This window comes from Eumetopias jubatus, unplaced genomic scaffold (assembly GCF_037043125.1).
Source record: "Eumetopias jubatus isolate StellerSeaLion01/CBP00866 unplaced genomic scaffold, mEumJub1_p1.0 scaffold_2, whole genome shotgun sequence".
NCBI classification, from domain to species: Eukaryota; Metazoa; Chordata; class Mammalia; order Carnivora; family Otariidae; genus Eumetopias; species Eumetopias jubatus.
The window spans coordinates 146,334,593-146,469,150 of NW_028274808.1; the positions used below are offsets into that span (position 1 = coordinate 146,334,593).

General features: G+C 38.8%; 3 protein-coding genes across 8 annotated transcripts; 1 reads left to right on the forward strand and 2 right to left on the reverse strand.

Moving 5' to 3' along the window:
• The first annotated feature begins 10,558 nt into the window (after window positions 1–10,558).
• GRSF1 (G-rich RNA sequence binding factor 1) lies at window positions 10,559–29,204 on the forward strand. Its single transcript, XM_028100700.2, has 10 exons — window positions 10,559–11,003; window positions 13,458–13,614; window positions 15,136–15,291; window positions 15,688–15,831; window positions 16,488–16,623; window positions 18,894–19,078; window positions 20,952–21,073; window positions 22,167–22,302; window positions 22,861–22,936; window positions 24,294–29,204. Exons 1-9 carry the CDS (start codon window positions 10,650–10,652, stop codon window positions 22,908–22,910), a joined length of 1,440 nt encoding a protein of 479 aa, XP_027956501.1. The 5' UTR covers window positions 10,559–10,649; the 3' UTR covers window positions 22,911–22,936; window positions 24,294–29,204.
• Window positions 29,205–33,981: 4,777 nt separating this feature from the next.
• RUFY3 (RUN and FYVE domain containing 3) lies at window positions 33,982–111,882 on the reverse strand. Of its 6 annotated transcripts, XM_088021145.1 has the most exons (19): window positions 111,317–111,379; window positions 97,581–97,707; window positions 63,389–63,562; window positions 62,519–62,636; window positions 61,563–61,664; window positions 59,975–60,098; window positions 58,284–58,345; window positions 57,002–57,067; window positions 55,482–55,551; window positions 52,743–52,835; window positions 51,352–51,435; window positions 49,165–49,332; window positions 48,175–48,272; window positions 43,733–43,852; window positions 42,358–42,457; window positions 40,587–40,651; window positions 38,022–38,049; window positions 37,205–37,282; window positions 33,982–35,415 (listed from the first exon to the last, which is right to left on the reverse strand). In XM_088021145.1, exons 2-19 carry the CDS (start codon window positions 97,690–97,692, stop codon window positions 35,272–35,274), a joined length of 1,806 nt encoding a protein of 601 aa, XP_087877271.1. In that variant the 5' UTR covers window positions 97,693–97,707; window positions 111,317–111,379; the 3' UTR covers window positions 33,982–35,271. The 6 variants fall into 6 exon arrangements, with proteins under 6 accessions (XP_087877271.1, XP_027956349.1, XP_027956351.1 ...); XM_028100548.2 differs by lacking the exon at window positions 97,581–97,707 and having other exon boundaries at window positions 111,317–111,881; XM_028100550.2 differs by lacking the exon at window positions 111,317–111,379 and having other exon boundaries at window positions 97,581–97,773.
• Window positions 111,883–122,603: 10,721 nt separating this feature from the next.
• On the reverse strand, window positions 122,604–124,571 carry UTP3 (UTP3 small subunit processome component). Its single transcript, XM_028100746.2, has one exon. The coding sequence runs from the start codon at window positions 124,066–124,068 to the stop codon at window positions 122,668–122,670; it is 1,401 nt and encodes a 466-aa protein (XP_027956547.1). The 5' UTR covers window positions 124,069–124,571; the 3' UTR covers window positions 122,604–122,667.
• Window positions 124,572–134,558: the final 9,987 nt, after the last annotated feature.

Sequence of the window (134,558 nt, forward strand, 5' to 3'; positions counted from 1 at the left end):
GGCCCTAGAAATAATCTGTCTGGGAGAAAAATGTTTTCAGTATGTGTGGTCAAATAAATGAACTGATATTATATGTATATAAATGAATAAGTCTAAAGTGACTCATAATTGATGACTGAAGGTAAATATCCTTGTAATCATTGAAAAGGGGTAATGAAAATAATTTTGGAATCAGAAAGATGGGAGTTTGAATGCTGTCTTTGCAATTTGTTAATTATTATTAATTATTGGGCACCTCACTTAGTCTCTCTGTCTCAATTTCCTCTTTCGCAAAATAAGTACAGCATTGTTATGAGGATTGGAGATAATTTATGCACCTGACACAGTGCTTAGCTCAGACTAGGTGCTCAATAAAAGATAGTTCTATTTATTTATTTAAAATGTATCTATCTATTTAATTTCAGAGAGAGAGAGAGTGCATGCATGCAAGTGTGAGCAGGGGGAGGGGTAGAGGCAGAAGGAGAATCCCTGCTTGATCCCAGGACCCTGGGATCATGACCTGAGCCTAAGGCAGATGCCTAATCGACGGAGCCATCCAGGTGCCCCAAAGATAATTCTATAATTATTTACTACATGTGTCCAGGAGTAATAAAACAGCTCTTTGTATACATTATTAACATTCTGAATTCGTATTTTGAATTTACTAGAATTATTTAGAAAACAAAAAACAGTTTATGACATTCTGCCTCATAGCTGGAATTGTTTTAAAAACTTAGAATATTCTTATAAACCTTGGGAAATTCCCTCACACTTGGGGTTTTGAGAAATTTTCATCCATCTCAACACCTACCAATACTACAGAATTATTAGAAGAATCAAATATGCAAATGAGCTTTATAAACTATAAAGTGTTAAACAAATGCTAATTATTGTTTTTATATCTTTGACCTGAGTCCTTCAACCATAATTGTGAGAACACTTTTCTGTCATTGCACTACTATAACAATGCATTTTTATCTCCTTGTCCATTTCCTAAAGAAAAATCAGAGCTGAAACTTGCCACTGGATTCACAAAGATATCATGAGGCCCAATGACCTAGTGTTTGTTACAAATTCATAAAACTCTCATCCTTAGAGACATATGCTGCAACTGCCAAAAGAAGTTTTAAAGGCAAGGTGCTGTGTATCATTTTGTACTCATCAACATATTCTGCTTGTTGAAAACCTACTGTTGTTTGAGTAAACTTAGAAACTTTAAAAAAGTCATTTTGTACTCATCAACATGATCTCAGGGTCCTGGGATCGAACCCCACATCGGGCTCCCTGCTCCTTGGGAAGCCTGCTTCTCCCACTCCCCCTGCTTGTGTTCCCTCTCTTGCTGTTTCTCTCTGTCAAATAAATAAATAAAATCTTTAAAAAAAAGTCAATAGCACATTTCATGAGGTACCTAATGTGCCATTGACTCTCCCCATAACCTTTACCTTAGAGACTTTAGAACAAGAGCTTTGTATAAACAAACCAAGATGGCCCTAGGCAGAATAGGGACATTGCTTTCAGGTGTTTACGCGAGGCGGGGGGGGGGGGGGGGGGGTCGTCGGTGTGTGTGTCATGTTGTTTTGTGTGTTTTTGTTTTTTTTTATGTGGTTTCGCAGCTAGCAGTTCCTAAATTTAGCTGCATATCAGAATTGCTCAAGAATTCATCCCAGTTTTGTTGAGACAAAATAGTACAAGGAGGAGCCCTAGAAACAATATTTTGAACAAATTCCCGGTCCTTCGTATGCAATCAACTAAACATCTCTGTATGTGGACCACTGGCAAACTGGCTTATCTTGCCTTGGTGTTGCTTTTTTCTTCACTTTTAGTGCTCTTTCCCTTGCCAGTGGTTCTTTACTTTCAGGGTCCCCAATGTCAGGATAAAATCCATCTGATATGTTATTAACACCCCAGTGCGACTTAGTTTAATGTGCCATTTCTTTAGAAATGCTAATGGTGTGATTTGAAACTCTATGATAGTTCGGGGTGGGGGTGGTTAAGGGTGGAGAAGTTTTGCTTCCTGGCCCCCCAAAATAACATTACTTAGGGAATAGCTTCCTTTAAAGTTAACCTTCCCATAAATAAAATCTTAAAAAAAAAAAAAGCAGCCTTCCCATAAAGTCAGTCCTACATATAAATCACTATACAGGGATGAATTTTAGGAAGAGAGTGAAAATGAAGTCAATAGAAAATCTGAATAACATCTAGAATTTTGACCTGCAAGTCCCCACAAAGCTTGCTGTTTTCTGTTTTCCTTTTCTTTTCTTCTCTTTTCCTTTTTAAAAATTAGAGCAAATGTTTGTGACCTTTCTTAGGAAATGGTGGATTGTTCTCACTGGAATTATTTAACATGGAATGGATCTCCACTTGACAGAGATGCTGTAAAGGGTATTCAAACATTGGATGAGAATCTCTCAATAACCTTAACATTTTTTCCTCTCCTAAAGACTTTATGTTCTCTGATATAGCAAAAATTATTTTATTGGTTTGATATTTCCCCAGTTTGTAACATTTTGATACATGTCTGTTAGCTCCTTTAGTTTGACCTTTACCTGGCAGCCCGTGTCCAGGGGTCCCATAAGGCTGATAGAAGACACTTTCAGGAAAGTAGGATTTCTGTCATTAGTCCAAATAGCTCTTGAAATTGTTCTTATGGTCTAGACACTCCTTTTTAATCCTGTGAATTATTGCATTAGCTCCATAACTACCTCTTGTTCTCCAAACTATGGTCCGAGTCCAATTTCTAAATGTAAATGTGCTTATATCACTTTCCTACTTCAATGGGCACCCCATTATCTTCCATATAAAGTTCAAGTTCCTTACAATATATGTATAAAGCTTTTCAATGACCTGATTTCTATTAGTCTTTCCAAAATTCCCATTATGTTAGTATTGCTACCACAAACCATTTGGAATTCCTTGAATTCTCTAAGTCCTCTTATGCCTCTGGGGTTGTGTAAACTGTTCCCTCTGCCTAGGACAGCATTCCCTTCTCCATTTTGCTAATCTTTATTATTCCCTCAAGATTCAACTCTGGTGTCAACTCTCTTGAAGTAGTCTTTGATTCAAAAAGAGTGAGAGAGGTCCCTCTTCTGAAGACCAATGGTATCCAGATATACCTCATTATAGTAGTAATTGCAATGTGTTGCTATTAATTTTCTTATCCATTTTCCTTACTAAAATGTAAGAGCCTTAAAAGTAGGGATTATTTTCATTATATATTTCTCAGTGTCTAGTACAAAGAATGCATTAGTAAATATTTCCAAAAATAATGACTCTCAGAATAGAGGACTCCAAATTCCATGATCTTATCAAAGCATAAGGTCAGATTCATGGTCAACATTCAAGATAACTGTTACCAACATAAATTGTTATGAGTGGGGAAAAAAAATCCCCCAAAACTGTAGGGGAATATCTCAAAGGGTCAGACCACATTGGGGAGGGGACACTATTGAAACACAGTCAGTCCATCATACAAATTCTGAATGGAGAAGAAACCTAAGAGCTCACAGAGATGTCCATGAAGTTGCAAGGAGCACAGAATGGGAGTGGGGTTGGGGGGGGGATGTGGAAATGCAACTTTGTGTTTTTCTAGGGATAATTCTTGTGATAGCTTAAACTCCCTACTATGCCATGTTCTTATCTGAAGGAAAAAACCTAGAAACTAGGCCTCATAGATTACAGTTAACCTTTTTTCTCTTGAAATCTTGAGGGATAATTTGTGATTACGGTAGTAGGTGGAATAATTACTTTTGTATAAATGAAGTATAACAAGTAATCATAATGGAATTATATACTATATATATTTCCCATGCCACCCTACAAATGATAATGGTATTATATTTACTTAAGTGACTTTAACATGGCACCATATGTATACTTCTGGTAGCCTCTGGTAAATGTTTGTAGTAAATGGAGTCTACAGACAGTCAAATTAAAAAATACATATGAAGACCATTAGAAGATATAGGCTCGGGGTGCCTGGGTGGCTCAGTCGTTAAGCATCTGCCTTCGGCTCAGGTCATGATCCCAGGGTCCTGGGATCGAGCCCCGCGTCAGGCTCCCTGCTCAGTGGGAAGCCTGCTTCTCCCTCTCCCACTCTCCCTGCTTGTGTTCCCTCTCTCGCTGTCTCTCTCTCTCTGTCAAATAAATAAATAAAATCTTTAAAAAGAAAAAAAAATAGGCTCCTTTATTTACTGGAAAAATGTCCTATCTGACATCCAATTTACCATTGGCTTTTCTTTAATTTTTGTTACTTTTTGGCCAAACAGAAGTCTTATTTATAAAACCAGCACTATATCCCTTAATCCATACACATATGTGTATACATATGTATGTGGATATAAATAAAAATAGTCTACCGATTTTAATCTGATAAACATTTACTGAATACTGATTATGAGCAAAAAACTGTGTAGGTAAGTTATTCACCTATATGTATTTTATACACACACAGATATATATCATATAGATAGATAGGTAGATACAGATTTTATTATGATACAAAGCCTTGTTGTAAATGTAGTGGGGAAAAGAGACTAAATATGGTATATACTTCCAAGATCTTTTTACAATGATGATTCTCATTCCCATGATGTCCTTCAGACCAGTAGGGTATATACATTTTCCCTAGACCCTAAGATGTACTTGAACAGCCCACTTAGAGTTTAATCTTTGGCTTTGTGTTTTCTAATTCCATACAGTTTGTTCCAAGGGAAATTTATTTTCCTAGGGAGGAAGGTGACTTAAACCCTTAGATACAAGTGGTGCAGCCACTGTGCAAAACAGTATGGAGGTTCCTCAAAAAATTAAAAATAGAATACCATATGATCCAGTAATTCCACTACTAGGTATTTACCCAAAGAAAATGAATACACTAATTTGAAAAGATATATGCACCAAGAGCCCTATGTTTATTGCAGCATTATATACAATAGCTGAGATATGGAAATAGCCCAAGTAACTATCAATAGATGAATAGATAGATGTGGTGAATACATACAATGGAATATTACTCAGCCATAAAAAGAATGAAATCTTGCCATCTGTAACAACGTGGCTGGATCTAGAGGGTATAATGTTAAGTGAAATAAGTCAGTCAGAGAAAAACAAATACCATATGCTTTCACTCATATGTGGAATTTAAGAAACAAAACAAATGAACAAACTAACACTGTATGTTAATTATATTGGAATTAAAAAATAAATAAATTTTAAATCCTTAGATACATTTTTAACAAATAAAATTAAAGTGGTTTATGTCAATTACATTTCAATTAAAAACAAATAAATACTGGGGTAGAATCAGAGGGAAGAAACAATTAAAATACAATAATCATTTCCTTTAAACAGTACCTAAGGGGCGCCTGGGTGGCTCAGTCTGTTAAGCATCTGCCTTAGGTTCAGGTAACGATCCAGGGGTCCTGGGATGGAGCCCAGCATGGGGTTCTCTACTCAGTGGGGAGCCTGCTTCTCTCTCCCTCTGCTGTTCCCCCTGCTTGTGCTCTCTCTGTCAAATAAATAAAGTCTCTAAAAAGCAACAACAAAAAACAGTACCTAAGAAAATGAAAACACACCACTTATCAGGTCCTTCCTAAGTGCTGCATACCTCACAACTCTCTGTGGTGGTGAATATTATCTTTATAATTTAGGAGAGCAAAGCTCGAAGATTGAATAATGACCAGTTACACAGCTTGACAATGACCTAGCCTGAATATTTTTAAGAATGTGATTCTAAAGTTTTGTTTTTCCTAATTAAGCTGTGTTGTTAAAGAGGGAAACATTATCCTTCCAAATATTGTAGCTGATTTATCTTTTCCTTTCATGCCTTTTCCCCCAGTGTCCTTTGTTTCTTGTGACAAGGATCTCATTTGTCTCTTGCATTTCCTTTTCCTTTAGCTCTCAATTTAGGAATACACTGGCTTCAGAACACCCCTTCTTAGCAGGTCAAAAACTTGTCAAAATCCCAAGTACAGCGGAACTAGCAAATTTAGAAGTGAGGAAACTGCACCGACCATCTCTGAAAGGATACACAAGAACAGTACCTTTGAGGGCGCCTGGGTGGCTCAGTTGGTTAAGCGACTGCCTTCGGCTCAGGTCATGATCCCGGAGTCTTGGGATCGAGTCCCGCATCGGGCTCCCTGCTTAGCAGGGAGTCTGCTTCTCCCTCTGACCCAACCCCCTCTCATGCTCGCGCTCTCTCTCTCTCTTTCATTCTCTCAAATAAAAAAAAAAAAAAAAGAACAGTAGCTTTGAGGAGAACTGGACGACTAGGAGACTAGTGGATAGAGGCAAACCTTACTCTGTGTGTGCGTGTGTGCATGTGTGTATGTATAATCTTGCATGGCTTGACTTTTTTTTTTAACACTATGTTCATGTATTACCTATTTTATTTTGTTTTTAAAGATTTTATTTATTTATTTATTTGAGAAAGAGAGAGCGCCAGTGGGGAGGAGTAGAGGGGCAGGGAGAGGGAGAAAGCATCTGAAGCGGACTCCACACTGACTGGGGAGCCTGAGTGGGGCTCAGTCTCACGACCACAGGATCATGACCTGGGCCGAAATCAAGAGGGGGACACTTAACTGACTGAGCCACTCAGGCACCCTCATGTATTAGCTATTTTAAGGAGATGATTATTTAGAATGATGCCTATTAAAAAAGGCTTCTTGGTTATTTTGCATCTTGCGTGTCAGTTGATGTCCAGAGACTTGGGCTCTGGTTGCACCCTAGCTTCTGCCCTCCTACGAAAAGGGAGTTGATGTGATTACTTTTCATTAGCTGACTAGTAAAAACCACCTGATTTTTGTAAATATGGCCCGAGGATGCTCTAGCCCATCATTACATTTTCTAAATATCTTCAGTGTGAGCTTTACACGGTAGTACCATCTCAGCATTCAGAGAATTCAGTCTTGTGCCCACCTCCTCTACCTGGATAAATTCCTTGTAATAACTGTGTTTGATAATGTGTTCTGAGAATTCCCTTGGGAACAGAGTTCCTATTTCCAGTCTTGTTCATATTTGCCATGGGAAAAATGGGCCATTATTAATATTTTTATTTATATTACTTTTTCTTGACAGTACATTTCATTTAAATAACTAATCAGCTAATCTCTTTCCTAGAGACCTATCTTAACTTCAAAAAGCTAATTTTAACAAGTGAAGAACCTGCAGTATCTAGAAGTTTATTGGCCTGTCATGTGTCGATCATAAATAGGTACATTTTATTCCTTCACAGAATGATTTTCCAAATACAATCTATGGGAGAGACATAAAAATTGGTTAGCATGGACTTGTTAGTAGTGAATATAGGTCAGTTGACAAAGCTAACCTAAGAAACACATCACTGCAGCAAAAAACAAATCTTTGAGTTTGTGGCTTCCGTGGATTAATTTTCCTTGTCAGATAAAAGAATAAAGCAGTCGTAGTGGTGATAAAATGCACCTCTTTGTCTTTCCTTGGAGGTAACTTTCTTGAAGTTCTCTTGCATCTACTCAATGTAATAAATTTCTTCCTTTAATCTTGGATGATGAATAGCACCTTAAACACAGGTTACACAAATGGGCACCATTTCTTTATGGTACTTCACTTCCATTCCTTTTCCTTTTGCCACCCTAGGTTTATTGACATCCATGGTTCATGATTTTTTTGTTCCTTTCAAATGCAAAGAAGGCTGTGGGGTGGGACCTTTAAGATTAACTCAACTTCATTGCATATCAGAAGAAAAGTATGTTCACCTCCAAGAATTGAGGGGCACTGACAATAAAATGTGTTCCTTCATTTATTTCTTAGTAAGAACAATCATCCCCTTCCAGGTCTTCTCCCCGCTAACAATAATGTGCTCTTTAGAGCGAAGAGGACTTCTTTTGAAAATTCTTTCCTAGCAATGGGAGGTGATTGTTTTTCTCAGTCTTTCTCCTTACTCTCCCAAATCTGGAGTGTTTCCATCCACCAATTCAGACTAGCTTTACTTCATAAAATTGTCATCAGGGAAGTAGGTTAACACTTTTGTTAGTGCTACTCTGTATATTGTACTGGAGTAAGTGCTAAATGACCGTACCAGAAGGACAATTGCTTTATGATTAATTAGAGAAACTGCAGCGCTCTCTCCCATATAAAGGTAATCTCTGCACCTGAGCTTTGATGCCTAACCTCTTTCACCCTTCTAGGAACCCACATATCAACCATGCCTATTTTCTCCTGATTACTCAATTAAATCCTCAGCAATTGAATCCTTTCCCAACATCATTTCAACATGCTCTAATCTAACCCAATTTAATTCAAACAAGAAAAACAAAACCCACTTTTGACCTATACTTCGTTTACTGCCTTATCCCTTTCTCACCTACAAAATCAAACTTATTTTGCACTTCAATCTCCATTTCCTCACCCCTGCTTTATTCTGGCCTCACTGCCCCCAAACAACTGTAGACAAGATGACTGAAGGCTTCCCATATCACTAAATCCAAGGCACTTTTTCTTGTTCTCATCCCAGTTGACAAGTAAGTAATGATCTTAGTAAGGACTTGACACTATTAGATGCTCCCTGCTTACTTCCAGAGAAACACTCTGCTGGCTTTTCTTAATTTGCTCTTAATTCTCTTACTGCTCCTTCTCTCTCTTGCAAGTTCATTTTCCTCTACAGGGCAGTCACTGTGGTAGTACCTCACTTGTTTCTAGGCCTTCTCACTCTAACTTGGTCCTAGCAATCTCATCCAAACCAGAAGCTTCATTTATACTGACAACTCTCAAACGAGTATTTCTAGGACAGTGTTCTCTGGCTTAACAGAAATGGGGTCGATTTGCTTCCAATATCTCTACATTGATTTCTAAACCTGCCCAGGGATGAAAAGCTGTCCCCACCCACCTCTTCCAACTCCAAATAATAACACAATTACAGAAAACACTATCCTCCTCTCTAATCTAGCATCAAATCCTGTTGATTTTACTTCGTAAAAACTCAATCTTCCCTCTTCACCTCCACTGTCCCCACCCTCGTCAAGTCTCTTCATGTAAATTTTTTGTCCAAGAGCATTTTAATTCCATAATAAAAGTTTAATTAGCACTAAAGAGGGCTATATTTATTTGGGTTAAAATAATAATTAATACAACGTTTAAAACTGGTGTTCTGTAAGTCATTAGTTTCAATTTAAAAACCTTGTTATTCTCTTTCTGTAATCTAGACATATATAAATCTAAACATCACTTTGATTTTTGGTCTGTAAGCCTATTATTATACCCCTGACTGCACAGGGCATAGCATCATGCCTGGAACACAAAAAACACTTAATAAATGTTTGTTAGATAACTGAGTAATTGTTCAAACTTAGTTTCTTTTTCCCTTATATTCTCCCAACTTCCTCTAAGTAAAAATTGAGACTTTCTATTTTAATACTGTTTTAATACTATTTAATATTATTTAATACTTTGGTGTTACTCCTTTTCCTAAAAGTAGGCCAGAGTAAACAACTCAAATTCTAAACACAATTTTCTTGAATACTTCAAAAGAGCTAATCCAAGAGTCATCGTGTTTCTTCTTTTTTTAAGACCTGATCACTTTAAGATGATACTGAAAGGGTGTCTGACATGATCTTTGGGGACCGCTTTAAAATATTCCAGCAAAGGGAGCGCCTGGGTGGCTCAGTTGGTTAAGTGACTGCCTCCGGCTCTGGTCATGATCCTGGAGTCCCCGGATCGAATCCCACATCGGGCTCCCTGCTCAGCAGGGAGTCTGCTTCTCCCTCTGGCCCTCTTCCCCCTCGTGCTCTCTCTCATTCTCTCTCTCTCAAATAAATAAATAAAATCCTTAAAAAAAAATAAATAAATGAAAAAAAATAAAATAAAATATTCCAGCAAAGGAAAAAATGTTTACGGCGTGGTGGTGGTGACAGATACAAGAAGAGTGAAAAAAGAAAAAATAATTTCTGAAATTCTGGAAGTTCATTATACTTTGAGATTCTCCTGAATAAAAAGTTTTAAATTTTTCAGATTTTTCTATTTTTTAACTCTCAGTACTCCCTTTTGCCTATTAATCTGAGACGGGTCCTGGTCTCAGTAGGAGGAAAACCGTACAACCAACCAGTCCTTTTGCAAACCTCTGCCTGTCCACTTGTGAACACACTAACTTATTAGAGATTTTATTTTTGCTGTATACATTATTAGCATGTAAGTATCTCTATATTTCATTTTAAAACAAAGGAAGTTGGCCTTCCACACAGATCGCGAGTTTCGGGGGTACTAAACCTCCTCCGATAGTATCCCACTCTCTTTATAACCAGAGTACCACAGTTCCTTCCAGAAACGGCCCTTTTGCCCCTCACGTCACGCGTTTCGCGGGGACAGTGCGGGGCGTCGCTAAACCGGCATTCCATGTCTCTGCCCTCCCCAGAGCAACTGGCTTCACTTCGCCCTCCTCGGGCCTCGGTTTCCAACCCGGGAAAGAACGGCGGGTTGGTAGTACCCGGGCCCCCGCGGCCCCTCCCGGCCTGCCGGCAGCCCCGCCCCGAGGGCGGAGACCGGGCGGAGCAGCACGCTCTCCTCCGCCTCCTCCCGACTCGCTGCTGCCCCGGGTGCTGGCGGCGCATGTGCCTGGCGCCCCCTCCCCGGCCCTGGATTCCACTCCCCCTCCGCTCGCGCTGCAGCCGCAGCCGCCTCCAGGCCCCGCGCCGCCTCCGGAGTCCATGGCCGGGACGCGCTGGGTGCTCGGGGCGCTGCTCCGGGGCTGCGGCTGCAACTGCAGCAGCTGCCGGCGCACCGGCGCCGCCTGCCTGCCTTTCTACTCGGCCGCCGGCTCCTTCCCCTCGGGCGTCTCGGGCCGTCGCCGCCTGCTGCTGCTGCTCGGGGCCGCCGCGGCCGCCGCCTCTAACACGCGGGGCCTTCAGTCCGGGCCTGCGTCCGCCGGGAGGCTGGCGGGGCCTCCCCCCGCGGCCGCCTCCGCCGCCGCCGCGGCCGCGGCTTCTTACCCGGCCCTGCGTGCCCCTCTGCTACCGCAGTCGCTGGCGGCGGCCGCGGGCCCGGCGCGGAGCTACAGCCAGGTATGTGGGCGCCGCGAGGGGCCGCGCGCAGGACCCTTCCCCGGTCGCGCGCCCGCGCGCCCGCGCCCCTCCGCGTGCGCCTCGCGTGCACGCCCGGGGATCCGCGGCACTCGCCGCACCACCCCCCCCCCGCCCTCCCAGTCCTCCTATTGGGCCCCAGAACAAGGGACGCTCTCCCAGGCCTCGGGTTTTCTCCTTGTTTTGTTCTCTCGAGTCTCTGGTCGGTTGGGCAGTGTAAGTGTGGCTAGGGGTGAATGTTGAGGCCTTGTTCCCCGCCGGCCCATGGTAGGTTTTGTGAGGCTGTTGACGCCCCAACCCCGCATCCCTGTCGCTCTCCGCCCGCTGGTTGTGAAGTTGGGAGGCCAGACCCGCGGAGGGTTGGGAGTTTCCGTGCAGCCAGAGCTCTAGGCCTAGGCGGCCCTGGCGCGCCTCGCAGCCTGCTGATGGGAAGGTTCACGCACAGAAGAGTTACGTGGGCTGGGTCGGTGGGGAAGGAAGCTCGTCGCCAGCGCACCCCTCTCTCCCGTGCCCCTGGGGGAAGGCCGGCTGCCCCATTTACTGAAGGTCACCTCTGCACTGCCACCTCCTTTAGCAGAAGGACCTTTAGGACCATGGGTCGCCGCCGACGGGGAGGACAGCGTGGAGACTGTGATATCGGGGTGGGGGGTGGCTAGAAGAGGGGACGCCTAGAGGTAAGGCCACGACTTGGGGACCCAGGAGTGAATCTTCTTTTTTAATGTCATTGTGTCCTTTAAGAACTCAGATTGCAAATATTTTGTGCCTTGTAGGAAGCTTTCTTTTCTGCTTGTTCCGTGGTATCTGGGAAATATCAGCTCACGTTTTGACTACCCAGCTCCTGATATCTTGGATCGTATTTACCTTAATTCAATCTGTGCTTCTCCTTGAACTTAGGGAAACTGGGAGGCTAATCAGCATGGCTTCTGTCTGCCAGTGGCTGAGCTAATTGATTTGAATCCTGGCCCAATACTTTGTGCTGCCCTTTTCGGTAAAAGCTTGTGGTGCGTGTGGAATTCTGGGAAAATGGGGAATGTTACCTTTATTTAAGAAACACAAACCATCTCTAATAAGCCTTTGCGAGCTAGCTACTCTCTTGATTTTTTTTCCTGTGAAATTGACTGTAATGATATCTGTTGAGCCTCTACTAGTGTTACACACTGCTTACATTTATCATTGACTTCTTAAAATTTTATGTACGTCTTCGTGAAAATGATGGGAACGTACAAAGGAGTGAAGTATCTCCTTAGCACGATAGATTGCAAGTCACTTGACTTAAAGCCTGAGTTGTCTTTCCACATTGGTAATTGTAGTGCTTGTTGCATTTTTATGAAGTATGTAAAAGACATCTGCTAGAGGTTTACATTTATCATTGACTCCTTTTAGGTAGACTTAAGTCTTAACGTAAGCGGTGGGATGGTTCAAAAGAATCTCTTTCTTTAGCCCAGTAGAGTGCAAGTCTTAAAACTTCAGTTGTCATTCCTGGTTATGGTTGTAGTGCTTATTGGAATCTTGTTAAATTCCAGTTTTTGCTTAGTCTTGTAAAATAGAGTTCTTTAGGTATGTTTCAGGCTCTGTCACCTTTTACAATCTTTACCTTACTCAGTTGGTCTGACTTACAGTTGACAGGTTACTCTTTCCAAGCACCCTGCTCTCTTGTTATTTTACCCACTCCGAAGTGTCTCTTATTAACTCTCTTTTGCCTGCTGGGTGAAGGGAACACTTTGAGCTTGACATTCAAGTCCCTCTGTTGTACGGTACCAAGTTCGTTTTGCCAGCTCATCTTCTTTGGCTCCTAATTGTACCCTGCAGTTTAGCCAAATGGGATTATTGCTGTTTTGCAAATGGGCTTTTGTTCATACTGCTGCTTCCCCTCACCTCTCAAACTGGAATGCCCAATCCTTTATGTATTGCTGTCAAAATTCTATGCTTCCTTTGAGGCTCCTCTTATATTATGTCTTGATTCTTCTGTTAGTGTTCTGTTTTGAATTCCTGTAATAACCTTGTATCTTAATTGTAGCACATAAAGCTTCCTGTTTTGTAGTGCTTGTCTTAGTCTAAGATGGTAAGCTCTGTGAGATGAGAACCTAATAAGGCACACGATGAGTAGGAGGCATTCATATTTGTCCAATTGAAGGGACCCTCTTGTCCTGCCTTAACTAAAACACTATTTTTAGGTGTAATTTGGGACTGATGAATTTAAAAACAAGCCCTGAATAAAATTTATGTCCTGCCTAATCATTGGGATATGCCTGTTTGTTGCTTTCGAATGTACAATTTAAGCCAAAAAAGGATGAGTTAGATTTGTGAAGTTTATTTCTTGCCTCTGAAATAGTAACTGTCTCCTAAGAATAACATCCAGAGCATTGGTTTGCAGAACTAAATATTTTCTAAGTAAGGTTGTCAAGTATTTTTACATTTCTTCATTTCTCTTGGAAGGAGTCCAAAACTACCTACCTGGAAGACCTTCCACCTCTCCCTGAGTATGAATTGGCTTCATCCAAGCTAGGAGAAGAAGTGGATGATGTTTATCTCATTCGAGCTCAAGGACTGCCATGGTCATGCACTATAGAAGATGTGGTTAACTTTTTCTCAGGTATATTTTATGTATGTTTGGAAATATGTAATTTTGTTTGAGTACAAGGTAGTCTCTCACAACATGGTAGAAACCAGTTTTCTCTGAAATTTTAGTATGTACTTACCAAAAAACAAAACCAGTTAAGCATAGCTCTTTATGTAATATATACATTTAGAATACAAGATTGCTAAGTGTCAAGTGATACAATTTCCTTAATAACATTTTTGGAATGTTTACATATCTGTGAATAGTTTTTAAGTTCTGTATCTGACTGTGATTTTTAATTTTCCTTTTAAAAAGCTTTTAGAAAGGGGACGCTTGCGTGACTCAGTCGGTTAAGCGTTCAACTTGATTTCAGCTCAGGTCATGATTTCAGCTCATGATCTCAATCCTGGGATTGAGCCCCGAGTCTGACTCCATGCTCAGTGGGGAGTCTGCCTGATGATCTCTCCCTCTGCTTTCCCCAGCTTGCGCTTTCTCTCTCTCAAATAAATAAATAAAATCTTAAAAAAAAAAAAGGCTTTATTTATTTATTTATTAAATTTTTTTTTAAAAAGATTTTTATTTATTTATTTGACAAAGACACAGCGAGAGCAGGAACACAAGCAGGGGGAGTGGGAGAGGGAGAAGCAGGCTTCCTGCCAAGCAGAGAGCCTGATGTGGGGCTCAATTCTAGGACCCTGGGATCATGACCTGAGCTGAAGGGCAGCTGAGCCACCCAGGCGCCCTATTTATTTTTTTAAAAAAGATTTTATTCATTTATTTGAGAGAGAGCAGAGCGAGCCAGCAGTAGCCAGGGGAGGGGCAGAGGGACAAGCAGACTCCCTGCTGAGCACAGAGCTCTGCCCCTGGGCTCAATCCCAGGACCCTGAGATCAAGACCTGAGCCAAAGTCAGATGCTTAACCGACTTAGCCACCTAGGTGCCCCTCCAAAAAAGGCTTTTGAGAGGATGCCATCTTAAATGTTATAAAATGATGTAATAATATATTGAGTACCTTGATGTGCATAGCATTATGTGGGTCAGGTATTTTATGAAGCCATTTACCTCTTCAACTCTGCTGCCATTGTACGTATGCAGTTTGGGGATCTTGGTAATGAAGAGGGGGCAAAGTTCAATTATGGTAACAATTATTCTTACAGGGTTTATTTTAAAGTTCCTATAGTTATGATTATGATAAAATAAGACACATATGTATAAACTTAAGCATATTTTAAACTTTGGATTTAAAACTGATTGTAGAAGCATTGGGAAGGACAATATATTTTATGTTGAGCTTGTTTGCTCTTTTAATGATCAGGAGATCATAAGCTTATGTACTAAGGTTTGCTCTCTTTTTCAAGAAAGTGGGAAATTTTATAGACTACCATCTCATTAGCATTTGGATGTCTTCAGTGATGGGGGTTTCTATAAAGAATATGATAGGCATTTTAGTCCATGCTTTCTTTTGTTGTTGGAATTGGAAGATTGCGTTCTAGCAACTTTTATAATTGAGCTAAAAGTTTGATTTCTGGTTTTGATTTTACTCCCATACTTTCAGACTGCAGAATCCGAAATGGTGAGAATGGAATACACTTCCTCTTAAACAGAGATGGGAAACGAAGGGGTGATGCCTTAATTGAAATGGAATCAGAGCAGGATGTGCAAAAAGCCTTAGAAAAGCATCGCATGTACATGGGACAACGATATGTGGAAGGTACGTGAAGTCATGTCCTGGTTTTTGTGATCAGTACCTTAGCCTGTGCTTCCCAGGGCGATTTCATTTGGTCCTTAGCGGTAATGAAGGGGATAGGTATCATGAATACACCCTTTTATAGGGTGTGAAGATGAAACAGAGATAATCTCAGTCTCTTATCTATAAAATGAAGATGTTGACCAGGTTTACCTCACAGATTGTTTAAATAAGTCACAGGTGGCACACAGTAAATATTCAGTAAATGTCATTTGTTATTTTCTCCAGAGAAGTACGTAAAGATTAAAAATACTGATTTTTACCTTCTTGGATAACCCACTAAGTTTTTTTTTTTTTTTTTTTAATGTCTTCTTCCTTTGCTGTGTGAATTCTCATGCTTTCCGTGCTCTTTCTTTGCAGTGTATGAGATAAACAACGAAGATGTGGATGCCTTAATGAAGAGCCTGCAGGTCAAGTCTTCACCCGTGGTAAACGATGGAGTGGTTCGCTTGAGAGGACTTCCGTATAGTTGCAATGAGAAAGACATCGTAGACTTCTTTGCAGGTGCTTTTCAGTTATATCATGTTTGGGGCCTCATTTTTTTCCCGTATTGTTTCCTTTTGTATCTTAAATGAACCTCTTCCTAGGTAACTGCTTTCAGTTGTATTAGGTTCTTTAGGGGAGAACTCTTCACTTGTGTTAGGAATGTTTATAGATTATGTAAGTGTTTTGACCTATTATGCTAACCTTTGGAGGGTGTCACATTTCAGAATTATTTCATGCAGGTTTATTTTACTGTTGAGGAAGATAACCTTTTGCAAGAGTGGCCATATTTGTTTAAGACAGTAACAATTTATATCATTTAAAAGCATTATTGTCTAATTATTAGCTGTAAAAAATTTAATATTAGTAGTGATGTTAGTCTAAATTCCTGTTTCCCTTACTACATAATTAATGCCAAAAAAAAAAGATTGTGTGTTTTAGATGGACTGCATGAATCCTAAATATTCTGGAAATACAGATGTGTAGGTGTTACTAGCTTTGCCGCATAATGATTTCCCTCCCCTTTAGGCATGTATCCAGCTTAGAGACTAGCAAAACAGGCCTAACGTTTTACTAGTAAAATAAAAAAAATTACTAGTATGTGAATGAATATTAATCCTAATACATAAAAAAGGCTCCTGTTAGCAGCACTAATTTGTAATAATTTTGTGTCCTAGGACTGAATATAGTAGACATTACTTTTGTCATGGACTACAGAGGGAGAAGAAAAACAGGAGAAGCCTATGTGCAGTTTGAAGAACCAGAAATGGCCAACCAAGCTCTGTTGAAACATAGGGAAGAAATTGGTAACCGGTGAGTGAAGCAGATTCTAATAATGCTCAAGTATCATACGTTGGGTCATTTTGAGGAATGCACTGTAGTAGAACTGTAAAAATTATCTACAGAAAAGTAGAATAGTATGATGACCTGTCCAATGCCCATCACTTAGAATTAACAAATTATTAACATTTGTTATATTTGCTTTCTCTGTTTTTTCAGTATGCATCTTTAAAAAACATTTTTTTATTAAAAAAATGTTTTTTTAAGGTTTTTATTTATTTGACAGACAGAGCACAAGTAGGCAGAGCAGCAGGCAGAGGGAGAGGGAGAAGAAGGCTCTCTGCTGAGCAGGGAGCCCTACTCGGAGCTCGATCCCAGGACCCTAGGATCATGATCTGAGCTGAAGGCAGCCGCTCAACGACTGAGCCACCCAGGTGCCCCTAAAAAACATTTTCTCATGTGATCCTAATATCATCACGTCTAACAAAATTAGCAGTAATTTATTGTCTAATGCCAGTCCATAGTCACACTTTCCCAATTATACCAAAATTGTCTTTTCAGAGTTTTTTTGTTTTGTTTTGTTTTTTGAGAGATAGCGAGAGAGAGAGAGAGAACTGAGCTGGGAGGAGAGGGAGAAGTAGGCTCCCTGCGAGCAAGGAGCCCAATGAGGAGCTCAATCCCAGGATCCTGGGATCATGACGTGGGCCGAAGGCAAGGGCTCAACTCACTGAGCCACCCAGGCACCACTCAGAGTTGTTATTTTTTTTTTTTTCTTCTTCTGGTACCAGAATCTAGATATGGTCCACACATGGCATTTGATAGTTATATCTACAATTCTCTTAAACTAGAGCAAGTCTCCTTCTTTATGTTTTTATTCCCTTCCCCTTTTCAAATGCAATTAACTTTTGAGGAAGTTGAGTCAATCACCCTGTACAATGTCTCATGTTTTATGTTGATCTTATTGCTTCTTCATGGTGTCACTTTGTTCCTTTGTATCTATTATTTCCTGAAAACTGGAAGTTAAAGCCAAAGTCTTGAATTGAATCAGGTTAACATTTTGATACAGATACACTATAGGTATTGTTTTATACTGCATATCACATCACATTGGATGCATGTAGTGTTGGATGGGTTCATTTGTGTCAAATTTGGAGGCGTACTCAAAAGTGTCAGACTTTAGATTGCTGTTTTGCTACTTTCTGGCTGTATTACTTGGCTCCTTTGAAGTTTAAAAAAAATGAAAAGCTATTTTAAAGCTATGTATTTCAGGATCTATGTATAGAATTGATTTAGAGGTCTTTATTAAATTTTTTAAAAATAAAAATGGTTTTGCAAAGCACCCTCTTCTCCCTTTTTTTTAGTACTCTTCACAGTTTCTTATAATATGTCTTAGAACAAACAAATCAGTGCTATGTTTTTATGCGGGAACATTATGGCAGTGTATAAATCTCTTCAATAAATTAAGTGGTGCCTATCTTTATAGATCTGTAAATACAAATGATTTTTGCAGTTCAAGCTTAATAACCTAATTGGAAAAGCAGTATTGAGAAAAAAAAACTGGTTTCAGAAGCTTGGATTTAATAAATAATTCCACTGCCAAGCACGTAGCAAATTAGAATTGACATTTAGTTCATGAATTCTCATTGGCATCTTGTTGAAGTTCTGGAGGTTTTTAGCTCCTCATATACTCTGACTTAATATCTTACACAGATATCATTAATTTTCACAGAATTGACTTGTAAGGCTTTAAGAGATTGTTAACCAACTGTAAAAAACAAAAACCCTTCTTACCAGATATTTTCATACACACAATTAATCTTGGCATAGTTGTTCTCACGAAGTAAGTAAATACTGTTCAAATGTATATGAAGAAAGCTGTTATCTTGGGCAGGGGTGTGGGGGAGATTAAATCAGTGACATGTACTGTTGAGAATACTTTTCATGGACTAATATCTGTATCTAGTCTTACCTTGTCCCTCATCTGTTATCTTTGGACACTTGTGTTTCATAAGCTGTTGGACATATATATGCATGTTTTATTTTATTTTATTTTTTTAAAGATTTTATTTATTTATTTGACAGAGAGAGAGATAGTGAGAGCAGGAACACAAGCAGTGGGAGTGGGAGAGGGAGAAGCAGACTTCCCGCCGAGGAGGGAGCCCGATGTGGGGCTCGATCCCAGGCCCCTGGGATCATGACCCAAGCCGAAGGCAGACGCTTAATGACTGAGCCACCCAGGCGCCCCTGCATGTTTTATTTTAAATGACTTCAGTGTAAAGTGACTTTGCATTGTTTTACAATAGGTATATAGAGATATTTCCAAGCAGAAGGAATGAAGTCCGAACACATGTTGGTTCTCATAAGGGAAAGAAAATGGCATCTTCTCCTACTGCTAAGTATATAACTGAGCCAGAAATGGTCTTTGAAGAACATGAAGTAAATGAGGATATTCGACCCATGACAGCTTTTGAAAGTGAGAAGGAAATAGGTAAGAACCTGCATCTTATTGAGACTTACTGGATCTATTTTGTATGTTTTGATATTTAAAATATTTTTTATGACCATGTTGTATGGGATTATTAGATTATAGGACCAGGGAATTCAGTTGGAAGATTTATCTGTCTTTGAGTGTAGTATGTACTTTGAATATGTGCAGAAGGGCTTAATTATTTCGTAAAGTTTTTTTATATAATCATTCTTGTGGTTTCTATATAAAAAGCTGGGTGGCACAGATATAATAAAAGAACATAAAATGTCATCATTTAAACTAAAGTGAGAAAAGAATGTAGAGGGCTGGAATGTTGACTAAAGTTTTGTTTGCCTCTGTATTTAATTATTCCTCTGATTCCTAACCCAAAGTGACATGTGGAATCTTTGAAGTGTGATAAATCCTTTTTAAACTCATGCCATGGTGGGGTGCCTGGGTGGCTCAGTGGGTTGAGCGGCAGACTCTTGATTTCTGCTCAGGTTGTGACCTGGGGTCCTGGGATTGAGCCCTGGGTTGGGCTCTGAGCTCAGCAGGGAGTCTCCTTCAGGATTCTCTCCCTCTGCCCCTCCCCACCGCTCTCTCACTCTCTCTCTCAAATAAATAAATCTTTAAACTCATGCCATGGGATTATCCCATTACCATATTTCTTTTTTTTTTTGAGTGCCTGTAACCCAGAGAGTTGCTATTGCCTTTTATTTCCACTCATAATCATGTTTCCTTCTCACTATTCTTTTTTATTTTTTTTAAGATTTTATTTATTTGACAGAGACAGCAAGAGAGGGAACACAAGCAGGGGGAGTGGGAGAGGGAGAAGCAGGCTTCCCACCAAGCATGGAGCCCGATGCAGGGCCTGATCCTAGGACCCCAGGATCATGACCTGAGCCGAAGGAAGACTCTCAACTGCCTGAGCCACCCAGGCGCCCCATCCTTCTCTCTATTCTTATATAAATATTTTTTTTGTAATCTGGTAACGGTTTGAGGCACAAAATCTTTATGCTAAATCCTCATGGATGTTCAGGTGATACTTGTTAGGTGGCAGAAATGTCAGAACATTTTTGCTTCTTGGGTACGTGCACCCCGATGTTTATAGCAGCAATGTCTACAATAGCCAAACTGTGGAAAGAGCCAAGATGTCCACTGACAGATGAATGGATAAAGAAGATGTGTATATATACAGTGGAATATTATGCAGTCATCAAAAGGAGTGAGATCTTGCCATTTGCAGCGACGTGGATGGAACTGGAGAGTGTTAATGCTGAGCGAAATATGTCAATGAGAGAAAGACATGTATCATATGACCTCACTGATAAGAGGAATTCTTAATCTCAGGAAACAAACTGAGGGTTGCTGGAGTGGTGGGGGGTGGGAGGGATGGGGTGGCTGGGTGATAGACACTGGGGAGGGTATGTGCTATGGTGAGCACTGTGAATTGTGTAAGACTGTTGAATCGCAGATCTGTACCCCTAATACATTATATGTTAAAAAAAAAAAAAAGGAAGGGAAGAATGAAGGGGGGTGGGAAATCGGAGGGGGAGATGAACCATGAGAGACGATGGACTCTGAAAAACAAACAGGGTTCTAGAGGGGAGGGGGGTGGGAGGATGGGTTAGCCTGGTGATGGGTATTAAAGAGGGCACGTTCTGCATGGAGCACTGGGTGTTATACGCAAATAATGAATCATGGAACACTACATCAAAGACTAATGATGTAATGTATGGTGATTAATATAACATAATAAAAAAAAATTAAAGCCCTTCCTTACTGGTTCAGGAAGAATTGAAGGTTTTGACAGAAAGGTCATACCTAATTATAATCTGTTAATAACTCTTGAAGCTCTTATGTTACTGACAGTGCTTTCTGTCCCACTTCTCAGAACTGCCTAAGGAGATGTCAGAAAAGCTTCCAGAGGCTGTTGATTTTGGAACTACATCTTCACTACATTTTGTCCACATGAGAGGATTGCCTTTCCAAGCTAATGCCCAAGACATTATAAACGTGTGTGGCAGTAAGATATCCAATCTCAATAGGTTTGAACAAAAATTCTAAAACTGAACTGAACTTGGGAAAGATAGAGAAGAAAATATCCCATTTCTGTACTGTTTTTGACAGTAAGGTGGCATCTCCTTGGTTGTGGAAGCTTGTTTTCTTCAGCTGAGAAGTGTGCGCTTTGTTACATTTTAAGGTCAAATGTATTATGATAAGAGGATTTTGTAGATAAAAAATAATAATGATGTAGCTTTAGTATTCAAAATAAGAAAGTTTGGTTTTTCTGTAAATTGGTTCAACCTACTCATTTTTGAGTTTAGGAAGCTGAGACTCGGGAGTTTGTCACAGGGTGGTTATATACTAAACAAGAATCCCAGCGCTCCTTAATGCGTAGACGCTTGTAGCCTTCATTGGGATTCCCTAATTTTTGAGAAAGGAATTTTAAAAATATTTTTATTTTATAACATAATGTATGAAAAGAAAGGGAAACAATAGCCATATTGACTTCATGAATTTGAGGACATATATTTAAGGTAGGTCCAAACCTAGAATCTTCAGTTAGTAGTGGGTCCTCACAGTTGTCTTCATTACTTCAGAAAGCCTGATAAGGATCCTGTCTTTAACCAGACAAAGGTCACACATTACATTCTGTTGCTTTGGTTTGAAATGATAACCACTCAGTGTGGTAGCTCTGTTCATGTAGTGCTGGTAAAAACTGATGAGCAGGCACATACCTGATGTAAAAGTGACTAAGAAATGAAGGATGGACACTCTTTAGAAACAGGAAGGGATGTGTGTGGGAGGAGTAATAGAAGTGGTCCTTGTCGGCATAAGAAAGTTTGAGCACTCTTGCTGTATTGTGTGTTGTACAGTTTTTTTCTGTGAATAGATAGTTGAAATGTAACCTTGAGTTCTAACAGGATCAGAAAAGCCAGATGACATGGTAGATGTGTAACTACTTTGTTGCTTAAAGAGACTTTCTAAAAACAAATTTCTTGGGTGTATGAATCAGAGTCTGAAAGAAAAATGCAGAGCCTTAGACTTCTAGAAATTGCGCCTACTACCATTATATTCCTTTTAGCTTCTTTTGTTTGTTGTTTAGTTCTTTGCTCCGCTGAAGCCTGTTAGAATCACCATGGAATACAGTTCTAATGGGAAGGCCACTGGAGAAGCTGACGTGCACTTCGATACCCATGAGGATGCTGTTGCAGCTATGCTCAAGGATCGGTCCCATGTTCGTAAGTGCTGCCCATGGTTTTCATTGTCAATTTTGACGTCTGCCTTTGCCTTTCCCTGTTTTGGAGTTTGCCTAGAGCTTTTCCTTGGGAAAACTGCTGTGTTAATACTACTAAATCAAATGTAAAAAGGACAAAACGCTGTATTGTAATGAAAAACATTTGTTTGCTAATTGTCTTGCATATTTCTATGTAGAGGTAGGATTTTTTTTGCTTGTTTTTAATTTTGTTTTCGTTTTTAATTAGGAAATGTAATGGACAAAGGGTTTGAGTTGCTGTCTGAACTATGAGAAAATGACTATTATTTCTCCCTTTTCAGCTTTTTTTTCTTCTAAAGATTTTATTTATTTATTTGAGAGAGAGAAAGAGAGAGAGCACATGAGAGGAGGGAGGGTCAGAGGGAGAAGCAGACTCCCTGCTGAGCAGGGAGCCTGATGCGGGGCTCCATCCTGGAACTGCAGGATCATGACCCGAGCTGGAGGCAGTCGCTTAACCAACGGAGCCACCCAGGCGCCCTCCCTTTTCAGCTTCTTAAAATGAATCTTTTTTTGTCATTCTCAGACCATAGATATATTGAATTGTTCCTGAATTCATGTCCAAAGGGAAAATAAGACTTCCAGGGACTCCAGATAATAAGGTAAATTTAAGAGGTACAATTGTGAGAATTATTTTCAATTGATAAATTAAGCAATAACTCACTAATTTGTAATATGGTGGAGACGATTCTTTTTTTTTAAGATTTAATTATTTATTAGAGAGAGGAGGTGTGTGTGTGTGTGTGTGTGTGTGTGTGTGTGTGTGTGTGTGCAGGGCAAGGAGCAGGAGAGGGAGAAGCAGACTCAGTGCTGAGCACAGGGCCCGATGCAGAGCTCGATCCCAGGACCCTGAGATCATGACTTGAGCCCACATCAAGAGTCGGACGCTCAGCCAACTGAGCCACCCAGGCGCCCCTTAATAATGATCAGACTAATCATGATAACTGAAACATCAAAATAAGGAATGAAAATCTCCTGGGAAATAGGATTCATTATGATTGTATAGTGGTTTTGGGTATTTTTCCCATATAGAATCTATTAGCATCATGCCCAATATTCATCCTGCTAGTGTGCCTAAAAATAATTTTTTACCTTTAATAGCTATAAATTATACTGAAAATGTGTTTATAGTGTTTTTCTTCCTATAAAATTTAAACACATTTCCTCAGTTCTAAGATATTAAAATGTTTAAAATGATATATTTGAAATTAGGGTGTATCATTATTATCAACACTTAATGTACCACTGTTTCTTTCTTAAAAACGTGTTATGAAAATAGTTTTCTGTCCTAGGAAGTACATGATTTCATAGAGTTAACTTAATGTGTGACGAATCTACTAAATGTGTTGGGGCCCCTCCTTTGACTAAGTGTTATGTGGTATCTTTTATTTCCCCATAAAATCTTTTAATGTATTATAATCATTTTTCTGTTTGTAGTGGTGCATTTGAGATAGTTAACTGTAATTTCTTGGAAATACAGGAGGCATTTCTTTACTGTAGTTGTCATAGGCTGTTTTTGGATATAAAGTCCCACAATCTTATGATGTTAAATATTAGCTAAAATCTGTGTGAAATATATTCTGTGCTTAACTCTGAAAATCTGTCTTTGTAGCAGGCTGTAAACACTAATGCCTAACTAATTTTCTTTACTGTAACTTAATGGATTTGTCACTAAATGGATTTACACTAAATCAGAAAAAAAAGTATTGGGGCACTTGGGTGGCTCATTCAGGTAAGTGTCTGACTCTTGATCTCAGCTCTGGTCTCGATCTCACAGTTGTGAGTTCAAGCCCCTCGTTGGGCTCCACGCTGGGCGTGAAGCCTACTTAAAAAAAAAAAAATTAAATTTGTAATTTTAAATGGTCTGGGAAAGGGTATGGTAACACTTTCTCTTTATTTATTTTGTGTAAATGTGCAACATTTTGAGTAAATGTGCAACATTTTTCGTTTTATTTTCAGGATGAAGCAAGAAGCATTTCATTTGCACATCTTTCTTGGACATGGAATATAAAGTTCCAGTTTTGTAGCAGCAACTGCTAGAGGAAGGATTTGGGGGTTTTGGGTTAATTGCTTATAAGACAAATTACGTAGTGGACTGTTTAGAAAGGAAAAGGAAAGATTCAGTTTGAAATTCTGAAATAAACCACAAATTTAAATTTTCGTTTAATCTGTTCAAGATCTGATTTAAAAATCTGGTTTTTATTACATATGATTAAACAGTTTGTTTTCATAGGAGATGTGTTACCCAATGAAAAGACTACATCTTTTTATTCAGCACTGTCCTTGAAAATCTTTCTCCCGTTTTACAAATGGTCTGTTGGAGGTTTTGTCCTTTTGCTTATAAATTAAGGCTTTGATGTAAAACTTCTCTGGAATGAGATACTGATTTATTTTAACCAAATACTCACCAAAGCAAGGAAAGGCTTCAGACCTTTGAATTACTAAGGTTTGGCAGAGTAGTTTTAATTTTAGGTGTATTAGATTACTTAGGTAGGAGTAGAAATTAAAAAAAAAAATACCACAGGTTAGTGAGTGTAAGTGACAACAATTTGGCAGTTTTACGTCTTTAGAAATGTTTTGCCTTTCTAAGCCTTGTGCTAAAGGCATTTGACTTTGGTGCCTGTATCCTTAAGGAGGGAAGTCTTGTCTCAACTTGGAAGTTCTCTGAACACTCACCCCTCCAACTTTTTTTGACTGTGGGTAGACCTTAAGGGTGTTTGTAAAACAGTCTCAAAACTGTGAAGTGACATGTCAGAACAGTCCTGAGTGGTAAAGACATTAATGGCTTCACTTGAATTTAAAACCAGCTCCTGAGAGGGAAAAAAACCTGTCTCCTCATTTGCTTTTTTCAGTGGGATAGCACATCCCATATTTTAGGACAAGTAGGGGTGCCTTGCTTAAATAAAAATAGCATTTAATGTATAACTGTGTGAAGGTTTATGGATAAAGCTGTACTTCTGTCACATTGTGACAGTACCTTCTGCTTTAATATTAAACAGCTTGTTATTTAAATATTGGATCAAAATGGCTGGCTTCAAAATGTAGTCCTTAATAAACTAACTTTATGTGCACCTGTGTAGGAGAATCAAAGTCCTGTATACTTTCTTTGCCTTGTTCCTGTTCTCAGGGTGACGACTGCCGTATAGTTACCAGGAGATAAAAATCTAGTTCTTAAAATTGAATTAGCCCCAATTTCTGAGAGGTGATAATCTGGAAGAGAGATGACGTCTTCTCTCACTGAATACGTAACCATCTTTGATAGCCAGCTAAGATACGAGGTCACTGTACTGTAAGTAGCCAATAAATGAAGGCTTGTTTCAGGCTGCAGATTACCTAAGAGTATTTATTTTGGAGTGTGTGTATCAACCAAATATATTTTTGTTACGTCAAATCCTGGTATAGTATAAGAAGAAACTGTAATTTTCGTTTGTATTTTCATCATCCCATACGGACATGAGTTCATTAACCATCTTAACATCGTCAGTATTACTACTTACGTAGAAATGTGCTTTCATGTCTGGCTGAGTGTACCAAGCTATCAGAAGTGGTGTCTGTGGCTGTGTGATCTGTTAGAATATGATCTTTTCTCTGTTGAGCAGTAAGGTATTTAATTTGCTGTGGAAAAAATCTATAGGGACTGTTGGGATTGGGGTTGGTGAGAAATTAATTCATTTGCAATTACTTTATTTTAAAGCTAATGAATTTCATTTGTACGTCTCTAGGAAAAGAATGAGAGCAAAAGCATTAAGATGTTATGTGGTGGGAAAGCATGAAGGTGGCGAGGGGTGTCTTGCTATGCTGGTGGCTGAGTGCTCAGTACAAGGGCTGGCCGTTCTTGGGAAGTCATCTTAGGACTTCAAGTATTTTACTCCTTTAGTAGGTGATAGCTCATAATTCAGGCTAGTAAGTGAGTGATTGCTGAGAAGGCAGATGTAGCTACTGGAAGGATCTCCAGAAAAGCACGTAATAGATTACAAGCGATCTTTTCTTTTCATCCAGTCAAAAGACATACTTCTGTCTCCCAAAATTTGACAAAACTGGGTTGCATATTATCATTAGCTATTGAAAGAAGTTATGATGGTGTATTTTGCTCTTGTGTTTGGGTCCTTTGTGTCTTTATAGTCTCTTTGGTGTTAAAGCTATAAAAAACTAGCGGGTTTAGACCCAGGCAGGTTACCCATCTTGCTGTGGCTAGCCACTTGAATTGCAGCGGGGCAACTCTGATAAGTAGCTTGTAGATACCAAGGAGGAGATTGTGATCTGACTGAGACACTCACTGATGTTAGAGAACGAAGCAGAACCAGAGTGGGTGAATGAGGCTTCTGCCACGTGGGAAGGGAGACTGAATCCACTGTGGCATGTGAAGGCTCTAAATCCTCACTGCTTCTGTGGCGTGGGGAGGAGGGAGCAGGAGAAGGCCACTTAGAGCCACGTGCCATTTTGAGGCAAAGGCCCTGCTTATTATTAGCATGCCCTATTGGCATCCTCTGCCACGAACAGTCCTTCAACAGATTCTCATTTGGAGTTTTTTCTCTGGGTTATATCCTATTCATCTTACAATTTAAAACACTCCATTGTTTTAAGAGTTTCCCCTAAATTATGTGAAAGCGTTCACATTCAACTGGCAGGACCTGTGTTATGGAGTAGAATGGTGTATTTCATCAGTAAAGTAGAAACAGGCCTCAGTGCCAGAGGCTTTGAAAAAAAGTGCTGTCATGTAGTAGGAATACATTTTCCCTCAATTCAGATTAGGAAAGAATCTCTGAGGTTTGTAGGAAGGGAATAAAGCTGCTATAAACATTCATGTGTAGGTTTTTGTGTGTACATAAGATTTCAACTCATTGGGGTAAATACCAAGGAGTACGATTGCTGGATCATATGGTAAGACTATGTTTAGTTTTGTAAGAAACTGCCAAACTTCCAAGGTAACTGTGTCATTTTGCATTCCCACTAGCAATGAATGAGAGTTCCTGCAGCAGTTCATTCTTGTCAGCATTGAGTGTTGTCAGTGTTTTGAATTTGAGCTATTGTAATAGGTGTTTACTCGTTATCTTGTTTTATTTTGCAATTCCATAATGACCTAAGATGGTGAGCATCTTTTTTATATATTTATTTGCATCTGCATATTGTCTCTGGTGAGATGTATGTTTAGATCTTCTGCCCAGCTTTTTAGTTAGGTGGTTTTCTTACTGAATTTTAGGACAGGGATATAGGAAGGTTTAGTTTGGTTCTTAAACCTTGATGATATGAAAATAAATGGTGGGGTAATTTGTAAATTGTTCATATTTTATTTTTTGAATGAAATAAAATTCGAGGGATATGAAGGGAAGCATATACAGTGAAGTCTCCCTCCCATCCTATACTTCAGCCACTTGGTTCCCCTACTCAGGCAGCCCTGTCATCAGTTTCCAGTGTAAACTTGCAGTGATATTTACTGTATAGATAAATGTTTAATAGACATTTTCATTTTTAAAAAATACAAGTTATAGCATACTATACATGCTGTTCTGTGCCATTTTTTCCATTTAATACATCCCAAAGATCATTTTATATCCATATATAAAATCGTCTCATTTTTTTTAAAGTGTGCAGTATGGATGTACGTAATTTAACCTGTCCCTTACTGGTGAACAGGTGAATTGTTTCCAGTCTTTTGCTATTGTATGCTGAAATGAATTATGTATAAATTTATGTCATTTTGTACATACATAAACTTCTCTAGGATAAATGGTCAGAGTTTGTGCACTTGTAATTTATATCTAAAATTAAACTTATATCAATAATTTGTTTTTTCTTAGTTTATACCAGCAACGCAAGTGCCCATTTTCCCATAGCCTCACTAACACAGTATAATTAGCAATCTATTTGCCAATCTGGTTTAGGGAAACCCGCGGTGGTATTCTCTTACGAGGTAGCATTTCATGTTTAAGATTTTCCGTGAATTGTCTTCATATCCTGTCCCCACCCCCATGATCTCCCTCTACTTATTGTCCTCACATTAATCCTAAGTCCCAGGCATGGCATCACTTTATCTGAATATACTAAAGTATACATCTCTTCTTTAAAAAGGACTTAAAAAAAAAACCACCATTTCTAAAAATACTAATTTCTTATCACAAATATCTATCTGAAAAGTAATTGTTTAAAAAGTTTGTTTGATTTGAATCAGGATCTAAACAACAATCCACACATTGCATTTGGTTATTATGACTCCCCTGCAACATTTTTCAATAAAAAATTTCAAGTATACAGAATAGTTAAATTATAAACGTGTATACCTACACCTAGATTCTACAAGTAATATTTTGTCATATTCTCTGCATCGTGTTATATCTGTCCTTCCATCAATCTTTTTTTCTTTATAGATATCAAAGTTGTAGACATACTTGACTCTTGAGCTTTTTGAAATACATACTGTTAGAGTTTTTTTTCTTGAGGTAAAATTTACAGTGAACAAATGTTAAGTGTACCTACCACGCGATGAGTTTTAATGTACAACTGTGTAACACAAACCTCTAGCGAGCTATGGAACATTTCCATCACATCAGAAAATTTCTTTACCCAGTCAAGTCCTGCACCTCTCCCCGTCCCTTCTGCCTGTTAGGATTTTGTTTTTACCATAGATTGGTTGACCTATTCTAGAACTTCGTATAAATGGGATCATACAGTATGTATTCTTGTGTAAATTTTCACTCCGCATGTTTTGAGATTTCATCTATATGTTTCAGTTCTTTGTTCCTTTTTCATTGCCGAGTAGTATTCCATTGTAGGAAAATACCACAGTTTAACCTTTTCACTTAGATGAACAACTGATGGACAATGGGCTGTTTCTAGTTTTTGGCTTTTATGAATAAAGTTGCTATGAACGTTCTTGTGCAAGCCTTTTTGTGGATCTACGTTTTAATTTCTTTTGGGAAGTACTTAGTTGAATATCCTGAGTTGTAAGATTGATATATTTTTAATTTTACTAGCAATTGACATATTTTTTTCTAAAGTCATCTTTTTTTGTAAAACCAGCAATATGAGAGTTCCAGTAGGTCCACATCCTCACCGTTTGGTTCCAGCTTGTAATTTTAGCCACTCTGTGTGTAGTGGTATCTCATTGTGGTTTTAACTAGCTGTTCATCACAGTTGATGATAATGAACATTTTTTCATAAACTTATTGGCCATACAAATATCTTCTTTAGTGAAGATGAAGTGCCTATTATTTCTTTTAATCTGTGTGTTTCCCCTTCCATTTCTTTTGCCCTTATTTGAAGAAATAAGATTAACCTGTAGAGGTTTCCACAAACTGAATTTTGCCATTTGCCTTTTGGGGATATTTATTGACCACTTTTCTATTGTGTTTGTTTTTTTTTCTTAATAGGAACCCTTTATTCTTGCAGTGAGCTAACTAAATACCTTTCCCCTCAGCGCTTTGTCATTTTGTTTGCTTATCATGGCAGAAATTATTTTTATGTGGTGTAATTCTTATTTATTATTTTGGAGAGCATGCGAGTAGGGGGAGGGGCAGCAGGAGAGGGAGAGAGAATCCCAAGCCGACTCCATGCTGACCGTGGAGTGCGACATGGGTCTTGATCTCATGACTCTGAGATGACCTGAGCCAAAATCAAGAGGCAGATGCTCAACCAGCTGAGCCATCCACGCACCCCTGTGTGGTGCAACTCTTAAATCTCCCCTTTTATGCTGCTAGGCTTTGTGTTAGAATTAGGTCATTATAGTGAAATGATTTTGAAAGTACCGGGTGAAAAGACATGGAAACCAAGGTAGACGAGAATATGAATGGATTCAGTGAAACAAGGATCACCATGGTATATTTAAGAAAAAGTCTTTAAAATGATCCTGACTGAATTTGAAGTCCATAGGTGAAATTTCACAAGTATATTCAAAGACGTGTGGTCCCAAAACATACCTGGTTCTAACTGAACTAAAGAGGCTCTCAACCTTTCTTTCTGTCACTTGGCAATATCATTCATTTCTTGGTCTCTTCAAGAAAGCAAACGGGAGAATACAAGTTTTAATATTGGGCTAATTTTTATTTTATTTTTATTTTTTTTAAAGACTTTATTTGACAGAGAGAGACAGCGAGAGAGGGAACACAAGCAGGGGGAGTGGGAGAGGGAGAAGCAGGTTCCCCACTGAGCAGGGAGCCCGATGTGGGACTCGATCCCAGGACCCTGGGATCCTGACCTGACCCGAAGGCAGCCGCTTAACGACTGAGCCACCCAGGCGCCCAATATTGGGCTAATTTTTAACCTGCTTTAACTTACAAGAATAAATTATTATTATTTAAATTTTTTTTAAAGATTTTATTTATTCATGGGGGGGAGAGAGAGAGAGAGAGAGACAGAGAGAGAGAGAGAGAGAGAGAGAGAAAAGCAGACTCCCCGCCGAGCAGGGAGCCCGATGCGGGACTCGATCCCAGGACCCCAGGATCATGACCTGAGCCGAAGACAGATGCTTAACCATCTGAGCCACCCAGGCGCCCAAGAATAAATTATTTTTGATAGACCTTATAATTGAATATGAATGATGCTATTGTGTCAGAAAGCAGCACCCCCAAATGGTAAGGCGGTGTTGCTGCCTGGGGACTTTTTTGGCTTTTCTATCCTATTTTGCCTGTTGGAGGCCTGAGTGCTCTCTCTTTACCAAGCTTAATTATTAACTCTTAGGAATCTGACATCCTCAGCAATGCTTACAACTGGTCACTGGCTCTATTTTTTAACTAATTTTCTATTTCAGTATGCTGTCTTTGAATAAAATTTGCCTTTTATTCTAGGTGTAGAAATTGTACATGTCAGATATTTGATTTCTGATTTGGTAGACATACTTACAAAGTTCTCTTATCCAAAAGTAATATGTTAACAAAATTAATTGTCCTCAGGGATGTTGAGAATAAAAGATCTTGATAATTGACAAATCCCCAAGCCAACAAATGTCTTGTCTAAGAAACCTTAAGATTTGACTTGAGGGACCTTTAAGGGGACATATTAGGCCAAATTATTTAAAAGGTGTTTTACTATAAATCAAAACATGGTCACTTCTGAAATACAATTGTTTAAAAAGGGCCTACATTACATTTAGTCGTCATGTCTCTTTAATCTCTGACTTTTTTGTTTCTGACGACCTTGACAATTTTAAGGAGTACTGACTGGTCAGGTATGTTGTAGAATGTCCCTCAATTGGAGTTTTCTGAGGTTTTTCTCATGGTTACAGTGGGGTTATAGGATTTGGGGAGGAAGAACACAAGGGTGTCATTTTCACTACATCTTATGAAAGATTCATGTTATCAGCATGACTATCACATCAGTTTTGATCACCTGGCCAAGATGGTGTTTGCTAGGTGACTATATATAAATTTCCTTTTTTCTTTTTCTATACTGTACTTTTTTTTTAAATTGTACTTTCTGTATTGTGCAAGTTACTAAGCACAGCCCACATTCAAGAGGTGGGAAGTTAAATAGCTACAAAATCATTTGGAATTTTTCTGTGTAGATGTGCCACTTCTCCCTCATTTATAATCTTTTATATCAGTATGGGCTCAGATATTTTGTACTTTGGCTCATAATCCTATGCTACATTATTTTGTTGCTCAGTTTCAGCTTTGGCCACTGGGAGCTTTTTATTGGCTTCTGTATCCCTTCAATGTCTCCCATCCCTTGGCTTTTATGCTGCTACCTCCTTACTTTCTGGCATTACAGATGTCCCAGACCTAGCATCAGCTGTTTCTTCAGAGAGCCCTGGTCCCTTTTAGTGGATAATGGTGTTAGAAACCAAGCTTTATGAGGTGCCTGGCTGGCTCAGTCATTAAGCCTCTGCCTTCGGCTCAGGTCATGATCCCAGGGTCCTGGGATCAAGCCCCGCATCGGGCTCCCTGCTCAGTGGGGAGCCTGCTTCTCCCTCTCCATCTGCCTGCCACTTCCCCTGCTGTGCTGTCAAATAAAATCTTAAAAAACAAAAACAAACCCAAGCTTTAGTTTCTAATGAGAGATTCGATATTGGGTTGTGCCCACTGCTACTGAGTGTTGGCTTCTAGACCCTCTCAGCAGAGCTGTGTACGAACCCATATTCATCGTCCCCCTTCCCTCAACGCCTGGCAGCGACCATTCTACTGTGTCTGAATTCGATGGCGCTAGGGACCTCACGCAAGTGGAGTCCTATCTGTCCTTCTGTGACTGGCTTGTTTTCACTTCTAATGTCCCCAAGGTTCATCTGTGTAGTAGTATGTTTCAGAATTTCCGTTCTAAGGCAGAGTAATATTCCATTGTGTGTATCTACTGCATTGTTTCTTCTTTCACTGGTGGACGCTTGGGGTGCTTCCCCTTTTGGCGATTGTAAACGCTGCCATGAACATAGGTGTATAAGTATGTTTGAGTCCCTGCTTCCACCCCTGAAGGGGAATTGCTGGTACTACCTGGCGATCGCAGTTGCTTCAGGACCCGTCCTACTGTCCTGCGGCGGCCGCGCTACTAGCAGCCACACACAGGAGTTCCAGTTTCTCGACGATTCTGATCAAAGTCCAACCCATGCTATTTTGGTGGTTGTTGCCTGTGCTCTTGGTGTCTTACCCAATAAACTAGTGCCAAATCGAATGTCACACTCTTTCCCGGTTTCTTTTTTTCCCGAGTTCTAGTTCTAGCTCGTTTCGATCTTTGAACCATTTTGAGTTAATATCTGTATGTGTTGTAGTAGAGGTCCCGCTTCTTTTCCCTAGCATGTGGGCATCCAGTTTTCCCAACGCGTTTGTTGAAAAGACTGTCCTTCAAGCCCCTTCTGGTCTTGGCACCCTTCTAAAACATCATTAGACCATATATGTGAAGGTTTATTTCTAAGCTCTCCTATTCCATTGGTCTGTGTTTTTATGCCAGTACCATACTATTTTTTTTTTTTACCATACTGTTTTGATCACTAGCTTTGTACTAAGTTTTGATGTCAGAAGTGAGACCTCCAACTTTGTTCTTTTCCAGGATTGCTTTGGTTATTTGGGTGTCCCCTGAGATTCCATATAAATTTAGAATGGATGCTTCTATTTCTGCAAAAAAATACTGGGATTTTTGATAGGATTACATGGAATCTGTAAATGGTTTTGGGTAATACTGGCATCTTAACAATATTAAGTCTTCCAATTAATAAACATGGGGTGTCCTCCCATTTGTTGTGATCTTTAATTTCTTTAGGCTTTAGTGTACAAATCTTCTGCCTCTGGGTTGTTTATTCCTAAGAATGGTATTCTTGTTGATGCTACCCTGTGAATAGTGGAAAGCACAATTTTTAAGGAGGACAGATCTAACATGAATTCAAGGCATTCATGACTTGGTTCTCTTGCTTTTGCGGACAGCTTCACTAATAGATCTCTGGAGTTTTGTTGGGAAAAAAAAAAAACTATGTGTGACTATGTGTGAGTCACAATAAAATCTCAAGTGGCTAATTACATATTCTTCCTCACATTCCAGGTAGAGCTGCCTCTTTTCAATTTGATTCAAAACTAATTATAAAATAGCTTTTGCTAATTTAGGGTAATTCTCCACATTACCTGTGTAGCACCTAGAACAGTGCTGAAAACCTGTAGGTGGCCAAAAATAAGATGAATAATCACACACACACACAATATTACTTAAAGGGAAAAAAACACTCAAAAACCTAGGCTAGAATTATTAGATTTATTTTTCCCTAGTACTCTTAAAGCTCAGCTGCACCATGTAACAGGTCAGACTTCCGGAATAACAACTCTTTCCCAGGCTATAACCCTTTTGAGGAGAATTTATCAAGTATCATGGTTCCAGGATGTTTCCACCCCAGAATTCTAAACCAGTTACAGAATCATATCTTCTTAGGTCTTAATTGGAATCAACAATCTAGACACATGTAACATAATCAAAATAGCACATACCACTGTTTTTCTTCCCTTGTGGAATGCACTTCCCCCTCTTTATTTTCCCCAAAGGGTTTCTTATGAAGAGATGTTTAATTATCACACTTTCCAACAAACCTACCAGTTCTAATCCTTGGCTCAGAAGAAGGTAGCCTTTACTCAAAAAAAATTTAATATTCTGAGCTAATTGATCTCAGCCTTGGACAAATTAAAATTGTTTTACTTTACACCTGACTAAGCTTTGCTTTCAATACCTATCTGCAAAGTCAAACCCTATCTTTAAAACACAATTTTCATTATGACTTGGGAGAGCAGGGAAGGCCTAGGAAGGGAGTTGGCTTTTATTTTGCAGGAGGACATTCTGAAAAGGGCAGATACTTATTTTTGAAGTCATTAAGTGGAGAAATGGCAAATGTTCCTCTTATTCTGATACTGAAAAATTGTAAGGCCAGGACCTTTCTGGTCCTGAAACTATAATAAATTACATTGTTTTAAGTACATTCAAAATTTATATTACTCTTTAATTTCTTTTCCCTGAGTTTGGGTTCACAGTTTGGTAGAGATACTTTAAAGAGGTAGGTAGTGGGGGAGAAGAGGAAACTGTTTATGTCTAGCAGCACCTGGGGATGATATAAAACATCATTTTGATCTCCGTTAACATTTATCTTTCCCCTTTGAATCTGCAAACGTAATAGAGGGAGATGATCATTTTCCTTTTTTTTTCCTCTTATCTGTATGGACCCTCTCTCCTATTTTATCCACGCCAGTATTAATCACTATTCATAAAAATGAATAGCCCCTCCAAAGACATGTTATAAAATACAGCCCTCAAGGTGGGGTTGTTTAGATTTAGAAGAGAGGCTCAAGTGAGTAACTTTTATTCATACAGTCATTAGGGAAAGTGAGCAAACCTTCCAGCACCCCCAGCCACTGCCTTTTCTCCCTGGACCTGGCTTATTTAAATCAGTCCTGTCAACAATGGAGTTGATTCTAAGTTCTGGGCTCTAGGAGATCCTGACATCTAACACGGGTGGGGACACCGGTCCAGGTCTTGGCTTCCAGTCTTACGATGGGCTGGTGGAATACTGTTTCATCAGACGCTCGTGGCAGGGATTGCAAACTCGCTCAGGCTTGATACTTGAAGGAAGAGGCAGTTCGTTTGTTGAGCAGGCATTACAGAAAGTTCCTTTGCAGTTCTTACACACATTCTACAAGGAGAAGAGGGAGGTTAGGCGGGGAATAGAAGGGCAGAGCATACGGATGCATGGGATATAAAAGGTCAAATACAGTAAATGCTCAATGCCTCATCAGGTATTGACTGAATGTTTGCTAGGCGCCAGATAGAATCTGATCAAACACCATCTCTGTCTACAAAGAAGCTTACTGTCTAATTCTTAGATCTAAATGAAGAGAAGCAGTGCCAGAGAATTCCAAAGAACATAATATACAAATAATTTATCTTTAGAATACTTTTAGTCATTACATTCACTTTTAGGTGGGCTAATTCTAAAATCAGTTTGTAAGTACCTAAGAATAGTCCAAATAAGGCAGGCAGTGAGTGACCTAGCAATGGACTGGGTAGCCAGCCTAGGATTTCAAGTTTTGCTGAGCATGAACCGGAAGTATAATTCCTAATACACTGATGTACTTACTGCTCTCCTAGAATGCTCTATAAGCTCATCCTTTGGGATATCGGTGCAGCAGGAGCACAGCTCCCTGCATCCTCTTTACAGGGAAATTACGCTCTTCATGAAGCATTTTGAGTCTTTAGTGGTCATGCAATGGGGCGGCACGTGGGTTATTATGCAGTGTCACTGGTAAGGCTGTGATAGGGTGGTGCGCACGTAGCTCCAAGGGACCCTATATAAAGGCTGTGAAGAGTCACTTCCCCCATTAATAATGCCACTTTCTCCCAAACAATTCACCTTCCTGACGGTGCAGTAGAGGTAGGGAGTCACTTTTGTTTGAAAGCCTGAGAGGAATTTTCCTCCGACATACTGCAGTTACTCTGCATGGCTAAGAAAAGCCAGAATTAGATTAGCAGTTTCTTTATTTGGGGACCTATTTCTAGAATTCCAATTCTAATTCTATAAAGGCAGTTCATCTTTCTCGGATTCTGCTAATGTAAGACTAGATCACGTGATTCTGCTTGTTAAAATTCAGCAAGATCACAAATGGCGGCATGCAGGTTGCAATCCAGAATTTGGGCACATTTCCTTATCTCTTCCAAACACCTGTTTCTTAGTCATTTGTCCATTTCTTGAGCATCTACAATGAAATGGGCACCATATTACATTCTGGGGGATACTACTGTGAGTGGGTCAAAGACCTGGCTATCAGAACACTCACTGTATCTGAACACTTCCTTCACTGCCTACTCTAACAAACTGGGGAAGTGCTCTGCCAGAGAGTCCTCATGATCCGAGGGGAAAACAAGTGGTTTTGGTGGAGAGGGCTCATTTCCCTTGCAGAGGCTGATTCTCCAAATAATTCAGAGTCCCCCCCCCCCCCCATGCCCAACTATCTGATTTGTTCTAAGCAGGATGAAGTATTAGAGGAGTATAGATTTTGGGGCCAAAGTCAGGTTGCAACCTGTGGGCTTTGCCACTTATGACTTGAGTCAACTTTGAGAAGTACTTAAAATCTCTGAGCCCAAGGTTCTTCATCTATAAAATGACGGCACAAAGGAGATAAGCTTTACAACAGGGACTTGGTCTACGCTTGTTCATTTCTCTTTCTCCAGCACATGAAACAGCACATTCCACACAATAGGCACTCAATAAACATTTAGTTATAAATTTAATCTTTAAAAGTTATTTATATTTATTTTAATGGGGATTTACTGACATGACTTACTATGACTGAAAAAAAATACCTATTTTTTTAAACAGGTATTTTATAAATGCTTTTCTTTTTTGCTCTTCTCCCCACTCTGTACACAGTAAAGTCCCTATTATTGAAAGGGACATCCCTATGAAGAACCTGTTTGGGTCTCACCACTGTTGCCTTGGTTCGGCTGCCATCTTCCTGGCACAGCTGACACGTCTGTGGCTTTTCAGAGAGCACTGGCTGATCCTAAACCACATATTAAGCCAGTTAGTTTCTCTTAGCCCCAGAAATATCAATACTTTCAGAATATTCATTTTCTTAGTTGCGAAATTAACAGAACCACACTACAGACTATCTGGAAACTAAAGAAACAAATGACATATGTTTCTAACACCTTAATACAGCTCTGGGAATCCCATCAATATCCTTGGAGCTCTTTTTCTTTTTATAAAAAAGTAACGTGACTTTATTTATAAAAAGTCTAGGATACGAGTATGAAGTAGAAAGTTAAAAAAAGGCCCGTCCCTCTTGTCCTACTGTATCAAGAATGGAAAGCAGTAGGCTCAGTCAGCCACATTTATCATCTTTCTCGTGCAGTTGTCATATCCTATTATACTTGCAAAGTATCTTGCAACCATTTATATTTGTTTATTTCCAAGTGATCAAGACGCATTTTTTCTGTTTTATGGAAGGAAAACTAAGAGAAAAAGAGGAACAGTGAGGTCTCTTAGGTCCCACGGTATGGCAAAGAGAATTTCAAGTAAGAAGTGAGACCGGGTGTTTACTTAGTAAATTGCTCAGAGCTCCGCTACTTCTGGTGACAGTTTCAGGCAAATGCGTGTTTGTTAAGGATGCTGTTAAAAGGATGGGCCCCAGGGGCCTGTGTGCATTCACTGACGTTCCAGGCTGCCCGTGTACAGCTAGGGGATAGTCCAGCCAACTACGTAATTCATACCAGACGTCCGAGAACGGGAGAGTCCATTACCTGCTCATCCACAGGGTGAGACTGCAGCCTACAGCGGAGAATTAGAAAGAGGAACAAACAGCAATTTATTATATTTCTATGTGAATCATTCAAAAGCACAGAAAAAGCAACAACATGGTTCCTTTATGTTGTTGGGACTGACATAGTTGTCAATCTTGACCTCCAAGGAGAGGAAATTTTGGTTGGTAAATCTATTAGCAGAATCTGATCCTTGACCTACATTATGGTTCCTGTTTAAAAACAGACTTGGAGTTATATTCTATGCTTTGTTTTTACTACCAAGAAAATAGTTTAGCATTTGTATCCCAGCCTGTAAAACTCCAATGGCCAGTGCTATCCATTTTAATATCTTTTGTTGTATTAGTCTACCCATTATATGTCATGTATTAGTCCCCTCTTCCAAATGTCCTTAAAATGTGAACTTTTTCAGCAAATTAATCAGGGTAAGGGGATGAATGAGACTGTCACGGGAGTACCCATTCAGGCTGAACTATTTCTTCCCAAGACCCACCTGAGCTCACCCTGATTTTCCCAATTTGGAAGAGAATTTAAGAGGAGCAGTTCTGGGGATAATACACCACAGATCCACAGTGGCTCTGAGTCTCTTCCACAGAGTGGCAGTGTGACCACCAGTGTGAACAGGTTTCCAAGCTGTTCCTTGGACCATAATCCCAAGAAACCTGGCTATGTTTTAGGATTGTTGTTCCGGCCAGGACAGGCTTTGGAAGCAGCTATTACATCGAGCAAAGGAATCAACAAAGAAAACAATGTAAGCAGAGGCCACTTAGAGGTGAGACACCTCGCCTCTCTGTGCTCCTCAGTTTTCTCATCTGGAGAATTACTTTTTTTTTTTTTAGATTTTATTTATTTGAGAGAGAGAATGAGATAAGAGAGCATGAGGAGGGGGGAGGGTCAGAGGGAGAAGCAGACTCCCCGCTGAGCAGGGAGCCCGATGCGGGACTCGATCCCAGGACTCCAGGATCATGACCTGAGCCGAAGGCAGTTGCTTAACCAACTGAGCCACCCAGGCGCCCTGGAGAATTACAGTTTTAAGGAGATAATGAATGTGAAACACACTATTTAAGCTGCAGAGCACAATATAGGTATAAGGTAGTGTTGTCTTCTATTCCCATGGCCGAAATCAGAGGCTGGCATGTAAGGTACTCCTGTCTGTAAATGGCTTGGTTTTAGTCTGGAATGGGGCTGATTCTGAAAGGCTCTTTTAGGCCCTCGTTAATTTTACAGCCTTTCTAATTCATTTCTGCAGCCCATGCTGATCTGTAGGGTAGTTTAAGGTTAGTCCTGGATCAGGCCGAGCTCTCTTAGGGTGTAAAGGCTTTGGAATCATTCTGGCCTTGGAGGTCAAGTACCTGCATAACGAATCTTTTGTTGGGACTGGGTGATTTTTCTTTTCCAGCAGCGACTTTGCTCAGGTAACACTCTACCTCATTCTTGAGGCATCAAAGCCTGGACAGGGACAGTTGCCAAAAATGTATGCTGTATAGTGCTCTCCAAGCCCCTCCATGCTATCTTTCTTGTTACTAACCTTTGCTGCTGCTGTTGTAACAGACTGATTCTGGGAGCCATTTTAGGTTCATAGCAAAACGGAACAGAAAGTACTGACGTTTCCCATACACTTTGCCTGCCCTCCCCCCTTCCCCCAGTATCAACATTCCACACCGGGTGGGGGGGGGCGGGCAAACGATGTGACAATCGATGAACCTACATTACACATCATAACTACTCAAAGACTGCAGTTTGCATTAGGGTTCACTCTTGGTGTTATACATTCTAGGGGTTTGGACAAATGGAGGACATATATCTACCATTACAGTACCATGTAAGTATTTTCACTGTCCTAAAAAATGCTCTGTGCTCACCCATGAATGCCCCCAAACCCCTGGCAAGCACTGTGTCCATGATTTTGGCTCTTCCAGAATGTTATACAGTTGGACCTCCTTCACTTTTTAATGCAGTGGCACCATGTGATATTTTGTTATATTTCTACCTGCTAAAATAATTATTAAAAGTCAATTTCCTTGAAACAATCCTAAGGTTTTCATAGTGAGATCAGATGAAGCGTTAAGAAAAAGGCATCAAATTAAGCTGTTTGAGACCCTTAAGAGAAAGGACACAAAGAAAATTAGAGGATTTATTTGAAACATAGCTGCCTTTCACGTAGCATGTAGGTGGAAACAAGTCATGCTCAGGTACATTTAAGAACCTAAGAATTGCTATGATTTGTACTTCGTTCCTCTGTGATCCCAACCCAGTAAAGATGAGAAATAATCTTTGAAGTGATAATTTGAGTTTGGGGTTAACCAGGGAAGAAGTCAGAGGACAGCTTGATCACCCTTCTTTCTTCTGAAATGGACTAAGTGGGTTTGGTTTAATATGTGTTCCCTGGTTGATTTAGTCACTCCCCCTTCAAAGTGCTTTTCTGGAGTATTAATGTTATAAGTCAGTGTCTGGTCTGTGCCATTGCCAATTATATCAAAAGCTCCCTCTTTCCCACCATCCCCCAAAACAGCTTTAATGTCTTCGTTAGTACTTTATTACAAACACCTGTGGCTTCCGTCCAGGGGCTTTTTTGGTTTAACGTTTTCCTCTTGAATTTTGTGCTTCCCATCCTGCCAAGAGAAAACAGCCCAATTTCTTAGTTATTCAGAAGGCTCCACAGTGACGATGCTGCAGACATTTCTTCGGTACTGTCTTAGCTTAGGTATAAAACTAAGCAGCTTTTTTGTTAGGGAAGGAATTTAACTTTCAAGATATTTTCCCTCATTCTTGGCTCTAAGTAGTTTCTTAACAAATTATTCTGATAGAGTTTGCAACAAATGATTTTCAGAGTAGATATTTTCCTTCTTAACTCTTTCAATTCAAATAAAATTCAGAATATATCCTATTTATTTACAGAGTGAGCTTACTTCTTAGGGTATCTTAGTTACTTCCATGTATCTACCCCTGTCTCCACCTCCCACTCCCAGCTGAGCTCTGGAAAACTGGGAAAACCAGGCACCACCGTATGGAGCAGACCGTAATCCTCTGGCACTCAGCCAAGCAGCTGCCACGATGTCACGACAACTTACGCAGCCTATACAACCTGAGGCGTGTTGTTCTACTCTGAAGGACCAATGTCAAGTTCCAAACTGCATTTCTACCAAAGCTTGTAAGCCCTGCCTGGGCAGTTTTTAGTGACAAATTCTTTCTGTGGCACACACACACTGCTGTCCATCAGCCTCCAAAAATAAAATGCACGTGCTTACACCACTCGTGTCAAGGAAAGGAGGTTAACGCAGTAGTTACACTCCTGGAGTCTCTACTGCAGGGCAGTTTAAGACTGAGGAACGTAAGGCCTCACTGGAAAAGCAGGATAAGATCGGACAAGAATATAAGTAAATCTCTGTAAGCCCTGCTAAGTAGATTTCACATTTGTTAAATTAAACTAATAAAGATGGCATGCTACAAAAACTGTGGTATTTTGCACACTTTAAATGGGTGGTAATGAGTACTATATAATAAATTTCTATTTACCGTTATTTGCTACTCTCCAGCAAATTGGCATCTCTCTAGAAATGTTAAAGAAGAAGCTTATACATTTGTTCTGCTTTGTTATATATAATATAAACAAAGAAGCTACTTTTTTCCTGTGTTTGTCTTTGAGTAAGTATTCTGTACTTTTCTGATTTTATTGTCTGAAGAGATTGGCTTCTGTTTCCTGGGTCCCAGAGATGGTCTTACTCAACTCTAGCTTCCTCACCATTATAGGAGCTGGGGGTCTCTCTCCTAAGACTGTTCTGTAGAAACTTCTACTGCTGTTCTTTAAACATTCTGTATCACTTTCTTTCCCCCAAGCAACTCGAGTTCCCTCTTGTTCTAATTTTCCCAAGAGAAGTACCTTGAGTATACTAAAACTGAAATCCTCATGATTCTGAAAAAGCCATACAGAAGCAAATCCACATTTAAGACAATTCTATTAAAGGGAAATTCAGAGTTGGGAAGGATTACTATAACATATTATTAAAGATACTAGCCAGCAGAAGTCCAAGGAACACAAGTGTTTGTTAAGACACCCAAATAATCTTACTTAAAGTGAAAGGGGTAAGAGGGTCCCTGGAAATCATGGTTAATGAGGCCTCTTTTCCATGTGAAATCAAGTTAGAGTATCTAGAGGCAGACTGAGAATCAAGGCCTTGTGTTCACTCTGGGTCTTGTCTGCAGTCTGCACACTCAAGGTCACAGCATCAAGCTTGTGTTCCCAGAGAGAAAACTGTCTGGCCCATCAAGGTAGCCTCTAAAAATTAAGTGAATGACCAAGGGAGTAATCCAATATTACCGTTTTGGGTTCTGGCTTCTGAGAAACCTTTCCTGGGATGCTCCTGTTGTTTTGTAACCTTCTTTCTCTTTCCAGTTGTAGTTCTAATTCAAGCTGGTGCCTGGGACGGGCGGGAGAGGAAGAGGGTCAGAATTTGGATTTCTGCACTCATATTCTCTAAGGAAGGCCAAACCCTTCTCTTAAAGCTCAGCAATTAAATTTTAATACTTGATGAATAAAAAGTTACCAGATACATAGGGACAATCAGGTTTTAAGGTGTTAGAACACAATACAGTAAAACCAGTAACACTAAAATACAGACAATGTTTAATCTTTCTTGGATAATTCAGAATGTACTTTAAGGGGTGGCTCAGTCGGTTTTAAGTGTCTGCCTTCGGCTCAGGTCATGATCTCAGGGTCCTGGGATCCAGCCCCACATGGGGCTCCCAGCTCAGCAGGGAGTCTGCTTCTCCCTCTGCTCCTCCCCCTGCTCATGCTCTCTAATAAATACATAAATAAAATCTTTAAAAAAAGGATGTGCTTTAAGATCTCCCAGTGCCTAAGGGTCACCACCCTGAATGTCAGTATTTAATATTAACTCTTAAAGAGTTGTAGTCAACTGAATGACATTTAGTAGGATTTACTATAATTAAAAGACAGTATTTACAAAATTTCAGCAAGAAACAGTAAGAAATCACCAACACTGTCGTCCCATTTCATCTTAATTAGCTGGTCTCTCTTTAATGTTCAATGCCCAGTTCCACTGCCAGCCACTAGTATGCTTAGTAGCCATGTGCTTTTATATCCAACAACAAAGTTCTCTTTGTTTGAAGTCAGTGGCTCCAGCAAAGAACTGAGTCTCATTTGACAGACAATATGGAAGAGTGGTTAAGGACTCGGAGTCAGAGAGAGACAGACTTTTAGAGTGCTGCCGCTTACTAGCTGAACTGTGTCAATCTTGGACAAACTGAACCTGTCTAAGCTTTAATGAATTTCATCTGACAATGGGGGTAAGACAGTTACCTACTAAAAGGGTTGATGGGAAGATGTCAGGACCAAATGCCTATGTAGTACTTTGTAAAGTTCGCAGCACACAGTAAAAATTTAGGGAATACCATTATTATCAGTGTGATGTTGGCTATTAACTCTCATTCCTTTCTATTTATCTGGGACCGTGGGTTCTAATTTCCTCCTTTGATGGCAAAGCATGTTGACAAGTTTGGAAATGTTGATATATGCAAAGCTTCCTGAATGCTAATTCCAGAGAAAGGACATTGCAAGGACAGAATGGAGAGGGCTGGCCCAGGGGTCCTCCTTCTCTTGCTGCTAGCCTTAGAACTACCCCCCCCCCGGCCACCCCCCCACCCCGGGGCAGCTCCTGGCACCCTTTCTTCACCGCTGCCTGGTGAGCTCCTCTACTTCCAGCTGCAGACTGTTGATCTTGTCTCCGAAGTCCTGCTTGAAGAGACGGTTGTCCAACTCGGCAGACTGGCGGCCTCGCTCAGCCTGGCGCAATCTGGATGTGAGCCATATGAACTTGTGATAAAAAACAAAAGCCATGGTGGGGAGGAAGACCAAGTTTACAACACAAAATAAAGCAACCCAAGGAAGAAGGCGTGGAGAGACAGAGGAGAGGGGAAAAAAAAAAAAAAAGCTTTGCAGGACACAGGGGAAGAAATGAGACTGGGGCGGGGTGGGGGGGAAGATGGAGAAGAAACAAACTCTAAAGAAAAGCAAGATGGAGGTGAACCAGGCAGAGGAAAAGTTGATTTTCCATTTTTTTTTTATTCTAGTACTACAGTTTACAGCCATTAGATGATAAACAATAAAACATCACTTTTTAGAAAATCCATATCCAAAGCCAACACAGTCCATTAAAGTTAAACCCACTTTTTTGTGTTTATTTCCTAGTAGGTTTGGTACCTTATATTTCTGCTTTACACACATAACTGGAACTCGCAAATGGGCAACTACTTTCTTATATGTGAAATTAGAACATTTTCCTGGTCCTTTCCCTACACCACAACTTATATTAAATCACTGACATTGTACATTAACCCTTACCTAGGCTTTGAGTTCTTCTCTAAGGAAAAGACTTTGTCAGAGTTTGGCCATCTCTTTCCTTTTCCATTCCTACCAGGTGGTGTGTGACCAAGTGGACAAACAACTCAGCACTGGGCCTATGTAAGATTCCTGATCATATTCTCTGAAAAATTCTAATGAATGTTTTCTTCTATATATCCCATAACTTTGCACCTATAAAGAACCATGTTCTAAGGGGTGAAACATCTGGGGCTCTATAGAATAGAATTGGAAAGCATGCTATCTGTAGTCTTTAAAACGTTTTATTTTAGTGGTTGAGCACTCTTTCCAAATGCTCATAGAAAAGGCAACTCATCACCACAAAAGGTTGATGAAGATAAGAATAGGTGCAAAATTATAAGAACTAAAATAAGTTCAAGAGCACAGGTTATTCCATGAGGTTGGTAATATGCTCTTTGACTTGACTTTGGTTCAAGTCTGTAAGGACCTATAGAAGCACGCGTGAAATCTCTTACTCTCTTAATTCTGGTTTTTCCAAGAAGAAGGTAAAGAGTTTCAAAAGCTGGAAGCAAAGGGGGGTTATCTTTGTTCCCACCTAAGCAGCTGAAATGCTGCAAATCATAACAAAATGAGAAAAAATATTTTTTTTTGCCAAGACTTTTTGAAGGAATGAAGGCTTATGTAAAGCCTGTTCCCCCAAATCAAAAGTCATTAAAAAAAAATCCAAGTATTTATAGGATTATTTACAATGTAAAGCCTAGAAAGGGGAGTAGAACTGTGGTCACTTAGAAAAAGAAGCCCTGCTAATTACTATGTATGGATATCTACTGGGAATTTTTATTTTTAGACTAAATAATAAAGAGTTTATCATATATCTATTTCCTACGCTGAAATGGTTTTCTAATAATTATATTGTTAGTTTCCCAGAGACGTTAGCAAATCCCCATCTGAACAGAAATTAATAGAAACTTTTAAGTAAATGTCTCTAGCAAGAAGTGACAGGTGGGAAACCATCACTCATGTCTATACCTTGCTGTCTTTACTCCAAAAGGAACAGCAGGATAGATCTGAAAATTGTGTAGTGTCGTGTTTTTTGTTTTTGTTTTTATGGGAGACGAGTTTTTTCATTAAAATTATTCTCTCTGAGCTACCTAAATAGGAAGTGGAATTGCAGGAAAATGGCAGAGGTAGAAGATGACAAATATTAGGAGGGTTTTCCAAGCTTCCACGTTATGTTATCATAAGCTACCTAATCACTAACTTTATCTCTATGTACTTTAAAGAAACGTAAGGATGTGGGTTCCCTCCCCCGCCCAAAGTCACTAAGGCAAAAAAGTTGCAAGCAATCTTAGTTACTGAGAACAGAACTGTAGTGAAATACTAAGTACTTATCCGTGCCTTGGGGAGTAAACCTACACAAGGAAAGTGGAAAGGGACCATGGCCTAGGAGACAAAGCGACTGTAGAAGAGTCCAAGTCCATACGGCTATCACCTCTGGTTCATTACACTGCAATGGCAGACAGGCTCGCTGGTACGGACAGCGCACCGAGAATCTGATACTGTCTGGGACTGGGCTGTAAAGGCATCAATAATATATGCACAGAGTGTCCATTCCCTAGGCTGTTTTTTTTTTTTTAATGGTGTGTTTATTTATTGGTCAACAAAGTAATTTCTCAAAGTTTATTTGGCAATTATTTAAGAACTTATACTAAACACTCTAACTCTGGGGAGAAAGTAAGGAAGAAAAAACCCACGGCCTAGATATGAAATTGTTTTTCTTTTTTAAAGTCCAACAAATTCAGAGTCAATTTTTGGTGACGTTTTATGTAGAATCAGAGCTTAAATGTAATAACTTTCAGATTTCTTTCTTTACAATTAAGTTGTACATCAGACTTGCGAGGTGACCAAATGCAAAATGCCTAATGATGTTTTGGGATCAGTTTATTTGCTGCGCTATTTAAGGTCTTTGCCTGTTTCACCAAATCCTTTTCACTAAATTAGTAAAATAAAAATAAAAATGGAGTGAAAGGGGAATGAGAAAATGAATAAATGGGAAAGACAAAAATAGCAAGAGAATAAGTCAGCTTAATACTTGAAGAAGTCATTATTTTAGTTCTATCTACTTCAAATGCCAAGTCAAAACACTATTGAAAAATAATTCTATGCAACATTTCAAAAACCCAATTTAGGAACACCACAATTAATTTGTTAAATCATAAACATATAACTGCTTATGAGCAAGCACTTAAGGAACTTTCCAGATGGACTGATACCTTTTTATTTAAAATCAGCCAAATCAGAAGTTTCAAACGTATTTACTAATTTGCAATTAACTTGTGAGTTACTATTAATATGCAGTGCCATTCAGGACGCTCCCTGGTCAAGAATTATCTGAATAAAACAAGTCATCCATTAATCTGCTCACTCATGCATCTGCTAAGTTGAATGCCTTGTATGTTCATGGCACTAAGACAGATCCAATGAAGGAACTTAAAAAATTCATTAAGTAATCTGGAGGAACTCACACTCTCATCAGAAGATACATATATAAAGGGTTATAACGTGGGACAGAAGGTGACAAGTAAGCAGTATGGACACGTATGGATGTAAGGCTATGGGAATTCCAAGAAGGACAATGGGTAGATTATTTTTATCTGAGAAGCAGCATTAGCGGAAGCTTTAGAAGAGGTGGGGGCATGTGAGCCTGAATGTAAAAAACGGATCTGAAGAACAAGGCAGCGGATGAGGAATGGCCTTCCTAGCTGGCGGAGCTATTAGGCAAGGGATGGATGGAAAAAGTGCAAGCGTGCGCAGGGGCCTGCAGTCGTGCAGTCTGGCTCAAGTGAAAGAAGGGTGATCAGTCGGTGTTCCAGGTGGAAACGCAGAACGACTGGCCACGCGGAATGTTCCTTCAATCTTGAAATCTTGGCCATTTCTCTTGGCAGCTAAGTCACCACAAAGAAAATGGCGGTTTCAGCCAAACAGAAACAAAAGTAGCACAGGGAGAGGATGTGTTTTGGGCAGACTGAGATGTAGGAACCAGACAGAAATAGCTGGTGGGAGGATGAAAACCCAAGACTGGGTTTTTAGAGGGGGACAGAGCTGGAGACAGACCTAAGATTGTGGGCAGGGGTGACAGTGGACACTACAGAGAAAGAAGAGAGAAAAGGGAGATAGGAGGGAGGAGAGAAATGAGTTCCAGTGTTAGAAGGGCCTTCAGCATCCTGGTATCACTAGCACCAGTGCATTCCAAGAATTTGGTAATGAAGAGTAAAACAACAACTGCAAACATATGTAAAAGTGCTTTCAGGGCGCCTGGGTGGCTCAATCAGTTAAGCGGCTGCCTTCGGCTCAGGTCATGATCTCAGGGTCCTGGGATCGAGTCCCACATGGGACTCTCTGCTCAGCGGGGAGCCTGCTTCTCCCTCTGCCCCTCCCCCCTTGTGCGTGCATGCTCGAACTTTCTCTCTCTTGCAAAAATAAATAAAATCTTTAAAAATTAAAAAAAAGTGCTTTCATCCTTGTAGGTCTCCCTCCTCCAACATGACACTGAAATGGGATTATGTAAGAGGGTTACCATTCTGCTGTTCAAAACAGTCAGGAGAGGCTGAGGTTTCTTAAAAATGTTTTCAGTGACATCTTAGAGAAACACAAAATTTAACTGGCTTTCTACCAGTATGTCTGGTGTTAAGTTGGGAGAATTTCATACACTTTGTTTGCCAAATGCATAGCACATTCTCTTCCCTTCCAGCACTGAAAGCCCAAGATGTTTCACTCAAGAAATAGCACTTTTACCTTTGTTCGAGTTGTTTGATGGTAGCAGCCATCTGATTAGTCTTCTCTTCCAAACGACTGTTTAGTTCACTTTTCTGTTTTACTCCTAAGTCTGAACTCTGTTATGGAAAAGAAGTATGAGTGATGGACACAGAATATAAAATCCTGAAATAAATCACACACGCTTTTTGAATCTAATGGTAAGTATGAAACAGAGAAACAGAAATGCTCATGTGTTTATCAGTTAACTCCCAAATGGAGAAAAACAAAAAGCAACGTTTAAAATTAGTACTGCTATATGCAGTTTTGTCACAGAAATGAACATCAGAAGGTTCATCAGTAATCATATTTCAGTATAAGAACTAATGGCATATTGCTCAGCAAAATCAGTCAGTCAGAGAAGGAAAAACACCACATGATTTCACTCATGTGTAATTTAAGAAACAAAACAGATGAACATAGGGGAAGGGAAGGAAAAATAAAACAAGACAAAATCAGAAAGGGAGACAAACCATAAGAGACTCTTAACTCTCGGAAACAAACTGAGGGTTGCTGGGGGTGGGGGTAACTGGGTGATGGGCATTAAGGAGGGCATGTGATGGAATGAGCACTGCGTGTTCTATGCAACTGATGAATCACTAAAGTCTACCCCTGAAACTAATAATACACCATATGTTAAAAATTGAATTTAAATAAAGAATGACAAAAAAAAAAGAGCTAATGGAATATATAAGTCAGTTGACAGGTTAGGCTGGAGTGTAGAAATTATCTTATAGGATAAAAAAGACCTGTTTTCCCACTACAATTTGAAAAGTAGCCATGGCTTTCCAGAACAGCAACACAGGATCCTATAACAGGCTAATTCCTAAAGTGGTTTATTGGCAACCAGCCTCAAAATGAGATGTGACTCTTCCCTCCTGTATGTCAAGTGTGATTCTAGAGAACAAGAGGGGCGGGGGGGACCCTGGGAGTTGAGAGAGCCCGTGAGCGTATCCCTCTTATTCGCCCTACCTGCAGCTTAAAGGCAAGTTCGTGCTTGAGAGCCCTGAGGTCATCCAGCTGCTGTCGCAGCGACACCAGGGCGTCCTGCTTCTCGCAGACATCCTTCTCCAGCATCTTCATAGCTAATTCCATCTCCTGTCTCATGCTGATCTGGATCTCCAGTTCTTTTTCAACATCCTGCCCCCAAAGGTAAATAGATTGCTTACTCTCTCTTTCCTCAACAAAGTAAAAACCTTGAAATTCCACAGGAAAAGGTGTAAATTCCAACACTCTCAGGTCTGAATATTTGGGCAAAATAGCTACAAGCTACCATTCAATGCAGAGATATTAACAACTAGAATAATAATTAGGATAATTATAAAAACATTTACTCAAAAATTTACAAATCCAAAAAACTTGGTGGGCCAGAGATAATGCTATTTAATATGTCTAAAATAGACACATACTTGCGGCACTTCATTACAGTGAGACAACTGGTGTTATGTCCTATTACAGAAATGTATATAAAGTGCTACTGTAGCCAGCATAAAATGAAGCACTTGCAATTCTCTTCATTTTGGATGTTGACATCATAGTCAAGAGCCCAAGGAACCCAAAAGATACTTTGGGTCCCCAGGGTAAACATCTCATAAGTGGGAATGATCGATATGACTAACTGAATTTTTATATTCACTTAGCATGAAACCCCTTTTTGGTTCAATCATTATTACTGCAACATGATTTGGAGGATCAAAGATACAATGACCTGCGGTTCTTCTGCATCCATGCTGTTCCCTGGGGCATATCTAGGACCTATTTGCTTGGTTTCTTTCCTTTTTGAACAAACATGTATCTTTTTGTGACAAAAGGATGTGGAAAATTTCGTGTCAGATTTTAAAGTCACATAATTGAGGTGCTCCTCTGTGCACGGTTAGCTTGATTAAGTCAGATTGCTTCTGAAAATGCTGACATACGTTATTTTAGGATCTTTCATATAGAAAGTATTTTGAGATCTAATCCATAAACACGTAGTAGGAAAATGATAATTATTTCAAGGATGTTAAAATTATATTGCTGTCTTCTCAGAACATCTGAAATTCTATACACTGTTAGGTGGTGATAATTTTTAGTACAAACCAGATCACCTTTATTTTCAGGCTCCTTCCTATTTTCAGAGACACTATTGGTGAGGGGAGATCCTTTTGTTTGTCATATCATCAAAATTGCAGGAGGAGTTAATTTACCAATACCAGGGATGTATCAATATACTAACACTTGGATAAAATCTATTACAGGAGTATTATTCATTATTATACATTTATACACACACACATACATCCTCCTCCAAGGAGACATATCAGAATCTTTGCAGGAGTGAGGACTCAAGTAGGAGTGGGGAATCACAAAGTTTAGAAGAGTAGGTTCCCCATATACCTAATGTTCTTATAACACAAACTATAAAAGCAAAAAAAAAAAAAAAAGACTGGCAAAATCCTGTTGGCTGTTGAGAATACTCAGAAAATGGACTGGGAAAGCATTATAGGGAATATGGGTTAAAAAGAGTGAGAAACATACACCTGAAACTAATATAATACTGTGTGAACTACACTAAAAATAAATTAATTAAAAAACAAGTCACAGAAGCAACTGAAGTATTGCAAGAGTTACAAAAGACCTCTGTACGAACAACATTCTCTTCAGCAAATAGTGTGATATGGAAAAATCCACCCTAAGACTTAGCTAAGAGGGCTTCCTCAATGTCATTTTAGTTGAATCCGATAATTAAAAATTTTCTACAGTTTTCCAATATGCAAAATCTACTGTATTCATCAATAAGCAACTAGCCTTTCCTACGGAAGAAGGTAATATCCTTGATAAAGAGTGTTGAGCACTACATCTGAAACTAATGACGGTACTCTATGTTGGCTAACTGAATTAAAAGAAAAAAAAAAGAAGAAAAAAGTGTTTTATGCAAGTAATGTTCAGTGAAGGTAAAAATCAACCATATGAAAATTTGCCTTTATGTCTAATTATATTCATAATGTACTCAAAATTAAAAAAAAAAAAAAAAAAGAGTGAGAAACAGTCTTTTAGGATCTACAAAAATTTTTTTGTCCCAGTACTAATGTTCCTGAGCCTGGTCTGTAAGATCAAACATCTAAGTGGGCTTTTATGTTTAATGGGTTCCTGAACTACTAGAACATAAGTTAAGTTTACCAGTCGCAATTGTGTCTCCTCCTTTAAATGCTTTCTGGCTTCACTCAGTGCTTGCCCTTCTGCAGTTCTCTCCTGCTTAGGACCCTTGAAAAGATAAATAAGATAGTATATATATATAAGGATTTAGAAAAATCTATATAGAGTTAGCTGACACTAGGGAAAATGATTATATTTCATATTTAATTAAACAGGTATAACAATGAATAAAGACAACAAAGAAATGGAAGCAGCTTAGAAAATAAAAAATTCTCAGCAGAACTGGGTTTTCTTGCCATTTAAAGTCCTAAGATAGGTTACCAAATCAAGTGCAAGAAGTCTTAAAAGTCAGCCTCTAAAAACAAAGTGACATTTACTGTAAAATGTGAATTGGGCCAAAGGTTCAAATGGTAATATATTCCTTCTCCAGAGATCTCATATTTGGAGTCTCCAACCATCCAGAGAGATCATAGCTCAAAATAAGTAGGTCATCAGAAAATTCTTCTGAGCAGTCACAGTGTTTTCACAACGTCCACACATTAAAGTCAAACCCATTACTCGGAGAGAACTACTCTAGTCCCCACTCAGAGCCTAGCTGCTTACTCTTTCAGAACAATTTTAATAACCATGGATATTTGGATTCCTAGGTCACAGAAGAGAAGCATGCAGATAAAAGGGAGTAGGGAGACACTAATACCAACAGCAGTGAGAAGCAAGAGATGCCAGTGAGATCAAGAAAGCAGAGAAAAAGCACCCAGAGCAATCTGGAAACATTTAAGTATAGGTGCTAGAAGCTCTATCAATTCCAACAGCCCCCCAAAGTAGCGTCATTTTAAGTTAGCATGGAATTGCCGATGTTAATAATTAGGATCTTTCGTCATCATAAATGGCTAAATGTGTTAATTTATGTCCTTTACGTAAGACTGCTTAGGATTGTGCAGTACATAAAAAGTTTGCAAAAAATCCGTGTAGACATATATCAGAAGTTTGATACTTAAGGGATTAAGTTATTTAGAAAACTCATTTACATGGTAACTCCCAGTGGTACCAAATAAACACTCCTTACAAAGCAGTAACACGATCTGAAAACAATGGTATATTTAATATAATAAATATAACACTTAAATATTGTACAAATCATGAGTACATAACAAGACATTAAATTAGACTGGTTCTTGAAGTTTCTCAACAGACAGAGGTGGCGGTGAAGCCAAGGAGCATCTGTGGGAGGAACCTCACACCCACAGAATCTCCATCATTACCCGATTCTGCATGGAGTCTCAGTAAAAAGAGTGTGCTTGATATGTGCAAGTGCTTGCTGCTTCCAAAGAGTCCTCTAGAGTAGAGGTCCCCCTCCCACTGCTCACATGTTAACACACTCTCTAGGAATATTTTATAAATCCAGTAAGGTTAACCTTCCGATTGGATTCCAATATGTAGGAGCTTTCCTCTTTAACTCGTTCCATTTCTTCTTGTAGGGTAATAATCCTATTGTTTGCAACTGCAAGCTGTTGAAAAAAATTTTTAAATTTTTTTAGTCTTTTTTTTAGCACAGGATAATTCATGATCTGCTAGGATATAATTTTCAGGCTTGAATATTCTTAGAAGGAAAGAAGGTTATCTATAACCACATAAAAATGTTCTTATTGTATGAGAAATTAGGAAAAGTATTTTTGAACTAGATTAGATAAAAATAAAAAATATCTCCTATTGTTGCTTTTTGTGTAAACTCTTTTTCAGTTCCAAAATGTTAACTTAAGATTGTTTACCTCAAGGGTGTTCTCATGGGTAACTTATCTTTAGTTATAATATCTATTTCTAAAATGTTTAATGAAGAGGTCATGTCATGCCTTGGGACTCATAAACCCTACATAAGACCTTTGATAGATGATTTTTAAGAGTAAAGAAATGAAACTTCAAAGTTCTCACTCTAAAAGATGCCATTAAGTATTGAAGAAATTTGTCATTTCAGCGCCTGAAAAGGTAAGGTAATGTTGTTAGCAGTATACTGCTCAGGGGAGACGTTTATATCCGCATTCCACAGGAGGGAAAAGTAAAGTGGAAACACTTTTTCCTCTTCCGCACCTGCTAACCTTGATTTCCCACAGAGAACATGGAACAGCCTGAGTAAGCGTAGGAAAGGCCCTCAGCAGGCTCCTCTCGGCCAGGCTAGTCTCCCTTTACACGATCTCCTCCTGAGCAGTGGGCACAGGTTCTGCTTGGTTCCTGTTCTAGTGCCTAAGTACAGAGGAGCCAGGGCTCAGGCATGCTTTCTAGAGGCAGGTCTGGAAGTCCATATATCCCTCTCTGCTCCATGGGCCTAACAATGCATAAAAAAGTTAACTTTGGACAAGTGGGCCTCTAGATCCAGAGACATCCTCAAACAGGTTCTCCCAAGACCTTAACATGAGAGAAAGTATCAGGAAACTATGGTTGTACAGTCCCGTGGGCCTTCTAATTCAGCTTTACAATAATAAAGTGGACATTTATGTGTCTTCATCTGTTTAATTCTTCTCATTTTATCATACTGGTTCAGAATTCAGGAGAGGAAAAGAGGGGCTTTGGTTTTTGTTTTTTACTGGCCCTCTTAAATCCAAAATATATGGAAATGGGAAAAGACAGATCTGGTTTGTCTTATCTGTTCTTTATAAAGCCTACACACAGGGCTTACCTGTCTCTAAAAATTTAAAGTTTCAAGAAAATAAAGGTTACTGGCAAAATAAATACATGAATGAATAAATTAATATTGGTAATAAAATATATCTGGATCAGGAGGACAAGTCTTGTGACTGAGGGAATAAAATTAATGACCATATTTACTGGCTGCTTATGATGTGTCAAGGCACTGGCCGAGGTCCTTACGTATTATTCAATTCCCGCAAAAAGTTACTATTATCATTCCCATTTTAGAGAGGAGACAACCAAGAAATAGAGGCTTAAGTTATTGGCCAGGATTAGAAAGTTAGCAAGTGCCAGAGCTGGGACATGAACGCAGATAGCCGAGCTCTAGAGCCCATGCTTCACTGTGGTGCCATATTGCCTCAACAGGGTAGCAGCCGACTCACACTACAACACTTCTAATCAGTGTATTTCAAAAGCTTTGTAGAGTAAAATTCTAAGGATCATTTCCATTAAGCTTTTTTTTTTAAAGATTTTATTTATTTATTTGACAGAGAGAGAGAGAGAGCGCACAAGCAGGGGGAGCTGCAGAGGCAGAGGTAGAAGCAGGCTTCCCGCTGAGCAGGGAGCCTGATGTGGGACTCGATCCCAGGACCCTGGGGTCATGACCTGAGCCGAAGGCAGACGCTTTACCAACTGAGCCACCCAGGGGCCCTTCTATTAAGTTTTTATATAATTTAAGAATCTACATCCAAAAGTGAAGCCCACAGAGCTAGTAGTAAGGAAGGTGTTTTAACGTTATAACAATGAAAATGTTCTGAAGAAAACTGTTTAAAGGCATTTTCCTGACTAGTGCTTGAACTTGGTTTTATTTAAACCAAATGTATGCCATGGTATAGAAGAGGACAGTTATAATAAGAGATAGGTTAAGATATAGATAAGATAAACAAAGTCTTTGCCACCTGGAAAATTTTACTTGAGATTTTTCATAGAAACATCTAATGCTATTGAAGAAAAAAATATGTAGCTTAGCCACTGACAAATTAAAAAATTTCTTTACTAAACGGAAGCAAAACATGAGGTCAATTTTTATTCTTATTTTGGGGACTTTCCTAAGGGTTTTCACGTATATATTCTGTGATCTTCAGAGTAACTATAAGGCTGAAAGGAGAAGTATAAACACCCTCAACTGCCAGGCAGGGAACTGGGCCTCTTGGAGGTCAAGTGACTTACTTGCTCAGAAGCACATGACTTGTAAGCGGCATGACATGCAATCAGGGATTGCTGGCCTTCCGACAATGCTCTTTAAATTATCTACCCTATACCCCCAAGGAGAAAATAAGGCCCATGAGGGTGGGAGCTTGCCAATCTAGCACACGTAAGTCAATGCACACAGAAATCTTTGTCTAGCTCTAGCACATAAGCAGTACCCAAATAAATGTCTGTTGAATGAACAAGTGATGAGTACCAAGCTATTTGCTTCCACTAGTGCACATTAAACTGTATGTCAATCAAAGAATATCCAAAACACATACCTCCTCTGTCAGTTTAGTGTTGGATTTTTCTAATGCATCCACTTTTGCCTGAAGATTGTTTACTGTAGCACTATAAAGAGAAGAAAAAAGATAATGGTTTCTCTTGAAAAACAGAACAACATCCTGTACTACCCACGTAAACATCCATCACAGGTATCACCCATCGTCTAATGTCCACAATTCATGGTGGACTTGCAGCCTCTAAGACAGTTCACAAGCGGCTGTAGATCTTCCCTGTTGTACCCTTGGCACTGAACTCTGTACTTAATAAGCACTTGTTGGATGAAATAAAAGAACTGATCCACTGCACTGTCAACTTTAAAGTTTACTTATATGTAATAATCAGCTACCCGAATTAAGTGCTTGCCATACACCAAGCACTTTTCTAAATTATTTTATTTGCATTATTTCATTTACTCCTTTCAACAACCCTCTGCAGTAGGTATCCCTAAATATAAAGAATCTGAGGCATGAAAAGAGTCAGTAACAGTCATGTTTCTATTTCACTATCAAATGTAAGTGTACTTCTGCTTGACTAACATCTCCATAATTCACTGTAGTCATTATTAGTTCTTGGTCCCCAGAGAAAATATACTTCAATTGTTCTTGAATTTTCTAGCTGAAAGCAAGACTATTCAAAATTTATTTATTTATTTATTTAAAGATTTTATTTATTTATTTGACAGAGAAAGAGACAGCGAGAGAGGGAACACAAGCAGGGGGAGTGGGAGAGTGAGAAGCAGGTTTCCTGCTGAGCAGAGAGCCCAATGCAGGGCTCGATCCCAGGACCCTGGGATCACAACCTGAGCCGAAGGCTTAACGACTGAGCCACCCAGGTGCCCCAAGACTATTCAAAATTTATACTGATACTCGTATAATCATATTATAGGTCTTACTTAAATTATCTTTATAAGAGAATTATAAAAAATAATAGTTAATCGATATATTAATTTTTCAGAATTATTTGACAGTCTTTAGCATAACAAGAACATCAATGTACTTGAGAATACCAATAGACTGTTTCATGTTCTGGACAGTTCTGAAAAATAGTGAGTATTTGGTAAATTAATGATAGTGATGGTGAAGAGAGGGTAAGTTAATACTATCAATTCAATGTATAAATGAAAAATGCAAGGGACCAACATGATACAACGAATCTAAAGGTACTAAGGCAATGAGTGGTTTGCCCACAATTGGTCTTGAAATATGTGGTTGGGTCTGCTGATCCAAGAGGGCTGCCACTGTCAACTGCATATGTCACATGTTTAAGAATTCTTAACTGAATATACTTAATCACTACAGTTATAATTACATACTAATCTTATACTGCCTTTCACTAAAGGTCACCAAAATAGTTAAATGACATTTAATTTAGTGCCTAGCTCAGTGCCTGGCAAGCAGGAATTCCATGTATTTTTGTTGAGCATTGCTTGAATTTATCCTCATGGCTCATCAGTTTATTCTTCCTTTCCTTCACAACAAAATCCCCAGGAAAGTAAAAATATTTATTCATTCTTTACTTTAGATGTCTGTTGAGTTCTTCTACATAGTTCTTCTGATCCAGAATTGCAGTAATCTGGCCATCTCTGGGGCGGGGGGGGGGAGGGGGATAGAAATAAAATAAGTAACATTAGAATTACCAAGATCCTCCCTTCCCCAATCTTTTCATATAACATAGAAAGGAAAACCGTAGCACAGATACACTGAATCAAAAGACAGACCTGATGTATAATGCCTCCAAGAAGAAAGACTCAGATGCTTAAAAATGAAACAAAAAATTCCCCACATTAAAAAGCCTTTATTATAGCTTACATGCCTTCATAACTTAGGTTATAGGTACAACATTACATTCTATCAAAGGCATTTAAAAAATAAAAATTTTCTTCTCACAATTGATAGCCTTTTTAGCTTTGCTGGTACTACTTATAACAACAATTTTCCATTTGTCATAGGAATTGAATTAAACTGATTTTGGTATAATAATAGTTTTTCCCAAAGGCCATAATTTTGCCTTTCAATGTTAATTTTATTTCAAAGTGATTGGTATAAAAAGCTTTCATAAAGATCAAGTGTTTATTGTTACGTGAGAAAATAAAGAGTGGAAACAGGAGGTTCACTTCTGGAACCGACTAATTTGTAACAGGCAAGTTAAAAAGCCAGACTTTTCAATTAAAGTCAAATCAAGGCCGCATACCTCTAGCACTACACTTAAAGAACAAACGATATAGTCTTGGCTCAATGTCCAACGTTAAGAACTTCAGATTAATTGTGCTTTCAACTGCTAAATTTATAAAGGGTATTAGGTAGTACTCTTCTGGTGTTTAATTTCTAAGGACCATATGGATATTTTAAAAACTTTTTTGAAATGATTTTAGATTTACAAGACTTGAAACAGTAGTGCAGAGTTCCCATATACTCCTCACTCTGTTACTCCTAATGTCAACATTTCACATAAGTCCATAAGGCATGTTTCATATTTCACATTCTAACAAAACCGAGAGGGCAATCTTCCTGATCAAGAAGACCATGTTTTCAAACACTACTTCAAGAGATGGAGCACTGAATTCTTTTATAAACCCCTTTACTTTGTTAGCCACTGAACCACACAGTAGGAAAATCACTTAACTACAACCTCTTTTCGGGTTTAAGAGGCACAAGAGTCAGCTCTTTTTGACAAAACTCTATTAAAACTATATCATCAGAAATTCTTTCAGCAAGTCTGTTAAAGCACTACTGTTGTAAACTTTAAATGCTATCAAAGAACATTAAGGAAAAAAGAAATTTGATTTTCTCTGTACATACCCTTCACTACCTTTACTGCTGTTCCCATCCTTGAGATACATTGAAAAATCTATAACTCCAACCTACAGAGAGAATTTTCAGAATTTAATATAAAATTAGATACTTTTTCTAAGGCATAATATAATGTCTCTTTCTGGGCATTCTAAACAGTAATAAAGTCATAGCCTTATTTGAAATTTTTGATGAAAATGTAATGTAATCATGAACTTGAAAGGGGTGAAAGTAAGTAAAGAATCGAGATTAAGGCAAGAAGGACCAGAAGACCAGGTCATGCAAGTCAACACAAGACTCTAAGAAAGTCAATAGAATGCTTACTATAAATTTAAGGCTTAAAGTTTCTTTCTCTTTTGTTTCTCTCAAGTATTCTGCTACTGAACCCTATTCACTTTTTTTTAAAGATTTTATTTATTTATTTGGGAGAGAGAGAATGAGAGATAGAGAGCACGAGAGGGAAGAGGGTCAGAGGGAGAAGCAGACTCCCTGCCGAGCAGGGAGCCCGATGCAGGACTTGATCCCGGGACTCCAGGATCATGACCTGAGCTGAAGGCAGTTGCTTAACCAATTGAGCCACCCAGGCGCCCAGAACCCTATTCACTTTTAGGAATAATGTTTTAAAAATTCTAATTACAAAAAGAATGCACATTTCCTTAAAAAAAGTTTCAGAAAATACAGATAAGTAAAAGGAAGTAATACAAAATACCCATAGTCCCAACTACCACTGTAACATTTTGGTATTTATTCTTCCAAACTCTCATTGATGCACTATGTCTAAATTTTTTAGGACTGCTTTTATTATTCAGCTTATTTCTTTTTTAAAATCCAGGTCAAAATATCCTACTTCTTTTTCCATTTTCTCAGAGTAAAAAGTAACAGAAATTTCATAGAGAATGTATGTAGAATTTCATAGAGAACGGGTGAGAAAGAATCAGTGTGAAAGTGAAAGCTTTATTTATTGAGCAATCAATTATGTTCCAGGCTCTGCACAAGGTACATCACATGTACTAACTCTTTTATTCCACACTATAAATCTATTAAATAGATATACCCTTTTTTTGTCCCTGTATTACAGCTAAGAAATGTGAAGCATTAAGAAACTAACTACAAAATTTATTCAGCTAAAAAATAAAGAAGCAGAATTTGAACCTAAAGAGTTTGGCTTCTGTATTCATAACTACCATGCCCGTGTATATATTTTAGCTTGTGTGTGTGTGTATTTTAGTCTGTACTAAATATTTTATTTTTATTTTATTATTTTTTAAAGATTTTATTATTTGACAGAGAGAGAGAGACAGCGAGAGAGGGAACACAAGCAGGGGGAGTGGGAGAGGGAGAAGCAGGCTTCCTGTTGAGCAGGGAGCCCGATGTGGGGCTCGACCAGGACCCTGGGATCATGACCTGAGCCGAAGGTAGATGCTTAACCGACTGAGCCACCCAGGCACCCCAGTCTGTACAAAATATTTTAAACAGGGATTACAGTCAAGGTAAGAATTTGAAAAACATTCATAATACATAAATGAGTCAAGTTAGAAGGAAAAACAAAGTAATTGTTTATACTCACATCAAAAATTTAAAAATCCCATTTATGACTCACAGAATTTCCCTTAATTTGGTTGGTATAATCTGATCCATCCAAATTCTGAGATAACAGAACTCAGAGTGACCCACTTGGTAACTGAGCATCTTTTGCATACCTGAGAGTCCAAGTCTTCTCCTTTCATACAGAAATTGGCATCAATGACATTCAGACCCACCAAGAGACCAGCGATTATGGCTCCTTCTTCTTCCATCATGAGGGCATTGGGTTCATAGAATTCGCTGTAAGAGAATTCACGGAATACCAATAATAAAACCTCAAGAATCCAATGATGTAATCTTGAGACAAACAGAAAATGCTGGCCTCATAGTTGAATATGGGTACTATGATAATAGCAAAAAAGTTAAAAAAAAGATGGCTTGGATAGTTTATTTTAGATAATAAGTACATGAATAGACTCTAGATAATAGTCCAGCTGAAGAAAAGTGACCAGAATGGTATTTTCACTGAAGTGATTACTTATGCTTTTCCCACATATTTGTATCTGAGATGCAAGGGATAATTTTTCAATCTTAAAGCGTCTTTAAAAAATTGGTTTGTTTTTCAAAATTTGCCTCAGATCTGCTTTATTTCTGGGTGGGTGTGTAGTGGTACCATACTTATTCTAATTTGTATTTACATGACAGCTAGTGAATTTACTTACATATTTACATATATATGTACATATATATAAAAGATGTATTTATTTATTTGAGAGAGAGAGAAAATGTGTGCTTATGAGTGAGGAGAGGGGCAGAGGGAGGAAATCCTCAAGCAGACTCCCAGCTGAGCACGGAGCCTGAGGTGGGACTCCAGCCCACAGCCCTGAGATCATGCCCTGAGCTGAAACCAACAGTCAGACAACTTAACCAACTGAGGCACCCAGGCACCCCTATATATATTTATAAAGGAAGCTGTACATCCAATGTGGGACTGAATTCAGGACTGGGAGATCAAGAGTCGCATGCTCTACTGACTGAGCCAGCCAGGAGCCCCTCTTTTTTATGTTTACTAACCATTTTGATTTTCTCTTATGAAATGCCTGTTCAAATCCTTTACTCATTTTTACATTTACTTGTCTTTTTCTTACTGGATTGAAGGAGTTCTTCACATACCCTTAATATGCATCATTTGTTGAATATATATATTACAAATATCTCCTTTCACTCTACATGTTGCCTTTTAATCTTGTGTCTTGATGAATGAAGTTCTTCATTTTAATGTAGACCAATGTATCCATTTTTCCCTTTAGGGGTAGAGTTTTTTATGTCTTGTTTAAGAAATTTTTGTCTACCTTATATTTTTTTCTAAAAGTTTTACTGTTTTCTCTTTCCCGTTTGTATCTATAATCCACCTGGAAAGTTTTTTGTGTATGTTGTTTTTAAATTTCACATTACACATCAACTTCCTGTCTTACTGGGTTTGGGTACATGCTAAGGTGTCAAAAGCCTTTCCTGTTTTTGGGGGGTATTACGTTTTGGCCTGCCCTGTATATATGCCACAGTGACAGACTAAACATATGTAACAAATAAACATCTATTCTTGAGTAGGTGTGTGTGAGGTGTGGGAGAAGGTATTAAGTTGAACTACATGAAACTGCCATGAATCAACTGCTTTTGATCTGCGAAAATGGCAAATTTCTGATTCAACCTCATACAATGTAGAACATAGCAAGAAAAGAAAAAAGTTTAACAAGATGTTCATACCTGAGAAGTTCCTTCTTATTGATCAAAGCTTTCATATATTCTGAGAGTTTCTTTTGCATTAATGCCAAACGAAGCCAGGCTCTTCCTCTGCCTACTGGTGTCCTACAGAAACACAGGAACCAAATAACTCAAAGTAGCAGAGCTGGGGGCCACTGTGGGACAGATTCACTTACTCTTGCTAATAGTCCCCAGTATAACATGCACACTGAGGTGCTCCTTACAACCTCCTTCACCTCATTCCTCTGTGAGGAATTCTGTGTGGGCTGTTGGGATGAAGGGGCTCGTGGGTCTGGGGGGGTGGGTTTGGAACAAGTGCTCTTGTGAAGAATTAATTACTGAATGAGACTACGATTTGAAGACAAAACCTCTGGGAGGCCCAACTGAAAATGTTCCATCACATTAGCATTGGTAAATCCTCAGACTTAGTGTGGATCATGTACGTACCCAAATACTAGTAATGTGGACACAGTCCATTTAGGTCTATATCTGATTAAAGTTAAACGAGTCTAATTTGGGAAGATGGTTACTACTCTTTTTCCAGTTCTGAGGCAGGGTCCTGGTGTCTGTTGCTGAGGTTCACTTGACAACTGTTTTAATCTTGGCTCTCAAACTGCATTGAACACATTCTTTTTCTTAGTCATGTCTAGCACGGTCCCTCCTTAGATCTAATTTCTTGAGACTTGAACTGATTCCCACAAGTGCTTTAAAAAAATAAGAAAATGTTTGGTTTTTTTAATATGAATACAACCTCTTTAAAATTAATAACAATTATCCCTCATAGGCACGCTTCTCTTAATATTCTATATTAGCAGTTCTCTCACAATAGTGCCAATTCATAAATATAGTATTCTTTTTGGATTGTTATGAAATAAATTATTATGGTCATCGTTATCTTTAGTCTTCAAGGAGATAATTAATAAGAATGTTTTCTTAAAAGAATTCAACCTTAAACTTACTTAAGTCCTGGAAGATCTTTAACACTTGCTGTTATCTCTGCAGCTTCTGGAACAAGCTTTTCTACCAATTCTAGAGGTCCCCAGAAGGATTTATTTTGTCCAAGAAAAGTTTTCTTAGCTAAGGTGATAAAAACAAAGCAGTATTTCAATATTCTTTACAACATAAAGATGACCTCAAAACATAAACACATACACACACTTCTCTCTCATCTGTTCAATCCTTTTTCTCAGGGAACTAGACCTAAATTATCAGACAGTTCTAAAACTATTCACGCTTTCAGAACAGGTAACATTTTGTGACAACCAAAAATCTCCCACTTCCCAAGATTCAGTCCTTCCTCTTTCAGGAAGAACTTATAACTAGCTCTATGATATAATAAAACACTTTAAGAATACAGTACTTAAAGCTGCATGGTATTAGTGAGGAAAACAGTCCAAAGGAAAAGAATACGTAATCCAGAAACAGGCTATTAGATACTGGGGAGGGAGGAGAGGAAGCAAGGAGAACAAGACCAGGTCCTGCCCTCAAAAGCTTATGGTTAAGTGGAAGAGCACAAAAGCAAGAGTCCACTGTGTGACCTTGGGCAAGCTACCTCCCATTCTAGGCCTGTTTCCACCTGTCAAACAGAAGGGCCGTATTAGACAGTAATGTCCGTTCCAGCTCTAGCATTTAGTAATCAGTGTTTTGTAAGTCCTGTATGCCCTTTAATTCAACCACATCCCCGTGTCCATATAGGGGGCATTCCAATAGGTTAGTATTACTAATTCAAGCCTCTTATTCTTTGGCTCCATAAAGACTGCTTTTCTTCCTGAGCATGTATTGACAGAATATAGCTGCATGCACATCTGCATCCTGGGGCCATGGCCTACCCTTCAAGCCGTGTTTCAGGCAGTGCTCCATCACCACGAAGAACTGCTGGAGGGGTGCGTAGTCGGAGTCCAGAGTTCTCCCCAGGTTCAGAGCAGATTCAATCAAGCCCTTGATACTCAGCTTGGCCATGTTCATCAGGTTCATGCGTTCGTTAGCCATGAGATAATTAGGATCTACAGCCAAAGAGGGAGAGGACGGACCATGGTTACCAGAAACAGCACATTTAAAAATTCAGCATGTCACTGTGTTGACATTAGCATTGAAGGTGCAAAAGCAATGCTTGGTAGGGCTGGTGGTATGTTGCTAAGAATGAAGACAGTGGCACCAAACTATACTGTTAGGTTTTATATTCTCTGCCAACTACTCGCTGTTAAAAAAAAAAGAAGAAGAAAGCCAATTTCCCTTAGGAATATTCTTGGTGCAACAGTGAAGCTGCTTATTTTATAAAATTTCAAGCCTTGAGTACAGTCTTAATGTTCTCACCACCACCCCTGCCACCACCCTAACTTGGGGCTCCTCATAGCCCACTACTGCACAGCATTCACACTGGTCTCCGTGATTCCTCTCTGGCACTGCCCCCTCATTCTCCACAGTTTGTGAAGCGCTCTGAAAATTACAGCCAAGGTAGGAAAAAAAAAAGTACTTAAACTTTGTTCCAAATATACTATTCACATTATTAGTATTACTACTTATGCTAATTAGCATTATTTAAACTAAGCATTAAGTAAACTAAAAATAATTAACAGTATTAGCTCCCCAATTTTTAAGACTCAGCATGCAGTGTGATAAACTTCTTAAGGGACTAAGTACCACATTTTATCTGACAGAACTCAGAACATTCCAGGCACTCACGACTTTCACTTGCTGGTGCCTACCCTGTGCCAGGTACTGTGTAGGCTGCTTCTGGCAGTTATGATTTCAATCCCTCCTTATCAGCAGTAAGAGACAACAAAGGCAAAGTCTAAACCCTGGTTCACTGACTCCAAAACCTATGCTCTTTACCACTATAATCCACTTACAAATGAACCAATGGCTCCAAAGAATATTTATCCTTCCCTCCTGTTGGCCATTCTTTTACTATCTTATTTAATTCTTGTGACTCTATCATTAAGTACTGTCCCTTCTTTTACGGTGGTAAAGCAGGCCAACAGAGTTTTCAGATCCAAGGCCAAACAGTTCATAAATGGCAGAATTTGGACCTAGATCTGACATGAAAGCTAATGCATCCTCTCAAACATCAAATATATCATATTCTTTAAAAACTGGAAAAGGCGGGATGCCTGGTGGCTCAATCGGTTAAATGGCTATCTTCGGCTCAGGTCATGATCCCAGGACCCCGGGATTGAGTCTCGCATTGGGCTCCTTGCTCAGTGGGGAGTCTGCTTCTCCCTCCGCCTGCCCCTCCCCCTGCTTGTGCTTTCTCTGTCTCTGACAAATAAATCTTAAAACAAACAAACAAACAAACTGGAAAAGGCCTAGACATCTATGAACTATTTTACTTCTTAGGATAGCAAAAAATACTAATAAAATCCATACTCCCATAATATAAAAAAGCTACAACATAAAACATTGTTTTATTCAAACTGGCCTTAATTTTCTTCATGTAATGTTTTCATTTTCACAGTTTCACAGTTAAATAAGTAGAATCAAATGCCAAATTCTGAGCTAATTTTCATTAAGTTTACGGACTTGTAGATTTATAATTCCAACTATATAAATCTTGGTTCGTTGTGTTCTCTGAGATAATACTTTTAGAGCAATACTTTATATTATAAAGTCAGAATTGGTATATATTGTCATTAATTCTTTCTTGCACAACAAATGTTTTAAGGCTATGCCTCAAATGTGACTCTTTGCTCAGGGCAGGTCAACTCGTCAAGACCAGAACAAGCTCACAAGATGACACTGAAATACACAAAAATCTACCTCCTAAGAAACAGCCATGAAAAACAACTTTATTAGATAGTAATTTCCAACTTTGTTACTGGCATTTATGTGCACTCCAGTGTTTCTAAGCCTTATTTATTTTAGAGAGAGAGAGAAAGTGCAAGTGAGCAGGGGGAAGGGCAGAGGGAGAGAGAAAGTCTTAAGCAGACTGTGCTGAGCATACAGCTTGAGGCAGGGCTCGATCTCACAACCCTGAGATCATGGTCTGAACAGAAATCAAGAGTTGGACGCTTAACCGATTAAGCCACCCAGGCACCCCGCACTCCAGTGTTTCTAACCTTCCATAATCACTGGAAGAAAGGAATGGCATAGAGGTGTGTGAGTATGCATGAATGTCTGTGGAGAGCAACTAGATTCTCTATATAACGCCTCCCAACAGATGGCAAGAAAATGTTATTAGAGAGCTGGATTTGAGACTTTTGCCAGAAGTGGTGACAGATTTATACTTCTACATTGTCTCATCTCATTCTTCTTATAATCATTAGCAAATTGTTCAAGACATCTGTTTGGGGTCTGGTGAATAAACTACACAGAAAGATGAGCTAATGCCTAGGGAAATTAAAGTCCTAATATCTTGTACATTATTAGTATGGTGCTATAACCTGTTTGAACTAATCTAAATCAAACACAACCCACTCATTCTTTAGAAAATATTGCTCTCAGCTTCAGTACTATTGACATTTTGGGCCAGATAATTCTTTTTTGTGGGGTGCTGTTCTGTGAATTAAGTTTAGCAGCAACCAGACCTTTACCCACTAGGTGTCAGTAGCACTCTCCAGTTATGACAACCAAAAATGTCTCCAGATACTGCCAAATGCCTGTCCCCTGGGAGACAAAATCGGGCTCCCTCCCTGTTAAGAATTACTACTCTAAACAAATAAAAGAAGGTCAAACAAAAATTATGCCTAATTTGACAATTAGGCATAAAAGCTCAAAAGAATTTACTGGTCATTAATTATTTAATGCAGAAGCTAAAATGATTTTTACTTAATGCTTATAATTTTTGTGTTGAATAGTGTACAAGTATATGGGCATTACGAATAATTTTAATTACTTTTTTCTAGTTAGTACTAAAGCAAACTACAGAAAATAGTACTTAAAATTTTTTACATTTTGTAATGTTGGCTAGTAGTAATGATCACTAAATCACTAACTTGTCATAGGAATAACAAATACTCTATTCAATCGGTTTGTTACTTGTCTTAAATCACACTCAAGTATAAAATGACTTTGCAGAACAAATATATGCTGATAAAAAGGGTTTCAGTGACACAACGAGAGCATGGAAGGAGTTCTGAGGGGCAGGTGAAGTTCTGTTTTTTTTATATGGCTGTTAGTTATGTGAAACTGTTGAGTGTGTGAAAATTCATTGCACTGAACACTTACAATGTGATCTTTGCTGTATATTTTATACTTTTAATTATAAAAAGTTTTTTTTAAGATTTTATTTATTTATTTGATAGAGCACAAGCAGGGCAAATGGGGAGGAAGAAGCAGACTCCCCACTGAGCAGGGAGCCCGATGTGGGGCTTGATTCCAGGACCCTGGGATCATGCCCTGAGCCAAAGGTAGACGCTTAATGGACTGAGCCACCCAGGCACCCCTACAGACAGTTTCTTTTTTAAGTTTTGTTACATTGTATAGGCCAGAAAATGATTTTTAAAAATGCATGACTTTCACAGTGTCATTAGTCATATTTTTTCTATGAGAAAAATATCTAAAATGTTTAACAATGCTAACATTTAACACTATTATTCCAAAACTGAACTTTTGTTCATTCATTCATTCTTTTTTTTAAAATAAATAGTGAACATCTACTGGGTATTAGATACTATGTTTAATGCTGGGACTCCAGAGATAAAAGACCTAGTTCCTGACATCAAAGTGCTTACTATTTATCAAACTTGGGTTACACAGATGTCTGAAGAACAAAACAGGACAGCTTACAGAGAAAACGTGAAATTTCACAATAAATATTATCATCTTTGACAAAGATCAATTTTATTCCAGGACATATAAAATGTTTTTATGTTAGGTTAACTAGACCTTTTCTATGGAATCAAATGTAAATTTTATATATTTTTAAAGCTAAGATACTAGATGTGATATTAATGTAAAATTTCAGGGAGGCTGTATGTAAGTCCGATACAATCTCCTCTGCCACTGGATATGGAAAAGTTTGAGAAGTAGTGCAAATGCACTGCAATAAGAACACTAACAAAAGTATACACAAGACATTACAGGAACATGTACAGAAGAGAGCTATCTGACCCACCCCCTTTCCCTTCATAGTTAAAGGGCAGGTATGTGGATATACGTTCTCAGAGGATAAGGCTGTTTTTTGTTTTGTTTTGTTTTGTTTTAGCTTATAAAATATGTTTATTCACTCTGCAGCATTTTAAGGCAATTAAGAAATATCCATTAACATGACTATTACTTAACATTGTACTGAGGGTTGTGGAGGAACACAAATAAAGAAGATAAGGAAATTAGAAGCATATAACCTGTGAAAGAGTGGATCAAATATTACTGCTCTCACACGATCTGATTTTATACCCAGAAAATCAAACGAACAAAATTTGTACAAAAATACAATAATTCACAGAGGTAACAGAATACAAAATTAGTAACGGATATCATTAGGGGGGCACCTGGGAAGCTCAGTCGATTAAGTGGCCGACTCTTGATTTTGGCTCAGGTCACAATCTCAGGGTGCTGGGATGGAGCCCCGAGAGGGGCACTGCACTCAGCTGGGAGTCTGCCTGAGGATTCCCCCTCTCCCTCTGCCCCATCTCCCGCTCACGCACTTTCTAAAGTAAATAAAATACATCTTTAAGAAAATAAAAGAAATCATTAGGTGCCATATATTTCAGTAACACAGGATGAGACTTTTGAGTTCGGTCTCTAAGGACAAAAAGACATTAGACAAGGAGGGGTAGGCGTAGAGCTGGGATGGGAGCAGGATGAAAGGAATAGCTCGGGCAAAGGCACCGAAGCATGAAAGAACTTGGCCCACTAAGAAAAATAAAATGGAAAACATGCCAGAAGCTTATGGTGCATATGAGTAAATGCTGTGAGAAGAGATGAGGGAAACAGGTCAAGGAGAGACTGCTAAGGATCTTGGTTAAGGAGTATGGATTTTACCTTAAAGTCAGGAAAGATTTTAATGAGAGGCGTAGGTCACAGATTGGAATTTTAGAGAAGCCGTTCCCACAGCCGTGTGGAAGGTGGATTGGAAGGGTGCACGAACTTGAAGCTGCGGAGCAAGGAAGGGTCTAATGCAAGAGCTGGGCAGAGAAACAGGAAGGGGTGGAACCAGAGCGGTCGGTGCTGTGTGGAGAAGCGGGGATTAGCTTTGGGGGACGTGCTAGGGGCAGAATGCACGGATTTCAGAACGTGATGCCCACTTCGAGGTGAGAGAAGGAGGAAGTATGGAGAGTAACTTCTACGTTTCTAGTTTTGGTGAGCAGACAGGTGATGACACAAAGCACCTTGGTGGGGAAGGCAACAGGAGCAGTGGACTGAAGAAACTACAAAAATGACTCTAGTTATGAACTGATTTTCAAACCAAAGTGCTTTCAAGAACAGGTAGATCTTCATTAGAGCTCTTCAAGACTGCTAATTTCCATATGAGGAAATCTTAATGAACTTTACAGAGCAATGAGGCTCATTTAGTTAACCGTGATGACAAAAGTGAACCCAAAGGGATGCCTGGGTGGCTCAGTCGTTAAACGTCTGCCTTCGGCTCAGGTCACAATCCCCGGCTCCTGGAATTGGGTCCCGCATCCGGCTCCCTGCTCAGCGGGAAGCCTGCTTCTCCCTCTCCCAATCCCCCTGCTTGTGTTCCCTCTCTCGCTGTGTCTCCGTCAAATAAATAAATAAAAATCTTTATAAAAAAAGTGAACCCAAAGTCATATAGCTAAGAGTGACACTGAGTCACACCATTCTGCAAACCCATCATCTGACCAAGACCCCATTTTCTCTCTCTAGTGCAATGACTAAAATTCATACAGAGAAATCTTGGAAATGTTTTATGAATAATTGAAGAAAAGTTAAGTTATACTTAACATATGTTAATATTGCTATACTGTGCCCAATTTTTCTTAAGGTGGGAGTAATTTGTATGCACAAGCAGTTACTCTTTAGAACTTTCTGGTTATCTGACAGATGAAAAATTTATCCTATACGAGAAACAAAAGTTGTCATATAGAGTTTTTCTAAAGATACCTAAGAACATTAATATGAGATTAAAAATGACAAATTAACAGAAAGAATGTCTGAAGACCAATAATTCCTAAATAAATCTATTTTGATTTTTTTCTGTAATATTTCTTAGAGTATAAAACTGGGTGTAAAATGAGCTGTCCTTGATAGTGAAAGAAATTACTGATAGCACTGAAAAGATCTTGTAATAAAACACCATTTCACTAGACTAATGACACTTATTTGTGCAAGAGAATCATGAACTTTCTACTCAATTCGCATTTGAAAATAATCAATAGATGGGGAGCCTGCCTCAGTCGGTAGAACATGTGACTACTTGATCTCAGGGTTGTAAGCTCGAGCCCCATGCTGGATGTAGAGATTACTTAAAAATGAAATCTTTACAAAAAAAATAAAAAAAATCAATAGAGTCTTAGGACCCTTAGATTATCTATATATCCATGTCCATATCTATCTATTCTCCTTAATGCCATTCCAAGTATCATATAAACTTCTACTCAAGAGTACTAAAGAAGAAATTCACTTAAGTAACATTTTCTCTGGGTTGAAATCTTAATGAAGTCACGAAAATTTAACAACAAATTTATTTATCCTCACTGCTACCTTTCCTCGGTGATAGCATAATCAAAGATGTACTTTGCTAAAATCAAGCTTTATCATCAGAAAGATTATATCCACCCACTAATCTTTATCTATTTGATATTAGTCACCCATCTGCACCAGTTAACTTATATGACACTAGGCAAGGAGTCTTATTTCTCTGGGGCCTCAATTTCCTCATCTGTCAAATGAGAAGTTTAAGCCTGTTCAGTAATTCTTTTAGCTGATGGAAACAACGCACACTCATATCAATCACAATGACTCTCTGCAGCACCAATTCTCAAGGGGTGGGGGCGTGTATATTATTATCCCTGGAATGGAGAGAAACAACACGGTTTAGAAAACCCCACAAATGACTCTGATTCCAAATGAACTAGATCCTTGCCACTGAACATGTGTTCCTGGCCTCAGCATGGGTGTCAGCTGGAGGCTTTTGGAAATGAGAAACCTTAGGCTCCAATGGTACCACTGAATCAGGGTTCTGTGCCTTAACCAGACCCCAGGGTAATCTGTATGTGCACTAAAAGTGTGAGAAACAGTGACCTAGATGACTCTTGTAGCTCCAGCATATCAGAATTCCATGATTTCACAATCTTCCTCAAGGGCAGCTTGAGGAAGATTTCACAGCTTCCTCAAGGGCAACCAATACATACATCCATCAGTGGAAAGCCCCAGGAGGAAGGAGTAATAAAGATTAAGAACAGAAATAAATAGCACATTAAAGTACTGAGAAAAATCAATGAAACCCAAAGTTGGTTCTTTGAAAAGATCAACAACACTGCCAAACATTTTAGCTTGAGTGACCAATAGAAAAAGAAGACTCAAATAGCTAAGATCAGGAATGAAGAGAAGGCATTATTGACCTTACAGAAACAAAAAGGATTATAAGGCAATACTATTATTTAATTGGCAATTATATGCCCAAATATGAGACAACCTAGATAAAATGAACAATTTCTAATAAAGATACAAATTACCAAAACTAACTTGAGAAACAGAAACCTATTAACAAGTAAAGATACTGAATTTGTAATTAAAAAAACATCCCACAAAGAAGTCAGATCAGACGGCTTCACTATTGGAAGTCTACATAAGAAAAAAGAATTAAAACAATCCTTCCCAAACAATTCCAAAAAATAGAAGAGGGAACATATCCCAACTTACTCTATGAGACCAATATTACCTTGAGACCAAAATCAGACAAAGATATAAAAAGCTATAGATCAATAAATACCCAGATGCAAACCAAATCTAACAACATGTAAGAAGGATTATTTGAACATGACTAAATGGTTTTTTAGATGACACCACAAGCACAAGCAACAGAAAAAAAATAAACTGGATTAAAAAAATAAAAAACAATAAAAAAATTAAACTGGATTTTATCAAAATAAAAAACATTTGTACTTCAAAGGACATCATTAAGAAAATGAAAAGACAGCCCATGGAATGGGAGAAAAAAATCTACAGATCATATCCAGTATCTGGAATATACAAAGAATTCTTACAATTCAATAAAAGAAAAATAACCCAGTAAAAAAGAATGGGCAAAGGATTTGAATAGACATATCTTCAGAGAAGATATACAAATGGCTAATAAGTACATGAAAAAATGCTCATTAGGAAGTGCAAATGAGATACCACTCCACATTCATAAATATGGATATAATTAAAAAAAAATTTTAAAAAGGAAAATAACAAGTGTTGACAAGAATGTGGAGAACCCTGAGCACTGTTGGCAGGAATGTAAAATGGTGCAACAGCTTTGGAAAACAGCCTGGCAGTTCCTCAAAAGGTTAAACCATAGTCACCAATATGACCTAGCCAATTCCACTCTTAGGTATATACCCAAAAGAAGTGAAAACACATGTCCATATAAAATTCGTACATGAATGTTCATAACAACTTCACTCATAATAGCCTAAAAGTGGAAATGGCCCAAATGTCCATCAATTGACGAGTGGATAAATAAAATGTGGTGTATGATGAAATATTGTTCAACAATAAAAAGGAATGAAGTACTGATACATGCCATATTATGCATGAACCTTGAAAACATTATGCCGAATGAAAGAAGCCAGGCACAAAAGGCTTCGTATTTAATGACTTTGTTTAAACGAAATGTCCAGAACAGGCAAATCTATAAAAACAGAAAGTAGATTAGTAGTTGCCAGAACCTGGGGAGAAGAGGGAATAGGGAGTCAATGTTAGTGGGTATAGGGTTTCTTTAGAGTGATGAAAATATTCTGGGATTAGGTAGTGGTGATGCATGCACAATTGTGTAAACATACTAACAACCACTGAAGTGTACAGTATAAAGTGGTGACTCTTATGTGAATTATATCTCAATAAAGCTGTTCTTTAAAAAAAACTAGAGACTCACAGGAGGGGAGGAGGGCAGCGGATGGGTTAAATTAGTGATGGATTATTAAGGAGTGCACTTGTTGTTATGAGCACTGGGTGTTGTATTAAGTGATGCATCACTAAATTCTTCATCTGAAACTAATATTACACTCTATATTAACTAACTGGAATTTAAATAAAAAGTTGGAAATAAAATGAGGATAATAGCAGTATAAAAAATTAATAAAAATTAAAAAATGTCCACAATAGCCAAACTGTGGAAGGACCTGAGATGCCCTTCAACAGATGAATGCATAAAGATGTGGTTCATATATACAACGGAAGTTTATTCAGCCATCAGAAAGGCTGAATACCCACCATTTACATCAACATGGATGGAACTGGAGGGGATTATGCTAAGTGAAATAAGTCAATCAGAGAAAGACAATTATCGAATGGTTTCACTCATATGTGGAACATAAGGAATAGAGTGAAGGACCACAGGGGAAGGGAGGGAAAACTGAATGGGAAGAAATCAGAAAGGGAGACAAACCATGAAAGACTCTGGACTCCAGGAAACAAACTGAGGTTTACAGAAGGGAGAGGTTTGGGGAAAGGGGTAACAGGGTGATGGGTATTAAGGAGGGCACGTGTGGTGATGAGCACTGGGTGTTATACGCAACTAACGAATCAGTGAACACTACATCAAAAACTAATGATGTATTATATGTTGACTAATTGAACATAATAAAAAAATTAAAATTAAAAAATTAAAAAAAAAACTAGAGGCTTAAGAGACCTAATAATGTGTATCTTGTGTGGATCCTGATTCAAATAAACCAACTGAAAAGAGACATATTTGAGACAAGCAGCCTTTGAAGATGGGCTGAATAAATATTAGGTACTATTAAGAAATTATTAATTTTGTTAGGTGTGATACTGAGGTTTTTGCAAATGGAAAGGCATAGTGTTTGGAATTTCCTTTAAAATAAATATTCTTTAAGATATGATGGGGTTACATCCTAATAAACCCACCGTAAGTTGAAAATATCATGTTAACAATGCATTTAATACACCTAACCTACCAAACATTATGTCTGGCCTAGCCTACCTTAAACGTGCTCAGAACATTCACATTAGCTTACAGTTGGGCAAAATCATCTAACAAAAACCTATTTTATAATGAAGTGCTGAATATGCCATGTAATTTATTAAATACTGTACTGAAAGTGAAAAACAGAATGGTTGTATAGCACAGAATGGTTTTCAGTGTATCAACTGTTTACCCTTGTGATTGCATGGACTGACTGGGAGCTACATTTCTCTGCTGCTGCCCAGCATCATGGGAGACTACTGTACAGCTTGGGAAAAGATGAAAATATTTGAAGAATGGCTTCTACTGAATGTATATCACTTTCACACCACCATAAAGTTGAAAAATCATAAGCTGGGGATTGTAAGTATTCCAGAAACAAAAATGTGGAAGTAAATGAAATAAGATCAACAAATATTGACAATGATTGAAGTTGGCTGATGGAAACTTTAGGGTTCATTATTCTCAATTCTGTAATTAAAATAAAAAGAGGTTCTATTTTTTTCTTGCTTCAGATCACAGTTTAACTACCCCCTTATTGTCCTCCCATCTCTGCACATAACCAAAAAACCCCTTCTGATTGGCATTAACATTGGAAAGAATGAGCTTATTTGGCGATTTAATGTTTCCAAATCATTGGAAAGAATGAGCTGATTTGGCAATTTAATGTTTCCAAACCGTTCTTTTATATATTATCATTCATTCTTAGGCATTGTGAAATAATAATATATATATTATCACATTATGTAAATATATATTGGTTTCTACCCCTGATTTCTAACAAAGAGTTCCTAAAACCCTTGTAATTTCCTAAGTGATATGAGCCATGGAAGAATATCTTGTTATAATATTTGATTTTTGTCCTTGGCTCCTGAAATAGCTCCAGAGTTAAAGGTAAAAGGAGCATCTTCTGGAAAGCCCTTAAGGATGCGGGCTGGTTAACCAGGAGAAACAGTCATGTGATTAGAGGGTTGGAACATTCAGTTACACCCCACCCTCCAACTCCAGGGAGGAGAGAGGGGCTGAAGATTTGAGTTCAATCATCAACAACCAATGATTTAATCAATCATTCCTATGAAATGAAACTTCCATAAAAATCCTAACCAAAAGGGTTCAGAGGGCCTCTGGGTCGGTGAATGCACTGAGGTGCTAGGAGCATGAAGCACCCAGAGAGGGTATGGAAGCTCTGTGCTCCTTCCTACTTACTTAGCCCTATGCATCTCTTCCACCCGGCTGTTCCTGAATTGTGTTCTTTTATAATACTCTGTAATCTAGCACGTAAACTCTCTTCTGAGGTGAGTCATTCTGGCAAACTATCAAACATTATGAGGGTGGTCACAAAAACCTCTGATTTATATCTGGTTGGTCAGAAGCAGAGGTGACAGCCTAGCCTTGCGACTGACATCTGAAATGAGGGGGAGCCTTGTAGGAGTGAGCTCTTAATCTGCACAGAGCCTGCGTTAACTCCAGGTAGAGAGTGTCAGAATTGGTTGGTGTGGGAAAACTTCCCACCGCATAATTGATATCTGAAGTGTTGTGAGCAGTAGAGGAAAAGAGAGTTTTTCTTTTAGGCATCCCTTTCTCTATTCATTAAGATGTCCATTTATAATATTTTCCGAGTTCCCTATGAAAATACACTGGTTTCTTCCTCATTGGGTTCCCATATCATAATATAATCAATTTTTGTTTTGGAAAGTTCCCAAACTCAACACCACAGAATACCTAGAATTCTGGGAACATTCAGAAGTTAGGACAATAGTCAGTCGACTTTGTTTTGATGCAACATAAGAAATTTAGGAGATAAATACCAATCCATGAGTTCCTTGCTTTGCTCAACTTATTCCACAGGAAGAATTTAAATGTTGGGGGGCACCACTGTGACTAGAGCACCACTAGACTAGAGCTCTGATCTAGAAGAGTGAGATTTGTTTCTCACATTCCCTGACTGATACTGAGGAAATTTCTCATTTCTTTGTATCTTAGCTGTAAAATGTTAGGAAAAATCCTCCCTGGACCCCTTGTGCTACTACACATCTTTACTGGGTTGTATCAGGACTGCAAGCCCCTGACCACTCTTTTACCTGGGTCATTCGTCAGGACTGTTTATGCAGCTGATAGTCATGAGAGGTGAGACTTTCTTACTGCTTTCTATAAAAGAAATGGATTCTCCAAACTCATTGTTCCTTAGCTGCAACACAAACCCACCGCATGGGGAGCATCTTGCTGAGCCATATGGTGTCTCCCATAAGGGACTCTTATGCAAGACACAAGTATGCTAATGCTCAGGTTGCTTGCGGTATCATGAGTAATAAAGTCCTTCATCTCTGACTAGGAGTTTTGTGTTTTTTGCCAGTATCCAAGAAACAGTATCAGCCTAATTTTTTAGCTTTTAAGTAGGGTAAACCCCAGACCTGACCAAAAAATAGGAGTAATCTTGAACCTTAGTTTAACGCTTGGAATACTGTACACTTGTGTTCCAAATGACAAACCACCATATACTATAGGACTTGAGGCAGACCCTCAGTGTGAAATCACAGAAAACATGGAAGAACGTATTCCAAAAGGTGGGAATGGGTGTATGAAGTGAGGTGAAGGGAATAGGAATGGGATGGGGAGGTCTTCCTGGGGAGAAGTGGAAAGCACAGGAAGGGTCTCTAAACTAGACTTGGAACAGGCAATGGGAACCACCGCAGGATTTGAGTAGAGTAGTAATCAGAAATTGAAGATGATGAGTCTGAGAGGATAATGCAAAGTGAATTTAGGGGAAGAGGACCAAAACTGCCTGCCAGAACCGTACCTGTTAAGGAAACAGAAGAGTCATGAATAATCCAAGATTTTTGCTCTGTGAGACTGGAAATGAAAATGAAAAAACTGAGTAACTGTTTTGGGGGTAAGGGGTAAAATCAGCTTGGTTTTGAATACAGTAAAGGACATTTATGTGGAAGTATTCTCAACATATTTTTCATCACATGGTTGTAAATACAAATTAAAGTTTGAGGCAGGATAATCGCTAGCATAGGGATAATAGTGACAATTATCAGATGCTTTCACCAGAAGAGATGGTTTAAAGAGAAATAGAAGGATGCAGGGTTGGTGGCCCAGTCTTTAGAGGATGCCAGCAATTGTATGCTGGAAACAGAATCTAAAATAGAGTCATTTCAGGAAAAGCTGTTTTTCTTTTATCTGAGTAGCTAGAGCATTTTTCAAACTAAAGGTCACACCCCTCAGTGAAGTATAAAATTGATTTACTATGTCCCTTATAGTAAGGTCATGTATTGTTTTATGAAACATATGTTCTGGATACATACAAATAAATGATGTATGTACTGAGTTTTGATGAAAACATATTTTTACAGTGGGTCTTAAGTCAAATAAGTTTGAACTTTGGTGTAGTGGTTAAGGGCACAAGCTCTGGGGGAAGCCTGCGGGAGTTTGAACTCGACTCGAACTCTTCTTGTTGGACTCTGGGAAAGTTTCTTACCTCTTTGCTTCTTCCTTGCACTTTTTGAGATAATTGGTAGATTCACATGCAGTTGTAAGAGATAATAGAAATTTCATGTACCCTTAATCTAGTTCCCCCAAAGGTAACATCATGCAAAACTAGAGTACATTATCACAGCCGGGATACTGACACTGAATTACAGTCAAGACCCACAATGTTGCCATCAACACGAGGATCCCTCATCTTGCCCTTTTAAAGCCAAACCCACTTCCCTCTAGCCCCTTACCCTCTCTTAACCCTTGGCAACTACTATTTTCCATTTTTATATATAAGTTCTATCATCACTTCAAGAATATTATATAAATGTAATCACACAGTATGTAACTTTTTAAATTGGCTCCCCCCCCCAGCAAAATTACTTGGTGATTCATCCAGGTTGTTGGGTATATCAACAGTTTATTCCTTTTTATTGCTGAGCAGTATTTCACTGGGAACTTTTAACTCTGCAGGCCTCACTCTCCTCATTTATGAAATGATAATAGGGTTTTGAAGATTAAACAAATTTGTATATGTTAAGTATTTAGAAATGCTTAGGACACACTAAGAACAAAACATTGTTAGCTATTAAAATTATTATGGTTCTCCATAAATAAGTGTTAACAATTTTATTTAAAATAAACCTTTACTGAATGACTATGTGACACAGTGCTAGATGCTAAGAATATCTCTTAGATATGCTCCTTCCATTTTTCAAGATGGTAGACGTTAAGTCTTAACCCAGAAGAAAATATGTCAAGGAATCAGTAAGCAATCTTGACCAAGTAATATTTCACACAGGTATATTATTTCCCTAATTCAAGTAACGTCCCGACCATTTCAACACTCAGAGAGATGGATGGTAATCTGGGTAACTGCAAATTCAGAGTCTGTTTAAGAGGCTAGTAATGAGTACAGAAAGGAATTAATATTTATTGAGAAACTAAAGATAGTTAACATTGTGCTTTTATTATTTAATTTTCATAATTTTCTAATGAGTTTCCAAACTTTTAGATACAAAGTAATAGTATATAATGAGATGAGATGCCAGATAATTGATCAGTATGGAAAGCACCATACCTCTCCACCCTAAGAAGACACTTCATATTCTATTAAATAGGAGTTATAGACACACTGAATGTAAAACCAACCATCACTATAAGAAATCAGTTCACCAGAAAAAACTTCAATCTTGACAAAATTTAAACAAAACAAAACCCAAAAGCTAACAGTTCTAATCTGCAACCTCCTAGAGTTTGTTATTTTAAAAAAGCAAATTTTCAGGAGGCTGGAAACCAGAGTTAACACTTCATCTACTAAAAAAAAGACAAGTGTTAGGGCACATCCATAATAACAGATGAGAAACAGAGTTGAAACAGCTCACAGTGAAGGTCTCCTGAAAAGAGCTGAGCCTCCATACATCGTCAGCTTTCTCAGGGTCTGAAACTGGGATCCATCCCAGACCCTGAGCTGCTAAGTGTGTTATGTATGGGCAATACTCCTTAACTCATGTTTATTCTTGTTACAAGTATGCATTTATAAAATCTTTTAAGTTATGTAATAGTACAGTAAAACTAGCATTTCACATAACTGAAATGAGGTAAGAGAAATAGAAAATGATAATAAAAAAGGGATGAAATGACTCAAAAGTTAATAAGTAAAGCCATTTCCCTCCCCCCCATTCTGATCTTTTTTTAAAACTACATTCCAGAAAGACTTTTCTGTAAATACATTCTTGACCAACATTACCATATACTATGTGACTGGTAATCTACTAGGATCATCAAAATATTGAGACAGTTTACATCTTCTATTTTTTTTATGTGTTACACTGGTACAATTCATCTTATTTCCCTTTCTGATTTCACCTACGATAATCATTCACAAAAATTCCCACAAAAACTAAATGAAAAAGAGGAGGCTGCCTCTCACAATAGGCTTGATTCTTGAAGTAGTACTATGTATTAAAGAAATGGAATTTTGACAGGTTGAGTCCTAGGGAAGAAGCCTTCAAGAAGGGCATAGATTTGTTGGCTTTTATGCGGCACTTTTCTTTAGTACCTAGTCTATTAAAGGAATCAAAACCTTACACTTGCGTGGTGCCTGGTAAATAATAACAATAGCAGCTAACATAATAGTAAATGCTACTCACTGAATGAATCAATACCCTCCTCTTTGTTTTCCTGTCTATGAACAATCAATCAACTATGTAATACTGATTTTTTTCATTGAATTATACATAACCAGTTACAATAAAAGCAGAATCAAAGATGGAATAAAAACACAGTTTGAGTATAGGAAATGAGATGAAACTTAGAATAATTTACTCATTCAAAGTGCTGAAGAAGAAGTTACTGGGCATCAGTACTCGTCTGGTGTGACCAAAGGGACTGGGCACAGTACCATCCCAGGTCTCCCATGGACATTGAGAAGTTTAAGACATATAAGGATTTTACACTTGAAATAGGACGATAAACACACAAGAAGTAGAGAACAAGTAAAAAGCCTTAAGCTCCAAGTCCTGCAGGGCTTGGGTGAATGGAGAAATGAATATGGGCCACAGCTGTCAAGCGGCACTTCCTTCAAGGTGCTCCCATCTGGAGGGTGGTAGTGGGGGTGGGGAGGGCGAAGGGGGAGAGTGGAGGGCAGTAAATGCTCCAGGTGGAATGCTGCAGGAGCAAGGCAGGAGAGGAGACTGATGCACTCAGGCGCAGGCAATGAAAAGGCCAATCTGCACGCAGGGCAGGGGATGTGTGTGTGAAGCTGGGGGACCTTTAATGCCCAGGCAAAGTGGGAGAATGTAAAATGATACAGTAATTGAGCCAAACTTCAATTTTTCTATTTTTATTATAAAATGTGTAAATTACCTTGATCTCCCTAAAGTTAGGTGCCGATTACAGAAGAAACTATTCTTGGTTTGGGGAACCTTTATATATTGGAACTTATGTGCTACTTTTGAAAGTAATTCCACCAGGAAGTAATGCTATTACAGGACCAAGCTGAAAGTGCTGAATGTTACGGAAATCCACAAATCTGAACAACATTCCAGGCTGGATACTTCAGATTCCTGGGATCTGTTTGTTTTTGACTACTGTGGAATTAACAGGAATATACGTTTTCACAAATGATAAAAAGATTTACATCTTCCCAACAAATAAATGAAAAAAAAATAGCCATAGAAAAACTTGATATATATTGAAACCAAGTCCCCTTAAAACATGTTATCTGACAAACATCCTGAAGGAACAGCATAAACATATATTTATGACACTGTACTTGGAACCACAAGGAGAAAGATTTTAAATGCAAGATTCTGAAAACCCTAATCCTGTACGAATGAGGTACCTGTATGGAAAATATGGCAAATATTTTTTACTACTCCAGTTATTGCCATGGGAAATAAAACCTAGAGCTGACAGTCTGGCTTATGGAAAACAATCAAAAGGTGGTTAGAAATTAAAAAAAAGAAAAGAAGAGAAAGAAAAAAAAAAAGACAGGAAGAAAGAAAAGAAAAAAAAAGCTGAAAGATGTTGGTGTGGCACGCACCTTCTGTATCATCGCGCATTTGCTCCACCAAATCTGTCAAATCCTCCCAAGAGTCTTTGCAAACGGCAAAAAGAAAGGAAAAGAAAGATAAAATGTCATGCAAGCCAAGAAAGAAAAGTGCTATTAAAAACAAGGTTTCAAAAGGGATAACTGAAAGGGAGATTTCCTAGAATGCTTTCAACTTAACCCAGAGATTAACAGTGAAAAGGGCTGGGAGCCTACCCAAGGAGGGGTAGGACACTAAGCGAGGTATCAACTACGACTATTAAATGTTTCAAAGCTAAAATAATTTCAAAGTTTCTAATAAAAGGAAACAAAGATGCATGTCCCATAAAAAAGTAACAAGAGATCTTTTTCCATTGAAAATCAAGACTAGGCTGTTCGTATTTTTAAGTGTGTACAACACTGACTTCATTCAACATTTGTTTTGACCACTTCAGTGAAGCCGGACGATATGTGAAATGCATTTTAGACTCAGGCCAAATATCATGATACAAACTAGTGACTCTTCTTAAAATAACCAAAGAAAAATCTAAATACCTTTCCCAAAGCCCTCCACCCCCACGGTTCTTCCCCAAACCAAAAAAAAAAAAAAAAAAAAAAAAGACGCTGCTTTGAAGACAAAATAAATCACTTATAATACAATACAGATATTTATTCAGTTAAAAGTACTCCTTCCTTTTACTATCTATTCAGTGTTCTTATACACAGAATATTCCATGTGAGGCAAAAGGACAGGAAAGAACACGGAGATTACAAATATAATAGATACTTCTGTGTCTTAAAGCTGTAAGATGACTATTTGGAAATAAATTTTGAGAACTTATGGACATTTTTTAAAAAGTATACTAGCTTCATCCTTCAGTAATTCTGAAGCTATTATATTGTACACAACTGCAATATTCACATGCAAACTCACAAAATCATGTGAATTTCATATGTATAAATATGCAGCAAATAAAGAGAAATTGTCAGAGGATGAAGCATAACAAAAATGAGAAAATGGGCAAAGAATACTTTGTCTACCATAAGCCTTCCTTCTTGAAAAATTTACCACAGAAACCACCATAGGGTCTGAGGCAATAACACAGAATCATGATCTTGGAAAAGAATTTATCATTTGTCCTGCTTTCTCACTAGTTTATTAAGTTATCACTGTAATTTAATTGGTTAATTCTTAGTTCTGATGTGATATAGTGATTTTCCAAGTGGGCTATAAGGGTACATTCTAGTGTTAAATAAATACATAGTTATAAAAATGTGATACAAATAATATTTAAATTTAAATTCAGAAAACAGGGAAGCAGATGAGTATCTAATAACGTGACATGTGATTAAAGTTGTAGACTGTTGGTTAGACCAGACCTGGGGACAGGGAATATAAAAAGAATGAAAGTATTGATAACTTTACACTTGTATTGTCTCCCAATTAAAAAGTCTAGAAATTAATAATTAGAAAACAACAGGAGTAGGGCACAGAAATCTAGGATTAAATCCCTAACTTGTGTCAACATCCCAAGCAAGTCACGGTGGTTCAGAGAACAGATGCAGGAGCCGGATCCCTGGGGCTGACAACCCAGTTCCACTCCTAATGGCCCTATGACCTTGTCCCTTACTTCATCTCTTTTTCCTGTTTCCTCATTCTATAAAAAAGGGAAAAGAACAGTGCCTATCTTACAGCACTGTTATGAGGATAAAAGGGTAAGCACAGGCCCCAATCCTTCATGTTATTATTTTCTGGCCAAATATATTTTGAAATTCAGATTATTCTTTTAATTTTAGAAAGGTAAAATGGTAAATATGGAGGCCAAAAAACATGCAGAACTAGCAGGACCTAGGGCAGTATCTTACAATCAAGCACATTAACATTCCTGTGGGAAATAAATGATTATTCAAGTTAAATAAGAGAAATAAAAACTATAAATAGCCTCAAATAAATTCAGGTCATGTTTTAGCACCAAATGAGTACAGGCAAATTTGTGAAAAATGCTCTTGGTTTTCAGAGCTTTTCTGGATTCTGCAATTGTGGTTATGTATGTGTAAAGCACTAAGATAGTGTTTCATATAGAAAAAGCACAGTATCAGTGTTAGTTACTATTATTTTAAAATAAATTAATGCCAAAATACATTATATATTTATTTCCATATATCATTTTCAAATAGAATCTGACAATATGCTACAAATTTTTATTATGTAGGAATGTACTCTTAACCACCACATGAGTTTACTCTAAAGACTTGCTATGTTCACCTTGTGAAAGTCAGTGAGGTGGATATTTCTATTTTATCCTACATTTTCTTTACCTAGAAACTGTATTTGTCACCTAATAAAATAAAAGTCTACCTAATCATTAAAGCAAAATATAAAGGTCCTCTGAGACTTGTGCACAGAAGAGTTCTGGAAAGTGAATTTCTAGGTAGGAAGGGGTGGTGAGTACAAGGGGTCTCTCTGACTTTCCCCCTGCCATGTCCCATCTCCAGCAGTTTCTCAGGTTGTTTCAATCAGATACATTTTCTGTTATGCTTTTAAAAAGTTATGAGTATCAGAGTGATGGAATCAATTTAAAAGGGCCCTCCTCCCTGAAAGGTAAAAAAGGTGTGTTTTCTTCTTCTAAAGTTGTTTTCCACTTATCGTGGCATGCTCAGTATTTTATTGCAATAAAGAATGGATACTGTGATGTTCTTTTATAATCTTCTCAAAGAAGGATTTATAAAATATTTTAAAAATTATGCCCCCTGGAATATGTTCAAATTATTAAAACAACAACAATGAAAGTATCTAATACATGAATCGAAGATGATAGTACCATGGACAATTCTTGTCTTTTCCCCAGAACATTTCACTTTTTTAGGGATAATACTTTGCTGCTTTTGAGCATGTTTTACCTGATCTAAAAATATATATTAACTTTGTGTCATATAATACATATTCACAAATTTCAGAGAGCAATAATCTAAAGGCTAGTTGATACAGAAGATAGGCCTGCATTAAAATTTGTCTATTGATAGTGCATAATTCAGAGCTGTACCGATCAGAACTATGCCAAATGTGTACTGTAAAGTTATATAGTAAAGGGAGCTTCCAAAGATACTCTAGCTAAACACAGAGCCTCAGTTCCCACTCAAAACACTGACTGACAAGGAAAGGAGCTGCATAGCTTGGAAATGGATTGTCACTGTGGGTGGTGCCCTGAGTCTGCTAATGAAATATCAGGACCACCACTCCACTTTAAACGCTTGGATTAAATGGTTAAAAATGCTGCACTAACAGACTCATGAGATGCACATGAGCAAAGACATTTTTTAAAGTCAAGAGGTAAGAGACAAGGCTGGAACTGTACAAGGGCCCTAAATTAGGAAGCATAGCTTATTTGAGGTTCAGTGAACTGTTTTCTTGGCTAACATTCTGTTTCAGGTCTAAGACTAAGTCAGCAGACTATTAGGTAGTACTGTAAAATATTCGCCCAGTGGCGATGGCAGTGTAGTCAGGTAGAAGGTGCCCTGGCTTTGACATTGATAAAGATTTGGGGTGGGGCCACTGTTGTCACAAGGCCTTGGGCCCTGCGTACTTCCATCTTTTTTCTCTGGATGAGGGAATTAGCTGAAGCTCCTTCTCTCTTAAGAAATGCTTAAATGAGCTCAAAGTCCCTCTCCATGTTTACGCGTCCAGGGCTGTGAGATCTCTCTTCTTCTTGATATATTCTTTTTTCAGGAGTGTCATTACTATAGACAACCAAGTTACAGTCAAATTTAGAGACAAATGTAACCAAGTTACACTGTCTCCTTGAGGCTAGGTGGCTCTGATTTAAAAAGTGTATTACAGTTTCTTGCGGGGGAAGTCTTTTTTTTTTTTTTTTTTTAAAGATTTTATTTATTTATTTGAGAGAGAGAATGAGAGACAGAGAGCACGAGAGGGAAGAGGGTCAGAGGGAGAAGCAGACTCCCTGCTGAGCAAGGAGCCCGATGCGGGACTCCATCCCGGGACTCCAGGATCATGGCCTGAGCTGAAGGCAGTCGCTTAACCAACTGAGCCACCCAGGCGCCCTCAGGGGAAGTCTTCTTGAAGGTCCAACTACTGATCATAAATAACTCTTTAAAGGACTGTTGTGAAAATAAAAGCTAACCAATTTAAAGTACTTAACCCACCTTAGGTATTCAATGTCGACTTTACCTTTACAAGAAACCAACATGTGCCCTGTATTTTCAACAAGCTGGATTCTTCTAAGTATATTTGGCTAACAAGCTGGATTCTTCTAAGTATATTTGCCATAATTAAAAAAGAAAATAGAGTGGGATTTAAAAAAAAAAACTAAACTACATATTAAACACAGCAGAAAAAACAAGTCAACACAAGTAGACCAAATGACAAGTTTAACAGCTGAGGTGCTGTTCACTAACTAATAATACAATTAGCTTGGTAATATAAATATTAGTATAGGAACTATCAAACTAATTTTTTAAAAATGCTAAGAGGTTCTGTTCTAATAAACCAGTAATTTAGGCCAAGATCTTTTCCCCACAGCAGAGTAAAAACAAAAATATCACAAATGGTCCTGAAAAAAGTAACATTAAATGACTGTGATCCTGTGATTTGTAATATGAAATCTCTACTTGGTCTTCCTCCCCAGTCCCTGACACAGGGCTCCTGAAACCTAGTAAATTCCTAAGTGATAACAGCACTAGGAGCATCTTCTGTTCTAATGAGGTGACTCTGGGTGGGCTCCTGGATGGGGGCTGGTCCCCAGAAAGACCAAGCCATGATTATAAGCTTGAATTTTCAGTCCCACTTCCCACTTCTTTAGAGAGGGGAAAGGGGCTGGAAATGGAGGCTACTGATCATGCCTATGTGGGGAAGTCTCACAAAATCCCAGTAGTATGGGGTTTGAAAGTGTTCCAGTTGGTGAACACATCTACATACCAGGAGGGTGATAGACCCCAAATCCACCAGGAAGAAGCTCCTGCATTTGGGACCCTCCCAGACCTCTCCCTACGTATCTCTTCATCTGGCTGTTCATCTGTATCCTTTTCTCATATCCTTTAATAAACGGCAAACATACGTGTTTCCCTGAGTTCTGTGAACTCTTCTAGCAAGTAACTGAACCTAAGGGGAAAGAAAGAGGTCATGGGAACCTCTGATTTGTCGCCAAGTTGGACAAAAGTTGTGGGTAACCTGGGGAGATTAGTATCTGGAGTGGGGGGCAGTCTTGTGGGACTGAGCCCTTAACCTGTGGGATCTGACACTAACTCCAGGTAGACAGAGTTAGAACTGTTAAATTGTAGGGCACCCAGCTGGTGTCACAGAATTGTTTGGTGTTAGAACCTCCCACCCCAATACACACACACACACACACACACACACACACACACACACGCGCGCGCACACACACACACACACACACACACACACACACACACACACACACACACACACACACACACACGGTGACCAGAAGGGTTAGAAGTAAAGCGTTCCGTGTGAAAGGAGAAAGACACAAGAGAAATATAGACTTTCTTAGTATAGCTGCAACACTTGAGCCATTTAATACTTAGCATGTATGCTGAGCAAAGGATTTTACTAAGGCAGTTTGTACAGAAGTCACAAACAGAAAATATCCCTAGACACTGCCCTTGAGGAGAACGAAGTAACTGTGACATGAGGTAAAAAGGGACTGGTATTAGAGAGATAAGATAAAATAGATTCCTAAGTCAGGTGAGCAGCTATGTGATGCTGGACGGCTAGGGAGGATATGGGCTGATGGGGACTGAGGGGATGAGGCACAGGGGCCTCCCCGCATCAGCAGACCCTCTGCCGCCTTGCCTGAATGGCAAGAAATAATCACGAGGTGTCTGATACCCCCCAACTGGGAAGCCTGCTGCCCACAGGACTAGACATTATGGAATTCTCAGATGAAATGTAGTACACAGCCTGAGTTTTATAGCTCTGAGGAGAAAGAGAAAAATCCCAGCAGCCTTTCACCCCAGAAAACAAACTCCAGCAATCACAGAAAATCATGAAATTTCTTATTGTACTTTTAACAGTAAAATTAATTCTCTTCTGCTTAGGATATTGTCATTAGCTTAAAGAAAAAAACAGATAAAATACAATCATGCAGTTTATAGCTGCTGTATCAACTGTCTTAAAAACAAACAAAAAAACCCCCACACAACTCTTTCCTTTGGAAAGTTCAGATTTTAGTATTGTGAGAAACCACAACCAACTGCAGTACGGAAAGACAAAAACGAGTTGCAAAGAAGTAGCCAATGTGAAAGTTTACGATACCATGCTGTTAAAAAAAATTTTTTAATGTTTATGGCAGCTTGGAAATGTCTAAAAAACGAAAGTATCTTACTATTTGACTCAGAAACTCCACGTCTAAAAAGGAAAACTGGTGAAGTGTTCAAATTAAAAAATAATGATGTACCCAAACTGTCAGTGGTGGCCAAATTTAGAAACAACTTAAAAGTTGTAACAAAGAAGTCAAAGATATTATGGCATATCCAAAAAACAGAAGACATTAAATGAGGTGGTAACAGATTTCTATTTACCAATGTGGAAAGATACTGCAGAGGAAAAAAGGCAGGTCACACACACAGGAATGGTATGATTTTACATGTAAAAATCTGTGTGAACTTTAAGTGAACTCTGTATATATTAATAAAAAAGAGACTCTGGTTACTAAATCTTATCTGTGTTTATCAATAGGTGCTAGAACTTCAGGTGAATTCTATTTTGTGTTTTATACTCTTCTGTATTCTGTAACTCTTACAGTGTGAATATATCATTTATATAACTAGAAAAATAGTTCTTTTCATAAAATACATTATGTACATAACAATAATATATATTTTCTTAAAAAAACCCTCCATTATTTTCAGCACACTGACATATACATTTTATTTGGGAATATTTAGTTATAATGAAAAATAATCACTTGGGGCCATTTGTCAACAAATGTATTTCTCCCTCTACACATGTGCTTCTAAGCTCATCAAATCTTTTTTTTTTAAAGATTTTATTTATTTATTTATTTGAGAGAGAGAGACACAGCGAGAGAGGGAACACAAGCAGGGGGAGTGGGAGAGGGAGAAGCAGGCTTCCTGCTGAGCAGGGAGCCCGATGTGGGGCTTGATCCCAGGACCCTGGGATTATGACCTGAGCCAAAGGCAGACACTTAACGACTGAGCCACCCAGGCGCCCCTCATCAAATCTTTCTGTTTGTTCTCCAGCAAAGTTCAAATATGAAAAATTGTAAGGAACAGTTTTTCATATTTACTCCTCTGTACTCAAAAGCACCTCAGGGGCGCCTGGGTGGCTCAGTCAGTTAAGCGGCTGCCTTGGACTGAGGTCAGGGTCTCAGGGTCCTGGGATCAAGCCCCACATTAGGCTCCCTGCTCAGGGGTAGTCTGCTTCTCCCTCTCCCTCTGCCCCTCCCCTACCTTCCTGTTCTCTATCTTGCTCTCTGTTGGGAAAAAAAAAAAAAAGTACTTCATAGCAGTCATAGTAGATTGGCAGGGGGCTGGAAGAGCCATAATGGAAAACTTTGCCTCATTATACTTTCTACTTCCCCCCAAAAAGGGGGCACTGCCAAAAAACCAAAATATAGCACAATGAAGAGCAGGGAATACTGTGGGTACTTTCAAATCACATCACTTCCCCTTTCCGGCCAGGTCTCATGGGTACCCAAGGCTGGGAATCCAACAGCTTGAATTCCAATCTGAGCTCCATCACTGAGTAGTTATCTAACCTGCTACAGATTTTTATGTCTGGAAAATGGTAAATATGCCCGTGATCAGGTTATGAGAAATGACTTTCTGGCACTGGAAGCTGTTAACCCAAAGAAGAGTTAATGTAAACTCTGTTAAGAAAGGGTGCCTGGGTAGCTCAGTTGGTTAAGCGACTGCCTTTGGCTCAGGTCATGATCCTGGAGTCCCGGGATCGAGTCCCACATCGGGCTCCCTACTCAGCAGGGAGTCTGCTTCTCCCTCTGACCCTCCCCCCTCTCATGTGCTCTCTTTCTCTCATTCTCTCTTTCAAATAAATAAAATCTTAAAAAAAAAAAAAAGGCACAAACTAAAGGTTAAAGAAAAAGCTCTAAGAAAGGTCCAGAAAGGCTCACCAATAGGGAGGAAAGATGGTAAGTCACTGTGATTAAGGACAATGCCCTGAAGCGGACACCAGGGCAGGGGCATTAAGGAGGTGGGAAGAACTGGCCAGGGAAGAAGAAAGGGCATTTTATGGAGAGCACATTACAGTCAGTTCAGAGGCATCAAGTAGCTCTGCTAATATTTCTCTCCCAGACAGGAGTTTATAAAACTTGGGCAAAACTTACCTTGAAAGGGTGACTAGCCAAGCTATTCCACAGCAGAGCAACAAGAAGGGATGAACTTTGTCCAAAGAACTTTGCCCAGTAGGCTTGTGAGACGGTATTGAAAGCTACCACCTCCACACTTTGAAAAGTTCACAAAGACTGCCTTGTGCACACGTAATCACAACTTGGAGAACCTGACAATGGAGATCAGAGGCTATCCGGGCTGGTGGCAGCAAATGTTCCCATATCTAACCAAGGGCAGATTACAAAAGGAGGTATGCCATATCAAAAGTATAGAACAGTAACAGGATTCTGTGAACACCAGAATCCTAACAATTCAGGTTTTATTTTCTGAACACTTCTGGAAGGAATAAATCAAATGCTGTACCGAATGTACCCGAGTCTAGACCCCGTGGGTCACCCTTGTGCACGGCATGCAGCTTTCAGACAGCTCTGAAAACAAAGCATGCCAGTAAATAAACACAGGCCTATGACGTGGAAAAACTCAAAACGTCTATTAGACATATAAAAAAATTATACTGATGATAGAATCCAAAGCAGTAGCTCTGCTTTTAGGCAATTGCTCCTTTTCATGGATATGTGAAACTGTTATGGAAAGTACTTAATAAATATGAGTCAGATGGATGACTGCTCACCTATAGTTGTCAAAAAGCTTTCCACTTTTAAAAAAAATAGCATTTTTTCTGATTATAGTAATATATCCTCTTGTAGAATATTTGGAAGACATAAAAAAGCATAAAGATATCATAATAATCACCTGTCATTCCACTATCCAGAGGGAATACTTTTTACTTTTTGGTATATTTTGTTTTACTTGTGATGAATGTGTACCCCTTCCTTTAACACAAATTGTGACCACAGTGTATGTAGTTTGGAGACAGCTTTTTAAAAATTATATTCTAAACAATACCCTATGCCATTAAATATTCTTCCACAATACCATTTTTAGTGCCTGTTGTATAGATGTTCTAGAATTTATTGAGCCATTTTCCTGTTCGGCTACTTGAGCTGCTTTTTAAGGTTTTGCTACTATAAATCATAAAACTGTGCTTTGAATCAGTATCTCTGATTATTTCTCAAAGACGGATGTCTGGTATAATCACTAAACTTAATTTTTTGAGGTTCTTGATTCACAGTGATAAAGTGATTTCCAACAAGACTGCACCAATGTATACACCTACCAGCAGACCCCACGCCTAAGTCTTCCTGTACTCTCATCAGCACTGAATATTATTCATGGATATATTAGAAAACAACAATAACAAATTATTATGTTATACTAAACTTCAATTTTCTAAGTAAGATATAGTGAGTCTGGAATAGGAAATAAGTGACTAAAAAATTAAATTAAAAAAACTCAAAAAACATAAATTGTGTGTAATGGAGGGACGGTATTTCAATAATCTTTCCATTCACCACTGATTATTTGCTGGGGTTAGGAGGTATTACTGAGTTCACCCAAAGTGTGTTGGAAAGCTACCATAAATAGTACACAGTACCATGAGGCCTTCTGAAGGATGCAAAAGAAAAGTTTTGCCCCAAAGAACTTTCTACATAATTTCATAAATGAGGAATCACACAGATTAAAATTAATCACTGGAGAATGATTCCAAGCGCATTCAATCAAGTGGCACAGGGAGTACCCAACGATTCAGGAAATGAAGAGTGTTGCGCATACTAGAGAAGGCCTTGTGGATGAAGGAAGTCAAGGGGCCTTCCATTTCCGGATTTGATGTCAGCATGCAGAATCTCAAGAGGGAGTCGTGTAATAGCAAGAATAATCAGGGTCCTGGTGAAGTGAGAATCAACCAGCTGGCTGAAATCGTTAAGTACTGAACGGGAGTTTGAAAAAAAAACATCAGATAAGTAAAATTACCCAAAGAAGGGCATGGAAATACTAGGCCTTTCAAGACTAAGGATTCAGTGTAGTGACTATTCCAAACAATCCATAATCATGAATACTTCTCTTACCACCATTATCTTTTCATATCATTTTGTACATCTACTTGAGAAACATTTTAAATTTAGCACATAAAGGTGCTTGCTGCCTGCCAGCCAGGTCAGTTTCAGCAGTGTGCCCTTTTTGCTGTTTGGTGGTATCTGTGCAATCATGTAAATATTTTCATGTACTTTATAAAAATGAGTGGAAAGAAGAAAATGAAAACAAGTGGATAAAAGCTAAGATTTCCAATTTAATTGACGGCAATCACCAAGCACACCCCAAATGACATGCTTTGGCCTCATTCTGACATTCACTGGACTTAAGCTGGCCAATGCTGTGATCAACTGTACACAAAACTACTGGGAAGATGTAACCAGAGAAGATGCCTTTTGTTACATGCAGGTCTGCTGTTGAACTTACATTCAGAGTTTTGGTATTGGAGTGTCCCAAGCAGGCTGAATGGTGGCTGCCTGTGTTTGAATCCTGGCTCTACCACTTACTACATTCCCAAATGTCAATTAGTAAAAGGGGGGTAATAATACCTAGGCTCCAAAGGTGGTTGTAATGATTAAATGAGATACTACATACCTATTACTTAGAGGAAACAGTTCCTGGCACCACAATCACTGCTCAATAAATGATAACATCCCCTCCACGACAACCTCATCACCCCCTTTTCAGGAGTACTCTACATGTAATAGAGTAGGCTGTCTGAAACAGGGCTCTTGTACAAGAATGAAAAGTTTCCTTTCATAAAGACTTCTTTGGCAATTTTATGAAGAATGAATCAGTACAGGAAGAAAAATGGGTTTGGAGAAAAGGTGAAAGTAGGTGTAGGAATCTAGAGGTGACATAATTAGTTCCTGGTAGTTTTAGAAATGAAAATGAAAGACAAAATTAAGACTTCGTTGTGGAACACAGCACAGATAGCCTTCTTTTATGCCCTAACACACGTAGCACTGTTTGTTTAATCATAACAGAAAACTGTAATAGCCAGATGCCTTGTGTGTATATAGGTGTTGCGTTAAATGCAACAATAAAAGTTCATTTATATAGTTCAGTCAAGTGATACTTTCGATATGATTAACATGTTCCCTTATGAAAATAATTGTAGCCTTGATTTTTCATCAACTTCAATTAATTTCACATAAGCATCAAGCATTGCATGCTTATAATTTTCTTAGTAAATACATGCTTATCATCAAAAAGATAAGGGAATGGTCACATATAAATAAGTGAAAATAGGAAATCTGTTCACAAATTTGCATGTTACTGATGTTCAATATTAAGAGTAATAGCTGTCTTAAACTTTTTACCATTAAGAATGGCTTTTATAAATGGATGAACCTATAATTTTGTTCATGGTCAGGATTTAATAGCTTATTACTGTTTTCCCTACTTCCGATAAAGAATTTTGTTACAAGAAGTGCTCAACAGCTCTAATTTAAAAATGAAACCAGCTACAAAATAAATTTGATACTTTATAAAATAAAAGAGTAATAATTGCTTGGTTTTTCTATTAATTTGGGGAAATGACTATTATTAAGTCTTATGTAGGAGGGCTATTAAAATTCACATAATATCTAGTATATGTTCATTTTATTAAAGTATAGGAGTAAACGCACACATATAATACAACTTATTCACTGTTAAGACACTTAAAGATTTTATGGTTAAAAAATTAACATTGTGCAAAATCAGAAGAGAAAAAAATCTATTTCATCACTATCTCTAACATTCTGTTACTAGTAGAGCATGTGGCTTTATTAATATTTCTGGTGAAAGTTACATGGAAAGGAAATTTGGAAAGTGGCTAAAAATATATACGGATAATCTTTCAGTTCTGGCATTTGGGTCTCTGAAAGTACTGTCTCCTCACCACCCACACCCCACCAATACCCGTTGCCTCCACTTTATGCCCAGATAACTCCTGTATACATTTTAGGTCTTACCTCAAACATGACTTCAGTTGGGAATCTTCCCTGGAATAGGATTTTTTACTCTGTACCACTGTACTGCAATGACTATTACTTTATTTGAAGTACCCCACTCCACACCCCCCACTTGCCAATAAGTCCGGAAAATACAGAGGACTGGACTTGTTCACTGTACCTTAGGACCTACTGTAGTGTGGGGCATAAATTATAAGTAGGACACTTAAATGTATATTGAATGAAGGGCCAAGAGTTTGTATGATAAAAACTGAGTTTCTTAAGTATTGTATTTTTCCTTTGGGGCGTTCTAATGGACACTAAGGATTTTTCTTCCAGAAAAAAAATATACAGAAATAAAATTTTATGTATGATTTTTAGGATCAAGGATCCCAGGTTTAGAAGCCCTGCACTAGGCTTTTTTTTTTTTTTTTAAAAGATTTTATTTATTTATTTGAGGCGGGGGGAGAGACTTAGAGGGAGAAGCAGACTCCCCACTGAGCAGGGAGCCTGATGTGGGACTTGATCCTGGGACTCCCGGGATCATGACCTGAGCCGAAGGCAGACGCTTAAACCAACCGAGCCACCCAGGTGCCCAGCCCTGCACTAGACTATAGTGAATTCATGCTATGAAGTTTCTTGGTAAATAGCACCATTTGGCTTCCCCTGCCAAAACGCCCATTGGGACATGCACTTTTTACATGGAAACATACGAAGTTCCCCAAGCATGATAGGGTTATACTAGGGTGCAGTGATATTAATGAGTAAAAGTACGTTAGTAAGTGTCAATGCGGTTATCTCAGCACCAGACACTTCCCATAGTCACTGAATAACACTTTCCATTACATTTATATTTTCCTTGCTTATTTTTATCTTATCAGTAGAGTATTCCCTGTTATATGTTAACGGTAAAGTATGTCCTATTGAATGGAAAAACCTGATCACAAATCTGCACCCATAATTTGTACCCAGACTGTCCTCTGGGAAATGTGAAGGGCTATCAATTTCTTAGTCCCCAGAACTGGACTTTGCATGGAGGGATGTCCAGTAAATATTTCTACCAACAGACTGACCAAAACACATCCTTGCATATAAAGCAGCATCATTACTACACTTGCGGATGTTTCAGATAAGCTCTCTCTTTATACATTACAGTAAAATGCCAGCTCTTGTAATGAACTAGTACTAAAGCAAACTGCAAGTACCAGGGACACTGCAGAGTTATGCAGTAATGGCACGTATGAAGTCCACCATCACATACATTTCTCTACAGTAACCTGGAAATCACTGTGTCTGCCCAATAGATCTCTTCTTCCACAGTCTGTCTCTTATTATCTGTATTTGAAAAGGAAGTTTCCCAAGTCAAAAAAGTAATTTCAAAACCTATAGCTGTCTTTGTAACCAGATGGTATATTTTATTGTATTAAATTGATCATCTGTGTGCATTGTCTTTCAATGTCGGATTCCCATTCTTTAAAAGGTTACTAGGAAAATAAGTATTGCTTGATAACTGACTTATATTTTTAACCAATTATTTTTTTGGTTATGGAGGTCCAAGAAAGGACAATGCTAAAACGTGAATTTAAGCTTACTTACTATTACTTTAGTCTGTCTGGTAAACAACTAGTTTAGACTGCTCCAAAAAGTTAGCTATAAAAAAACAGAAATATACATTAAATTGGTAATGTATTTAAGAATGTGGTGCGGCTCAAACTGTGGCTCTACGAATAACTATTACGCACATAACTAACGATTATAGGGTGTTTTTCATTAATTATCTCACTTAATCCTCCTAATCTACAATGAGATAGTTACCACTCCTAACTACCTGCTATTCTCCAGCTCAGCCAGCTCACCAGGTACTGCTGGAAATGTCCCCCCTTCACCCCACGTCTGCCTGATGATCGCCTAGTTATATACAGTGTCCAGCCCAGTTTCACTCATTGAACGAAGCCCTTTTCGGAACCCTCTCCTCTCCTGTGGAATCAATCCTAGGCTCCTGTCTTTAGGGGAAATCTACTTACAATCATAGATTTGTAGATTTCCTCCTGGTTTTAAAAAAAGTGTACTGGGGGAAAAGAAGTGTACTGAGGGACGCCTGGGTGGCTCAGTTGGTTAAGCATCTGCCTTTGGCTCAGGTCATGATCCAAGGGTTCTGGGATCAAGCCCTGCATTGGGCTCCCCGCTCAGTGGGGAGCCTGTTTCTCCCTCTGCCTGCCGCTTGTGTTCTCTCTCTCTCTGACAAATAATAAATAAAATCTTAAAAAAAAAAAAGTGTACTGAGAGATCACCTCCTTAACTACCAATAAGCACTGAAATAATGAAATGAGTGCTTCTATTCCCATGTATTTAAGGGTTAAGCTAGGCAGAAACTGAAGGTCTAGGCCTATACTTTAGGCTGCAGAGTGAGAGGCAGGAGCTCTGTTTTCAGAAAACAAAAGTTGGAAACTGCAAAGCTTCTATTGCTGAGGGCACACACAATCTACATTATCGTCTTACGAGGGTATATGATGCTTTTTGCCCATTTTTTCTTGTGGGAGTCAGGATGCCTCATTGCAGGAGTTGTGTGGTCAGATATCTTTCCCTCTATGAGTCAGCTGGGAAGTACAGTATGAATATTCCTGTGTGTCCAGGCACCAGGTGCTCCATTTTGTCAGCAAGGTGAGATTCACATTATCACTGGCCTGGTAATAGCTAAATTATACCTAATAATTATCACTGGTATTAATATTAAAGCAGACATTTCCTGAGTCCAAATGACTGAATTAGCTAGTAGAGCAAGGAAATAAAAGCCCTGTAAAGCACCGCCTTGTTTCCTAGATCACTAAACCTACAGATGCCTTCCTGGGTCTGGACTTTCTTTTATTATTTCCATTTCTAATCATTTGAAATTGTTGTTTCTCTTGCCCAATTTAAGGCAAAAATTCTAAAATTCAATGATAGCATTTCCCTATTTTCCTCCACACCCTCTATAGTTGGTTCTAAGGTGTTGGGAACTCCCTATTTGTCTATTTTCCTTAATCAAAGGATTAACCTAACCTAGAGCTTAGGTTGCAGGCCACGTACATTTTCCATCACAGATTGCCCCTTGAAGGATTCATACAGCACCACTACAAATGCTTACATGAACTGAACAGCTCACTTTGCTCACTCATAGGAATCTTGTTCTAGAAACAAATACACAGTCAAAGTACTAAAATTGTTAGAAATTATTTTTGAGACACTGATATACTGGGTTTTATAATTAAAGGAGTATTTCATATTGCATTACTTTCAATATGGATGAGAATACTTTCGAAAACAAAGTATGCAAATTGAGGCATTTGCTAAAAGACTTCTTGGTAGCCTTCTAAAAATGTTTTTCTTCCCTCAAGATTCTTAAACCTTGAGGCTGTTTTAAACAATACTGGCATTCTATGGAATGCCAGCTGATGTCTTCCAATCCTTGTGCATGTTCTGATTCTGAGACTTAGAGCCAAAGGAAGCTGCCCAACTGACAAACCAATTGTTAAAGGATGCAAAAGGTCAAATATCAAATATTGATATTGATTGATATTGATACTGATCAAATATTACCCTTAAAGACACATCAAAATGAATACTTTGTGTTCTGTGATATTAGTCCGCTCTAAAACTTTCTCAAGGCTAAGCCCAACTGGGAAAATAAATCCTTTTCAGAATAAAGGGTGAGATCTGAGTCATGATAAGATTGCAATATAAGGTCAAGGGCAAGGAATCACTTTTCCCAAACCCAATCTGCTATGTGCAACTCACCTTATGGTCTCTATTCTGCAGATATGCCTAAATACCAGGCAGATGTTGATAAAGAATCTCTCATTTGTGAGCATTTCTGTCATTATTTTAAAGCTAGAGAATAAACACGCTAAGAGGCGACTCCATAAAAAACAAAAATATTTGCATCTAGGACTCAAATTAATTCTCTTCCTTACAGCATTGAGTTAGGAGAATTAAGGGGTATAAGCTGAAAACCTCTGATAATTTAGAGAAGGTTCTGGGAGAAAGTCACAAGTTAAGTAAGCGACCACAAAAGTCTCAAAGGTATTGACTGGAAATTTCAAATGGGTCATCACAGTTACCACAAATAACTTATAAAAAGCAATGGCCAATAGATTCCATGGGAAGGGATTACCGTATTAGTCATGTTTAACCTTTTAAGGCATTATCCTTTCTTAAGCGTCTGTATTCATTCAACAAGCACTGAATGTAAACCTGCTTTCTCATCTGTAGTCCATATTATTAAAGAAAGATAATATTTGACCAGATATTTTCTAGATATCGTAGCCTGTTTAACATTATACTCTGATGCCCCTTGGTAAAACACCGAATGTTTCAACTATGTCATGTACAATCCTACAGTCATGCTGTCTTAACTTACTCTATTAAGAATTACTGCAATTTCCATAATATTTTAGTATATAATCAATACTAATAGCTTCTTCATTATTGATTAGGGCCAAATGTGATAAGTGACCTCAAATGTTCTTTTTAGAAGGCAGAAAGACAAAGAGCTCTAAACAGGCACCAGCATCTTTTGAAAGGATACCTCAGGGGGCAGGGAAAAAATATTTTTTTCCCCGAAAGTACAGAAGGGGAACTGGGTAGTAGGTAAGGATGAAAGGTTTTCATGGTTGCTAACAGGTTAGAGTATGGGTTCTTCCTACCTCTCCCTGACCCTCCCAGCCTACTGTAACAATGAGGATGCTGGTGAGATACTAGCGGACAGGGTCTGACCATACCTTCATGGGTAGGCTCTGGGTCAGGTGTAAGTGAGATGTCATCCAGCTCTCGCAGGCAGAGCCATTCTCCGTCCATAGACACTCGGAATTTGCAAAGGTAGATGGTCTCCATGGCAGCCTGTGTGATCTTGTCAGTGGTGGGGGTTGGCATATCGGTTGGAGGCGTCAGAGCAGACATGATGACTCAGCTGGGACCACAACACACACTCACACACACACACTCACACACACACTCACCCCAACAAAAATAAATAAAACCTCCTCACCAAAAAAACCCAAATCCAAAGCTCTGGAACAAAGCTCTCAAGAAAAGGGGTGGGGGAGATGAAAACAAATCACAAGGAAAAATGCCTATGGTTTAAGAAGCAATTGCTCAAGATGAACAATTCTATACTACCTTTTCTCATAGACAGTTCCTACCACATAGCAAAATAAAATGATGCCTGGTCTTCTCCTAGCTTCTCTCCTTTTATCTTCTCCTCCCTACCCCCTCCTTTTTCAGCTGAGCTATCGGCTTTAAATCCTGCACAGCCGATGCCACCTTAGCTGGCTTTAAAAAACTGGCCTCTGCATGAATAAGTGAAAAATCCTCTTTTGTGCAGAAAAAAAAAAATACAAAAAAAACAAAACAAAACCCAACCCTGAAAAATAAACCAATATTTTCAATTTAGCTTAAAAAAAAAATCCTGAACTGCAGAAATCACTTCCAGGATCTGCTCAGATGAGCCGGGATGCTGAGTTCTAATAGGATTGGTTGTGCGCAGTAAGCAGGGTGTTGACCAAAATGGCTGACTAATGAACTGAACTGAAAATCCAGGCTCATGTGACCAGCTGCTCTGAACGTGGGGCGAGCAATTCCCAGGATGCTTTATAGATGCTGCTGATGCAGGGAGAGCAATTAGGCTGCTGCTCTCATCCTGTACAACCCACTTCCAGACTCTGCTAGTCAAACTGTGATCAGACATAACACAATGCACATATCCTCATCAATTCCCTCACTCTGGGATTAAAGGGCTGGATAACAGGAAGACAATTAACGCTGGGTAATACTCCAGAGGAGAGATGATAAAAGAGCCAGATGAATTTAACAAGTACATAATTCACCTCTAATCTTTACTCTCATATACCTAGCTATTAAAATTCTTCACTCTCTAGAGGTGGTGTTCTAAGAAAAAGCAAAAACAGATTTTCAAGTTAAATATCATACTGTTAGGCATTTATAATTTCCTTCCCCAAGGTACAAAAACCTGACTTTCTAGACTGGACAGAAGTGCAAGAAAAAAACTTGACGGTAAAAAAGCAAAATCCCTTCCAATTAATGGCAACCCCTCCTTTTGATGTTGCTGTATTTACCAAGTTTCTGCATAAAGTATGTATTATGTTTCTAATCAGAAGATAAAACTATGTTTATTTTTAAAAGTCTCTCATTCTAGGGATTTCCTAATTAGAAGGATACCTTGATTTCTGAGAACTAAAAAAAAAATTCTCCTTGAGTATTGTATTTTATTTACAATACATACGCATGCTATGTAACATTTAAATATAATATTAAGGGGCGCCTGGATGGCTCAGTTGTCAGGCGTCGGCCTTCAGCTCAGGTCATGGTCCCTGGGATCGAGTCCCGCATCAGGCTCCCTGCTAGGTGGGAACCCTGCTTCTCCCTCTCCCACTCCCCCTGCTTGTGTTCCCTCTTTCGCTGTGCCTCTCTCTGTCAAATAAAATAAATAAATAAATAAATAAATAAATAGAATAGAATATTAAAATTTCATAAATGATTCATCCTAATTTGAGACTGAGCTCAAAGAAAAAAATGCTAAGAACCAGACTCTAGATAAACAGGCATTTCTCAAACTGGTAGAGGGAAGGCAAGCTGGTACAATGTCAAAATGCATATACATATGATTATTTACAATTAGGAAGAAAATTAGCAAGTTATTAAAGAAAACAAAATATCCCAGGTTTATTCATTTCTATTTAAATCTCTTGCACCATTCTCCTACATCTGGACCCAGAGCTATTCATTCATTCATTTATTCATTCAGTAAATATTCACTAAGAGTATTTCACAGGCCAGGCAGCAATCCAGGCACTGGACATGCAGCAGTAAGACAAGATCACCTCTTCAAGGAGGCAGAATTTATGTATCCAAATACTGAACACAAGCCTTCATTTAACGCATTCACATTAATTACAGGTTGATTCCTTTCTAGCCATATACATTTCCATCTTATACATTAAAACCTTAAGCTATGCAATACTTCAAAACCTTATAAGCAGTCATTAAAGCCTTTAAATGAAACTTACACTGAATAGTTCCTGGAATCACAATGCCAAAGAGCCCCGCCTATTTGTACATACGGCACCAAGACTGTAGGTCACTGATACATTCTTAAAATATAGAATGGTGAAAACAAAAAGGAAATCTGAATGCTTTGAGATTTCCTGGGTCCACCAATACCTGAATTGAGCCTGTCACAAACCATGACAATCTTTTTACCAACCAGCCAAGAAGCATTTACTAACCCTGAACAGATAGGGATTGATTACAACACACCAGCGTAACAAGAACACCTAGGTCAAGAAGCAGAGAAACCTGGTTAATAATACTCCTTCCAAAGGTTCTTCTCTCCAAGCAGAAGACACCCGGAGGGAAGCCCAAAGGGAGGGAAAAACCCTGCTGCAGGAGCTAGCCTTGAGTTTCCCTTATCTATCCGTTTGAGGAGGTATTAGCAGTCATTTCAGAAATAAGAATCGTGAGTGAGCAGGAAAACCTGTATTTCCACTCTAAGGCAAACCTTTTTTTTCTTTTTTAAAGATTTTATTTATTTATTTGACAGAGACACAGCGAGAGAGGGAACACAAGCAGGAGGAGTGGGGGAGGGAGAAGCAGGCTCCCGGTGGAGCAGGGAGCCCGATGCGGGGCTCGAACCTACGACCCTGGGATCATGACCTGAGCCCAAGGCAGACGCTTAACAAGACTGAGCCTCCCAGGCGCCCCTGCTTGCAGGTAAACACCCTTGAATCTTAAGCTTAAACAGTTCCATTGTTCACAAGCAATGAATTTACTATGAAAACAGGCACTATTTGTAAACTAATAAAAATAATTCTAAACATTGTTTAGCGCTGTTTTTACATTTGGGTCTTTACTAGGTAAATATTAGAATGTAAAGGTAACATTAAGTCATAAGTGAGACAAACCTTGGAACTTTTTTCTCATTCGATCCTACCTGTGAATAAAGGCACATATTTATAAGGTACTTGTGAGGAGGACTGAGGTATAGTCTGTGGCCCTAAAACAGAACTAACAGGCTTAGGTGAAATTCAAATCCAAGGTCATGATCTGAATAATACTATGTTCTAGCTGCTTACACAGCTCAAATTTTCCACACTAAAATTGATCCAAAGTAAATGAGATTCACATGTCAAAGTCAGAAGTCACATTCCTTTTAAAGAATATTTACTCAGCTACTATTATAAGAAAATGACTGGTTTGTCATGCTCAATGTCCGTGTTATACAATGTGGAAAAATTATGACTTAAGGTACCTATCATTTATTAACTCTCTTATCTTCCTTTAGGTGCTTTATAAATACTGTATCAAATCCTCACAAGAATCTTGCAAAAGCAGGTATCGGTATCTCTGCTTTACATACAAAAAAAAAAACAAAAACAAAGTCGAGCCAAGTCATTGGCCCAAGATCACACAACTAGCAAGCAGTGTATCTGGGATTTCAAGATCTGCCTTTGGGGGGGGCAGGGGTAGAGAGAGGGGGGAACGAGAGAATCCCACGCAGGCTGTACGTTCCGGACTGAGCCCATCATGTCGGTCTCAATCTCACAACCCTAAGATCATGAGCCGAAATTAAGAGTCAGACGCTTACCCAACTGTGCCCCCCCGGTGCTCCCCAAGATCTGTCTTAATGTCCCCAAACCAAAGTCCACATTTTCTTTCATACCTTGAAATGTCAGCACGCCAACCCAAGGATTAAATTTTAATTAGGGAAAATAAAAACAAAACAAAAAGCAAAACCAAAATACCACAGGCAACATCCCTATAAAGTTTCCCAAATATGAATTTCAATTTAAGATTCTAGGAGGAGGAAATTTTTATTAACTTTCACACTTTACAAACCACTTATTCTTATACATTCTAGTTAGGTTTATAATAAGTATTTTCTGAGAAACTGAGAACCGAGCACAGATCTTTCCTGCTGTGTGCTGCAACCAGATTCTTCCTGATCACCGTGAAGGATATACTACTTACTATACCTCCACTCTGAGGAAAAGAGCTGGAAATAACCATCTTAATTAAGTTTCCTCCTCATCCATTAACTTAGTTGGGCATATTAAGAACACTTGATACATTCAGTAGTGTGAAAAGATAAATGAAGGTGGGAATTAATTTCTAAAATGACTTATTCCAGAACTTCTTCAAATAGCTAACTTCAATATATAATTTTTTGTTTAAAGATTCTATTTATTTATTTGACAGAGAGAGACATAGCGAGAGAGGGAACACAAGCAGGGGGAGTGGGAGAGGGAGAAGCAGGCTTCCTGCTGAGTGGGGACCCCGATGCAGGGCTCGATCCCAGGACCCTGGGACCGTGACCTGAGCCAAAGGCAGATGCTTAATGACTGAGCCACCCAGGCGCCCCTGAATGTATAATTTTAATTCTTAAAAAATATAACCAATATCCATGAAACCATCGCCCAACTGATGAAATGAACCAACAACTTAAAATTTTGTGCTCCTTCTTTCTTCTGAATTCCTGCCTCCACTTTTGAGGCAATTACTTCTGAATTTTGTGTAAATCATTACCTTACTTTAAAAATATTATTATGAAATATGGATACCTAAACAATATATTTAGCTTCATCTTCTTTTCACTTTATAGAAAGGGTTTCATGCTGTATGAAAGCCTTTCACTTAACATCGCATTTTTAAAGATTCATCCACATTGTAGTGTGCAGCTATAGTTTATCCTTTTGGCTGCTGTATTATGAGGTAATATTCCATTGTATGTGTAAAGAATTTTCTGATCCATTTTCCTGCTGGTGAACACATATGGGTTATTTCTAATTTTTTTTTTTTGTTTCAAATGATGTTATTTGGATATAGATAGATTTTCAGAAACAGATTTCTTGTAGGTATGCCAATTCTTTTTGTTTTAAGATTTTATTTATTTATTTGAGAGAGAGAGAGAGAGGGAGAGAGCGCGCACAAATGGGGGGAGGGGCAGAGGGAGAAGCAGTCCCCCCGCCCCATCCCAATGAGCAGGGAGCCCGACATGGGGCTCTATCCATCCTAGGACCCTTGAGATCATGACCTGAGCAGAAGGCAGCCACTTGACCAACTGAGTCACCCAGGCTCCCCAGGTATGCCAATTCTTAACAGGTTGGAAGGTAAGTAACCATTTCACTTATTTCTTTTACAGGTAGTTGCCTCCTACTATTGCCTGGTTTCTATTCTGCACATAATGGTGTTTTTTAAAAATGTATCAAGTTGTACAACTAAGTCAGTTTTAAAGCTCACAAGTTCTACTTCCCAAGGATTCCTGGATCACAGTTTTACAATTTAAGAAAAATATCACCCCTATAGCCCCAACATTTTACTAGTTGCTATTAGCACAGAAGGGTTTCTTTGATAAATCATCATCATGATGACATTGGTGAAAGGGCCAGATGTTCCTGCTAAATTATAAGGTTTTTTTTTTCTGAGAGAGAGAAGAGAGAGAGTGCGCGGAGTGGGGGGGGGTAAGGGGGGGGTAGAGGGAGAAAGAATATTAATCAGACTCCACGCCCAGCATGAGCCTGACGACACAGGGCTCCATCTCATGACACTGAGATCATGACCAGAGCCGAGATCAACAGTCCAAGGCTTAACCAACTGAGCCACACAGGCGCCCCTAAATTATAAGATTATTCAGTGGAACAATCATGATTTTTTCACATGCTCCAGTCCTCCCTCCCACTCACTTCCTTCCCTCTCTCAGACAAAAATCTATTATGTCCACCTCTAATGCTGAGATTTCTACAGTTTTAGGTTTATAACATTTGAAAGACTCAGTACTACTTTGCAGATATTAACTGAGGATGGTAATTAGTACTATAAAATGATTATACCTGAGAAGCTGAGTTATCATTATTTTGTTTAGAAATAAACACCACCAGGAGTATTATAATGCATAATCTTTTCACTTGTTAAAAATAACCAGCATAAGACTAGAATTAACTCCCACCTTAATAACAAAAATCGATTTCATGGCTAAGTACCATAGGCAATGATTTACAGATGTAAAACTACCAGCAACTTATTAGGTGATCTTGGGAAATTTATCCTGCTCTTGTCCTAATTTACTCAGCTGTAAAACTAAATAACTAGCTTCACAAAAGTCATGGGCTCGTTGAGAATGTTGCCTGTTTTGCACACCTTTATACATCCGCTTAAAACAGTACCTACCAAATATCAGAGTCTTAACAGACACTTGGTATAGATATGTAACTCCAAAGCACTCTATATTCTTGCAATTGTATATTTTCACCCTCCTATTTCACCTTAACCATGAAAACCTCCAACTTTGACAAAATCAAGCTGTATTTATGCCCCAACAAACAAGTCATTCTAACAGTCTTTATTCATTTGTACATAACATTCATTAATTTAATATGCACAGGGCACCTACTATGTGTTAGTCACTAGAGACATGAAAAACAAGGTAATAAACAAGAAACAGGCAATTACAGGTGTTTAAGAAATTCCTAAGTCCTTGTCACACAGATGGCTATTCAGTGTTGTTTACAACCATAACTATTTTCTCTATCAAATAGAGAATTTTTCTCTATCAAATCAGTGACTTGTGAACTTCACATTCATTTATTCATTTAGCAAGCAGAGCCTTGCTGAGTAGAATGAGAAACTAGAGGGTTGCTGCTGTCTGAAAAGGAGCCTTCAGTTTAGGATGGGATTCCAGTGGTGGAGGTGATGAAGGAAGCTGTGAGCATGTGGACTCTAGAGCCAGAATGCCCAAAGTGAACACTAGATCCACCACTTAGAAGCTCAGTAACCTTGGCAAATTACTTGTTTCTATGCCTGCTTCTTCAGTGACAAATGGGGATATAATATTAATTACTTCAGAGTTAAAAGAAGTAATGTAAATAAAATGCTCAGCATAGCACTTTGCACAAAGTAAGCAGTCCGTAAATACCAGCCATTATCATCACTGTTAGTGCTTGAGAATTGAGGGGGGTAAAAAACCCCATGCTATCACCACATGAAATTTAAGTCAGGAAGGATGAAAGCTCACGGGACTGAGGTAGAGGAAAGTGAAAAGGAAATGTGAGCAAAGGGTATGCTGGGGCATCTCTCAGGCCTTGAGGAGGGAAGAAGAGATGGGTCAGAGTTTTACCAACCATTCGTATCAGATGACCGGATTTCTTAAGTTCATCAAGAAGGCAGAGGAAACAGATGTGTATGTCTCTCGAGTCCCTAAAGACATTTAAAGTTAGAGGAACCACACTCTAAAAGACAGCATGCTCAAACAACTTCTGCTTTCTGCATGCCTCTTGCTGTTGGTGAGAATCTCTCTTCTCTGTTTCACAGTGTTTCAAACTTTCCCAGCTCTGCCCCACCTTCCATGCCTCCCCTTCTGACACTTGTTGCTGTCCAGTCTATTTGGTATGGGGCAACTGTAGAACCAGCCAGTCACAAAGATGGGCCCTGAAAACAGGGTTACCACCTTGGCCAGCAGCCCTCGCCTGGTGTTTTAGGAAGACCATGAACCTTTCATAATTATTCAGACGTAGCTATGGGGGGGGGGGCACCATATTGATACCCTCTCAAGTACGACTGCTTTTAAAACTCTAAAAGCATTTCCTTTCTCATAATTTCAAGCTGTGCTTATGATACGCTCCTGACTTCTCAAAATAAATGTTAAAGCTCATAGTTGAGCCACTTTATACTATAGGAAGAAGTTTCCATTTTAATAAGGTTTAGGTGGAAATATAACAGTTGTGATATCCTGCAAAATTCATTAAAATGGGATTCCTTAGGGCGCCTGCCTGGCTCAGTGGGGAACATGCGAATTCTCGATCTTGGGGTTGTGAGTTCAAGCCCCACATTGGGTGTAGGGCTTACTTAAAAAAATAAATAAAATAAATGGATTCTTTTATTTATGATGGCTACACGTTACCTTTTGTACAATGATAAAGCAGCAGTTATGTCTTTTAGGCAACTCTCTTATTTAAGGAATTTCCAAAAATATTAGATAACAAGGAGATACCATCCAGTTAATTCTGCTACACTCTCACCATCATCCTCCCAGACTTTTTACTATCTATAACCTACACTAGAAAAATATGTTCTCTCAGCTTCTTTGTAAGATTCTACTTCTTTAACATAGATTTCTGTTAAAAGCCAAACAAAAAGGAAAAAGAGACAAGATAGAATAAGTCAGGTGAATATGTTTTGAGGACAATATTAGTCTTTTAGTCCATTATTAGCAATAATGGACTAAAATTAGCAAATTTTACTGCCTTCTACCTAAACTGATTTGAGGGAGCAGACAGTGATTAAGAACATGAACTGTAGTATCACACTATGCAGGAATATGAATTCATTCTCTGTACTTCACTTAAAAAACTGCATTATATACAAAAATTGAATCATTATGTGGTACATACAAAACTGATATAATGTTATGTGTCAATTATACCTCACAAAAAATAAACAAACAAAACATCTTTGGAGAGAAGGCCAGAAATCTGTGCTAATAAGACATCCAGGTGATTCCAATTGGTGCTAAAATTTGAAATAAGAACTATCCTAAAACTACAGGATCTGTGTCTCTGGAATGTAAACTTCTAAATCCAAGGTTCCCCTATCAGAATTTTTGTATTTTATAACAATTTAGATAAGTTAATTAGAGATACTGAATCAAATATTCTGATGAAAAACATGTTGTAGTCATCTACTTATATAAATTCTATATGGACTAATCCTCCTTCCCATTTTTTTTCTTTTCAGTTTTCATTGTTAAGAGAGTAGTTTTGTGTATTGGCACTTCAACTGGAAATTTTAAGAAATAAAAACAACAACCAGTAAGTACTGATACATGTGAGCTTTTTAGCTCTGTGTGGCACACAAAAAATATTCCATAAATGGCAGCCACCAAGTACTACTATTATCTTACTACTCACATTCTTTATTTATAATTGTTTGGGTTATAGAACTATAGTAAAACTTCTTTTATCTAACGGAGAGCCTTTTAGGATCCTCTAGTATCCAGAATGAAGCTAAGATCAGAAACAAGAAAAAAGAAAACTGTCTAAAGAATCAACCTATGATTATCAAGAGGGGAGCGGTCAAAACAAAGTCTCAAAGATAAGCTTTAATATTCCAAAACTGTTGCTTTGTCCATCAGAGCGTGCTCTGACTTTTTGATAATGCCGGGCCAGAGGAGCCGAGAGGAGGCAGGAGAGAAGGGGAGAAACGGGCTGGGAAGACACGCTGTGACAGCTGAGGCAACAGTGGCGATAAAAGCTAGACTGGGAAGGGGAAGCAGCAGCCAGGTTACTGCAGCCACAGCACACTGGAAATGGGGGCCTGACCCAGCTCGGGCCACTGCAGCTGTGTGCAGATATTAGATATTAGATATTAGATGCTCTGGAGTTCTAAACTCCAGTTCTGGTAGTCACCAACCTACAATTAAATACTGTCTGAAGATGCTACATTTCTGAAGGCTTTTTCTTTCTTTTTTTTTTTTAGGGGTGATTATATCTGCCCTTTGACAAAATAGCATTTAATGGATCAGATAGCGATTCTTAATCCATGTTAAAGCATAATGCTTTCTGGGGGCGCCTGGGTGGCTCAGTCGTTAAGCATCTGCCTTCAGCTCGGGTCATGATCCCAGGGTCCTGATCGGCGGGAAGCCTGCTTCTCCCTCTCCCACTCCCCCTGCTGTGTTCCCTCTCTTACGTTCTCTCTGTCAAATAAATAAAATAAAAAAAAAAAAAGCATAATGCTTTCTGGAAGACTATTAATTGACGAAAAAAGAAGACACAAAAACAGAAATGTCCATGGAGGATAAATTAAGATCAATGAATAAATATATACATACACACGATAATATATATACATGCGCATGTACATCTATATTTTTATATTGTATGTGTATAAACTAGACATACAACTATTTTTCTTCCCTTACTTATTCCTGCGTTTATACATAAATGAGAAAGTTCCTTCCCCAAATCATGGATTCTTAAAGTGCATCTGTGAGAAAGTGCATCTGTGAATGTTTCCAGAAGCCTCATTCTCTGCACTTTCCTGGGCCCAACCAAGGTATTCACTGTTAGGTATACTCAACTTCAAAGTGGGTGGTCAGAGTAATGCTCTCAGGCCTTCCCACCTTTTTTCTTCTTTCTATTCTTCTCTTAGCCCCTTCCACCATCTCAAAACAGCACATACAAATACTGAAAGAAAGCTGCTGCTTTGTTGAGTGGAACGTTCTTTTTTTTTTGGAACACTGCTGTAATTAGAAAAGACAAGGGCAGAGATGTAGGTTATTTGCATGTCACTGTCATAAACATCAATGTTTGCTATAGCTCTGGGAGTTGGAAGAAGAAAAGAGTAACCGTCAATGGAAGCTGGTAACTATGTACACAGCAGGGGTGCCTCTTCCCTCCAACCAAGAAGCCACCTCTGACTTATCCTGTCCATCCACGAGAAGACTTCAAAAGTTAGGGTGAAAAAGTAAGGCATTAAAAGTATTGCACCATGGCATGAAAGTGGCTCCTTCATATATAATTTATGAGAAATTGGTGTGGAAGGTCCTATACAAGGGGGAAAAGGCCTCATGAAATATGGATATATATATGTCTGTGAATGCATGCAAAAGTTATGGAAGAAAGCTCACCAAGCTCAAAAGTGATATCCTCTGAAAAGAAATGGGTTGGGGGTTCCCCCCCCAACAGGAAAGTGCACTTTGTACTCAATGTACTCTTTCATGGTAAAGATTTAAACAATGAGAAGATTTATATGTTACTTGTAATTTTTATAAATCAAGTATTTTTTAAAAACATGGAGATTTAAAAGCTAGAAGCATAAAAATTTAGCAGATTAGCACTCCAAGATTCAGAAAGTGACATGATCCAACAAGGCACATCAGAAGCCTTCTTTCATATTGCTTTGAGCATGCTGAATATTTTATGGATATTATATCTAGCAGGATTTTACACTGAAACAGTATACCTCACGAACCTGAAAAGTTTAGGCTACTTCCCCTGCACACATTTTTGCTATTCTTTATCAGTGTCATTCGGAACAAAGCTTCTGAACTCAAATGTAAAGGTTAATTTTTAAAATCTCTGTATACAGTTAAGATTTCTAAAATAAAGATGACAATACCTCAAAATTATTATATATTATGCACTTTTGGCAAATACATTAGCAAGAGTTAAAAACTGGGTGTTGAGGGGGCAAATATTCACTGGGTGTTGTTGACGCTGAATCCAAGTACTGTCCTGGTAACTGAAATGAGAAATCTTTTTAAAACTGTTTTGTCTAAGGTTGCTCAAGTCAACGGCCAGGAGACTCAGAGTTCTGATTGATATCCAAGTACATCACAGAAAGTAATATTGCACTGATCACAAAGAAATATTGTAGTTAATATACAGAGTATTCCTTTTTCCTAGTATGCGTGTGTTCTGAAGTACATATAAATTAACAAGGTAAAAACAAAAACTCAAAACAAGAACGACTTCAATACATCTACTACTGTTGTAAGGTAGACTAAGAGATCACAGGCACGAATTCAGCTTTAAGTCTTCCATTCCTGATCTTGACCATGCTTAGGCCCTAATTTTCTAACAATACTTAAAAAAAAACAAAGCCAACCCTTAATAGGAAGAAGAATCAAATAAATTAACCTAAATCCAGATAATCCCCACAAATGACACTGGCCAACAATTCAAATTTCTTCTGTCAAACTTTGTACCACAACTGTTAAGAGGTACAAAGAACTGATAGAAGTGTTTTCACTCTATAGTGATGTAGTTGATGGGCAGATTACACAGAAATAAAATTTTAAGGAGAAAAAAGAGGCTGTGCTTAAAGAACAAACTAGAAAGCAGAATCCTTAGAAAACAGAAAGAAATGTGAATATTCTTATCTCTACCTCTTCTGCTTACTAAAGGACTAATTTCTATCTTGATTAGACACTCCCCTCTGGAGATTAGCACAGACCACCCTAACACACAAACTATGGTTTCACTAAGACTGTTAGGCAGTGGTCAGTGTTGGCCCTCTTTCTAGGTAATACAGAAAAGGTGACACTGGACTACTACCTCCAGCTGAATCCAATGGCCCCTAAGCTAGGGGCCACCAGTTTCCAAAGTCTGGGGTTTGCTTAAAGAGGACAGTCTTGGTAGGCAAGGAATCTGGATCAACTTCATTCCTTCTCTAAGGCTGTTACTTGGAACAGATCACTCAATAATACTGATACGTAGCTTTATCTGAAAACGTAGTATCATATCTCACAGAGATGTGAGGATTAACTCTGATATTCACAGCACGTGCACACAGAAAATATTCGACTAATGTTAATCTTCTCATAGGGGATGGATCAGGGGGGTAGAAAAGGCAAAGTCAGGATTTCTTGGTTGTGTAGAGCAGTTAAAAGGTTTGTTGCAGTGATCAAAGAAATCTCTAGCTCTATCTCTAGGAGAGGTTCCCTCATCCCCTTAAGCAAGTTTCTCCCCCTTTTCTTTTTTTTCTCCCCCTTTTCAGAACTCATACAGGAAAGTATTTGACATTTATAGCACGCCTTGTATCTTTTTTTTTAAGATTTTATTTATTTGACAGAGAGACACAGCGAGAGAGGGGACACAAGCAGGGAGAGTGGGAGAGGGAGAAGCAGGCTTCCCGCGGAGCAGGGAGCCCGATGTGGGGCTCGATCCCAGGACCCTGGGATCATGACCTGAGCCGAAGGCAGACGCTTAATGACTGAGCCACCCAGGCGCCCCGCACGCCTTCTATCTTCCGCCACATTTTCATACTGTAAGACCTGTCTTGTTAAACCAGATTTAACACTCTCCAAGTCTTTCTATACACATTGCCTTACTCTAGGGTCCCGCTCAGGGCAAGTAGCAATAAACATCTGTTGACTGATAAAGCACAAAGTGGGGTCCGCTGCAATGAGAGGCCTCCCCCATCCGTGCTATTAAAAGGTGGAGGCCTCTCCCTGCCAAACGCTACAATCTCGGGAGGGGCCCTTCCAAAGCCACACATTCCCTTTTCGTCGTCTCGGGCACTATTCCTGATTTCTCTTCTCAATCGGGGGACACATTTGTGATATCTACGGGTGTGGCGAGAATGCTGGTAAAAATTTTAGTGGTACAACTGAGGCAGCCAGGCGGCAGCGGCGCCGCAGCCACACCTACTCCGCGGCCGCGGCGCCGGGAGCCCGCAGAAGGCGGGCCCACCGCGCTGCCGGGTCTCTGGGCGCCGCCCCCTCCTCGGCCTCTCTCTGGAAGGCTCCCAGCTTGGGACCCGGGGCTGGGACCGGGGAGCACGTGGGAGGCTGGCGAGAACGAGCGCCCGGCCCAGGAGGGGAGGGGAGGCCCAGCGGGAGCCCGCGGCCTGGGGAGACTCGGAGGTAAACAGTCCGGCGCCCGGACCGCGGCAGTTCCCCCTCCCAACCCCCTTCCCGGCCGAGTCCCCCCTTCCCGCCGCCACTCACGGTGCTTGCCGCCGCCGCCGCTCGGGTAGCTCAGCAGTAGGAAGGGCAGCGGGGAGCCCGGCGACGGCGGGGTCCTCCAGGAGCGCTGTTGCTGCTGCGGCGGCGGGCGCGCTGTGAAGCCGGCGCCTCCATCGCCCGGGTAGAGCAGGAAGAAGGGGGCGGTCACCGGCGAGCCGGGCTCCGACTGCCCGGCGGGGGAGGCCAGCGGCGGCCCCGCCTCGCCCTCTCGGTCCGCGCCCCCGGCTGGAGCGCGGCGCGGCTCCTCCAGCAGCTGCTCCCCGCCCCTCGCCGGCTCCTCGCTGCAACTTTCCGCGCTGGCGGTGGGCGGCGGCGAGGTCTCAGCCATTCTCGCTCCTTCCTTCGCCGCCGTCTTCGACTGGCTCCCGGGGCCGGGCAGGGGAGAGGAGGGTCACGGCGGCGAATTGCCGCCTCGTCCCCGTCCGCGACGCCGCCGCCACCTTTCTCCTTGGCCGCGGGCCGGCGACGAGGCTCCGCCGCGGTCCGAGCCAGCTGGAGCGACGGCTCCGCCCGACGGCGCGGTCTCCTTACCGGCCGCCTCCTCCCGCCCCGGCCCCCGCCCAGCGGCGCGGCTCCCCTAGGGGGCGGCGTCCTCCTCTTCCCACTTCCCACCTTCCGCTTCCCTCCTCGGGCGTTGACCTCCCTCCCGACCCTGGGGGAGGAGACGGCGCCCAATGCCGCGTCCTTACCCGCCCCCGGCCCAGCCCTCTTAAGCCGTCAGGTGTGTTTGGCCGCCGGGGCTTGAAAGGTGGGAGACCTGGCGAAATAGCGGCGTTTTTCTGTGTTGCTGCCTAACTGCCGTAGCACGGAGGTACAAAGATCTGGGTGGGAGAAGAGACGAAAGCTAATTTTAAAAAGGAACCTCCCTCCCCCCGGGTATTGAACTGTACCATTTGCCTTTCACACACTAGAACTTTAACGGTTGATTCACGGTTTTGATTCCCGAGCTTTTTATGTGAGAAACTAGAGGTGGGTGTCTTCCTTCTACCACCTCTTTTGTTCCCCGTCTTGTGCGCCGTATAGAAATCTTGTCTTTGCTTTGACTTCAGCTCCCTGGTTCTCTGGTGTTCTGGGTGCGCGTGAGTGCATTTTAAGCTACACGGATTAGAATTTGTACGACAAGCGTCTATTATAGGTCGACAGTTTTCACTTTCATTGTACTTGTGTCTCGCTAGTAATTGGCCGCTGTTGCTTTATTTTGAATGTTTGAATCAATGATTACTGACCCAGTAATTCCCATAAGTAAACAGTTCTTTCTCTGATAAAGACATTTTCCAGTTATGATTCTGTGGAACCTGCCCCCGTATTTCCTAGCAGATTAGCTTCGTGTTCAGGTTGCAAAATGCTGGCATAGAATCCATGTTGACTTACAATTAAAAATCACTGTTGTGGAACGTTTTTGTCTACTTTTCTCTTTTTCTGGTCTGCCTTTCCCTCGGTAAAGGAAGTTATACTTCTCTAGGAAATTAAGCCTTTTTATTGTTATTATTCTCTGAAAATCACCCTTGAAATTACAAGGAATTAACATGAAACTTCTAATACTTTCACCAAAACTTTTAAACAAAAAGTATTTTAGGAGAAGTGTTTGGGAGAGGCTAACTTCAAGGAGCCTGACAGTTTCTTAGTAGCTTTGCGGCTTCTGGCATTACCGTGACCTGTTGATCCCAGCGCGGCTGCCTACTTAGTAAGTCCTGAGGGAGTACTGAGCCAGAATTCCTCTTTTGTAACAATTACTATATTACTTATGCATAGAGATGTTGTGGGGATTAAATAAGAAATAGTCGTAAAGGCTTCAAGACAAGATCTGGTATAGGGTAAAGTATTATTAGTATATTTTATCACTGTGTCAAAACAGCATATAACTTTCAGTAATAAACTCAACTGAGGAAAAAAAAAACTTTGTCATCATGTATTTAGCATTTGGGGAGGTCGTTTGGCCTTTTTATTTCAGTCTTGGGGAGGGTGAGAGTCTTGATAAAAAAAAAACATGGTTGCCTTTTAGGAATTACAAACTAAAATACCTTGAGGAGAAAAACTAAAAGATTCCAGGTGTATTATATGGTTTTAATGTCCATCCTTAACTGGATCTTTCACCTTGTTTTTGCATTCAGAAAATTTTAGGTATCTTTATAGCTCCTTCACAGGCATGTTTTGCAATGTTTCAGCAAAGAATTTGACAAGAATATACACTTACTCCATTGAAGGTAAGAAGAAAAGAGCGGAGTCCTCACAGATCACAATCAGCCAAGGAAGTCACCGAGTTAAAGTACAAAATGTTATCTAGTCTAAATTGCCAGCTTTCTCCTTTCTAGTTAGCCAAGATCCCTATAGGTATTAGAAACATTGACATGCTGTGGAATCTTGCAGTGTAATTGTTTTGTGTGTGTGCCTCTCTGCATTTAAAAGCAGTTCTATTTATGTTTTATGTCATTAAGTGGCAGTGTAATGAAACCAGCTGAAATATGAGTTCTTTAAAATTTATAGGTAAGGCTATTTATGAGCCTTTCCTTTAAAGGTGGATGGTACTCCACGTTCCTAGCTGCTTATGCTTTTAGCTTTTGGATCAAGGATATGATCACAGCTCTGCATAAGCTTCAGTGCAATAAGGGTTGATTCAGCTGCTACATACATTTAAGGAAGCCAAGAGTATATAAAAACAAGCCTGAACATGTTGCTTCTTGAAAATTCACAGAATATTTTACTATTCTGTTTTAAAGTGACAAAATCCAAGCCACTATAAGAATCAAGCTTTATTAATTTTCTTGTGAAATAAGCAAGAGATGCTTTTCAACTTAGCTTCATTTTGTTTTTAGTTATCCATCTTTGGTTTTTTGAAATCGTTTGGTGATCTTAAGGATGGACCCTTAGAACATGCGACAAAATTTTTTAGAGATCAATGTCATGGATGTACTTTTAGCATAAGCTTTTTAGAGCTGTGGTGAGAGAAAAACTACTACTTGGGAATGGTTGGAACTTTTTTTTTTTCTTTTTCAGTGTAGTGTATAGGCTTATTATGATTCTAACATAATGGTTTTCCATGCTCATGGCTGGCTTAGAAGAGAGGGCAACTCATGATCTTGGGGTCATGAGTTCAAGCCCCATGTTGAATGTAGAGATTACTTAAATAAATAAAACTTAAATAAATAAGGGTGCCTCGGTGGCTCAGTTGGTGAGGTGTCTGCCTTCGGCTCAGGTCATGATTCCAGGGTCCTGGAATCAAGCCCCACATCGGGCTCCCTGCTTGGCGGGAAGTCTGCTTCTCCCTCTTACTCTCCCTCTGTGCTCTCTCTCTCAAATAAATAAAATCTTTTAAAATAAAATAAAATAATGGTTTTCTTGAGCTGTTTTTCATTGTGTGGTACTTGGGAAAAGACTTATTTGAAAACTAAACACTCAATTTAAGATTTTATGTTTAACTTCTGATTTTAATAAATGCAGAAATTTGTTTATACCGATTAGTTAATATAATATTAATTAGTTAATATACTGATTTTAATAAATGCAGAAATTTATTTATACCTCAGTGTGAAAGCTCTCTGTAGAGTCCACTGTCCTTTACTTTTGAATCACAAGGTTTTGATGACTGTTATTGACTTATTTTTGCAAAACATTAATTACAAAAATACTTAGTCAGTATATATGTCCTCTCCATGTTTATTTTCTCTGTAAAACTCTTAGAAATATAAGCATTACTCTTTTTTTTTTTTAAAGATTTATTTATTTATCCCAGAAAGAGAGAGTGCAGCAGGCAGGGGCAGAGGGAAAGGGAGAGAAAGAATCCTTGGGCAGACTCCCCACTGAGTGTAGAGCCCAACAAGGGTCTCCATCCCAGGACCTGGATGGAGACCATGACGTCATAGCCATAATCGAGAGCTGGGCACTTAACTGAGCCACTTAGGCGCCCCTATAAGCACTACTCTTAATACAATATTCTTAATGAGATTACACTGCACTCTTAAGACATATATTTATCTTCAGCAATGTATTTAACCTAGGTCAAACAATGGCAGTTTTCTTTGGGTGGAAGAAACGATGTATTTTTCCTTTTTTCCACTTTCCTGTATTTGCAAATAGTCTATGATGAAGGCATTACCTTTATAATAGAAAATAAAACATGTTGAGGGATGATTTTGATTAATAGTTTGATAATTATATCTTTTTAATGAAATTCTACTAACAGCAAAGAGCAAAGTGGTGTTCCTTAATGTTTACTGTGGAGAAGTAGAGTTCAGCAGGCTTATGCTAGAGAAGCTTATGGTATTTTGTGTCAGCTTGGAATTTTAATATCTCAATAGTGTTGCTGAAACTATTTGGCTGTTCAGTTTTCTGACCTTCTATGACTTTATTCACTGTTTATTCCACTTCTCATGCATTCATCAAATTCTCTTCTAAATTTTTGTCAAATCTGTTGCTTAATTTGTTTTCTCTGCTTTAATTAAAATCTTTTCTTGCTTGTATTATTGCAAATGACTCCTAGCTGGTTTTCCTGCCTCTATTTTTAATCTATTCCAATTCCATTGCTCTACAGCAGTTAGAATGAGTAATTAACTTATCTGAAGGTTGATCTAATTATGTCGCATAGATTCTTAAAAACCTTGCTTGTCTCCTCCATATCTGGGATACAGTCTAAAGTCTTTCATGATCTAACCCCTCCCTACCTTTCTAATATTATCTTCCAACCTTGTTTCCCCCTTGTTGCCTTTGGATAAACATTTTATTTGAGAGAGAGAGAGAGAGCACAAGCAGGGAGAAGGGCAGAGGCAGAGGGACAAGCAGACTTCCTACTGAGCAGGGAGCCGGATGTGGGGCTTGCATTCAGGACCCTGGAATCATGACCTGAGCTGAAGACAGACGCTTAACCAACTGAGCCACCCAGGCGTCCCTGGATAAACTTTAAAATGTTTGGCATTCCCCATATTGCCACACTCACTCTTCCTCCCAAGATTCTACTCAAATAGAGCTTCTCTGCCTGCCTTATGTAAGAGGTACATGCCACTTTTGAGGTCCCATAGCATCCTAACTAAGCGGTTAATCGCTCCAACTGCAAGGTGTCTCTTTCACTGATGTGTGTACTCCCAAAGTTCACATCTTTGAGTTTCTCCTTTTTACAATACACAAGATTTACTCCTCTGGTAGTTCTCAGAAATCCTTTTCCTCTTTCTAAAATCTTGTCAAAATTCTGTGCCATTGGGTCCCTGAATAGAAGTGATTGAGAAAAGTTGGACTGAAGTGAAGTTTAATGAATAAACTTATTTGGCCTTAATTTCCCTTTATGTGTAGGTTTGAATGTGGTGTAATTAGAAATGTAAGTACAGCTGACCCTTGACGATATGGGTTTGAACCGAGCAGGTACTCTTCTATGTGGATTTTTTCCAATAAATAACAGTCCAGTTTGGTAAATGTATTTTCTCTTCTATATGATTTTCTTAACATTTTCTTTTCTCTAGTTACTTTATTGTAAGAATACATTATATAATGCACATAATATGAAAATGTGTGTTAATCTGTTTATATTATCAGTAAAGCTTCTGGTTAAGAGTAGACTATTAAGTTTTTGGGGAGTCAAAAATGATACAGGATTTTCACCTGCATGGGGGGAGGGGTGTTGGCATCCTTAATTCCCATATTGTTCAAGTGTCAACTGTATGTCTAAAAGAGCTCATTTAATAAGTATAAAAGAATTATGAGTGCTAATCAAGTTCTGTTTAGTCATCTACTTACTTTGAATAATCCCCTCTCTCACCCATCGTAAGATGATCTCCAGTACATGTATTAGCATAGGCCATATAAAGCAATGCTTAAGGGTAAATAAAAGGAACAGTCCTCTAGTGTAAGGTTTCCTGAGGCCTAAGGACGCCTGGCTTCAGAGTTTAGAAGCCCACTTGTGGTATATAAATGTGATTAAGCCTAGGTTATTGTTCTGGGGGAAGGTCCATTGCTTTCAACAGATTCTCAAGGGACTACCACTGAGGTTTTGTAGTCCCATGTGAATGCCACACCATATTTCATTCTTGTAATTAATTTCATTCATGTCTGTTATTGGCTAAGAGAAACCTAAAACCAGTGTGCCCAGAGCAGTGTTTCCCAAAGTGTATTCTATAGATTATCCGGATCAGCATCATCTGAGTTGCCTGTTAAAAACACAGGTCCCTACATTAACACCAGGCCAGCTAAATCTGAATGTGATGGTAGGCACAGAAATCTGCTTTTTAAACTTACTACCTCATCCTTAGGCACTCTGGTCTGTAAAGCACTGAGAGAACCAAGGAGAAAATTAACTCTTTAAAGTAGAGTAAATTATTTTTTTAAATGGATTAATAGTAAAAAAAAAGATTAATATTAACTAACACTAAACACCTTCTGGGTGCTATTCTAAATGTATATGGTTTAACTACTTAAATGACTATAACATCATACATGATTCAGTGTGAGGAAATTGAGACAGAGATTAAGTAGGTCAAAGACACACTGTAAATGGTGACACTGGGATTTAAACTCAGTCTGGCTCTAGAGGTCAAACTCGTAATTGCTACCCTACATTGTTTCTCTTAAGGCAGACCATTTTATTCATTTCCTCCAGGGCTTTTTTTGTTTTATTTATAGTTTTAAAAATGTGGATTCTTAATATTTACTATCATTTAAAGCTTCACTTTGAAGCAAACGTTAAAAAAATCATTTTTTCTTCTTCAAAAATGTATAGCTGAAGGAATCCAGAAAATATCTGGATTGCATAGCTGAAGTAACTAAATTAAAAACTTTGATACTGAGAAAATATAGTTTAAGCAAAATTTAAAATGTACATGTTAACACTTGTTGATTTGGGGGGGTGTTAAATTTTTTATCCTGTTTCTGTGCTTAAACGTTAATAAATGGAATAATGCAAATGTGTTAGAAAGAATCACTATCTAAAAGAATTTTTAAACTCTGACTTATTACCTGAAGTAATATTCCATTTGAATGATTTGGAACTCTAGTTGAATCCTACCTGATTTTTTGGGATCATTTACTATTCAGACAGTGGTACATGTTTCTCATTGTGATCTGAGATGTAAATTTTACTGACCTTCACTTTTCTTGAATTATTTTGGTAATGTTAACATATTACTATAACATATTAACTTAAAATATGTTTTTAAGTTATGTTTATGTCTTTTACTTCAGACAACAAGCAAGGGATAAGCAATTCTAGCCATTCTTCAGGGAGAGAATTTCTTTTGTGTATCTTTAAGACTATAAAAAGTAATTTCCCAGGTGCCAAAAGCTTTGACCATAAAGGTAGTTTTAAAGGTCTGATAAGCAAATACATTTATTTCTACACAAAAATTAAAGGGATACATTTATTTTATTTAATTCCTTCATAAGAATATAGGTAAGGGCGCCTGGGTGGCTCAGTTGGTTAAGCGACTGCCTTCGGCTCAGGTCATGATCCTGGAGTCCCGGGATTGAGTCCCACATCGGGCTCCCTGCTCAGCAGGGAGTCTGCTTCTCCCTCTGACCCTCTTCCCTCTCGTGCTCTCTCTCATTCTCTCTCTCTCAAATAAATAAATAAAATCTTTAGAAAAAAAGAATATAGGTAAGAAACTGTGGCTTAGAGAAACTGACTACTCAAAGCTCGTCAGCTGGTTAGTGGTAGAGTAAATCACTAGACCACTAGTTTGGTATTTTCTTGTACTTTAATTTTTAATATTTTTATTTTCAATAGTTACCCACAGCTTAACATGCTGACATAAAACTAACAGGTTGTTGCTTTGTATTGATGCCAGAAACCAGTAATCTATTTTATTGGAACTGTTACCCATGACACTCCTGAGTTCACAAAGTGAGTCACTATGACTAAGAGATCACACTGAGTACTTATTCCCATGCTAGGATGGTACCCAGCACATCTCAGTGCCCTTTAAATGTATGTATATGTATATACAAAATTTGGGTGACGTAAATATTTACATCTGGCAATCTGTTCCTTCATTAACTATCAGTTCACATCAGGCAAGGCCAGTGTTTACGTTTTTAATTAGGATAGCACCATCTATACCCTAGCTATTCCAGAATTAATTGTTTACAATGTGTTGGTGAGGGCTCTGAAGGAACATTTGGAGGAATATTTAACAGGCATAATTTTTTCCACTTTCCTAAATGGAAAGCTTTTCTTCCTTTAAAACCTTTTTCCCTCATCAAGACTTTATACATCTGGCAGGGATTTGACATAGAACATCCAATATTTTTAACCTCTAACTTCATTTCCTTGCTTTTTGTCTTGTGCCAGGTTTTCTGTATTCCTTCATGTGTGCACCCAATGTTCCCCTCTTCTTTCAAACTTAGGATATTAATTTCTCAACCATTTTTACATATGACTACACTTTATACTCTGTTTCTGTATTAGCTATAATTCGTTGGGCACCTGTGTACTGAGATGTGTTGTCACAACCCTGTACTAAGGGCCAACACTTACTAGGTGGATTACTGTGTAACAGGCATTGTTCGAAGTGGTTTACTTTAATTATTAATTTAATATTAATCTTTGTAAAAACTCCATGAAGCAGGTACTGCTACTAATACTCCCAGTTTAGATGAAAAAACTAAGGAACAGAGAGATGTACCCAGAGTCATAGCCTAAGTGATGGAAATGGGTTACGAACCTGGGTAGTCTAGTCTGCCCTCAAACTGGAAAAACTGTGTTTCCTTTATGCTACTACACTCAACAATACTTCTCACACCAGATGTGAGTCTCCCCCCCCCCCCCGGCACAAACCAATTGTGACACGGGTTGGGTATTATACAATTTAACTCAATTCTGACATTCTCTACCTGGATAGTTCCGGTTGTTACCTGTGCTTCTGACTGACCAGCTGTAAATCTGAGGTTCTCACGACCCCCTCCCTGGGTTCGATTAATTTGCTAGAGTGGCTCACAGAACTCATGCAAACACTTACTTAACATTTACCAGCTTATTAAAGGATATGAGTATACAGATGAACAGTCAGATGAAGGGATGAATAGGGTGAGGTGTGGGAGGGTGCCAAGCACAGAAGATGCTGTCCCCATGGAGTTGGAGTGCATCACCCTGTCAGTGTGGATGCATTCACCAATCTGGAAGATCCCTGAACCTCATACGATTGGGATTTTATGAAGGCTTTCTCACATAAGCATAATCAATCATCAATTCCATTTCCAGCCTCTCTCCCCTCTCTGTTGAATGGGGGGTGAGGCTGAAAATTCCAAGCTTTTAATATGGCTTGATCTTTCTGGACACTAGCCCCCATCCCAGAGCCAAGCAGGAGCCCACCCTGTCACCTCATTAGAAGAAAAAAGTGCTCCTGGTGCTCTTATCACTTAGTAATTAACAACGGTTTAGGAGTTCTGTGCCAAGAATTGGGGGCAGAGCCAAAACACATATTTTCTATTATCCCAGAGCTCTTATTAACCACTGTTACATCACCTCTCCAAGGTAGATATAGTTGTACCATACAGAAGAAAAAAATGAGTTGGAAATCAAGTAATTAACTCAAAAGCACCCTAGTAAGTTAACTGCAAAACCTATACTTTTCCTACTGTATCAGAAAAGGGAAGCCAGAAAGGCTGGATTGAAATCCTGACTCTACTACTTAAAAGTTACATGACCTTGAAAGTTCTTTCTTTTTTTTTTTAAAGATTTATTTATTTATTTGAGAGAGCGAGAACGAGAGAGAGAGTATATGAGAGGTGGAAGGGTCAGAGGGAGAAGCAGGCTCCTTGCTGAGCAGGGAGCCCGATGTGGGACTCAATCCCGGGACTCCGGGATCATGACCTGAGCCGAACGCAGTCGTTTAACCAACTGAGCCACAGTTTCCTCATGTTTAAAATATGGCTAACAGGGCACCTGGGTGGCTCAGTTGTTAAGGGTCTGCCTTCAGCTCAGGTCGTGACCTGGGGTCTTGGGATAAGCCCCCCATCGGGCTCTGCTCGGCGGGAAGACTGCTTCTCCCTCTCCCACTCCCCCTGCTTGTGTTCCCTCTCGCTGTGTCTCTGTCAAATAAATAAAATCTTTAAAAAATAAAATAAAATGAAATATGGCTAATAGAATTTACTGCACCAAAGTTGTGAGGAGTAAGGATGTTAAGTATAAATAAAGTCCTTTCAAAAGTACCACAGCACTTACTGTTACTTTTTATTTCCAACCTACCTCTTTATAAGAAAACAAAAAAATAATTTGACATGTGTGCTACTGAGGAAGCAGCTGTAAGCCAGAGGTTAAGATAAAGCTCAAGTTAAGCTGGTTTAGGTCCAGATCCCAAGCCTATGTCCTTTATAAGGTTAACCTCCTGGAATTTCAGCATCCTCATAAGTGATATACAGAGAACAGTACCACACCTCACAAAGTTATTATAAAGATTAAATGAGGTGATGCACAACTGGTACATGGCCGTTGTTTAATAAATATTAACCACTGATCATCTCTGTATCTCTAGCAGCTACAGATGTTTAATGAACAATAGCTAATGAACAGTGACAGCGTTACATCTTTTGTGCTTTCCTTCACTAGTCTGGTCATTTTCTTCCCTGGCATCATCCCAGATATTTTCAAGTTCACCATCTCAGCATCTCTCTCTTACTTTAAAGACCAGAATAACTAAAGAAACATGTAACTTTTTTTTACTACTTGAACTTGTCACTTACCTCATAGTAATCCTACCAAATTTTCAGCAAATGGAGTGTGCAAACACCAACTGCTGCAAGTCACCGGTAGAGTACTGAAAATGGAATTTTTACAGTATTTACCACATTAAGGACTATTAGACAATGTTCACAACTAATGTAATTAAAGCGTATCTTTTTCTACTTTTAACCAAAGTTCCTCTTCATTACTAAGCTTTTACCACACAGCATGTATAAAATCTTTAACATTAAACCTATTAATTACAAGTATCCTGCTCAAGAACTACACTTAGGTAAATGAAAATAATATGTCAGAACTATTTTATAGGCTATCTTACAAATAAGATGATTCCAAAGGTGCATTCTCTTCATAAAAAAATTATAAAAATGTTCTAAGTTTGACAGTTGCTCCACAACCAGCTGTGAAACTTTCCTAGGCTACTTACTTGACAGAATATTGGAGAACTTTTTTCAACACCATCTCTTTTACCAAGCACTTTTGTATTCCTCCCAAAATTCCCAGTATGACTTTAATAATATAAAGAACAACAAAAAAATGAGCAATAACCCAAATTTCCCTGTTGACAAGAATTTTTAAAATTTAAGGCTTGGTATTATATAGCAATACAACCACTTCAAAAGTTAAAAATAAAAATTTATTGATCTAAAATTATTGCCAAAAATCTTAAGTGAAAACTTTATTTAAGCTTAATGCTCTTTTTAACTCCTGCACGAATGCCAGAGAGTTCACCAGTGTAACGCTGCTCTTCTCTACGAACTTCACGAACTTGGCCTCTTCTGCGAATTTTAGCTTTTCTGAACTTCTCCCGGTGTTTTACTCTAGGATTGCGATCAATCTTCTTTCTTCTAGGTGTAAGTCCTCTGTTTTTAGCAATCTGATAGGTAATGGCTCTCTTTGCATTCTGATCTTCAAGAGCCTGTTCTTCAATACTATTTTCTTTCTTTCTCTTCAACTTTTGCTTGTCTTCTATTTCTTTATAGTATTTCAGTGCAGCTTCTTCATCAAGATCAGAATCATCAGAAATACCTGCAACAGTAGAGGCAGCAGCAGCAGTCTCTGAACCAGATTTTGGCTTGGCCTTGGTGGATTTTGCTTCTGAATTCAGTTCTTTCTTTCCAGCATCATCTTTAAGTGTGAGTAAATGACGAATTTCAGAAGACAGCTTCTGATCTACAACTGACAGCTTGTTGATCAAATTTCGGTAGGTAACAAGCCTTTCTATGACAGGATGTCCATGTGCCGGGACTCTCCTGGCTTTCAGGATCAAATAAAAGCTGATGTTGGAGCAGTAGTTCAAATAGAGGTTGTACTTGGTCCTCAGGTATTGGCTTCCTTTTCCGGGTGGAACGATCCCTTGTTCCACCAACTGTAGCAATGGCTCCAGCTCATCCTTCACCTCAGTCAGCTTAACTTTCAGGTCTTCTATCAGTTCCAAGAGTTCTGGTGATTCTTTCCGCAGCATCTTCAGCTTCTCTTTCACTGAAACTTTCGCCAGATCCTTCACGACCCGGGTCTCAGCCTCATCTACTTGAGGTACTGGTTTTGCAAAGGCCTCTACCCAGGTCACCCCAAAATCATCCTCTTCCAGGGCTTGGGCGAGGCGCCGCTGAATGAGCTGCGCTTCCTCTTCCTCCTCTCTTTCCTCCTCCTCTACTTCTTGTTGACTTTGTCGGCTTCGGGACTTGGAACCGTAGTCTGTGTCATAGTAAAGTTTTTTCCTCTGACCCCACGACAAACTGGGATCCACAGATACCTCGGCCTCACTCTGCACGGAGCTCCCACCATCGTCATCGTCATCCTCTTCATCGTCCTCATCTGCAGTATCTAGGGCTAGAACCTCTTCCTCCTCATCGCCATGCTCCTCGTCCTCACTCTCCACTTCGCTCCAGCCTTTAGCCAAGGCAGCCCGGGATCGGGCCTCATGGAAATCATCTACCTTATCTTGGTAGTAGCTGGAGTCCCCTGGCGAGGGTGGCATTTCTAAATCGTCTTCATTTTCGTCCGCTGGGCCGGGACCTGCCTTGGCTCGCACAGCTGCCCACTTGGCCGCTCCGCGCCGCCGGGATCTCCCCACCATAACTCACGGTCTCAAATTCTACACCGATGTCAGCCTTTCGGCAACCTCCGACCTCCGCGAACCAGGCACGCGCTCCAGCAACACGCCTCTTTAAACAGCCACGCACTCTCCTCCCGTGGCAGCTTGCGGGCGAATTGCTCCCGGCAGGAGTTTCCACCTCCTTCCGGCCCCCAGGATCCTCTCTGTTTGGCGTGTGCACCAGGACTTCCGCTCCGTCCCGCAGGCTTTGTCACGTTAAGAGCACCTCCGTCTTCGCACACCGATCGATTCCGGTGAATTAAAATCCTTCCGCGAAGGAACACTAGATATAGGAGTTTCGTTCCGTGGAGCCCTTTGAGACCTCTGTTCTTACTCTCGCGAGTCTGGGCGTGGCTGGGAGACGGGATCGTGAGGGAATCGCTAGGCGAGGTCGCCAGGGCCGGTAGAGGAGGCTCTATCCCTACGTCTACGACAGGTCGGGGGGCTGTCCCGTGAGCTGTACTGCGACTGTACCGGGTGTTTCCGACCGGGAGCCGAGGTAGATCTGTAGGAGCTCTCCAGTCACTGCAGTTGTTATATATCCTCTCCGCCCATCCGTCTGGACTCCGCAACGTCCAAATTCTACGTTTCTGAGCACCATAACCTGAGGCCGGGACGGCGCCGCTGGTCTCGAGAATCCTGGCCGGGCCTCGGGGCGGCTGTTAGCTCATCTCCGGCTCTGTGCCCTCAGGGCTCGGTGACTCGGCGGTGATTTGTGACCCTGAGGGGGTTTCGGGGGGGTGTCGGTGCGCAGGCAGAGCCCCACTCCCAAGAGTTGATTATCCCAGGAGCTCAAGTTGGCTGCAGAAGGCACCGCGACTTTTTAGTGGACAGTTCACTCTTCAAGATGTTTGGACATGACACTCACGGAGGACCCTCTTTTTTTTTTTTTGAATTAATTCTTCAACATTTATTAAGCATGAGACAGTGTGTTAGACTCTGGGAAACCAGTGGTGGTCGGTCAAAAGCACATGCTGTTCCGGAGTTAGGAACTTGAGGCCTAGCGAGGGACACGCGTAAATCCAGTCGTCACACAAAGCGTGCCAAATTCTAATTGGGATAAGTACTGTGAACATTTGTCCCATGTAACCCAGCCTTCAGCTGCCGAAAACACTCGACGTGCCTTTTACATTGCTGCCTTTGTACACGCCAATACCCTTACTTAAGGGTTTAGTACTCCGGCCCAAACTTGGGAAATGTTTGCTGTAAAGAGCTTAAGCATTGCTTCTTTGATCTCTACTTCCTTAGTTGTCTTTTCCTCAGTTCTTCTATATCACCTAGTAGATCTCTGCAAACACTGGTATTGCAAGCACCCAGTACAGTGTCTGACAGAGTAAGTGTTCAATCAATATTCGCTTAATGAGTAAGTATTGAAATTACAGTATTTGATTACCTGTCTATCTCAGATGCTTCGTAAAACTGAATGAATGATGCATAAGGCTGCAAACATTCCTAAGGGTGATAATCTGGGCTGGAATGGATTTTAGGAATCATTAATTCTAACTACTTTCATTTTATACATGTGGAAACAGAGACTTGGGGAGATTACGTTAGCGTACCTGGCACAGAAGCCAGGGACAGGGCTCCCTCCCACACCAGGCTTTCACATTGAGCTGTTATCAGTCTTTTGCCCCTTCAGTGTAAATTAGTTTCAGACGTTTTCCAGAGGGTAGGTTTTGCTGGGCAGGTGACAGAAATCAAGAACATAAATTAAAATATTTGAGGAAGAGGGTGGTAATAGGGAAGAATTAATCAAACTTGTCTTTAGAAGTATTATTAGGGCTAGAAGTATGACAGGACTGCCCTATAATCTTGGTTTAAGGTTTAAGTTTTCAGACATTACATATGATTCAGAGTATTAATGACACCTTCAAATGTAGGGGGTTAGGGTCTGAACTTTCAATATGATGCTGAAGTTAAGGGTGACATACAATTTCTTTGCAGAACAAATAGTGTCATTTAGAAAAATACAAATTCTTGGAAAAGTAATATTTTAAATTAAATATTTCTAAAATGCTAAAAGTTATCTTAAGCATTTTAAAACCTTCATAAGAGTTTAGAAAATACAATTTAATGAATTAAAAAGGTGTGGGTAAAAGTCCTATGTTCTGATGGTAAGCACAGAATTCATTTTTGAACGTAAATTTTAATAGATTTTATTATTAAACAAATATTAACTGCTTACTAACTGTAGCAGCATACTACATTCTATAGTAGATCCAAAGGTGAATTAGTCAGAGTCTCTTCCCCCAAAGAGTTTTATAATCAGATATAAAAGAAGACATGCATATAGATTACTGAAATAGAAAGCAGTGTGTGACGTAAACCCCGTGCTGTGAGAGATCAGAGGAGTGAGGGATTGCCTCTAGATTGTTATTCTGAAATATTGCTTCAAGAATGTTGCATCTAAGTGGGACTGTAATTATATCCTTGCTTTAAATGTATTACATTTTCATTATACATAAAAATTGTTTTATTTAGGCCCACAAATCCCAATTTTTCTGCTTAGTTTTATTGCAAATTATTTGAGAATTTATAGCCATATTTCAGGACCAGACTGTGTATATTTTTATATAGAAGTTAGAAAAATATTTTTGGTTTTTTAATGGGAATGATCACATTGCTCTAATATTATTTATACTAAAGATTACATTTTGTAAGTATTTAGAAAAGAGTTGCAATATCCACTGTGTGTTGAGAGAGTGCTGTAGTCCAACATTCTCAGAACTTTTTTCTTTAAATTTTTTATTGTTATGTTAATCACCATACATTACATCATTAGTTTTTGCATTCTCAGAACTTTTTGATAAAGAACCGTTCAGAAGCCAGTTTTTCAATTCCAGAAGGTCCCATAGCCTGATATTCCATAACTTAATCTTAGAATTATTAGGTGAGGAAATTTTTTTCTCAAAAATTTGTATTTCTGAAAAGACAGCTTAATACTTTTGTTATGAGCCTATGCCAATTAAAGTGAAAAACAGGGTGCCTGGGTAGCTTAGTCGGTTAAGCATCTGACTCAGTTTCGGCTCAGGTCATGATCTCAGGGTCATGAGATGGAGCCTCACGTGGGGCTTGAGCTCAGTGGGGCGTCAGCTTGTCCCTCTCCCTCTCCTTCTCCCCCAGCTCACACACATACCTCCTCTCTCTCTTTCTCTAAAATAAACAAATAAATAAAAAATAAGGTGAAAAACAGTCCCCAGAGAAAATGCACAAATATTGAATAACATTTGGCATTTAACCATTATATTTGTGGCTACTATAATTTATCATCAACTTGAATATTTATTACATTATTGTGATGCTGGCTTAGGCGTTAGCAAACTACCGGTAATGAGGGCCAACAGGTTTTTGTTTGTTTTTTTTAGAATAACCTTTTTGCCTTAGTCTAGGACTTTCGGGGGATTTTCTTACTGTGGAAGGTAGGGGTTTGTGAGTGACAGATTAGGTGATATTAGGATACTTTATTCAGGGCATGAGTTCTGGGTGTTGAAGGTATTCTACCACCAAATTTGCTTAAATTGATCTCAATTATGGCCTATGCAGCAATAGCAGTAATAGTAATAACAACAACAATAGCTAACGCTGAGAGCAGTTATTATGTGCCAAGACTGTTACAAGCTCTTGACATTCAACTATATGAGGAAAGTACTATAATAATCTCTAATGGAAGAAAGTGAGACAATAGAACTTAAATGAGGTCGTAAGGCTAGTAAGAGTAGAACTAAATTTGAACCCAGGTAGTCTGTCTTCAGAATCCACACTATATTGAAGCTAAACTACTTAGCTAGTACTGGCTTTCAAATATTCCCTTTATAAATCTCATTTCCAGTCTCTGCTGTACATTTGATTCAGTATCATCAGATATATCCTCCTAGAATATAATTTCTATCATCCTACATCCTTGTTTAGAAACTTTCAATGATTCTCAGTTACTATCAAGATAAAGTTCAGTTTTGCCAAAAAGTAACCTTTCCAGCCATACCTCTGATCCCTCCCCTACTAAAACCTTTTGTTCTAACTTACGTGCTCTACTACTCTATTTCTTTCCACTAAATCTATGAGCCCCATTAAGTCTGGATCCATGTAGTCATTTTTAAAATCCCCAGAATCTAGTTCAGTACTTGAATAGGTATGTTTCTATACTCAGTGTCAGCATATGAAAACGGCAGCCTTTAACAATGAATTGCAGTGTCTTTTGTGCTTCTCTCGTCATCAGCAGTTTTTTTTTAAAATTTAAAAGTAACCTTTGAAACATCAAATATTTATTATATGGCTTTGTGTACTTCAGCTAATAGTTAAATGCATTTTTACTTTTAATGCCAGTGTCACAGACTAGGCTGTGAAGTTGTCAAAAGAAGTAGCTTTTTTCATGCTCAAAGAAGTAGTAACGGTGAAAATAATTTTATATGTTATAATAATGGGAAAACGCATCCTTGATGTTCAACTTCTTTAGATAGTTTGATATAATCAAAGAAACTACTTGAACTATTTTTGGGTGCAGAAAAGAAAGAAGGATTATTTTTAACTGTAAAAAAGAAAATGGAAGAGATGAAATATAGTTGCCATCTGCTTTCATTTCTCTCAGAAACCACTTACCCTGAAACTAGTAGGTTATAGATTCTTTTTGCAACTAAGACCTGTATCTATTTAAAGACACAAAAATCCTAAAAGTGATCCAGAAGTAAAATATAGAACTTGTACTGAAATGTGGGATAAACATATGAACACGTCTAAGCTTTTAACTGATAATGACTTAGTTTGGTGGCCTCAATTATGAAATGAAGAATTTAATGAGATTGCAACACTATTTCCCCTTCCAAACTCTAATATAACTAAATACTGTGTAATTGTTTTCCAAACATTTTAATCCTTTTTAATTTTTCTTTATCATGAGGAACCTTGTAGATATAATTGTTTACATATTAGCTATTGATTCTATGAAAATTACAGCTTTGATGGTTAAGGTCTTTTGAAACATGGCTCAGAAAAAATATTTCTCTTTAAGCCATTCCTCATTCTCCATAGAATGAAGGCCTTAGCTCTGAGCCTAATATTCAGAGTTTGCCTTTATCTGGCCCCACCTTATTTTTCCAGCTGCTTTCCTACTATTTTTCTTGAAGAATTCTACAGTCGAGCCAAACTAAAATACTCATTGTTCTTTTTCTCTTCTTGAGATTTCTTTCTCTTGGTTTTTGCTTATGCTGCCCTATGTCTCAATTCTTAGATGGCTTCCAAGGCCTACCTAAAATCATATTTTCTCCAGGCTGTATTCTCTGATATGCTTCCTTACATTAGCATCTTATAGCCTTTTAACTCCTCCTATGTTGGGATTTTAAAACATTTTCTCCATTGTGTTAAGAATATTTATGTACTTGTCTCATCTTTCCTCCCCGATATATCACTGTTAATCTCTAATGCTTACAATATCTAATACAATTACTCAGTTACCATACATAGTAAGTACTGGTAAATAGCTAATCAAATAATGAGAATTAAATTGAGCTCTGTTAAATTTCAGTAAGGTATTAGAAGTTATTAAAAACAACCTAAGAATTTAATAAACTTCTGCAAGTGGGACATTGATCTATATCTATTTGTGGTATTAAGAGATAACTTAGACTCTATGCTAAGAGCAAAGGGAAACCATTGGAGGGTTTTAAACAGGGCAGAATTGATGGGAAGAGGTAAGATTATAGGCAAGATGTTCGTGCGGAGGTTGCTACAGTCATTTAGGTGATGAATTTTAGTGTCTAAACTAGGGCCCTGGGAATAAGGATATAAACAGTGGACAGATTAAGAGCTATTTGGGAAATGGTATTATAGGATTTAGTGTCTGATTAAGTGTAAGAGGCAAGGAGTTACAGTGACTCCCAGGTTTCCTCTCAGGAGGAAAGAGGTTAGCAGGGTACAGGAAACGGGAGACTTAAGTCTAAGTTTTAGACTTCAAAACTGCTGCATTTGAGGTGTCTGTGAAGAAGTTCAAGTGTCTAATGTGTATCGACAATAGAGTATATGAGTCTGAAGCTTAGGAGAAATATCTAAACTTTCTAGAAAAGACATTTGGGGGTCTTCAACATTCATTTGGAACATGGAACTATATTTGATATTTAATTGAAAACAGGCAAAATAAGGTTTGATTGTTTTTACCTAAGTAGCTAGCACACATTAACTAGACCAGAAGGAGTATACTACTTGCCACTACAGTTACAGGACTATCTATCTATCTCTCATCAAGTGTCAAACTTAAAAGGTTCAGGTTAATAAATGAGCTATTTGCAGTTAAATATATAATTTAAACCTATGAAAGTTTAAGACCCCTAAACGTACCCTGTGAAACATACCACCACCACCACCAACAAAATACATCTGAATAAAGCCTCCTTGTGTGCTCAACTTGCATTTTTATCATGTCCAACAGTTTTAATACCTGTCTGGGCCATCTCCACTAGCTATTATCAGTAACATTGAATATTTTGGGAGATAGTAATTATGTATCAGGCACTGCGTTAGGTCTTTTAAGTACATTATCTTACTACAGTATATTAATGAGAAGGGTACCATTATTATCCTCTTTTCACAGATGAGGTTCAGAAATGTGAAGTAATTTGCCGAAGATTATATAACTGGTAGTTAAACTCAAGTCTGTCTCATACTGAAGTTGGTTTTTAAAATTATTTTATTGTACTGTTTCCTAATCTATATTTTATCACTAATGAAAAACTTGTAGAGCCCAGAGACCTATGCATTTCTGCTTCAATGTGTACCAAAAAACTTGGACCTTCAGATTTATAGACTAAGATTGCTCAGAGATACAGTATCAAATTCAACCAACATAATGGCAGGAAATAAAAGAATTAAGAGGCATCAGCAATATTTCATCTCTCCAGTTTTGTTTTGGCATGAATGTAGTAGATGTGTTCAGAGTCTAGGCAAATAATCATAAGGCATAAATAGAGGTTATCATTCAGAGATTGGTCTGCTATTTCCTCATTAATGAATTTTGGGAAGATTTCTTCTTCTTTTTTTCTTCTGTGATTTTGGTAAAATTGTTTATTTGCTGTAAATTATTTTCCTTCAACTTCTTTCTGTCTACACTGATTGCCGTATTGGAGATTACTTCACACTGTGATTACTAGCTACTACAATTAATGTTCTACTATACAATATTTAAAATAATAGTGAACATGTTAGTGTTTACATAAGTATTTCCTTTTGTATAAATGTAAATAACTGATAATATTTGAAAACTTGTTTCATGTTGCTAAGGAACTGAACTGGAGATATTTAATAATCAACTATAATATAATTAACTATACAAAATCACTGCTCTACAACCAAATCGTACAATAATGGTAAATTTACATCCATGTAAAATAATTTTGCACAGCATACAACATTGTACTAGGTACTTAAGGGAAGATATATGTTGAAACATATGTAACACATAGTCTCTGGTTTTCTATTGCCATATTGAACATTCATTTCCTTGAATAGCCGTGTTTTCTCTCAACTCCAAATTGTCAGGGTTGTATTTTATCCTAAACCGTATTCATCCCTTTTAAGCCTGACTTCTACTCATCTCTCAATCTCACCATAGACATTACTTCCTCTCAGAGCTTTTCTTGACATTGCCTACCCTCTCCTCCAACATCTGTGCTCCTATGGCACATTGTACTTTGTCATCATGTAAATATACGTTATCATTACCCAATAGACTGTAAACCCATCTGATCAAAGGTCAAACTTTTCTTGTTCACTTGTATCCCTGCTATGTAGAGTACATGTCAATAGACACTTGTTGAAAGAAAGAATAAATGAATGAATGACCATTTGAATTAAGGGCTAGGTAAGCAGCATTAGTTTTATAGACCACCTATAAATATTTGCTATAATGGCAACTTTATTTCATGCATTAAAGAGAAATTTTTAAAAAAATATTTTTATTTTTAAGTTATCTCTCCACCCAACATGGGGCTCAAACTCACACCCCCAAGATCAATAGTCGCATGCTCCACTGATGGAGCCAGCCAGGTGCCGCTAAAGAGAAATTTTTTAAAAATAAAAATACATGGTTGCCCCAATTATACTAGGATATTGTGAGCCAAAATAATACCTATATTAATTTCTGATTGGTGCTATAATAAATTACCACAAACTTAGTCGCTTGTCACAATACACATTTATTATCCTTATAGTTCTCTAGGTTAGAAGTCCAACATGGTCTCATTGGGCTAAAATCAAGGTGTGAGCAGGTCTGTGTTCCTTCTGGAGGCTCTAGGGGAGGAACTGTTTCCTTGCCCTTTCCAGCTTCTAGATGCTACCTGCATTCCCTGGCTCATGGCTTTTTCCTTTAACTTCAAAGCCAGCAGTGCACGATCTTCAAGCCTCTCTTTCACTCTTTCACTGACTGTCCTGCCTCCCTCTTTCCTTTGTAAGGACCCTTGTGATTACGTTGGACCCACCTGGATAATCTAGAATAATCTCCCCATCTGAAGGTTAGCTGATTAGCAACCAAAATTCCACCTGCAACCTATATTCCTTCTTGCCATGTAATGTAACATATTCACAGGTTCTGAGAATTAGGACATGGACCTACCTTAGATGGGCCACTATTCTGCCAACCATTATACCTTAGCATTTATGTAATTCTGAAAGAAGATGCTCTCTTATCTCAACATAAAAGAATAATAATAATAGTTGCTAAAATAATTGAGTATTTATATGTTGCAGCCATGTTCTAGGTGCTTTACAACTGTTAATTCTCATCAATCCCATGAAGTATGTACTATAGTTATACTCATTTTATAGATTAAATTGAGGAAATTAGAGGTTAAATAACTTACCAAAGTCCCATTTGAACCTAGGCAATCTGACTCCAGAGACTTTGCTTTGTTCAGTAGGAAGATGGTAGATAGAGTAGTGTGTCTCTTAAAACATATCTTTACAGTGTAAAGTATTACGTTGTTTTAGGCATCATATAAATTGTTAAAATTAAGATACATTTATAACTATAATCTTGCAAAATTAGTTGGGAAATAATCAATTACTGCATACCTTTTGGGCCAAAGCAGCTTATTTGAAACTGTGAGAGATACAAAAGAATTACTATGATTGTCTTGAAAGAATGAATGCATTAGGTATTTTAAAAATAGTTGACTCAATATTCTCCATCATGAATTTATGCTTTCTTATTAGGGAAAACAGAATTAGCATGGTACTTATATATGATGTAAAAACTCTGAGTAGAAGAGTCAGAGCAAGAAAAATTTTATTTTCTCATCCATTTTTCTAACTGATTCTTTATAATTCTTTTTTGGTGTTTCTTCGTATCCTGTTCTTTGGTGCCGATTGCTGCTGCTCTTTATGAACCCCTCTCTGCATCTAGAAAGCATTAATTTAGCATAAGAGATAAATTATACACATATGAAGAAAAGTGATAAAAATGTAAAGTAATATGCTAACTCATGCAAAATGATATAAAGAGATATGAGATGAGCAATGAAGTACAGAGAGTAGTGGCGTGAACAGAATGGGATGACATTATGTGGGGAAGACTTACGAGAATTAATTTTAAAGATTTTAGGATTTTTGACAAGAACTGGCAGAAAGGGAGAAGAAATTTTTGGTGAGGAAAATGACAGTAAAAAAGATTCTGAAACAGGAATTAGCAAATCACATATAGGAAAAGGAAAGCAGACATATTTGAATAGAGCAGAGGCCTCTTCTGAAAATAGGTTAGAATTTCCTTAAAGCAACAAGGAACCAGACCACTGGAATTCATGAACTGAAAGGAGCATACTGTTGTTTGAGGAGCTTCCTGGAAATCTTGTTTATTATTGTGTCTCTGAAGAAATTACCGTGAAATCTAAACTGTTGGCTTTTTAAAAATGGATTTTTTTGAAATAGGCTGTTTAAAATCTAGGACCTGCCCAGAAAGTAGTGTGGTAAGAGGAAAGAGCTCTGCATAATAGACAAACAACTGTTTGACTATATCCCAAATAGCAATTCTATGAAAAACCACTGCAGGTGCAAGTTTATTTAAAAACAGACCACAACACAGGTGCAATTCTCCTTATAAACATTTAACCACAAAAGATTACCCTAATAGTCTCTGTGGAAAGCCATTGGAAAAAAGAGTTCAGTTTTTTTGTCTTAATTTTTTAATTTTTAAAAAGAATTCGGGATGAAGTTTCTTCCTCATATTTTGTATTCTTTTTAAATTTAGTTTTTGCCTCCTGATATCTTATATATAAATTTTACAAAAATATACATGATTAGATACAGATCAATATTAAGAATTTCTGTATGCAATAAGCAAAAATGTTTAGGATTAAAAAATGTCAAATAGAAGAAATTTTTCCATATAGATATGAAAAAAATAGTATTAATGACTTGTAGTTTTGTGGAAGGTGAATTGGACTAGAAGTTAGGAGGCCTATGCTCCAGCTTTAGCTTTAGAATGACTTAATTCT

Excerpts from the sequence above, each read along its gene's own strand:
- GRSF1 (XM_028100700.2), top strand. The coding sequence starts at position 10,650 with ATGGCCGGGACGCGCTGGGTGCTCGGGGCGCTGCTCCGGGGCTGCGGC. Across the intron at positions 16,624-18,893 it reads AGGGAAGAAATTGGTAACCG|GTATATAGAGATATTTCCAA; the intron begins GTGAGTGAAGCA and ends GTTTTACAATAG. Across the intron at positions 19,079-20,951 it reads TGAAAGTGAGAAGGAAATAG|AACTGCCTAAGGAGATGTCA; the intron begins GTAAGAACCTGC and ends CCCACTTCTCAG.
- UTP3 (XM_028100746.2), bottom strand. The coding sequence starts at position 124,068 with ATGGTGGGGAGATCCCGGCGGCGCGGAGCGGCCAAGTGGGCAGCTGTG.
- RUFY3 (XM_028100548.2), bottom strand. The coding sequence starts at position 111,662 with ATGGCTGAGACCTCGCCGCCGCCCACCGCCAGCGCGGAAAGTTGCAGC. Across the intron at positions 58,346-59,974 it reads GAGAAGACTTGGACTCTCAG|GTTGGAGTTATAGATTTTTC; the intron begins GTATGCAAAAGA and ends TTCTCTCTGTAG. Across the intron at positions 52,836-55,481 it reads ACACTAAACTGACAGAGGAG|CTTGCAGTTGCAAACAATAG; the intron begins GTATGTGTTTTG and ends TTTTTTCAACAG.